This window comes from Spermophilus citellus (assembly GCF_964194105.1).
Source record: "Spermophilus citellus genome assembly, chromosome: 12".
NCBI classification, from domain to species: domain Eukaryota; kingdom Metazoa; phylum Chordata; class Mammalia; order Rodentia; family Sciuridae; genus Spermophilus; species Spermophilus citellus.
This window is the reverse complement of record NC_138198.1, coordinates 117,408,995-117,553,173: the sequence shown is the minus strand read 5'-3', so window position 1 is coordinate 117,553,173 and position 144,179 is coordinate 117,408,995. Positions and strand designations below refer to the sequence as shown.

Below are 144,179 nucleotides of genomic sequence, written 5' to 3'. Positions count from 1 at the left end.
AAAATTCTGCCTACCATAGGGTGGAAAGCCTGTCCGTTGTTCAGCCTTAAACCACCCCCATGAGAGGGTTCCATCTGTTCCTGCCAGGATACTTACAGATAAAAACCTTCTCTAAATGACCTGCTTCAGTCATGTAGTTTCCTGAGCCCTCTCTGAGCCTGTGCCAGCTGGTGGCTGAACTTGAGAGAAGGCAGGCTGAGCTGAACTGTTTAGCATCTCAAAGCAAAAGATGAGGATGGTTTCTACCTGGCTGCAGATGGCACAGTGAATGAAGAGAGAGCAAGACTCCACAGCTGCAAGCCAAGCAGAGGAAGGAGTAGATGACAAAGGAGGAATTTTTGGAGTGACATGTGGAATGGTATGCAACATAAACCCACTCACAGCCGATAAAATCGACATTGTTCACTCCTGCCTCAGGTTGGCAGATTTTCTCTGGAGAACAAAAGGAAGAATACAGTCCTACTTTGCAGTTGTTTTGGAGCATGAACAAGGTTCACTTCTGTATTTTTTAGAAAATTTGTTTATTAAAAAGTACCCATGTTCCTAGACCACTGGTCACTATGCATATAGAAACCTTAGCTGGATCCAGCTTGAAAACTTGTCCTATTAATCAGATCTGCATTTGTGATTATTTTATTCATCGTAATGCACAATAATCCTATGATCTATCTTCAAAGGAGCCAAGGCCTAGAGAAAACTACTAAAAGAAAAAATTAAAAAAAAAAAGAAAGAAACAGTCTAAATACGGTGATTGTTGAAATCTTGCATTGATTTACGTGTTGGAGAGACACGGAAGCACTGCCTTCAGTTCTATTTAATTGCATCCTGAAAACAGCTATGTAAACTTCAATTCTTAGAGATGGCATAGAACAGAAGTTCTCAGACTGTGGTCCCCAGGCCAGAAGCACAACCATCACCTGTGGCACTTTATTCTTGTGCCTTCACTCAAACCCACTGAACCAGAAAGTCGAGGTGGGACATGGTGATCTATGGCTTAACAATCCCTCCAAGTGATGCTTACACAGCCTTCAAGTCGAAAACCACCAGCTACAAAGAGAAGGATTAAGGATTTAGTGATTTTTACCTGTATGTTTAAGGGTAGTGTTCTTTTAAAAGACAAATGAAGAGGGAGGGAGAAGTGGAGATGGAAGAGAGAGGAAGAAAGGAGAAGAAGAGAGAGACAAGAGGGATAAGAAAGGGGAGAACTACTCTCATTCCCCCAGGAACTGAGAAGGCTCATGTGCTGGTGACTGCGCTCTTCAGGAGGCAGGGACCTAGTTCGTAGCGTTTTCCTATTTCTGTGGTATAAATCCTGCCACCACAATCGACTCCAAGCTGCCAACATGAGGAAGATGGGATTGGGACCTTGGAAACCATCTCAGCAGGCTCCTGGTACCTTTTAAGAAAAGGAACTGTGGCCCTTGGTGACTTAGCTAAGCCTCCTTGGGCTTGTCTATCAGGTGGGACGCAGCCCTTAGGCCAGGGTCTCTGACACTTGGCCTTAGGGACACCTGGAATTTGATCTTCGCCCTGTGGATTGAGGGATGTGTTCCCTGCTTCCCTGGCCAATATCCCCATAGGGGCAAAAATCATTCCTGATGAAGAATCAGTGCCTTAGAGCGGCTTTCCAGCCCTCTCAGTACTTCATAGCGTTCTTTAGGTCTTTTTATTCCCTTCTGCCCTGTAAAATGATTTAGTTCCGACCCACGGTTCCCACTCTTGACAGAGCTTGCTTTCCTCTGCTAACTCTACCTAGATGACCTCTGGTCAGTGTGTCTTTCTGCTTATTGTTATTATTTCTCTGCTCCATGGATAGGTCCTGGTTTTGACACTGGTACCTTACATGGGATGTTATTTGCATCTTAGTATTTCATTCCCTGAAACCATAAAGACAATGTCTCTTTCTACCTATTTCTTTTTCTCTGTTCCTTTTAGTCATCTCTGGAGGATTAGACATCACTCTTCCTTCCTCTTTCTCCATTCTAAGGAGTAAATGGTTTATTTGTCTCATGTCTCCCTTTCCTTCTCTACCCCTGCTTTAGGAAAAAAATAAACAGGGGCTAGGGTTGTAGCTTAGCGGCAGAGCACTTGCCTAGCATGTATGAGGTACTGGCTTCCATCCTCAGCATCATATATAGATAAATAAAATAAAAGTATTGTGTTCAGGACTGGGGCTTTAGCTCAGTGGTACAGCACTTGCCTAGCATGTGTGAGGTACTGGGTTCAATCCTCAGCACTGCATAAAAAAAAAAAAAGAAATAAAATAAAGGCATTCTTGTCCATCTACAACTACAAAAAATTTTTTTAAAGTGTTGTGTCTGTTTACAACTAAAAAAACAACTAAAAAAAGAAAAAAACAATATACAAATTTTATCTCCTTATACTGTAAAAGTTCCTCCAATTTGTTAGCTATTTAGTAGTACTTAACAAGAACATCTGCTCTGGGTAAATGGACCTAAATTAACAAAATCAAGATGATTTTCCCCACCTCTAATAATTTAAAATCACTGTTAACCAATCTGTTAAATAGCATGGGTGAAAAAGGCAATAAAACTGGATGCCCTCCTGGTGACAGAGGTATTGGTACCTTAAAAAGTGAAGTTCCTTGCCCTGGCCACCTGGGTGTCGGGCAGGAGATGCCCGCAGCAGCCTTGCCTGTAGGTTACTAGGCAACGCCTATGCATCTATGCACCAAACTCCTTTCCTTTGAACTTATTTTAGTATTCAGGTTTGGGTTCAGCAGATCCAGGTATTGGAAGCCTCATTGTCCAGGGATGGTTTAGTATACCACATATGAAACTAGTTTTGTTCCGTTTCTCCTTTTTTTTCCTGGGGGTGGGGTGAGCTGATGGCTGAGAATTGAATTCCTGAAACTATTTTTTAAAGGCATCTTTTACTAAAAGAACCATTTGTGCACCAGGTAGAGTAGTGCTGGCCTATAATCCCAACAACTTGGGAGTCTGAGGCAGGAGAATTGCAAGTTCAAAGCTAGCCTCAGCAACTTAGCTAGGCCCCAAGCAACTTACTGAGACCCTGTCTCTAAATTAAAAAAATAAAAAGGCTGAGGGATGTGGCTCAGTGGTTAAGCACCCCAGGTCCCAATCCCCTGATATAAAAAACAACTATTTGTGTTTTTTTTCTTTTAAATTGTACTTGGGTTTGAAATCGATGACCTCTGATAATCCCTCCCAATTTAGAATTCCAAAAAGTTCAAATGTTACTCTTTAAAATGCTGTAAATACAATGATTTTTAAGAAAATCTGATTAACCAGCAGAGTAATGATTCTCACAATCATTTCCAGTTATTGCTTCTAACTTCTTTTTAGCTATGCCTTTCCCACAGGAAGATTATCACTGAGAAAATAACTTTAAAATCACAGGAAAGGAAATGAGGAGCGAATCAAAATGGTAAACTGGAAAAAAATAAAATAAAAGGCAAACACAAAAGGCAGCAGCATTGAAGGAACAGAGAAACAACCAAAATCTATGATGTGTAGGAAACAAGTAGCACAATGGCAGAGGTAAAATCTCAGCCGTACATTTGATACGCAATAAGTATTGCATATATCAACACAAATATAATGTATTAAATAGTGTAAACTTAAATATAAATGGATCAAACTCATTGTTATTGTTTGGATGTGAGGTGTCTTCCAAAAGCTCATGTGAGAAAATGCAAGAAGTTTTAGAGGAGAAATGATTGGGTTATAAGAGCCTTAACCCAATCAATGGATTAACCCTCTGATAGGATTAACTGAGTGGTGACTGAAGGCAGGTAGGGTGTAGCTGTAGGAGGTGGGTCATTGGGGTATATATTTATATCTGGCAAGCGCAGTCTTCTCTCTCTCTCTTTCTCTCTCTCTGCTTTGTGGTCATATGAACTTCTTTCTTCCCCTATACTTTTTCACCATGATGTTCAGCCTCATCTTAACCCTAAGGAATGGAACTGGCTGTCTATGAATTGAGACCTCTGAAACTGTGAGCCCCCAAATAAACTTTTCATCCTCTACAATTGTTCTGGTCACATCTTTTAGCCACAGCAGCAAAGAAGCTGACTACAACACTCACTAATTAAAAAACAGACACTGGTAGTGAAGCTATTCCGTGTGATACTGTAATGGTGGACAGATCATTATTAATTCCTCAGACCCACAGTGTGTACACACAGAGCGAACCTTCAGGTGCCAATAACAGCAGGAGCTGTGCAGCAGGGTGGGAGAGGATGGCGAGGGCATAGGAATTCAGTGCTTTCCACTCAATTTTCTGTAAACCTAAAACTGCTCTAAGAAATAAAGTCTATTAATTTTTAAAAGACCCACTTTAGATCTAAAGACACAAGTAGGTTGAAAATGAAAGGCTGCAGTGGTAACCAAAGAAAAACTGGGGCAGCTATATTGATTGAAGCAAAAGAGACTTTGTGTCAAAAATTGTTACCAGGCAAGGAGGACTTTATATATTGATAAAAGGGTTGATTCATCAAGAAAATATAAAATTGAAACATATACCCACCTAACAACCACCTAAACAGTGACAGAATAAAAGGGAGAAATAGGCAATTCTACAATAATAGCTCAAGACTTTAATCCCTAACTTTGAATGATGGGTAGGACATCTAGACAGACATTCCGTATGGAAACAGAAGACTTGAAGGATACTCCAAGCCAATTAGACCCAACAGACCTATATAGAACATTCCACCAAATCTAGCAGAATACACATTCTTTAAAAGCATATAAGGAGGGGGCTGGAGCTGTGGCCAGGCAGTAGCGCACTTCCCTGGCATGTGTGAGGCACTGGGTTTGATTCTCAGAACCACATATAAATAAATAAAATAAAGGTCTATCAACAAAAAAAAATATTTTTAAAAAGGGTACAAGGACAAGCTATAGACATTAGGCCACAAAACAGCTTCAATACACTTTAAAACAGTAAGTAATACAAAGTAGCTTCTTGAACCACAACAGAAGATTGTTAAAATTATAACAGTATGGGGCTGGGGATGTGGCTCAAGCCGTAGGGTGCTCGCCTGGCATGCATGCGGCCTGGGTTCGATCCTCAGCCCCACATACCAACAAAGATGTTGTATTTGCCGAAAACTAAAAAATAAATAATAAAATTCTCTCTCTCTCTCTCTCTCTCTCAAAAAAAAAATAATAAATAAATAAATAAAAATAAAATTATAACAGTAGGGTGACTAGAAAAGTCAGGAATATCTGGAAATTAAACAACACACTTTTAAACAACAAAGGGCCAAAGAAGATATCACAAGGGAAATAAAAATTCTTTTAAATGAAAAAAAATTCCAACATATCAATACTTATAGCAATAGATGTCTGCATTTAAAAAGAAGGAAGATCTCAAATCAATAACCTGATTTTCACTTTAAGGAACTGGGAGGTGAAGGCGGGAGAGCAAACCAAACATGAAGCCAACAGAAGGAAGTATATAAAAAGATTAGAACCCAGATCATTGAAATAGACAACGGGAAAACAACAGAGAGAACCAAGGAACCCCAAAGTTATATCCACAAAAAAATCAACAAAACTTCAGGGCATGGTGGTACACTCCTGTAATCCTAGTGCTCGGGAGGCTGAGGCAGGAGGATCTGAAGTTCAAAGCCAGGCTCAGCAATGGTGAGGTGCTAAGCAACTCAGTGAGACCCTGTCTCTAAATATAATATTCAATATAGGGCTGGGGATGTGGCTCAGTGGTTGAGTGCCCCTGAGTTCAATCTCTGGTACCCAAAAAGAAAAGAAAACAAGAAAGAAAGGAAGAAAAATCAACAAAAATGACAGACCTATACTAGACTGACTGAAAAAATAGAAAATGCAAGTCACAGAAATCGGAGATGAAAGTGGGGGTATCATTCCCAACCTACCAGGGGTGGTGATGTGGTTGACTAAAGAGGAGTTGAACGTTGTGGCATGAATGCAGAATGGTTTGGCCACTACACCAAAAAAAGCCATGCTGGTGTTTCTTCAGTAAGTTGAAAAACAGACTTATCAGATGTCCCAGTACTTCTACTCCCAGGTATATGTCCAAAATAATTAAAGACAAATATTTAAATAATTATGTACACATACTCATAGTAACATTGTTCACAATAACCAAGAGGAAGAGGCACACAAAGTCTGTATTATCTAATTTAGCTATCAATAACAGCCTAGTCGGATAGTGCCCTGCCTCCCTAGTGCGTTTTACACATAGGGACTGACTTTGACAGGCTAAGAGACTAGTTTCAGGTCATACAAGAAGTCAGGGCCACGCTGACTTCTGCAACCTAGCCAGGCATGGTGGTGTGTCTGTGGACCCAGATACTTGGGAAGGGAGGATCACCTGTCCCAAAAGTTCAAGACCAGCCTGGACAACTCATCTCAAACAAACAAACAAATAAATAATTTCTATGGCCTGGATTCATATCTGGTTCTCTCAAATGCTAGTCCTTCATACTTCTTCTCCTTAGGCCAAAGGGCTGAACTGAGGGCTTTAGGAAACCCAAGACAGGTTGCAAGTGGTGGAAAAGAATCAGAGAAGAAGCCAGTCAAGGTCAAGTGAAAGGAATGATGTTAAAGGCCCAGTGGGCGTCTGAGAACCCTTCTCAGCAAGGTGCTACCGTCTGCCTACCAAGGTGCACACAAAGCTGCCTGGCTGAGTGATGTTCCTCCAGCGGTGTTCAGTCTCCTGAGATTAGAAGAGGAAACAGAGGACTTCTAACTTGGGCAGCAGCTGTACTGAGCGTATGTGGTAGAGGACAGGAGTATAGACAACCTCACAAGGGTCCAGGAGTGGGAGGCAGGGTTCAGGAGACTGGACTGAGTCTCCAGGAGGTTGACAGCCATGTATGGAGGGAACAAAGGCAGGAGAAGTCTGGAAAAGGAGACTAGATGGCCAGAAAGCAGGCTCTTTAGACTAACGGTTGGTTTTAGGCAGGGATATTTCCTGTTGAGGATAAGGCCAGGGTATTGTCCATAGAAACAAGTGGCTGAAGGACAATTGATGTGACCTCCTGAGCTTGAGAATACTAAGACTTGTGAAGTCAGTACATTGGATTGGCCATCTCTAGCAACAGAGAAGCTGTCCAGAATAGGGGCAGAACTTCAGGAGGAACCCAGATGTCACAGTCTCTAGTGATGGTCAGAGAGTGGCCAGTTATCAGTACAAGACAGAGATGAAGAGGATGAAAAGTGAGAGAGCTAATGATGTTGGCAAAAAATGAGCAGATTTCACTAAAACGATGGTGGTATAATGGCACTGGAGTCCAAAAGTAGTGCCAAGTAGCTGCCGTCCAACTTCTGACAGAATGTACGAAAAGCTGGTTGACTCTACAGTTACTCTGAATTCTCACTCTGGCTCTAATAATAATGGTGGTGATGTTAACAACAGCAAATGTAACTTTTACTGTGTGCCACACACTCGTCTAAGTGTTTTATCTGCATGACCTCATTTAACTACTTTAATGATCCTGTGAGGTAATAATTCTACTATCAGTTCCAAATTACAGATGAAGAAAGTAAAACTTGGTGAGATTAAGAAACATCTCAGGTTACACAGTGACAGAGCCTGGATTCCAACCTATTTATATCTGAGTAATACTTTTAATGCCTCACTATTAAACATCAGGGAAGAATCTGGGTTTATTTTCTCAAACTGGAAAGCACTCAAGTTGAGTAATCCTTAACTAAGACCTTAGCGCATAGGGTGCTCTGCTCTGGTTTACAATTTTAATACCCTGAAGAAATTTAATTCAGGCTTTCTATAGCACCCATATTACTTGGTCCACCTTATTTATGAGAATCTTCTTAAAGCATGAATTTACTAAATGTCTTTCCAATTTATTTTCAACAGCGCTGTAGGCCACTTTGTCATGCCTAACATCTTTCTCAAAAAATGACATCCTTATAATCCAGGGAAGACAAATGGTAAGTGAAATAGTTCCAAGACTCAGAAAAGTGTCACAGAATGACTTCTGTCAGAAAATAGACCAAAATTATTCAAATTTTCTGATGTAGATAAAGAACACTGTGAAAGGGTCCAAGATTATAACCATGAAGGACAGGGAAATGTTCCATCCTGTCTATTCCCAGTAGTAGGCTAAATAGTGCCCTCCAAAAGCTGTCTGAGTCCCAAAGATGTAGCACCTATGCATGTGACCTAATTTGGAAACGGGTTTTGCGAATGTAATTATGCTAAGGATCTGGAGCTGAAATCATCCTGGCTCTGGAATGGCCCTCAATCCAATGACTGGGGTCCTTATAAGAGAGAGGAGACAGATTTTTGACACACAGAGACACGGGAAAAGGCCATGTGATGCTGGAAGGAGGCGTCTACAGATTCAGGGACATCACATCAAGGACTGGAGAAAGGATAGAATGCTTTTCCCTCAGAGCCTCCAGAAGGAACCAACTCTGTATACCTTGATTTCAGACTTCTAGTACTTGGAGAGAAATTAATTTCTGTTTTGTTTGTTGGTTTGTTTTGTGCTAAGGATCGAACCCAGAGGCACTTTACTACTGAGCCACATCCCCAGCCCTTTTTATTTCTTATTTTGAGACAGGGTCTCACCAAGTTGCTTATGGTCTTGCTAATTTTCTGAGGCAGGCTTTGAACTTGCAATCCTCCTACCTCAGCCTCCCAAGTCGTTAGGATTACAGACATGTGCTGCCATGCCCAGTAATTGCTGCTGTATGAAGCCACCCAGTTTTTGATCACCTTATTTGTGATTTTACTTTCTATAGTTTCAGTTATGTCAATTGCATGGTCAACCATGGTAGAATATTATTAAATGGAAAATTCCAGAAATCATAAGTTTTAGATTGTACCTTGATGAAAGCTCAAATCCTTCTACTCCATACTGCCTAAGAAGTGAATCATTCTTTTGTTCAAGACTTCCAGGATGTTAATGCTACCTGCCTGTTATGCACTTGGTAGCTGTTTCAGTTATGAGATTGACTGTACAGTATTTCAGGGCTCATATATAGGGTTCAGTACCATCCACCGTTTCAGGATCCACAGGGGGTCTTGGAGCACATCCCCTGAGGATAAAGGGGGACTACTATAATTTGTTACAGCAATCTGAGAAACAAATGCATTCTTTTTTTTTTTTTAAGAGAGAGAGAGAGTTTTAATATTTATTTTTTAGTTTTCGGCGGACACAACATCTTTGTTTGTATGTGGTGCTGAGGATCGAACCCGGGCCCGCACACATGCCAGGCGAGCGCGCTACCGCTTGAGCCACATCCCCAACCCCAAATGCATTCCTTAAAACCAGAATCCTCCTACCTAATGCTGAGGGTGAAACACAGGGGATTTGTTTTCACAAGAGGGAGGTGGTGCAAACAGAACAGCTGCAAGAAATCCTTAAATTAATTCCTGAATTATTAGAAGGAAAAGAGGAGGATCATGACTGTCTGTGCTTAATTTGCTAAGATCTTGCAAAAAAAAAAAAAAAAGAAAAAAGAAAAAGAAAAAGAAAAGAAAAATCCTTCCATGTTTTCATACAAAATGTCCCTTAATGCCACAATCTGTATCGTCTTGGTAAGAGAAAATTCCCAATTACCAAAAATAAGTGCCCTTATTTCACATATTTATTAAAAAAGAATTTCATCCATTCATAAACTACACACTATAATATTTCCATTCCACATTCAACATTTTGTACAGTTTAGGCTTTTAAAGTTAAACAATTTCTCAAGGGTAGCTTAATTCTGGAATATGTTAAGTCCTTTTATATTCTGAGTTATTTCCTGTGTTGCAAAGTCCTCTCTGTATCAGGATTAAGTAACTTGAGAACAAACAATGGTGATGGTAGGGAATTTAGGGAAGTGGAGAAAAAGACTTTCCAACACAGAATCCTGCTGAGAGCCATAGCCGAGTTGGAATGACATTTTTGCCAGAACTGAGTGGTTGAGAGGTGACACCAGCAAGCCATTGAGATGATAATGGTTATGTTAAGCTGTGTATTCAATTGTATATTAGACCCCTGCTGTCTGACTCGGCATGCTACTTTGGAGTTCTCAAGCTTCTTTGGAGTTCTCATGGGGATTCCCGGAGAGTTCCCATTGGTTGGGGAAGTGCGAGAGGAGGGATTTCCGGAGGAGGGATTGCCGGAGGAGGGATTGCCGGTTGGTGTGTGGTGTGTCCCGGGAGAAGGCCGAGTGCGTGGGCATGCATTCGCGGGAGTGCGGAGAATAAAGGAGTTCCTGTTTTGAACCTACACGGCTGTGTGGCGGCTTGGTTATTTTGTGCCCAGCCAGACTGAGGCAAAATCCTAATTTTAAAAATGACCAGAGGAGAGAATATTTGGAATAAATATTTGGACATACAAATACCATCATGGGCTACTTTAATAAAGTGGAGAAGTTTGGGGGAAAAGAATAATGGCCCTCACAAATGTCTACGTCCTTCTCCTGGAACTGTGATTATTTCACCTTATCTGGCAAGAGGAGCTTTGCAGGTGTGATATAGTGAAGGATTCTGAATGAGATTTTCCTGATAATTCAGGTACATAGTTTTAAGCACAAGAGTCCTTAGAAAAGAAAGGAAAGCAGGAGAGTGGGAGGAGGTAAGGATGGCAGGCAGAGGTTGAATGATGAGGTCGCTGGCTCTGAGGTGGAAGGGGGCCATGAGCCGGGAATGCAGGCTGCAGAAACTGCGAAAAGCAACACTTTCTTCCCTGGAGCCTCCAAAAGGAACACACTTTGCAGACACCTGATTTTAGCCCCCTAACACCTTGTTCAGACCCATGACCTCCAGAATGGCAAGATAACAAACCTGTGTTGTTTTAAACCACTAAGTTCAGGGTAATCAGTTACAGCAGCAGTAGGAACAAATCTGCACTCTAACCTGCTCTGATGAACACAGAAAGGAGGGAAGGGCTGCAGGAAGAACCGAGCCTTTGGCCTGAGAGACCCTCCATGGCCGTCTTCTGAGTGGTTAGTAGTTCAGACTCAGTTCATTTTTCTGGGCAGCAGGCAGCAGGCCCCTCTGACCTAATAACCCTGCATCCCTCCCTCCTCCTTCCATCCCCAACAAGATTCCTGAGCAAGGCATCTGATCCCAGGAATGTGGCTCCCTCTGGGCAGTCACTCAGCTGGGAGGTGTGCTGGGAGGACTGCTGTGAGGACTGATGGATGTCATGGGCCACAATAATGACTCATCCCTGAATAGCCTTACCTTCTGCCCTGGGGCAGATCCACAGGCCTCTGTTTAGCTCCTGTGCAAGAAGCAGAGAATGCAAATAGCAACTGTTTTTCTGCAGTTTTAAATTTGAATTAAGAAAAGTCCTCCAGTAGGTTTTGCTTTTTAAAAGCTGGTGGGAGGAGGTGTTACAGTCTCTGGGTGCTGCAGCTACAGGGTCCCAAGTCTGTGCTGAGCCTGAGGCCTCTGCCTAGTTTCTCATCAACTCATCAAGAAGCTTCTAGAATTTAAAATGGTAGCTCTTTTATCAGATTCTCTCCTAATAAAGGGGTCAGGGTGTGCTCTGTGGCCAGGGGGCAGGTTGGGTTATAAGATTTGTTTAGTTTCTCTCAGGAAAAAAACTAACAAACAAAACAATTTCTGAGCACAAGAAATCCTAGCCTTCTGCATAGAGTTTTTACTCTTCTACGATTGCAGAAAATCTAGAAAATCCATGGATTCAAAACCAAAAACCCAAACAAACCCACATTTGATCCCCTCACATAATTAGAATGAACAGAGATAAATGAATAGCTGAATGAATGATTCATATGATTATAATTATTGTAATTAATCAACTAAAAGAGGATATGCCCAGCTCTTAGTCTCAATCAAGTTGGTAAGTGCTTCATTCCAAAAAGATCCCAATTCTGGAAGCCTGTGAAACTCAGAAGACTTCATTAAAGATGACTGATTGCATTAGCTCAGCACATAAGACACTTGCAATGTCATCCTGGGACAAAAGCAGCCTGGAACCACAGGAGGTCTGGAGGTTAACAGCTAAACTAGGGCCCTAGCGGCAGAATGAAAGGAAAAGAATTCTTTGGGGAAATCAGCCTTATTTGGACCTGGTGTTCCCTCTGCAAATAGCTCTCAGCTGGCCTCAGACCTGTCATTTGACTCCTTCCGCTCTTGTTAAAGCATTGGAACTAGGGGCCCCTGCCCATTAAATGTGCAACGTCTGTTATTCCAGGAAATCTCTCTAATTCAATGGCAAATTTTATTCTCTTGTATTTAAGTGGCCTGTATTGTGTACAGAGCCATAAGCACAAACTATGGCTACAGAGCCTACTTTCCAACAGCCCCTCACAGAGACCCCTCCACACCTTGTCCCTCTGTGAGATGCTACCACCATCCGACTCTCTGCTCCTTGCCCCAGCTCTTGTCCACCACCAGCCTCAGAGTGCTGCTGTTACTGTGGTAACAGTGAGTAACATTCTGGCAATTGAGGGCTAGTCTGTGCACCTACTCATCATGACTCAGATTATTTCTTTGGAAAAATAGTTTGAGTTTTAAGCCAACCATTTACAATTTGCACTCAAGTATTCATGTTGCCTTTGTATCGTCTCTTCTTGGAATCCCATGGAAATGAATGTTCATAGTTACCAAAGTGAACCAGTGAAAGAAGCTTAGGGCTACAACGTACTATAAACCTGAAAATCAGTATGGCAGTGTATCACTCAGTAAAATAGGTAAACCACAGATCTGGGATGGATCATATGGACTTGACTTTCCTCAAGTCATGATGGAACTACAAGGATCAAATGCGATGGTGAGGGTTGTTATGTGTCGTGTGCATTTGTAAGAGCCAAGACTGTACTGAGGGACTTCCTTGGTTCAAATCCTGGATTTCAGTCATTTATTCTGTTTGAGCTATTAACCACTCATTCTATTTGAACTCTTCTGGCTGTGTAAACTTGCGCAAGTTACCTAACCACTATGTGTGATATTATCCTCCTGGGGACAATAATAGTAACCACAGGAAATGATGGTTGTAAGGATCAAAACGTTGAAGTATGTAAAGTGCTTGGCCATACTAAGTGCAGGATACATGTCGGCTTTCATCAGCATCAGCCGCCGCCACAGCCGCAGCCGCAGCATCTGTGAGAGGCGACCTGGCCTAATGGAAAGATAATGGCCTGGAAAGACAAAGGGCTGGGAATCCCAGTTCTGGGTGGAATGGACATTTCTTATTGTTGTAATTATATGCAGCTGCTTTATTGGTCACTCAAGAGAAAACCTGGTAGCTAATTTAGATATTTGTTTGCTTCATCTTCGACATCTCTAGATAAAACTGTGAAGTAAATTAAGGGTTTTCTTTGTACTTACTTCCCCCGCCCCCCTCCAAGTGCAGCTCCCAGATGGACTAGGCTTCCAGCCTGAGCATCCCTAGATTGATGCTGGTAAGGATTCGCCCAGGCTTGCCTTCTCCCCGGGAACTGTCCTCCTGTATTAACTCTGTAGACTGAACACAGGCCTGTGTTTCTACCTCTCCAAACCCACTAAGGTAGCCAGCCACTCAGGAATAAAATGAAACTGTGGATGGCTGGGGATATGCAAAAGGTGTCAACACAACCTGGGAAGAAGTATTTACACAAAGGATCTAATCTCATTTCAGCTACCATTCAGCAGATGACAGAAGATTTGCTATACAACAAAGAGGGGGAACCAGAGATGCGCTAATCCAGAGAACACAAGGCATCACAAGACCTTTGGGCCTTAGTGAAATCAGTAAGACTCTCAGAAGTCATGTAAGGCAGGCTCCTGTGTCCATCCCACCTGCTTCTCTGCAGGGCCATTGCAGAACTCTAGGGATCCATCATTCTGTAGACTACAGTGTGAATAGTGCTTCCCGGGGCATCTGGGGAAACTGAGTAGCTCAGGGGGAAGAGCCAGGTGCTCCCCACCATCTCATGGTGAGCCCACCAGTCAACAAATCCTGTGCACATACAGAACTACTGATCAGCAATTTGATGAACACACCATCCAAGATCACCAGATACTTGATGAAAGCCTGTAATACAAAGGCCTAAGATCAAAACAAAAGAGAAAAGGGGGTTCAAAGGAAACAGGGAGTGCAGGATGATTTCAGAACAAATGATGAATGATATCCTTAGAAAGGTAAGATAATATATCCATGACACATGTAGAGCATCCTCAAAAAGAAACAATATTCAGAGAACATGAAAGGATTTTTGGAAATCAGGAATACAATGTAGAATCATGCACAAAATAGAATATCATTCAGCTATAAAAAAGAACAAAACACCAATTGATGCTACAACCTGAATGATCCTTGAAAACATTCAGCACAGCTGAAGCAGCCAGACATATGAACACACACTGTAGGATTCCTAAAGAGTATAGGATTTCTTTTAGGGTGATGAAAATGTTCTGAAATCAGCTGGGCAAAGTGGCACATACCTGTTATCCCAGCCACTTAGCAGTCCAGGGCAGAAAGGTCACAAGTTTGAGGTCAGTCTGGGCAACTCAGGGAGACCCTGTCTTGAAACAAAGATAAAACTTTAATGAAGGGCTGGGGTTGTAGCTCAGTTGTAGAGGGCTTGCTGGTCTAGTATGTGCAAGGTTCAATCCCCAGTAGTGCAAAACAAAAAAAGAAGAAGGGTATATTCTATAGGCAAAGAGAGATCTCAAATACAGAATACAAAATAGTTTCCCTGGAACTAGATGACTGACTTTCCAGATTTTAAAGGACCCACTGAACACCTAGAACAAAGAATGGGCAAGACCCACAACAAGCTAGAACATGGGAAAATTTAAGAACACCATATAATAGGTCATTGTATGTGTTTCTTATTCTTGCTGCTGTGAGATTTGTAGCTACTGTATTAAGTGAATGTCTGCGCCCCCCACCCCCCAAAAAAGAATACCATAGAGGTATTTTAGTGTTTGGTTTTATTTTTAAAAATCATATCATTATTATTAGTACTGGGAATTGAATCCAGGGGTGCTTAACCATGGAGCTACACCCCCAGCCCTTTTTTATTTTGAGATAGGTCTCACTGAGTTGCTTAGGGCCTCACTAAGTAGCTGAGGCTGGCTTTGAACTTGTGATCCTCCTGCCTCAGCTTCCCAAGTCACTGGAATTATGGGCTTGCGCCACTATGCCTAGCTTTGTTTTTAAATCCAAAGAGTGTTCATAGAGAACAATCAGGTCACATACAAGCAAGCATAATCAGGATGTATGTGTCTCAATAGCAACACTGGAAGCTATCAGCCACAAGAGGGAAATCTGTTTTCATCCTGGAATCCCACATCCAGCCAAGCCGTCAACCAGGTGCATGGGAAGATTAAAGACTAAAGCCATTTCCAGGCAAGCAGGGGCATCATATAAATATCACCTTCCACATCCCCTTTGTAAGGGAAAATGGTGGAAGTAGTGCTCCACCAAAATGAGGGTTTAGGTGGAAAAAAAGGGAAATTGTGGATTTAGAAAAATGGAGATTCCAACATTGTGTGAGGCAGAAGGGCGACACAGTTGGCAGCACAGGAAACTTCTAGAACAAGAACTCTGTAGCCAACTAGAGATGGTAAACCAGAGTGTGTTCAACCTCAGAGAGGCTTGGTACATTTGGGAATGTTGTCCTAGTGTCCTCGGTTTAGCATTTGTCCTGAGACTGTCATTTGTTAAAGAGTGTTATTAATAGTTGTTGCAAGTAAGCCTGGACAGGGTGGGGAGGCCTCCACTCAGCTTCTGCCACGATCAAGTGCAGCAGTGTGCGAGACACGTGCAGTGAGCCCTCTTGCTCTGACACGTGACTATGTCTGAATGCTGATGGGTGATGATTCATTTCTTTTTCCCTTCAATTCTTTCCAGCTCCTTGTTCCATGTTAAATTCACTAATAAAATGGCACGCACTTAGACACGAGTGATTCAGGACAGCCAACTCCTGGTTTTAGGAGACAGCGGGAGAGAGACCCTGTTCCTGCAGGCCCTTCAGCATCAGCCCATCATGCTGTGGCCATGCTGAGCCAGCACACGGAACCAGCCCAGGCGGTCAGTGGGAAACTGTGAAGTTTAATTTTAGAGGGCCTCATTTTGTTTTTAGAAACACTTTTTTTTTTTTAAATTTTGCAGTAAACTTTCATCAGCGAGAAGCTAAAACAAGTATGTAAATGCAGGTTGTGTGAATCATTAAGATCAGAATTTTCACGTTATGAAAGTTGTTGCTGAATGTGTAGGTTGATCAAAATGTTTGTGGACATGTACCGTCTACACGGGAGCTGTCATCCTGTCACAGCCGCGCAGAAATCAGAGGGCACAGACCTGCTGATGGTATTTACTGTGAGCAGTTATTTTAAGTATTCTCAGAGACAACAATTTGATACATGCAGCTGTCATTTACATCTCATTTGGGGAGTGTGACTTTCTGTTTACATCAAATAACTGTTCTCCTTCGTTGGTTTTGTTTTTTAATTTCTAGTTTTATTGCAGATTTGAAAAATGAGGCAATAGCTGTTTCTGTTGGCTCCATTATCTGCAGCAGAACTTTGCAAATGGCTAATGATGGTGGTTTGATAATGTCATCAGATGTTCCAAAGAGAGAAGCAGTTCAGCCCAATTACGGCTCTTCACGCCTGTGCAACTCATGGAATCAATGTAAAGGGGTTTCTTCTTTCACAAGTGAAAGGTCTGTGAATTATTGATGTTCTGTTATAAATTCAGTTTAAAAATTCATGAACAAAAATAGAATGATTTTTTTTTTTTGCAGAAGTAATTTAAATACAATTTTTGGAGGCGCCCTGCTCTATGGAACAAATAACACACTCTTAATGCTGTTAAGAAACCAAATGGTCTTGGCAATGATTTCTTGGCTATGACACCACAGGCAACAAAAGTAAAAATAGACAAGTGGGACCACATCCAACAAGAAAGCTTCTGTAGGCAAAGGACACCAGCAAGAGAGAAAAAGGCACCTTCCAGAGTGGGAGAGAAACACTTGCCAGCCTTATATCTCACTGGGAGTTAACACCCAAAATATGTCAAGAACTCCCAGAAATCAATAGCAAAAATTAAATAAGTAATAACTCAATTCTAGTTCTCAAATAGAAATTTCTCCAAAGAAGACATACAAATAAGTAATGGGTATATAAAAAGGTGCTTGACATCATTATTAAGGGAAATGCAGATCAAAACCAGGAGATGCCATCTCATGCTTGGTAGGATGGCCATTCTCGGAAGGAAGGAAGAAAGGAAGGACAGAACTAGTGTTGGTGAGGATGTGGGAAAACTGGACCTTGTGCACTATTGGTGGGGATATAAAATGGTGCAGCTGCTCAGAAAACAGTATGGAGGTCTCTCCAAAAGTCAAAAATAGCATTCCAATATGATCTAGCAACTTCTGGGCATTTATTGGAAATAATTAAAAATAGGATCTCAAAGAGATATTTGCCTCCCATGTTCATTGTGGCATTATTCACAATAGCTAAGGGGTGGAAACAACTTAAATGCCTGTTGATAGGCCAGTGGCTAAAGAAAATGTGATATGTACATACAATGAAATATCATTCAGCCCTACAAAAAGTAGCTGCATATGCTACAACAGGATGACCACTGAGGCCATTACACTAAGTGAAATGTCACACACGGAAGGACAGCGTGGGCAGGATTCCATTCCTATGAGACATCTAAAGTCATCAGACTTGGAAGCAGGAAGTAGAATGGGGGGTGCCAGGGGCTGGGGACGGGAGAAATGAGGTTTTGCTGCTTGATGGGATAGAGTTTCAGTCAAGGAAGATGAGAAAGTTCTAGAGCTTTGCTGCATGACAGTGTGCATTTAGTTAGCAATACTGCACTATGCACTTAAAATTTGTAATGATGGCAGATCTCGAGTTATGTGATTTTTACCACAATTTTTAAAAAAACCAAAATGGGGCAGAAATATATTTGGAATTGTTCCTGGCATACACATAATTTGTAATTGCATCCAATCAAGCTGTGATAGTCTTTAATTTAAATAGAAGTGACATAGTATACAATTATATATATATATATATATATATATATATATATATATATATATATATACACACACGCACATAACTACACTAACACACACACATATGCACACACAATTTTATGATAAAGCTGATATTGAATAAAAAAATGCTTTTGCCTAAAATTTTTTCTTTATGCCCTGGCCAAATCCTACCTGCAGCTGTCTCCACTCTATGCTCTCTTTCTTATGGTCACATTTCTGTATTTTATTTGGCTTGTTAGCAAAATTGATCGCCTCCCACCTCCTCTTGGACTTTTCTCCTTGGCTTTTAAGATAGTTGAGATTTTTGGTGTTGTGCTCCTCAGCCCCCTTTATTGGCTCCTCCTCCTTGGTTTGGCCTCTGATTTTAGGATGGCCCCTTTCTCTTCATCCATAGTTGCTCCCTAGGTAATATTAATCAGTTCTACATTTTAAATTCCAAGTATAAACTGATAGTTCCCTGATTCTTATCTCTATTCCTGAAATCTCTGAACTCCAGGTTGATGTATTCAGACATGTGTTTGACATCTAGACTATTTAATAAATATCACAATGCATCCTCTCCCCAAAGAAACTCAGTTTCATCTGACCAGAATCAATTTCTTTTTTTTTTAAAGAGAGAGTGAGAGAGGAGAGAGAGAGAGAAGAGAGAGAGAGAGATAATTTTTTTTTAATATTTATTTTTTTTAGTTCTCGGTGGACACAACATCTTTGTTGGTATGTGGTGCTGAGGATCGAACCGGGGCCGCACTCATGCCAGATGAGCACGCTACCGCCTGAGCCACATTCCCAGCCTCCTGACCAGAATCAATTTCATCCCAGTTTTTTTAAAGCGCCATCAGTCGCCACCTTGTTCCCCTGCCCAACCCCATCTGCCATCAATCACCAAGTCCTGAATCTACCCATTTCTTCCCATATTCATTGCTACTGCCTGTCCCAGCCTCTGTCACCTCCTCCCTGCACTCCACAACCCTTCCTAACTGACCTCCCTACTCCTCACTCTTGCCTCGTCTACAAATTGCTCTCCTCACAGAAGCTAGGATATCTTCTAAAACCAAATCTGATCATTTGATCTTTGGTGCTCCAAAGTCTCTCACAAGAGGATAACTCCCTGCTGTGGCCTGCTAAAGCCTCCACTGAGTTTCCCTGTGCTTGCATCTGCCTCTGTCCCTGCCTCTGGTGCTCTTCTCATCCAGTTCCTAGAATACATTAAGAGCTTTCTGAGTTGGGGCACGATGGCATGGACCTGTAGTCCCAGCAGTCGGGAAGCTGAGGCAGGAGGATCACTTGAGCCCAGCCTAGGCAACCTAGGGAGATTCTGTCCAAAAACAACAAAACAAACAAAAAAACCACAGTGTTCTGTCTTTGAGCCAGGCATGATTGCACATCCCTGCAATCCCAGCTACTTAGGAAGCAGAAGGAGGAGGGTTGAGTTCAAGGCCAGCTTGGGTCACATAGTGAAACCCTGTTGCAAAACCAAAAAGCCACAACATTCTCACCTGAAGGACTTGTGCTTGATGTTCCATTTGTCAGGAGTGTTCTTCCCTCAGATCTACATAGAGTCAGCTCTGGCCTCCCAGAGAGTCATTCCCTAAGCAGCCTGTGCACTCCACTCTCTACCCTATTACTGTCTCCTTTCCTTTTGTGGTGCTGGGGATTGAATCCAAGACCTTGCACACTGCCAGGCGAACACTTCCCCCCTGAGTTACAGCCTAGACATATTTTATTTTCTTAATCGCACATATCACCGTTGGAAACCATTGCCACTTCATACATATTAGTTTACTCACTTATTTTTTATTTCCTACTAGAATATAAGCACCACAAAAGTAAGGTTGCCACATGTAGCAAGTAAAAAATACAAAACACTCCACTAAATTCGAATTTTAGGTAAGCAAAGGATGATTTTTAGTATAAGCATATCCCATGCAATATTTGGGACATACTCTTACTCAAAATTTATTTTCAGCCAGGTGTTGTGGGGCACACCTGTAATCCCAGCTACTTAGGAGGCTGAGACAGAAGGATCACAAGTTTGAGACCAGCCTGGAAAACTTAGTGAGACCCTGTCTCAAAATAAAATGTAAGAAGGACTGGGGATATAGCTCAATGGTAAAGTGTCCTGCGGTTCAATCTCCACTACCAAATGTGTAATTTTTTAAAATTAATTATCTGAGGTTCAAATGTAACTGAGCATCCTATATTTTATCTGGGAACCCAGTGCAAGAATAGAAGTCCTGGCTGCTTTATTTATACCCCTCGACTGATGATGAATGATGATGGATGTCTGACATCTGGCAGGCACTGCCCTCACCCCCATAAAGATGATTAGTGACTGATCGAAAGGAGGTAAATGCATCAATTTGTATGATGTTCAATGTAAAAAATTAGTCTTGCTATCTAGCCCAGTCGTTCTCAAACTTGAGCCTGTAGCAGAATCACTCTAAGCTTGTTAAAACACATACTTCCCAGACTGATGTCAGAGTTCCTGATTCAACAGGTCTGAGGCAGTTTTGCAAATCTGCATTTCTAGTACTTTCACAGATGGGCCTGAGGCTGCTGGTCCTGGGCCACCTCTTAAGAACCACTGGTCTAGCCCAGGGGAGAGGTCTAAGTTCTCCCTCTGGCTTACCTATTACACTGACGACTTTGCCTCAAATTCAAGAGACGTAAAAAGATACTGTCGTGAATATTCTAGTCCATCAGAAGCAAAAATTGGGCCTGTTAAGCAGTATCACCTTTTCCCCATGACCAGCCTTATCTTTGTACAGCCAAGGCAGTGTTTTAAAAGGAACAGCCCCTGGGTGAGTGAGAACTCTCTGGATGCAAAGAATGTGTGTGTGAGGACCAGATGCACACTTTAGAGGAAATTCATGTGGCAATCAGCACGTCTCAGGGCAGAAGCAGGAGTCCTGTGACAGTGTCTTAAAAGCTGGGCCAAACGGAATGAAGTCTCAGGAGGCCCCATTTGTGTTTTCTGAGTTAATTAAATTTATTTAATCAGTTGTTTCAGAGCGAGTTTTCCCTTTAGGATTGGTAGCCCGTGACAACAGACAGACTGAGGACAAAGAAACAGCTCTACCAGGAGGCTACATGAAATGTGTTTCAACACAATTTATGACGCTGAGGTACTCCAGAGACCTCATCATTTCCATAAAATATGATTCCTCATCCCTAGCCCTGAGCACCTCTGGCCATGTACCTTGGAGATTATATATATAAATAAATATTTTTCCCGTCTCCTTTTCCCTTGGTCCCATGTGGCCAGATTAGTGTCTTGTAATAAATTTTTGTATGTTATTTTGTATATTTTATTTTATGAGTTAGGAGACAGAATAGAGAGGTCAACTCTGCTTCAGTTTTGGAGTAACCTTGTGGCTGTTTCTTGGGCAATTTTAGCCATAGCTCTATTTTCCCAGTTTCTCAGGTTTCAATCTTGAAACCCTCTTCCCACCCCCACTTCCGTCCTCCACTGGTTTCCCACTCCTTTCTCTTCTCTTACTTCCCGTGTGTGGCCCTGGGTCGGGTCCTTGCCACTCTTCCCTGGCTTCCATACTGTTCTTCCTTTTAGCCACTCAGTATCGACTACGTGCTCACCACGGCCAGATTGTGCCAAGCGTGATAGGGAACAAGATGATGTCTTTCCCTTTTGCTCCAAGCATTGGTTTGATCATCTCCTGACTATGAACCAGCCGTGCTGGGATGTGCCCTGGATTTCCCCCCAGAGAGTATGGATGGGTCTTGCCCGAGCTTCTGTCCATCCTGGGATGCTCTCTGTGAAGTCCTATCTCAACATGGTTGTTTCCGTTCCCCACAGCACCTCAGTAGAACTGTCTCCTCTCTCCGTCCTCCACTGCCCATGGTCGTCCCTTTTAATTCAAAAGGCATCACACTAGTGCAGACTTTGTATTACTGTGGCATGTCTCAGGTCCATTTCTTGGCCAGAGAGTAAGCCCTTGACTTCACATGGTATTCATCTATGGTAGTTCCTCCAGGAACTGTTCTTACAGGATCTGCTTCTAGTTATAGGATTTAAAAGGATCCAGTAGTATGGCCACTCAGTCTTTGAGGAAGAGGATTCCTCTTTTTTTTTTTTTTTTTAAAGAGAGAGTGGGGGGGGCGGGGGGAGAGAGAGAGAGAGAGGGAGGGAGGGAGGGAGGAGAGAAAGAATTTTTAATATTTATTTTTTAGTTCTCGGCGGACACAACATCTTTGTTGGTATGTGGTGCTGAGGATCGAACCCGGGCCGCACGCATGCCAGGCGAGCGCGCTACCGCTTGAGCCACATCCCCAGCCCGAGGATTCCTCTTGAGAGAGATGTTGCTGGGCAATTGTGTCTTTGTGTGAACATCCTAGAGAGTACTTACACAAACCACAAACACAGATGCTAGAGGACAATCACTCCACACAACCAGTAAACACAGCCGTGTGGGGCTGCCGCTGTGGAACACAGCATACTGGTATATGGTAATAACCTTTCTTTTTTATTTTGTTGTTGTTGTTATTATTTGGTACTGGGGCTTGAGCTCAGAGGTACTTAACCACTGAGCCACATTCCCAGACCCCATCCCATTTTTTTTTTTTTTAACTTTCGAGACAGGGCCTCACTAAGTCACTTAAGGCCTTGCTAAGTTACTGAACCTGGCCTTGAACTTGTGATTCTCCTGCCTCAGCCTCCCAAATTGCTGGGATTACAGGCATTAGCCATCATATCAGGCACCTTTATTTTTTTAATAAGTAGAAAGAGTAGGGAGGTGAAAGGAGGAGGTAAGGGGGTAAAAAATGATGGTGGAATGATCACTACCCTAAGACACAAATGATGTGAATATACTTTGTATACAAGCAGAGATATGAAAAATTGTGTTCTATATATGTAATATGAATCATAATGCATTCTGCTGTCATATGTAACAAATTAGAATAAAAAAATTAAAAAAAAGTAGGAGTATACTCCAAAATCATGATACAAAATATAGTCAGCACATGAACCAGTAATTAGTACCATTACCATGTATTGGGCACTGTCCATGACTGTGTGGGCAGTACTTTTATTCAACTGGTAGTGCAGCAGGCCTGTTCACATCAGCATCACCACTAGCAGGTGAGTCATGCATGTGCTAGGGCATCACTGAGCCATAGGAATTCTTCAGCTCTATTTCAATTTCATGAGGCCACTGTCATATACAGGGTCTGTTATCCACTGAGATGTTGTGTGATTGTACTGTGATTAAGTCCAACATAACAAAGGTCATTAGCATATGTGTCTGGAGCAAAAAAAATATGACAGCATGTCTTCATTACAGCAAAGATGTGGCTACCCAAACCCTAAACACTAACCATGTCCTCTACCAGCTTTAGCCTTCTGCTTTGGAGAATCTGGCATGATGAATGGTACTTAAGCCCTCTTACAGTCAACATGTTGCAAAAGTGACTTAGAACCAAAAATTTTTTGAGATTGACTATAGTCTTATTTTGACTCTCCCCAGTAGTTGCAATCTTGCATTTTATCTTTATTTTTACTTATTATTACAAGATCTCTAATAAATGGGTTCAGTGGTAGAACACTTACCTAGCATGCACAAGGCCCTGTTTACAGAAGCAAACAAATTTCTATTAAATAACATTTAACGGGAATTTTGAAAGACCTCCACCCCCACCACTACTGTTCATCTCAAGTCCAGCATCTGAATTCATTTATTCTGATTTTCTACATTTCCTCCCAGGCTGTGTTCCCAGACATCAGAGATTTTTACCTATTCCTAATCACAGGGCAAGTACAATTTTGATTTCTGTTGTTTGCACTTAATATTATATTATCAACATTTTCCTATGTTATTATATAATTACAATGTTCAATTGCAGCATAAAATTCCACTGGATAATATGCTATAATTTATATAGCTATTCTGCTAATACTGAATAATTCATGTGTCCCTTTTTTCACACTCATCCTTCCTTACAGATTCCACTGCAGTCAACATCTCTAAGTACAAAGCTTAACAAAAATATTCATTAGGGTCTGTTTCCAGGGGCAAGTGGGATTATTATGTCAAAGGGGATAAACACTTTAATAGCACTTGATACCACGGTTAAATTGGTGTCCTAAGGGATATAACCAGTGTAAGAGGTAAATTTTATACTACATTGTTGTTAACAATGAAGGAAATGTTCCATCAGGCAGTGTGCTGTCGGACTTGACATTCATATCCACTACCTGCCAAAAAGCAGGCACCAGGTGTGCAAGCCTATGGCGAGTGCTGTCTGTCCCTGAGCAACTTTGAAATACTGTGAGGGTTTTTTTTTTTTCCTTGCAGATTGACTTTTCTGGACATAGGCATGCACATAGATTTCCCTTGCTCCTGAGCCAGCTTTCTAAACACTAGAAAAGGAGGCACATGGAAGAAAGGGAGGGAATGGACATGGAGAGTCCACTGAAACTCAAAACCATGGGAATTCCCAAGTTTTGCCAAGAAATCTCAGCATGTGACAGCATGTTAATCCTTTGTGCTGCGATTGTTCCATTTCTTAAGTGCTTTCTTCAAAGATCACATTGGGCTCCAAAAGCACATGGCTGTGTGACAGGGGAAAATCTAAAATTTAAAAAATCTCTGCAGTGGGGACAAAGGGCAGCAGCGTGCCCTCCCTGTCCTCCTCCCCTGTGTACTTTCTCAATCCGTTCTCCACCCCACCCAGGGCTTAGAGGAGCAGCCAATGTACTCTGCAGTCTACTCTGGAGATGTAAGTCTGGATGAGACAAACATCCATCTCTTTATCCTTCTGGCTAGTTCACAGATAGGTGTGCAGTGAAATCAGTATTATGCCTGAAGACTTTCAGAAACTGAAAATAGCACTAAGGTTCAAAATATAAATATTATTAGAGTTATTATCATTACTAACATTTCCAAGACAGCAAGGAAAAGGGGAATACTCTTGCTAAAAATAGGAGATTGGAAAAATTGCTGATGTACAGGTCATTTTAAGAATAAAGTTAAATCTCTAGCAGTTAGAGAAATGCAAATTAAAACTACACTGAAGGGGCTGGTGTTGTGGCTCAGTGGTAGAGCGCTCACCTCGCATGTGCGAGACCCTGGGTTTGATCCTCAGCACCACATACAAAAAATAAATAAGTAAACAAGTGAAAAATTTTTTTGAAAAAAAACCCCACTACACTGAATATTAAAACTGCACTGAGATTTCATCTCATTCTAGTCGGAATGGCAATTACCAAGAATATAAGTAACAATAAATGTTGGTGAGGTTGTGGAGGAAAAGGTACACTCATACATTGCTGGGGGTACTGAGAATTGGTGCAAAACCACTCTGGAAAGCAATGAGGAGATTCCTCGGGAAACTTGGAATAGAACCACCATTTGACCCAGTTATCCCACTTCTCAGTATATACCCAAAAGACTTAAAATCAGCATGCTACAGTGATGCAGCCACATTAATTTTTATAGAAGCTCAATTTATAATAGTTAAACTATGGAACCAGCCTAGGTGTCCTTCAACAGATGAATGGATAAAGAAAATGTAAATTTATGGCTGATATATATAAATATATATATCAGCCATAAAGAGAAATGAAACTACAGCATTTGCTGGTAAATGGAACTAGAGAATATCACGCTAAGTGAAATAAGCCCATTCCCCAAAACCAAAGGATGAATGTTCTCTCTGTTATGTAGATGCTAACTCACAATAAGGAGGTGGGAGGTAGGTAAGAACAGAAGTACTTTGGATTAGACAAAGGGGAATGAAGGGAAGGAGAAAGGGAATAGGAAAGTCAGTGGAATGAATCAGACGTTACTTTCCTATGTTCATATATGAATACACAACCAGTGAAACTCCACAAGTACAACCTGAACAGGAAGCTATATTTCATGTATATATAATATGCCAAAATATATTCGACTATCATGTATGACTAAAAAGAACAACTACAAAAGAATAAAGTTGAGCCAGGTATGGTGGCAGCTCAGGAGGCTGAGGCATGAGGATCGAAAGTTCAGAGCCAGCCTTAGTGACTTAGTAAGACCCTAAACAACTAAGTGAGACCCTGTCTCAAGATAAAAAAATAAAAAGGGCTGGAGATGTGGCTCAGTTAAGCACCCTTGGGCTCAATCCCTGATATCAAAAAAAAAAAAAGAATAAAGTTGAACAGAATTTTGGAAGACTAGTCGCAAATATGTCAAGTTGGAAACAAAAATGGTGAATTCAGGTCAGCCCAGATAACTGGTATTTTATGGTTTCCCAAGAAAGTATTGAAAAATTTAGTAAAAATCTGTGAAAGCCATTGTTGTGAAACATTCTTTTCTCGCTCCACTATGCAGCTAAGACTGTGTGACAGTTCAGCTGATGTATGTTATCACCTTGTTGAGACAGACAAGACTCTGACTACAGATCCCTTAGCAGCTCACACTCTGATCTTATTCCTCGGAGTCTGAATGTTTACAACATTCAGCTGCTGAGGTAGTCACTTCAGAGGGTTGAATAAGGAAAAAAGTTCTTATTTCCATTTATGAAAATAACTTTTTCTCATAAGAAAGGATTTGATGTTTAGGTAATTGGTGTTTAAATTGCTTGCTGTTTTATTAAGGGTTGAGGAATGACTCAAAATATCTATAACCTGGAATTGAATCAGCTAATGAATCAACAGTCATGGCTGTTTTAAAATCCCCACTTGCCAATTCTGAAATATTAAAAGAGGGATTCAGAGGATGTTGCAAACCATTATTTGATAATTTGATGTGATTTCTGGGGCACAGGAAAAGCTTCTTTGAGCAGCAAACCCACTTGTTTACTGTTCCCTGAAACTTCTAGTTTGGGTGCACGGTTCCTTTGGTTGAAGACCCTGACTGCCTTAAGGTTGAGCTGAAAGTTGTTGACAATCCCTGGAGGGTTCCTGGGAGGTCCCAGAGAAGACCTCACCTCAGAAGGACAGGGTCCTTGACTTTCCTGATGGGAAAGGATTTTAGCATGTGCCAGATATTGAGGCACAAGGACTCACAGAGGAAAGAAAGGAGTATGTTCTAGGGAAAATGCCCCCACCCTGAGGGAGAGCTGCCTCTGTGGTTCCCAGGCTCTTCTTTAAAAGGAAACTTGGGGGCTGGGTTGTGGCTCAGCAGTAGAGTGCTTGCCTAGCACGTGCGAGGCCCTGGGCTCCATTCTCAGCACCACGTAAAAATAAATAAAATAAAATAAAGGTATTGTGTCCAACTACAACTAAAAAATGAATATAAAAAAGTAAAAGGAAACTCGGTAAGAGGTGGACATGGAAGGAATGGTCATGACAATGATGAGGGTCTGGTGATCACAAAACAGTTTACAAAATGGTCTGACAATTCTCAGGATCCTTAGGTAGACGCCTTCTCCATTACCTGATGACTAGCTAATGCTGGGAAAGCACCCTGATATCCTAGGATTCATCTCTCCCTTTTTTTTTTTTTTATCTTTTCTAAAAATATGTGCATCAGGGGCTAGTGAATAACACACAGGCAATTTCTATAAGTGGGTGAATTTTCTGTAGCTTTAAGACTAGGAATGAAAATGTGTAGATGTCCCAGAAATTTGGGAGTGACAGGCCTTGGGGGGAAAGCTGGCCTGGGGAGTGAAGGTATGAGAACTTTCTCACAAGGCTTTTAGGTCTAAGTTTAGGTGAAAGCCCTTCCTTTGTCTCCTTTTCTAATCTTACCTCAGTCTGACTTGTCTTCTGATTTTGTTTGAGAGGGATTTTTGTTTGGAAAAAGGACATAAGACCTAAAATATGGGGCAGAGACCCCAGTGACAGGGTGAAAAATTCCAAAACTCTGGTTCACACTACAGTTTGGTCTAAGGTCAGCACTGTAGAAAACATCAACAACAAATCATGAAAAGCAAGTAAAACTGCCGTCTTTCTATAAAAAATGTGGAATGTGACATTCTTCAGGATGACTGGGGAAGAAGAGAACTCAGCTCCAAGAGAAACATCTAGACTGCTCTCTGCGGAACATTGCTCTAAGGTGGAACTTGAACCATCCAGAATAAACTAGTAGCCCAGAGAGTCCCAGAGGAATACACAGTGTTGTGCCAGGGCCAAAAGGAAGTGCTGGGTGTGATACAGCTTGCGGGAACTAGGTCCTCAGTCCTGGCCCAGGTGAGCGTGTGGGTTTTACTTGAGGTGAGAAAGTCTACTTTACACAGTGATATTTGTTTTTCCAACCTGATCTTGGCTTTCTTATTTTTATTTTTAAAATTTCGGTACGAGGGTTGAACCCAGGGGTGCTTTACCACTGAGCTACACCTGCATCCCTTTTTATTTTTTATTTTGAGACAGGGTCGCACTCAGTTGCTTAGGGCCTTGCTAAGTTGCCCAGGCTGACCTGGAATTTGTGGTCCTCTTGCCTCAGCCTCCTGAGTTGCTGGGCCAAACTTGATTTTTGGTAAAACACTTTGGGACTGAACACTCAGATTGTTAATCACCCCTCGGATGGGGTTACTCAGGTAGAATACACTCAGGTGGGCGGCGTTCCTGCCCCCTCCTGCTAGGGAGCAGCGGCCCCAGGCTTCCCCAGGGGAGAACCTGTTTCAAAACCCATAATTGGCAGTTCTCAGTTACAGCAGCCTAAGGAATAGTTCTTAGGACTTAAGACTTGTAAAACAGCCAAACTCCCTTAAATTCCTTCTTGAAAGGGCCTTTAGTATGTGAGGAAGTGCCAACTCCACCCTCAGGCCTGCTTCCTGCTTGGGGATTGCAGAATAGTGTGCGTTCCTAGCCCATTATTGGCCTCTGAAAGGTAATCAAAGGGAATGCCTTTCCTTTCATTATCCTATTGTTCAATTTTATGAAGTTCTGCCTCTGAATACCGATGTTGTCAGAAGAAGCCAAGAACCCAACATGAGCAGAATTTCCCTAGCACTTGTTTGAGTTTTCTTATTCCCATGACTGGCAATGCCTAATTACTGGAGGACAGGGGACCATCACAACTGGGGCCTCCATGTGACTGAATTCACTGTAACCACTGACCATCCCCTACCTGTTGGACACTCAAATAGGCCACAGGGGCAGGATGCTACCTTTAAACCTGATTAAATGGAATCCTATACAGTGTGTATTCTTTTGCATCCGGCTTCTTTGATCATGCTCTTGTTTGTGAGAATTCATCAAGTTTTTATTGCTGTTCATTTTAGCTGCCATTGAATTTCCCACTATAGAAATATACCACCATTTACAGGATGGTTCAGCTCATGAGGGACATTGGGGCTGTTTCCATTTTGGAGCATGTACCTAGTTTCCTGTTGATGCTGTAACAACATACATTTCATGACATTAAATAAATTATCTTAACTCATTATCTTATAGTTCTGTAGGTGAGAAGTCTAAAATGGGTCTGTAGGAGTGTTTCCCTTTGGGAAGCTCTAGAAGAGAACCAATTTCCTTGCCTTTAGGACCATCTAAAGCCACCTAGGTCCTTGGTTCATGGTCCCTTCCTCCATCTTCAAAGCTAGTAAACCTAGTATTTTTTTGTCCTCTGTGAACTCTGCTTCCAGTCTTACTTCTTCCTAACTTTCATCCTCCTGTATCCCTCTCATAAGGTTCCTTGTGATGATATGGGATCACCTGGATTATCCAAAATAATCTCCCATCTCAACAAAATTTTATCACATCCTCAAAGACTCTTTCACCATGTAAGGTAACATTCACAGTTTCCATATCCACCCCTGGGGCATCGTTATTTAGCCTATCACAAAGCATTATGCATAAACCTTCTATTGATATTAGGCTCCTTGTCTTTTGGTATAAGCTTTCTGCATTTCTTGAGTGTATGCCTAAGAATGGAATTACAAAGTTATAGGACACTCATGTGTTCAGCTTTATTAGAGTCCCCAAAGTTGTACCAAGTAATATTCCTACCAGCTTTGCATGAGAGTTGATCTCCGCCCTGTCCAATATTCAGTTTGACAGGTAGCCGTTGTAAGTACAGAAATGAATCTTTTTTTACCATTTATTTTAATTAAATATTTATGACAGCAGAATGCATTTATTTTGATTCATTGTACACAATTGCAGCACAACTTTTCATTTCTCTAATTGTATATGATGCCTGGGAAAAATGGAGAAAATTTGATTGGGCAAAGGGGAGGGAGGGGTTGGGGTAGGGGGTATGGGGGCAGGAAAGATGGTGGAATGAGATGAACATTATTAACCTAGGTACATGTATGACTGCACATATGGTGTGACACTACATCTTGTACAATCACTGTGGTTTTAATTTGCACATCTTTGATGACTACTGAGATTGAGCAGCTGTTCATATATTTATTGGCCATTTGGATATCCTCACTTGTGGAGATTTGTGACTTTTATCCATTTTTCTATTAAGTTGTCTTTTCCTTATTGATTTTTTTAGAAGTTCTTTATATATCAGGATCCAGGCTCTTTGCAATTTATATGTGCTATAAGTAACTTCCTCCACTCTGCATTTGTTTGTTATTTTGCTCTTTCAATTCTTTTTTTTTTTTTTTTTTTTGTGAATAGACGTTCCTAATTTTAATGTAGTCCAATGTCTACAAGGAAATCTCAATAAAAATTTTAAAACTTTTGACTGAATAAATGTAAGCACAGCATTTTAAAATTTATGGATTGAAACCTAATTGCTTAGAGGAAAATTTATAGCATTAAACACTCACATTAGAAAAAATATATCTAAGATCATTAATCTAAGCTTTTTAGAAACTAGACTGAGAATAAATGAAACTAAAAGGAAGCCAAAGGATGAAAATTTGAAGAACAAAAATCAATGAAATTGAGAATAGCAAATAATCGAGAAAATCAATAAAGCCAAAAGTTGATTCGTTGCAAAGATCAATGAAATTTAAAACCTTAATATAAACATTTTGCTAGTTTTATAAAACACAATGTGAAGTGTTTCCTTTTTTTTTCCTATTCTTAGGAGGAAATTCTTTAAATGCTGGAACATTTTAGATATCAGGGAAGTTTCTTAAAGTTGTTCTTGTTTCTGTCATAGCATTTAATTTTTTTTTGTATAGGCAATTAAACCCAGAGGTACTCTACCACTGAGCTACATCTCTAACCCTTTTGTTTTATTTTGAGACAGGGTCTCACTAAATTGCCCAGGCTGGCCTCAAAATTATGATCCTCCTGCCTCAGCCTTCCAGGTAGCTGGGATTACAGGTATGCGCCACCACTCCTGGCTTGTAATAGCATTTAAAATTAGTGGATTTAATTTCTTTATTAGATACAGGTATGTTAGGATCTTAAAATTCTTTTGTCAGTTTTTTCAAATCAAATATTTTTAAAATTTACTTGTCCACTTTGTTAAAAATTTTCAAATTTGTGGACACAAATGTTTTTTTGATATTCTTATTTTTTAAATGTAGGTTTGATGTAATATCCTTCTGATTTAATTTCTTATATTGTGTCTTCTCTGTGTTAATTTGTCTTGTCTTTTTGGCATTGTTGGTGTTTTTCAATTTTAGATTTCTTTTCTATTTTACTGATTTCTGGTCCTTCCTTTATTTTCCTCTTTTTAGAGTAGATTTGGGGTTCTGATTATTTTAAAATTCTCTACATGGAAATATCATGATTTCCAGCCTTTTTTTTCTTTCATAATATTTTTATTTTAAAACTGTGTAAATGTCCTTCTAAACTTGGCTTTAAATGCATCCTATAAGTTTTGAAATGTAGAAATTTAATTATGACTTAATTCAAAACATTTTCTAATTTGTATAATTTCTATTTCTTCTTTGACCTGTGGGCATTATAAGTGTTTTGCATAATTTCCAAACATGGGAATTTCTCCTTAATTTTTTCTTACTTATTTGCAGCTTGATTTCACTGTAGTCAGAGAAAACACTCTAATCTTGGTATTGGAAATTTTTAGTACCTTAGTAGCTCTCCGGTGTCTTAAAAAGATGTTTTATATTTAGTTCAGCTTTCTGTTGTTTTCAGAAACAAGCTTGATAGTAGTAACTTATTTAGCTATTGCCAGAGGCATGACTACCACAAGTGGATAATTTAATTAGTTGTGACGCCATCATGACCCACAGATCACCAGGATCCCATTTTCCATTAGCTTAAAAAAAAAAGCCATCATTGCATTCGTGGTCAGAGAGTTCAGCAACTTCATCTCATTCTTCCATCTTTTTTCCTCCAAAGCCCATGTTCTATTAGCTACATGACATTCATCACACTTGCTACTGATTTCAAGGTCCTCCCTGACAGACCCCACATTTTCTACCTAAACTTACCTTCCTGTGTCCATCTTGGAACCTTGTCGTACTCTTTCCACAGTTTTCTTCCTCTTGTTCACAGAGAGCAAACACATGCTTTTTCCTTTGTTCATGGGATTCCCAGCCTCTCCTCCCTTCTTTTTGAAATATCTACCCTTTGATTATTTTCCTCTACATGTAAAAAAATAAATAAATACCTAAATATTAAAGTAAAACAAAGGAGGTCATCTGTATGTCACCAAAATCACCTTAAACACCAGCAGAGGCACACGTCCCATTTTTGGAAACTGTACTGGTGTGAGGAGCAGGGGCTTCACCTGTGTGGTGGCAATTGGGTGGGGGCACGATCAGGATCCACAGGGCCCTTGTTGGGGACGTTAGCAAAGGACCAACAGGGAACATATCACATGGTCTATGTAATCTTTTGAGATTACCACTCCAGTTTCATAAACTCAAAAATAGCGCACAATTCTAGAAACAGTTCTTTCATTTAGGTGTAATTTTTTTAAAAAGAAACATATCCTCTAAGTCACAGCTGGCCATGGCAGGCCTCTAAGAAGGGTAGCCCCCTTGGCTGGAGGTAGAGATAACTGTCATATTTTTATCCATGAGCTCCCCAGTGTCGCCTCTGTCTGAGTGGGTCCTGGGAGAAGCCAGTGTGCAGTAATTACTGGACTCCCCAGGGCAAAGCAGAGGCAGACCCCCAACCCCCTCCTGATGAGCAGTGGAGCCGGATTTATTGCTTCTTTCTGAGACTTACTAGTGCTAGCCTAGCCAGGTGGGCTAAAATCGATTTTAATTGTCAAGCTCTTCAACAAAAGTCGATTCCATCAAGTCCTGGTGTCACCTATCCAAGACACTCAACCCCTCTACACAGCCTAAGGCTGTTTCCTATCTGCCTTTCCTCAGTGGTGACAGACACCAGCCAGCTGGTCACTAATGCTGCGACCACCAAGCTCTGAATGCCACAGTTTCTGTCCTGCTCCTCAGCCTTGTCCCTCCAACAGTTCCCTCCCTTTAACCTATCCTCAGCACTGTATTTGTCAACGTAACCCCAGCTAATCTAGAATCTTCTCTGGTTGTCTCAGCCTTGAAGAAGGCAGAACTGCACAAGGCACTAAGTGCAGGGGCTGTTTCACCCCCTGCACTGGGACCCTCAGGTCAACTCAGCCACGTCTTCAGAAGTAGCAGATCGCAACAAAGGAAACAGTTCCTAATGGATGACACACTCGCCGCAGCGTGGCCGACACATGATGTCACACCCAGGGGAGGAAAGTGAGGACCCCAGGGTTTGAAACCAGCTTCCCAGGAGATGCAGCCAACACAGTACCAGCGTCTGGACAGCTCAGTTGGCTGTAAACAAACTGAGGTAAACACGATTGTGGCCTTTTGTTCAACTAGATTCTAAGTCCCGAGATAGCCAAGATCAGCTGTATACCTACAGTGCTGTCCTATACCTGACAATCTGTAAATAGACTCACCGAGTCATAACCAGAGGGACTGTCCTGAGCCTCTCTCCGTTCGTTCTATGAATCTGAAGCCACTGATGAGCCAGACAGGAGGGGATTTACCCGAGTTTTGTCCTCAGTCTCCAGCTCTGTTCCGGTCTTAAGTGGCGCCAACAGGTACTGCTCACTCCTTGCCTGATCCATGTGCCGACAGGGAGACAAACTAGGAGACTACAGTACCCACCTTACTGCATTTTTGAAGAGGTGGCTTCTAAACCTCCCAGCGCTGAGCCCCCTTCTCAGCAGCCTGGGTGGTGGCAGCCTCCCACCTGGACCAACTCCACCCTGCTCCAGCGCTCTCCGACTCATGTCCCCAGTTGGCAGCATGGCTTAAAGGGGACAGAGAAGGGCAGGGCCAATCACAGCAGTTGGTTCTCTAAATTTCCTATTAGGCAAATTAGTTGATCTCTGAGCAAAGGGAACAGCAAGCCCGGATGTCACAGAGAGCCCCTCCTCCTGAAAGAGCTGTCAGTGTGGAAATAAGTGTTCCCCAAATCCCACCCAATGCCTTACTCCCTCACCACAAGCCAGTCCCTCTCCATTCTACATGCAACCACCCTTGGCAGACCTCGTTTTTCTAGGGAATGGTAATGTGTGTGTACCTGTGTGCATGTGTGGGCACATATTTACCCATATATGTGAGGGTGCATGAATGCATGGTGCACCTTCATGTGCATACAGATGTGAGTTTAATATTTGCATGTATACACATGTGTGAATGTATATATAGGTTTGCCTTTAATGCAAGTGTGTATATGTACACATGTATGAATTGTGACTTTATGTGTGTCCATGAATATGTACAAATGTGCAGGGGTAGGTGTGCATATGTGTATACATGAACATATACATGTGTGCCTGAACATGCATGTACGTAGGTGTGCCTGTAATACAAGAATGTGTGCATGTATTTGGAAGCAGGTTTTTGGGTACATATTTGGACAGATTCATTTTTTTTTCATCTTGATATTTATTTTTTCCCCACATTTTTATTGGTGCATTATAGTAGCACACACTGATGGGATTTGTTGCTATATATCCGTACTTACACACAACACACAATGTAACAATATAATTTTGATTCATTTTGACAAACACTTCTGAGTACCTACCATTACTAATGACTGTGATGACCTGAAAGAGAAAGATTACATTTCCCTGGACTCAATCAGATTGTTTATAAGCTGATAGAAAAGGTAGACACATAAACAACTGTGCACATCTTGAGAACAAAGGTGCAAAACTTCATGATAGTGCAAAGAAGAGAAATTTTTCTGAGGGGATGGCAGAACATGTGAGGTCAGCTTAAGAGGAGACAGGAGGTGACCGAGAGGATCCAGGCAGAGGAATCTCATACCTCAGATCAGAGGCAGAAATATAGGGCCTGTTTAAGCAACAGGTCTTTGCTGTGCTGGGTACAGGGTTTAACGAGAGATGCAACATTCGATCAGATTAGGGATAATGTTGGGCCTTTCTTCACCGTATTTCAAAGGGTACATGGGAGTGAGTGATGAGAGATGGCCAATTAGTGGAGAGCTCTGGCTGCTGTGCTGGCAAACATGAAGTCTCCTTCTTGAAGCAACGGGAAGGTTAGGGTGAAGAAGGTCAAGGGCGAGGGTGGGATGGGACTTTCAGGGAAAGAGGATATGGCACTGGTCTAGGTGAGACAGAATGAGGGCCTGAGCCGAGGGGCAGCACAGACGGACCAAAGCAGTGACACAGCTTTCAGACGTACTTGGCGGTTGGTTTTCCACTAGGATGAGGAGGTAGGTGTTTTCCACATCTAGTCACTGGCTCTACCGTGGTGTCATGGATAGAAATAGGAGGAAGAGGATCTGGGGCAAGGAAGAGGAACTCAGTCGCGAATGACCATGTCTGTCCTGGTCGTCTCTCAGGGAAACACTAGAGCCCCAGTGCCACAGTCTCTAATGACTCCACAGCTCTAACTCAAGAAAAGTCTCAGTGTGCATCCTCCCGGAGCCCTGAAGTGATCTCAGAACAAAGGAGACACCGCTCCTGCTCTGCTGGTCTCTGCTGTAGACACAAGAATGTAGCAGGCCACATTCTGGACATGATGGTGGACATGTCCAGCAGTGGGTGACCTGTCAGAGTAAGAAAGGGACTAAAAGCCACATCAAGAGCCAAGAGAAGACAGGCTGCAGGGTGGCTCTAGGCAGCAGACGAGGCCCCCTGGGGTATCTAGGATGTAGAAGTGGAAGCCCCAGTGTTCCCAACCAGCCTGGAGGGTCTTGGGCTGCAGAGCACAGCAGAACCAGGACGATGGTGGAAAGGCCAACACAACAGCAACGGGGTTCCAAGAATGAAGAATGGTTAGCCAGAAACATGTCAGGGCCCAGGCAGCTACCAGCCAACAGGTAGATTCCCCAGATTCCCACTGCAAGAGGTTGAAAAAAACCCAAATGTGGAAGGATGCAATGACACTGGGCTGGGGGCTGTAGCTGAAGGGTGTGGTGCCATCTCAGCAGGAGTTGCAGGTTCTGGGTCCCCTTCCATGAAGAGAGGGTTCCTATTAACAATGTTACAAGCTACTAGAGAATGTAGACCTGATGTCTTGATCAGTAGATAAACATTGGACATTGCTTGATTGTTTACTTGAGGCCTCTCAATTATCCCTTTGAAATGGCTTTGATTTTCTGGTTTCTCTCCCTCCCCTGCACCCCACTTGGCAGCAGATCCTGCCTCAGCAAGCGAAAGCGATTGCTTTTTCAGCCTTGCTGCCGAGAAGGGCATCCGAGCGTCTTTGTCAGGCTGAGCTCACTCATCCAGATTAATGCCTTAGATGTTCAGCATAATTTCTGGTAAAGTCACCTTTTGGTCTAAACAAAAAGCAGATCAACCCACTTTATCTGGACAAACCAAAGTTCTCATCCATTTCAAATTTTCATGGCAATTCATGAAATTGCTAGAAGAAACATGGACTTTGGAAAGACATATTAAGCCAGCACTTTGCTCCTCACTAACACACGGGTCCCCCAGAGTCCCTGTAATTTCTGATTCAGTCCTGCAGGGATTACAGAGGCCTGGTGATTACTGTGTTCTCTAAGCTTTTCACTGGTTTTAAGGAGGTGGCTGATTTTCACTTTTATTTATAGAAACTTCAAAAATTATCTCCAGAGGCCAAGAGTCCTAGGAAATATTCAGAATCTTAAGAGTTTGAGAGGACATTTGGGATTATCTAAACCCTTCCTGTGTCAGATGAGTACACTGAGGCTCAAAGAAGTGTGGCTTGCCCAAGGTCTTCCAACCAAGTGGAAAGCTGGTACTTTGAACTGTACCACCCAGACTGGGCTGTGTCATGCATCATCCATGGACAGAAGTACTGGTAGTGCATCCAGATATTAAAAATGAATGCATAACAAAGAGGGATTAAAATACAACAAAAGCCATCAAAGAAAAAGAAATGCAAAAATAAGAAAAAATCTTAAACCAAGAATGTATATTATACTTGCTCCTTAGACCACGTAATCATCCTGCTGAATGCACGTATACATCCATGAAACAAAGCACTCTTAAACTGTCTAAACGTGTTTCTGCAAAGGTTCATTATATTCTTTTCCCTCGGCAAAAATGGCAAGCAGTTATAATCCTTTTCTGAGCAAGTGATTACAACCCCAAGCATCCAACATTATGAAAATTCAGGTATGTAAGTTTAGCCTTCATCTTGCTCAGTTTTTACCCTCCAGAACAAAGGAAAATTATAGTCATTGTGCTGACAAAGGATTGTAAGCCTTTTTTCCCCCTCTGGTTTTTCGTTGCTAGGGTATAAGACCACGTGGGTCATAAAACTCTCTCCCATCTGGCTGGTTTTTGAAACTTCTCTGGGACCCAGTTTTTACAGTTGAGCAATTAATTCTCCCTAACACTTGGGAGCTGTTGAAATAAAGGAGATTTCGGAGAGAGTAGTTCATGACCTTTTTTTGCCTTTGTGTGTTTTACTGAGAACTGACCTCCTGCATTTACTGGGAGAGAAAGATCTATTAAAATCTCTTGGGTGAATACTCCAACAGGCTGATTTCATTTTGAAACTAGTCATTTGGTGCATTTTAGAAAGCATGATAAATGATGTCATCTCAGATATTAATATTACTGGATAACAAGCTTTGTACACAGATTCGGAGTTTCATTACAACATCTCAACTATGCCATTAGTCCACATTTCCATCATTTGAAGTCTGGTGAAATGTCATGGGTGAGGAGAGCAACATTGTTGATATAGTTGAATAAATACCACCCAAACTGTAAAGTATCCGTGATTAACGTAGCCAACAACAACAACAACAACAACAACAAAAAAAAAACCACACACACGGAATTATAGACAAAAAAACTCTAATATTAAAGAAATACAAAAGACCAATCAAGTAACAGAAATACATATACCATGCTTATGAATGGGCCAACCGAGCATAGAATAGATGTTAACTGTCCCTAAATTAATTTCATGTACCAAATGTAATTATATGATCACATATTAAATATCTAAAGATTTGAATGATTAATTTAAATAAATTAAAAATCACAACCATATAAAGAAAGAAATGCTGAATAATTATAAGATCACAAAGTTTCTAAAAGGAAATATAGGAGAAATGTCAATGCGAGCTGGGAATGGCACAGTCGGTCGGGGATTTCAGCCTCTCTCACGAGGAGGTGCTCTCTCTTTCCACTCCTTGCCCTTGGGCTTGGCCAAGGCTTGCTTTGGTCCCTCAGTGTTGACAAATATGAGGAAGCAGAAGCTAGAAAGTGCCTCCATGGGGCTGGTCCTCCTTGGCTGCGGGAAGGCCTGAGACACCCTGTGAAGCCTCCTGGGAATGTCTTCTGGAGGCTGAGAGGCTGTGGGTGAGAGGTCTGGCCATCCCAGACGAGCTCCTGCCCTGTGAGAGCCCCAGCCCATCCCCCAGCCCATGAGGCCAAGTCCAGAAGAAGTACTTGATAACACCCCCCCCCCCTCCAGGAGTCCGAGGTGCCGAGGTGGTGAAGGCCCCCATGCCTTGAAGTGGAGTGTCGTGCGGCAAAAGCTGGATGATTCAAGCAGGAGCACAGAAAGGACAGATCTCCAAGGCAAAAATGGATGGATAAGATGCCATCAAAAGTAAAGTTTTCTCTCCAGAACTAGATACACTAGATAAAGGTAAGAGATGGGCTGGAAGATCTTTTGCAAAACTAGGATAAAGGCTTAAAATCTAAATCATCAATAGAACTCTTCCAGATCAGGAAGAAAATTGAAAAGTGGGCAAATAAGATATTTGTAGAAGTAAAACTGGAATGGCTAAAAATATACAAAGAGACTCCAACTCAATAATAAACAGAGAAATGCAGATTATGTCTAAAGTGAAATACTGCCTTACAACTGTTTTACTGGCCAGAAATAAAAAGGTGTATGATATCCCAGGCAGGCAAGGATGTGGGAAGTAGCATGCATGACTCTACAAACTGGCAGGAGTCACCTGCGGCTGTCATTTATGATGGCGAGTTGAGTGGTATTTGGTGAAAACATGTATATGTATGTTCTCAGTGTGACCCAGCAATACTGTTTCTTGGTGACAACCTAGAGAATCTTTCTGACAGATGCTCAGAGAGACTTATGTCACTGTGTTTCAGTAGCATTAACTGCCAATGTAAACAGTTGGACATAATCTGTCTTTTAGTGGGAGTTTGGATAAGTAAAATGCAGAGTCTGCATAGGATGAAAAAACTAGATTGTAACCAGAAACACTAAATAAGACACTTTTATCCACATGGCTAGATCTCAAAACCACTCTGAGTGAAAAAATAAGTGAAATGAGATGGCTAGCACAACCAAGCTGTGTAAGTTAGGTCTGCATGGGGGAGGCCGCAAGGAGATGGGAAGACATGCGTTAAAGCCTGGGATGGTGCTCATGGGAGCACAGCAAGACTGGGGAGGGTAGCTGAAGGAATATCATAAGACAAAATCAGAAAGATAGTTTTATAAATGCACTTAATGCTTAAGACTGCACGAGTTTTACTGAGAAAGCTGTGATTTAGAAAAGTATGTAGAAAAATTATGACCACTAGGACGCGTCTCCTTCATATACATAGAGTACAAACACAGAGTGATCTCAATAGCTCTGGTGCCTCTAACAACACCTCTAACTCTAAAAGTGATGCCCGCAGAAAACAAAACTGGACAAAAGGTACGTTTCCTCTTTTTAGAGGAAGAATCCATGTGGGGAAACCCCAGGCTTGTTGCTAAATCTTGTTCTACCAGGCTAAGGGTCTTCCTCACAGACTCCTGCAGTGTGTTCTGCTTTCTGGCTCTGGGCTGTGAAGAATCACTTCTTTAAATACAAAATCAGTATCTCTGCAGGGTCTTGTATGCTATCCCACACCCAAACATAATTAATTTCATCTAGTTTACATCCAAAGGTAAAAGGCAAAACTATATATGTAAATGTATATAAATATATGTGGATATAAATTATATAATATAATTTCAGATAATTTTCATATATATCTGAAAATGTATACATTCCATATTTCATGTAATTATATATTATTATATAAATATATTTACATATATAATGTATATAATTCATATATATATATATATCTGAAAAAGCTATTCATACAAGAATCTAGGTGTTGTCCTTTGAGTTAAGGATTTTTCCTGGCCCCAGTCTTATTACTTCGGTTACAGCTGGTTAAGTTTTTCACAGACCACTGTCTTGTGAACATGTAGAATAACCCATGCTGAGATTATACGTGCATGTGTTAAGTTGGGTGAGGGGAGCATCAGGGTTAGGCCAGGGTGCTGCTGAGCACTTATGAAGACAGAGTCCGGGGCAATCCTGTGGGGGGATGATCAGGAGGAGATTAGCCAAATAGGTTATTGATCAGGCAAAGAGTTTGTGCCAGTGGCCTCTGCCCTGGGGGCCTGGGATCAGTGATAAGTACAACTTCAGAATTACAAAGTGGAAAGAGGTGCTCAGATTTGGAGGAGGTAGTGTTAAATTTCTAACAAACCAAACTGCTTACATGTTAGGGAAATCCCTAAACAACAAGAATACACCACCAACCCCAACGCCTGTCCTATTAAACTCGATTTACCAGTTGGCTCCGCTTAATTTCCCAGAATGTGAGACAATTCCATGAAGGAAAATAAACTGATTTTTAAAATGAGAAATAACTAGATTTTTTTTTTTTTTAAGTTTGCTCTCTGGGCTGGGGTTGTGGCTCAATGGCAGAGTGCTTGCCTCACACATGTGAGGTACTGGGTTCCATTCTCAGCACTGCATACAAATAAATGAATAAAATAAAGGTCCATCAACAACTAAAAAAAATTTTTTCTAAAAAAGTTTGCTCTGCCTTTTACTTTAATTCCACAATAAAGTCCAATGTAAGATCCCATATGGGTAAAGCTGAATCATAAGGTTAAACCTTATGACATCCTGGCGAATCTCAGGACAATGAGTGGGAAAAGGAGTTGGATCTCTCTGTCAGTTGCAATAGTAAGATATAGGGAAATTTTCTCCCTGCTTAGAATTTCTAGCATTGCTGTCGTTAAATTGAGCAACAAATAACATTTTCTAAATATAAGCACTCCTTAGGGAAAAGCGAAGCAACATGCTAATCTCTCCTCCACATCACGCTCTAGGGGAAGCATGACTGGTTTCCCAAGAGATCAGGATCATTGTAAACTCCCCCCACCCCACCCCACCCCACCCCCCAGTCATCATAAGCTGTAACTACAGGCAGAAGAGGACAAGAAAAATACTCTGATCCATAGTAGATGGGGAGATAGCAAAGAACCCTGGGGTTGGAAGGAATCTTGGAAATGTATTTTGTCCATCCTCCTGGTTCTGGAGCCACACCTTAAAGCCCTCGGGATTTTCTGTGCTGAAGACCTCCAAGGACAATGCCTAATCTGTTTTAGACACTCATTCTTGTGTCTAAGAATACTTACTGTCAGGAAATTCGGCTTTGTGAGTAAATTTGGGCTCCTCTCACGCCCATTTCCTCTGATCTTGGGTGGAGGTGGATCCCAGCTGGACGGCCTCATGCACACCCAGTGGACGCTGTGTGTGAAGGTTGTTACCAAGACGGCCGCCGCCCATCCCACCCCAGCTCTCTCTGCTGTGGGTTAAATGACCCTGGCTTCTTTCATCTCTCTGGGAGGCATTCATTCTCTGAATTTAGGCTGACCTATGACTAATCTTTGACCAATGGTCCTATAAGGGCTGGTCCCCCCTGCCATGGAGTGACCACCTGATCCTGTTTGCCAGGGACTTCTGGCAAAGATGCTTTCAATGGTAAAACCAGGGAAGTCCCAGGCAAACTGGGACAAGTGGCCCTGCTGGCTCTCACTGGGGAATAAATGTTCCTGCTGCAGGAATGACCCTCCTGTACAAAAAGGGAACATCTCAGTGAGTGACATGTCACTAATCTAGAGACAAGGAGCCCAGTCCTGAGGGCCATGTTTGTCATCCTGTTCTTAGCACAAGCAACAGTGTCCACTCCACCTCATCTGGCATGGGTGTCCCTCTACTGTTGTCACCTCAGTGAGTGGGAATAACTGGGGATGTGGCACCTGAGGCTGGAAAAAAGAAATCTTGAGTAAAACCAGGAACAGATATGAAATACGGGGAGGAGAAATGGGACCCAAGAAGGAGATTGTGCTGGTGGGGGAAACAGCCTAATGGGCTGGTGCAAAACCGAGAGAGAACAGGCGAGAAACATGTGCAAACAGAGGGAGGAGTTGGCTTAGGGTCAAAAATGTGAAAAGGAAGAAAATGAGAAGCACAAAGGGAAGCCCTAGGAGGTCAGAGCAGAGGACACAGCCACCAAGCTCACAGCCTCCGGATGGCCCCACCTGCACACCCTGTAGAAGAATGGTTCCCAGACTCTGGGATTTCATGGGGAAAAAAAAATCAAGGACTAACTGAAAGCTGCAAAGAAACTTTTATTATTATTATTATTAGTTTGAATCAGCTATACACGACAGTAGAAAGCTCTTTGATTCATTGTACACAAATGGAATAGAATTTTTCGCTTCTCTGGTTGTACATGAAGTAGAATTCCACCATTTGTGCAATCATACATGTACCTAGGGAAATGATGTCCATCTCATTCCACCCTCTTTCCTATCCCCTTGCCCTTCCCCCCTTCCCTTTGCCCATTCCAAAGTTCCTCCACTCATCCCATTCCCCCACACACTGTGAATTAGCATCTACTTATCAGAGAAAACATTCGGCCTTTGGTTTGGGGGGTTGGTTTACTTTGCTTAGCATGATATTCTCCAACTCCATCCATTTACCTGAAAATGCCATGATTTTATTCTCTTTTAATGCTGAGTAATATCCCATTGTGTATATGTACGACGATTTCTTTATCCATTCATCTATTGGAGGGCATCTAGGTTGATTCCACAGTTTAGCTATTGTGAATTGTTATTCTATAAACATTGATGTGGCTGTGTCCCTGTAGTATCCTGTTTTTAAGTCCTTTGGGTATAGACCTAGGAGTAGGATAGCCGGGTCAAATGGTGGTTCCATTCCAAGTTTTCTAAGGAATCTCCATACTGCTTTCCAGATTGGTTGAATGAATTTGCAGTCCCACCAGCAATGTTTGAGTGTGCCTTTCCCCCCACATCCTCGCCAACACTTATTTATTTTTAATTGTAGATGGACACGATATCTTTATTTGTTTTTATGTGGTGCTGAGAATCAAACCCAGAGCCTCACGCTCTATCACCAGCAAGCTACAACCCTAGCCTGTGACTTGTATTCTTGATAATGTATCCTTTTCCCCATATTCTAACCAACATTTATTGTTGCTTATCTTCTTGATGATTGCCATTCTGATTGGAGTGAGATGAAATATTAGAGGAGTTTTGATTCTCCAATTACTATATATTTGGTGATTGATTATATATCTTTTGCTGGGAAGTGTCTGTTCAGCTCCTTAGCCTATTTATTGATTGGGTTGTTTGTTTCTTTGGAGTAAAGTTTTTTGAGTTCTTTATATATTCTGGAGATTAGCGCTCTGACGTGCATGTAGCAAAAATTTGCTCCCCACATGTAGGCTCTCTCGTTACCTCATTGATTATTTCTTTTGTTAAGAAGAAGATTTTTAGTTTGAATCTATCCCGTTTATTGATTTTTTAAATTTTTTTTTCCTTTGAGAGAGAGAGAGAGAGAGAGAGAGAGAATTTTAATATTTATTTTTTAGTTTTTGGCGGACACAACATCTTTGTATGTGGTGCTGAGGATCGAACCTGGGCCGCATGCATGCCAGGCAAGCGTGCTACCACTTGAGCCACATCCTCAGCCCCGTTTATTGATTCTTATTTCTTGTGCTTTAGGAGTCTTGTTAAGGAAGTTGGGGTTTAATCTGATATGATGAAGATTTGGGCCTACCTTTTCTTGTATTAGACACAGGGTCTCTGGTCTAATTTCTAGGTCCTTGATCCATTTTGAGTTGAGTTTTGTGCTTGGTGAGAGATAGTTTCATTTTGCTGCATATGGATTTCCAGTTCTCCTAGCACCATTTGTTGAAGAGGCTATCCTTTTCTCCACTGTATGTTTTTGGCACCTCTGTCTAGTATGAGAGAACTGTATTTATATGGGTTTGTCTCTGTGTCTTCTATTCTGTACCACTGGCCTACACATCTATTTTGGTGCCAGTACCATGCTGTTTTTGTTACTATACCTTTGTAGAATAGTTCAAGGTCTGGTATTGTGATGCCTCCTGTTTTACTCTTCTTGCTTTGGTTATTCTGGGTCTCTTATTTTTCCAAATGACTTTCATGATTGCTTTTTCTATTTCTATAAGGAATGATGTTGGGATTTTAATTGGAATCACATTGAATCTGTGTAGCACTTTGGGTAGTATGGCCATTTTAACAATATTAATTCTGCCTATCCAACAGCATGGGAGGTCTTTCCATCTTCTAAGGTCAAGAAACTTTAAGCACCTTCCCCCATGATAGTTATTTCCAACAGCAAAGGACATCCTTAAGGTGAAGGGTATTTTTTCCCAAGATATTGGCAACTGAACACCCCTATCTGACATAGCATTGTCCTTATGTCTCCCATTTGGCCAAGTGCTATGGTTTCCCCCCCCCCCAAACTCACATCAAAATCCAAGTGCCACAGTGGCTGTGGTCGGAAATGGGACCTTTAAGGGGTGACGATGTCATCAAGAGGGTAATGACTTCCTTGTGGGAGTGGGTTCTGGTTCTCCGGGGACAGGAGCTGTTTCCTGGAGATCAGGTTGTTACAGAGAGGCTTCTGACTTTGCGCTTCTTCTGCATGCCCCTGCTTGCCCTGCTGACTTCTACCACATTACGAAGCAGCGTGAGCCCATCACCAGATGTGGCCACCTAATCTCGGTCTTCCCAGCTTCTAGAATCCTAAGCCAAAATAAATTTCTTTCCTTTATAAGTTACCAAACCTCAGGTGTTCTGTTATAACAGAAAATGGACCAAGACACTAAGGAATGCTGAACGCTTTGTTACATATTGGTGCCAGGTCTCCCCAGGCATTTGGGAAGTGCTGCTTTAGTGAGTCTAAGAGTTCAGTCATGTATTTCTGTTGCCAAATGGTAAAAAGCTAAGAGCACTGACCATGTGCCAGCCCCCATACTCAGTCGTCATCTCATGAAATCGCGGGTTCACTCTGGGTTCTGCCAGTCCTGCCCTGACTGGCCATGTGCTCCTCCTTCATACCCAGGGTGGAGACCTGTTCTCTCTGCTGCTATTCATATCTGTATTTGTTCAGAGGCTTCCTTCCTGGCTGCCTGTTCACTTCAAGATCTTCCCTTTCAGCAGCTTTTGCCTTGATGTCTAACTCCAACCATGAATCCAAGTCAGAACCATAGAAAGATAACATCAGGCAGACATTTCTTTCTGATTTTTCTTTATTGGAGACTTGGCCTCCACAGCAAGAATGCTCAGATAAAAGCTGGTGCCTCTTAGGTCATCTACCTGCAGATGAAGTGACAGGTAAGCAAAAAACTGGGCTTTCCTCTTCTTCCATCCAATGTCTTAATGGCATGTTAAGTTTTATCTATTCACCCCTTGCTGATTCTGTTTTATTAGCAATGCTAATGGAGGAAGCTTCCATGGTTGCTCTTTTATTAGCTTGAGGGACACAAGGGTCTATATTACTTTAATATGCTGTTGTGGAGGGCTGGACATAGAATCGTGGCTGGAAGGGAGTTGAAATGATTCCGTGACATCATTTCAAACAGATGAAGAGTCATCCTGCTTTTTAAAATCTCTAGCAAAGAATCTTCCAGAGTCAATATTTTGGCTCAGCTCAGTGTCCATATTTCCAAGACATTTTCTTCCTTTACTGCAAATCCTTTCTGTTACGATCTGAACACATTTCTATGGGTGCCCTTAGTAAAGCTGGAGACCCGATTATCCGTATTACCTTTTAGTTTAAATCTCTTGTCTGAAGGAGAAAATTCTTCAATCTCTTCTCATTTCCCAGCCTTATGAACTAACCTTTCCATTCTCTTTTTCACAGTCCTTGAATTTGGCAAGAACATCAAATCTATCTTGCTTAATAATTCTCAGATCTGGGACTTCAAAACTACCAGAGAACAATGCAATGCCAGGTCATGACTTTTAACAATCCCAGGTGATTCTGGGCAGACATGGTTCCCACAAGCACCTGGAAACCCTTGGCCCTCTCTAGTTCCTTCCTGATTCCCTTGGTACAGGCAGATGGACCATCTCAACAGAGTGCTGTCACCACATTCCAGGAAAACCCTTTCCAGGGACCAGGGTAGGGGGAGAGGAGAAGTACTGGGGAATGATATTGGCCAAATTATATTGTTATATTGTGTTCATGTACGAATATGTAACAACAAATCCTACCATTATGTACAACTATAATGCATCAATTTTTAAAAAGTGTGTGTGGCGGGGGTCAGGGGACTCTTTCCATGGCCAGAGCTATTAACATTAATCCCAAAAGTCACCTCTTTGAAATTTCTATCAATTATGCTAGGCATGGCCTCTGATACCAGATTACTTCTAATTCTCTTCATTAACCTTTCCAACCCCAGAGATATACAAACCATATTTCCAGGACAACAGAAAGAAAATGAACAGTCCCCTTCTCCAGTTTATAGACATAATGAAAATGCATAAGCAATTGTCCAAAAACTCAATTTAGCCACCATGACTTCAATAAAAAGAGTTGTCGAAGGATCTAGCTCAATGGTTCTCAAACCTGAATGTGAACTAGAACCACACAGAGGGCTTGTTAAAGCCAGGATTGCTGGGTCCCACCTCCACAGGATCTGATTCAGGAGGGTTGGGTGGGGCCTAGGAATTTAGTTTTATAATTAGTATTCAGCTGCTGCTGCTGCTACTGCTGCTGCTGAGGATGACCCCATAGACCACACTTTGAGAACCCCTGAGCTAATTAATGCACACTTAGAGCAGCATTTATTAGTCTGTGGAATGAGAATCTCCTGTGTCAGACTCTTCTGGGGAAGCCTTAAAAAGTACAAATTTGTATAGGGCTTAGGAACCCAGGATGGCAACAGAATTTGAGGACCCCTTACTAAAATTCGTCAAAATTTGAGAACCCCTTGGCTATGGTTCTGCTACTTTAAAAGGATTTGGATAGGCCAGTGGCTCTCAAAGTGAGATACCCAAATCAGCAACACCTGCATTCCCCAGGAACTTGTTAGAAATGCAAACACAGTACATGTTTCAACAGCCCTGTAAGAGGTCCTGATGTATGCCAAAGTTTGGGACCCCCTGGCACAGGCTAAGCTTATAAAAGTGCCAGTCTCTCACTATTTCCCACACATCCACCTCTTTCTGGTTTTGTTTTGTCATTTCCACCAGAGAATGTGCTTGTTTATTCTTGGGCATTTCCTAAGCTTCAAGGAGTTGACATGCCAGGTGGGGAAGACAGCCTCAGAAAGAGGTTTGAGTCTGGGGCTGGGTCTGTGGCTCAGTGGTAAAGCACTTGCCTAGCATGTGTGAGGCCCCGAGTTCGATCCTCAGCAACACATAAAAAAATAAATAAAACAAAGGTATTGTGTCCATCTACAAGTCAAAAAAATAAATTAAAAAAAAAAGAAAGAGGACTGAGTTTTAAGTGAACCTTCCTTGATATACGATATTTTCTCATAATGTTCTAATTGTGGTAAAATACACATAACATAGTTAGAGGTGGTAAATTTTATGTTGAGTTTACAATTACATGGCTTTAAGGACATTCACATCATTGTGCAATTGTCCCCCCCATCCTGCGTCTTCCCAAACTGAAAGTCTGTTCCCCATAAATGAGAGCTCCCCTTTGGGTTCAGGATGTTAAGTGCATTTGAGTTAGGGTTCAACTAATCTCCAGATTTGTCTTACCCATTGGGAACTCTGTACCCACTCAACAATGCCCCATTCTCCGTTCCCACCTGCCCCTGGCAACAACCTCTGTTCTACTTTTTATCTTTGCAAAAATCACTACTTTAGTTACTCACGTAAGTGGCATTATATCATCCTTTAGTGATTTGGTTTATTTCTCTTAGCATAATGAGTTTTTTTTTTCAAAATAGGAAATTTCATTTTATGAATAAAATTGATTTTTTCATAAACATGATAAAAAACAATGATTAAATATGGAATAATTGTCCTCAGTCTACTTTAAGGTTGTAAAGAGTAAAATAAGATTTAAGCATCAAAATAATACAAAATGCACATAAAGAAACTGTCTCTTATTGGTTTTTGTTGGGTAAAAATCTTAATTTTGATTTATGCTCTAATACAGGCAAAAAAGAAACTAAGGATAATGACTACAAAAAGCAAAGTATCATAAATGAATGCCAATTAGAAAGGTCAAACTGAGAGGTTAGGATGTGTGATTCCTCTGACAAATGTAGTTACCAGTTTCTAGAAATTTGACCTAAATGTCTCGGGATGGCTGGTAAAATCATATGGGTAATGCAAAAACAGCACTTGTTATTTTTTTTTTCTCATCTGGGCCAGTTAACGTCATCTTGGGGAATAATGACAAGCTAAGGTCTTCGATGATCCTCCATGTTATAGCGTGCGTCAAAAGGAATCCCCTACCTTTAAAATTTTTTATTAATTTATTTTAGAATTTTTTTTTTGATGGTGCTAGGACTTGAACCCCAGGGCTCTGTGCCTGCTATGCACATGCTCTTTGTTTCATTTGCTGATGGGCTCCTAGCCCTGGCTTGTGGATGTGCTGAATGAGTAAACCCTAGTTGGAGCCAGGATCTCCCAGAGGAGAGTGCCAGGTCAGAGTCCCTCTGCTCCCTCACACGGTGTCCAGAACCAAGCTTCTGCTTACCTAATGGGCAGTCCAGGCTGCTCTAGAAGCTGTTTCTCTCTGTGTGGAGCCTTTTGTGATGTCCCAAGGCCCAGCTGTCTCTTGGTCACACATGCCACCTTACCTGATCTACGTACCTTGCATTTGCCCATCCTGACGGCAAAGCCGGGGTTCTGCATGTGAAGAGAGCTTCCTGTGGGGCACTCTTGGCCCAAGTCCATATTGCTCACCCCATCCTCCAACAGTAGCAGAGCCCCAGCTGGCCTTTTCTTTGTCTCCAGGAGCAGCAGCTTCCAGGAAGCACTGTGCGAGTTCTCAGCGGGCTCATTCATATGTAGTGGAAGGTCGGGGAGGAGGACAGAGAACAGACACTGTTGATGGCAGCTCACGGCCTTCATGCAGGCAAGAAAGACGGGTACCAGGCAGCAGGAGAAGGTATGGAAGTCCGAGTCTTCTAGACTTAGGAGGCTGCGGTTGTGGCCAGGTGTGACAGAGTTGGGCCCGCTGAAGGTGTTTTATAATATCCTAGATTCACACCAGCTGTGCTAGGAACCTTTCAATGTAACTGATGATGGATGTTTACCCTCCAAAGGCTGCTTCCTCATTTGTATTGAGTTTGTGGTTTGAATTCTTTGGTGGAGAGTTAAAACCCCTAATTGATAATGAATGCCAATTCCTGCCAAATGAAACTCATCACTCCGTGTAAGACATCCCCTACCTCCCCCACTGACTGGACCCATCTAGATGTTTTGGTCTTGCAGCAACAACTCATTCTCGGGCCCGAGATTGGAGATGGCTACAGTCTTCTCGCACATTGCCAACCCAACAAGACTGGCTTCTGGAGAGTGTCAGGACGGGAAGGAATCCGGAGAAAAATGCTAAGTGCTGGAATCTGTGATAAAGTCAGTAGAATGTGAAGCATTTGGAATCAAAACATTTGCCAGAATTATCCTCTGATCCCCTGGAGAATTTTCTGTATGGATATAACAGACTAGTATGTAATTCCTGCAGGAGCAATTATTATTTTCATCTTTATAATATTTATGGAAAGCTATGCATTCACAGCACTGAACTGAAAGCTCCCCATTTGAATGACACACATAGCTAGTGTCTTTCACAGCCATGCCAACTTTAATTTGTATACTAAGCAAAAGCAGGGAAGTTGGTGGCTTCCAAACACTGACCTTCAGTTGTCTGTAGGAGAGGGAATATTCAGAATTTGTCCTATAGATAATGCGCACTGGGGGTGTTATTGCCTTTAGTTTCTAGGTTGTTGCATACAAAACATTAAGGAAAATTATACTTTTGGAACCCATTCTTTCTCTCTCTCTGGTACATGTACACACACACACACACAGAGAGAGAGAGCTTGGAGTAAAGTGAGGATGCTATTTTAGGATCTATATTTTCAAAGAATAGCACCTCTTAGTTATAAGCTTGTTCTACTTGCTGTCTGTAAGTGAGAGAGCAAGTAGAACAAACATATAAACAAGCCATGGTGTAGGAAGTAGGAAAGAGATGCTATAGGTTTGGAATGATGAATAAAACATCACCCTTACTCTTAATAGGCTTGCATTCTAATGAGATGAGAGTCTGAGACACCAGAATAGTAGTGACCATGTTCTCCAAATCCAAATTTGGGAAGCATGGTCTTGAAAAAAAGGGGTGTATTTTGTGGGGACAACTGGGCCACATGTTTGCAATGTCAGGGGGTGGACAGGCCATACCTAGAACAGAGGCTGGAGGAAAGCCAGCCCTGGGGGAGGTGTATGTAGCTGCTACCTAGCTTCAGAGAGGAAGGCTCACAAGCACACACTCTCCCCAACACTCCCCAGGTGCATCAAGTTCAGCCCCTGCTCAAGTGCTGCCCTTCTGATTAATTAGTGGTTGCTGTGACACGCTCCAGGTCAGCTACATGCTCCCCTGCCACCTTTTTTTAAATTGTAGATGGACACAATACCTTTATTTTATTTATTTATTTATTTACTTACTTATTTATTTTTTAATGTGGTGCTGAGGATTGAACCCAGTGCCTCACACATGCTAGGCAAGCACTCTACCACCGAGCCACTACCCCAGCCCCTACATGCTTCCCTTTTGACCTGTCATGGGAATTTATGAGCCAGCTGTCGGAGCTTAGCACTTGAAGAAATGTCCCTGGTTGAGTTCAGTCGTGTGCAAGGAAGCTTCGAAGGTGAAGAGGCTCTGACATTTTCAGATGGCATCAGAAGATCAAGTTCTACCCTAATTTTAACTTCTAAAATCTGAAATTGGGTAACTTGGATTTTGCCTCAAAATAAAATATAAAATAAAAAGGACTGGAGATGTAGCTCAGTGCTGGAGTGCTTGCATAACATGTGTGAAGTCCTGGGTTCTATCCCTGGTATGGAAGAATAGATAAACAAACAAACAAACAAAACTCTTTTAAGAGCTGGCAGTGTAGCTCAGTGACAGCTTGCTTAGCTGTTTGTAGGCCTGGGTTCAATCCCCAGAACCCCCCCCCCCAAAAAAAATTATTTAATCTGTTAGACCTAAAGGGAAACTAGTTATTTATATATTATTAGTGATCTAAAAATAGATTTAGTCTTCTAGAAAAGAAATCTGATACAATGTAACAAAATATTAAACTCTTTATATCCTTTGAACCACTAGTTTCACTTGAGGAAATTCCCTCAAAATGGAAATAATTCCCTCAAAATGGAAATAATTCTTTTTAAAAAATCCATAGCAGCTTTATTTATATAATGCACAATGGGAAATAATGGATACATCATAATAGAAAAGCATTAATTAGCAAAATACTTTTAGCTACTAGAATATACCACTAAATGGGGATGTGTAGATGAAATATTTAGTAAAAAAAAAAGGTAGAGAATGCAATTATATGATCACATATATTGGCCACAACTTTGTGAACTGATGCATGTATATGTATGTATTCAGAAAAAAATATGCAAGAAATAGCTGCTTAGAGTTTATTAGGCTTTCCTGTAAATTGCATCATTATTAATTTTTTTAAAAGGGAAGGGCAGGTACACAGGAGTGTTAGATGAACTGTTTTCAATCTCTGCAATCCTGAATGCCAGGACCATGGACTCCTTGAGACTCCCCCCCATGCCCATTTGTGCTGACTCTGGCATCTGGGGGAAGCTAGCATAGAAGGCCAGCAAAAGGAGGTGCTCTGGGGAAGGGCTTGGCCCCAGAGCAGCTGGTACTTCTGCATTCCGTTGGCCGCACAGTCACCCAGAGACAGAGGAGGATTCAGTCCCCCAGGGGGCTGCTGGCTTCCTGCCACCTGTCCCCACACTGTACCCCACCACTCCTGGGCCCCAGGAAGGTGACTGCCAGCCCTAGCCATGCACTTCCCTCTCACCTGCCTGTCCCCTCCTCCACCAATGTGATGGGACAGAGGGTGGGGTCTCAGAACCACTCCTCTGTGCACTTCTTGTGGAGCCAGGCTGCTCTGAGGATAGTACCTCCTCCTGGAATCACCCAGCTTCTAGCAGCTAAGTGTGACGTGGATGGAAACATTGCTTGTCTTCCTGGGTCAGGTGCAGGGGATGGAAAAGCAGCCTTCCCAGCCTCTTAGAGGGCTGAGCCACCCAGCGGGCAGCACATGCTCAGACTGGAAAGGAGCAGGTGGCTGACCCGACACTAGTTGCCGCCCCCCCAGTGGCATCGTGGGTTCTCATCCTGCCCTGCAGTCAAAGTTGGTCGCAGCTTCCCTGGTTTAGGGTGACATTCTGAGTTCACACAGGCCAGCCCAGCAGCTATGGATAGGGGTCAGAGAGGGCCTGGCTGTCCTACCTAATTCCAGGGTCTGATGATGCCATGCAGTCTGGTGACCCAAGATGATACTCCAGTCACTCTGGAGGGGAGCCTAGGCCTGCTCCTACCTCTGACTGTACCTGAAGCCTTCTTTCTGTAATGAAGCAGAGACTTGTCCTGGAGTTTCTGTGTTGATCCTGAACCTGCAGGAATGGCGCTGGCCAAAATTTCCCATGAAGCCCTGGGCTCTGTGAGTAAGAGTTGGACTTGCAGATGGTGGTGACAAGGAACACCCAGGACAGGAGACAGAATGAAAGGAGGAAGAAGCAGAGGTGTGTGTGTGTGTGTGTGTGTGTGTGTGTGTGTGTGTGTGTGTAGTAGAGGGTTGGGGACACAGCCTGACTGACTCCACAGCTGGGGTAGGAATATGAGCCAGGGCAGCTGCAGGCCTTGCTGTCCCCGGGGAAACAGCAACTGAGCCTCACGGGCTTTGCACCAGCTGTTTTGGGACCCCCAGGCAAGAGCAAGAATCCCTTTTCCCTTGGCTGCGTGCAGGGCCACATGCTCGTGGACAAGCGGCCACATAGCAGGCCAGCTGGCCCTGCCTTCACTCCTCACCTTCTCCTGCTCAGCTGCTGGAGAGGGAGTCGGCCCAGGCCGGGCCTGCCTGCACCTGTCTGCAGTCTGTAAAGACAAGTGGTGAGCCAGGGACTCCCTGTGCTAAGGCAGCTGCTGCCCCTCTGACGTGGGGTCTCACCATGTTGCCCAGCTTGGCCTCGAACTTGTGGGCTCAAGCCATCCTCCTGTCTCAGCCTCCTGAGTAGCTGGGACCACAGCAGTGCCCCACCACCCCTGCCCCATGCCCCTTATGATTCTGATCAGCAAAAATGGCTGGAGAATTTCCAGATTTTAGGGAAGAGCCTGACTCTGGCAATCAGTCTCTCCACCTAGAGCCCTGTTGTCACCTCCTCGTTTTCTGTCTTCTCCTGGGATTTCTTTGCCTCACAGTCATGTCCTTCCACTTCACTCTTATCCACTCTCGAGTGCCTCCCCTGCTCTTCTGCTTTCTTTTTCCTCCTCAGGTCTCTTTGCTCTCTCTCCCTCCTGTGTTCGGAGGCAGAGAACTCCTGGTCCTCGCCAAACAGAACGTGGTGCTTGCAGCTTAAGGATATCCAGCCCAGGGAACTTGGCAAAACACAAAACAGAAACACACAAACCCGGTGAAGCCCAAGTCCCCCCTCAGCACCCTACAGCTGTGCTCCTGGGCTTCTGCAGCGTGGAACGGCTGCTTCCGATCGGCTGCATCCCCCTCTTCTCCAAATGACATCTTACAATATCAAAGACACTGCCAGCTGTCAAAATAAGGTTTCATATTTTCATATGTAGGACAATTACTGCTGCAAACAGATTATGCAAACAAAAACAGGCTGAGTGGGGGGCGGCAGGGCCTTGGGGTCGCCTGCCTCCACATTCATTCTTCCTACAGAAGCAGGAACTGAAATGACCTCCAAGTCTTTAGAACAGCAATTGACAAGCACATCCTCCCAGTCCTGAAGCTTGCATCAAAGGAAAATAGAAAAGGGGATAAAAGAGTTTGATCTCCCGAGGAAAAAGGCTGGGAGGATACAAAGTGATTGAGACAAAGGGAAGCCAGCATCGGGGAGTTAATCATCCCCCCCACCCACCCATGATGGGTAATGAGCATGGGAGAAAGCAAAGTGAATTTCTAATAAAGACCACGAAGAAGAGAGGACAGGGGGACCCAAGGGAGCTGCAGGATTAAGTAGGGTGACCTTCTTAAGCATTTATTAATGTGGTCCTGCCTCTTTGACAAATAACACACACATTGGCCTTCTAAAGCTGTTCCAAACCACAGGCCCAGAACAAGGATAGAAGTTAGGAAATGAAGGTCCTTGGTTTTATACCCTGTAACCCTTAACAAATCAGTTAAATGGCCTCTGCCTCAGTTTCCCTAGGTGTTAGGTCAGACCCCTAAAACCAGACTTGAAGATTGTTTTGGGAATCAAGTGAGATCTTGGTTGGGAAGGAGAGCGTGGACCTCAAGGAGCCCCCCCGGGAGTGCGTGGTGCCGTGTATGGAAACGCAGGCCCCATGGCAGCTTGCTGGAATGAGTGATTTATTTTTAAATGACATTGTCCAGAAGACATAATGACAGTCTATAGTGTGCGTTCACAGCGCTCCACCCACAACTTCCAGGAGAAGCTGTCCAGCCCATAATCACGCAACGAGGTCAAGATCAGATCAAGGAGGAAGGGCACTCGGCTTCCAAGCTCTTATGGGTGGGCCATCCTCAGCAACAGGAAAGCTGCCTGTCATGCGAGGCAATGAAGACCTTGGGACTTGGGTCTCTGGGGCCCAACTGTTGCTATCAGGAGCTGGCCTTTCCAAAGACAGTGGTAATCCCGATGAATGGAGATGCAAAATCACTTACGGTAAGCCAAGACACCTCAGAGTGGGAACAGATGGATGGTCCCCAGAGGTACTGCAGGAGCTGGGTCCCCATCCAAGTCCCCAGCCTATTAAAAAGGGATATGTCACACTAAACAAAGGTTGCAGAGAATGTTGGTCCTTCAGTTAACCTTAGGATAAAGCTGGAAAGCCAGGTAACCTTGCGACATGGGTACCAGGAAGAAGCTGTAGAAGTTAGATTCACAGAGCTCATTTCAGTGCAAACAAGTGAGGTCCCTGGGGACCCAAATATTCTCCCATCACCCATAGGTGGTCAGTCTACTGCTGGAGTTTCTACACTGTGAAGCTGGGATGGTCTCTGTAGAACTCAGGACAGGTTGGGACAACCACCAGTAATGATGCTGCTCCTGCCATCGCTGGAATCTGAGGGTCCAGGAGCCAAGTGGAGAAGGTGGCCCTCCATTTGCTCATGCAGAAGTCGCATTCTTGTACCACTGTCACATAGAGTATGTGGGCCGTGGCGATCTTCATCATTCAGTGCATGGACTGCATAACGGAGAGAAATACTTAGAAGGCATCTCAACCTAACCAGAGGAGAAACGGAGTCCTCGGTGAGCAAGCAGTTTCTGAAATGACCCTACCCTATTGTTTCTGAACAAGAATTAAAGTGGCTTTGAATGAAACGAAAGGGTTTCATGCCGGGTGTTTTGCTAGTTGGATCACATTAGGTGGGAGAATATTGAAACCAGGTATTGGAAGACATGTTTATGGGGTGTCTTAGGTCCATGCCTCTGCTGAGTGAAGCAAGCTGTTCCTCTCTTTAGCCCTGAGACTCCCTCGCCACAGCTGGTTGGAACAATTGACTGGAACAGAGGTGACCTGATCCAAGAAGCAGTCACTCATAACATGGTCACTGGTGTGGGTTGAGTTGCCTCCCCCAAAGGATATGCTGAAGTTGTAACTCTTGAAATCTGTGAAGATGATTTTATTCCAAAATAAGAAAGATTCCCCTACAGGTTCGAGAGGGAGCATGGTCCAGCTGACACCTTGACTTTGAACTTTCTAACCTTCAAAACTGGGTGTTGGTGGGGGAGACTATACACAGTTGTTATTTTAAGTCACCCAGCCTGCAGATGTTGTTCTGGAAGTTCTAGGAAACTAATGCAGTCTCTGTGGGTGGTGTGACCTGGTTCCAAAAGCTAAGCAGAACTGCCATGGGTTGAACTGTATCCTCCAAACTCATATCTAACAGTCCTGACCTCAGGACCTCAAGTGAGACCTTATTTGGAAATAAGGTCATTGCAGATGTAATGAGGTTGAGAGATGGTCATCCTGGAGTAGGGTGGACCCTAATCCAATATGAATGCAGTCCTTATAAAAGGGGGGGAATTGAACATGGAGTCAGAGACCCAGGGAGAACCATGTGTGCAGAAGAAGATCAGAGAGCTGAGTTATACATTTTCAAGCAAAGGCATGTCAGAGGATGCCAGCCAACTGGCAGAAGGCAGAGGAGAGGTCAAGAGCAGATTCTCCCATGCATCACTCAGAAAGAGCCAACCCTGTCATCACCTTGACCTCGGACTCCCCAGCCTCCCAGATTCTGAGACAATACATTTCTGTTGTTTCAACCATCCCCTCGGTAGAGCTTTGTCACAGAAAGTCCTAGAAAACTACCGCAAAGACTGGCCCACTTCTCTGTCTGGGGTCAAGAACCATGAAATACCATGAGAATGAGGCAGTTCATGGTGGAAGGGGAATCTGAGAGGTCAAGGTTGCGGAGGTCTGGAGAGAGAGGCATAGGCTGTAGCAGGAGACAGAGGAGGCTGACAGAGGAGAGGGGAGTGCCTCTGGAGCATGGCCAGGGACCACCAGCCTCACAGAGGGGCAGGACCTGCTGGCCGGTCTGCAGGTCCCTCTACACCACTGACAGTGTCTGCCGCAGTTATCAGTCATCATGGAGATCCTCAAAATACCTTCTGGTCACCCTGCCTTTCTGAGTAACTTAAGACTCTACGAAGAGGGTCTAACTCAAATAGATGGAGCCCACAAAAAAGATAATATTCTCTATGGGTGACAGAAATCTGGTGGCATTGGCCCTTCTGACACACGCCCTGTTTTCTCAGGATACCCAACCCGATACATCTTAACACCCTGATGACTAAGAAGCTGATTTTCTTTGATGTTCCTTAGTCTTGTTATCAGGAGTAAGATTTGGGGTGCCTTTATCTAGGCTACTATTTGGAGAATTTCCACGTTTCTAAGGTAAAAAGTGACAAAGGGGAGGAAGTAATGGATTGTTTCCTTTACAAGGAAAGAATCAAACTTGAAATGATGGCTGGGTGTCTCCAGTGGTGAATGAAAAGACAGAACAAGCCAGGTGCTCCTGGGGGAGCCAGAGGGAGGGAAGATTTGGCCAACCAACTCAAGGTCCTGATAATTCCCCAAGGGATCTTTGCACCTAGATCTTTCCAGAGACTCAGAAGCCCCCTGGAGTGCTGCAAGTTCCGGGTGGGCAAACCCTGTTGGCTGGTAGGAGTTTCTCCTCTGTGGCGGCTGAACAGTTATTCTCAGAATGCTGCTTCCTTGGACAAGTTGCCTTTTCTGCTCTGTTCACAGGCTAAGTAAGAGTTTATAGTTGGAGATGGTTGTTCATCTGGAAATCAGCCATGGTTCCCTTCTTGGGACTTGCCCATGAGGAGGGGAAAGGAAGAAATTCTAGCTATACCTCCAGCTGGGCCTGGCTTTGTGGAGTTAGGTGTCCACAAAAGAGGAGCCCCAATGGAGCTTCCCAGACATGGCCAAATAGCTGGACGGATGACACAGTTCCCAAGGGTTCATCAGCACAACAGGTAACCCAGTTAGCTTCATGGGGGCAGCAGGACACACCTTTATAAGCCCTAAATAGGGATGGAGCAGCACGTGGCAATGCCCCATAGCCTGGTTCCCTCTCAGGACCGGCTCACATTTAGTTTACGCCATTTCCCCAGCAGCTGGAATCCCTGAGCAGCTTACAAACCGGACAAGCTTCTGTAGCATACTGAGATCTACAGGAGTGGTCAGGTGTCCAGTGATGAGGAAACCATATTATTGTCGATTGGCTGAGGGTTCTTTTGGTCAATTTGGGTAGAAATCGCCAGCAGGCAAAGTGCAACGCTCTTAGCATTAGAGGTTCTGAGTCCGGAGGGCCAGCAGCTCTCGGCTCTTAGCAGTAGCAGCTCTGAACCTCAAATGGCAGAGGCTCTCAGCTCTCTGGGACTCTTCCACTCAGACCTAGCAGCTCTCCTTCCCCCTACCATTCTCTAGCTGCCAGCCTGACTTGGTGCTACTAACTCTTGATATAACCAGCTCAGCCTGCTCTACTCAGACAGAAATCACGAATAGGCAAAGTAAAATCCATCCAAAAAAAAGCAGTACATGCACTGTGCTAATACAGGAGGGGCCATGGGGAGGCTGCTTACATGCATTTTAAAAATTTAGGAGCACCATTGCAGTGTCCTACCAGCTACCACAGGTTTTCTGCTTCACCTGGATAGGGACCGGCTCATTGCGGATTGGACTGGGAATAGCTAAAGTGGTAGTGTCATCTGGGATGGACCTGTGACCCAAGTGACCAAAGCAAAGCATCTCTTGCAGCCCCTTCTCTGCCCCCATTGGGGTGGGGACAGCAGCTGATGCAGTATTTTGTGGGCAGCTGTCAATGATGGAAGAATAAGAAGCACCTCTTGGTGAGCATTAGGCCCTTCTTTCTGTCTCAGTTTGAGGTCAGAAAGATGGTGAACCCTTTTGTGTGGTAGAAAAAGCTTGGTAAAATGATTTCCTATGATAACCTGAGGAACAGATCATGTGCATACTCAGCTGTGGGCTCTGAGGAAAAGGTTGGAGGACAGAAAGTGGACAGGGTGTGTTGGTTGTCCTTGTCAGGTATTTGCTCAGGTGTTACAAGGAGGAGACAAGCCAGGAAGGACTGGCCCATTTGCAAACAGAAATGAGAAGAGGAGGTGGGAGAGAATCCAGAAGTGTGGAGCCAGCAGGGTTAGAAAAATTCATTGCTTCTATATTAAAGAACTTTGAATAGCAAAGGCACAGGAAAACATCTCGGCTGGACACAGCAACGTTGAATCCTTAGTTGAATGCTTGTGGCAAGATCAGATTAAAGAAATGATCTTTCCACCTATTGTTCCCATGGTCTCGAGGTAGCTGCCATTAAAGTGGAGAGGGAGGATGTGCCAGAGAGGAAATAAGAAAAGTGGAAACTACTTCCAGGTAGGTTACTGGACAAGGTTTTGACTGGGAGAAGAAATCAGAAGCCTACTAAAAATTTTTTTTTAGCCTACTAAATTTTTGAGTATCCCCCCAAAATTGTTGACTCTGGCAGACTTCAAACAATGCTTTGGATCCCGGGAAGAGAAAGCTTCAGAAACTAGAGTGTGCCGAGGGAAAGACTTAGGTCCCTGAGGAGCGCGTCCAGTGTAGTCAACCTTCTGGATGTGGAGCCAGCAGATATGGAGGAAAATGGACAGGGAGTGCCTTCAGGGGTCAGGTCCCAGCCTAATCCAGGGCAGGGATCCTCCCAGTATCTGTCTCACAGGAATTAGCTGGTCAGTTCCATGGAGGGGGCTCCTGTGCACTGTGGCAATTGTACTATTTCTACCTCACTCCAGATGTTGGGTGTGGGGTGGGAGCAGATAACATCCCTGTAGCTTATTGGTTGGTGAAACAATAAGATAGTTATCTGGTCCCGAGGGAGAACACTGCAGGATGTAGACATCTTAGACGCAATGATTGAGGGGACTTTGGGTGTCTCCTCAGAGGAGGGGATGAGTGTGTCTGTGTGTGGGAAGAAGAATGACATGGCTTGGTGACCACAGACTGTGCAGTGGCAGAAACAATGCTACTGCATTTCCTTCGGGCACACAGGAAGAGGATGTTTCCCAGTCTCCTTTGTAGTTGGGTGGGGCTGGCTGTGTTACAAGTTGGGGTTGATGTAATACAGGCGAACACTGGTCCATAAAAATGACTTTTCATCACCTCCCATGGTGACCTTAAATGAACATGTTAAGGATGTTCAGTGTCACAGGCTGGATGCAGCCTAAGTCCCTGAATGACTACATGACTCAGAGCCCTATTGTCCCTTCAAAACTCCTGCCCTTCCTCCACCTCTGCCTCCAAACACATTGGATGTGAAATAAAGGAACAACACTTTATTGTTTGGGTCACTGAACTTTGGGGGTTGTTTGTTAGTAGTTACCTACCCTGACTTATACAGTGGGTGGTCAATAATTATGGTGACTGAATCTTCTAATTTCAGAGCCCAAACTTTTAATCACTACACCTTTCTTAATTGGCTTTCTGCATGTTTTCTCCTTTTATCCATAAAATAAAATTATTTTCTGATTTCAAAAGTAATATGTACTTAGAACTCAGCAACAACGAAAATAACAAACTGAATTAAAAATGGGCAATGACTTAAATAAACCATTCTCCAAAGATGATGAATATCACAAGTCAATAAGATATCACCTCACACCCATAAGGAAGGCTAGCAAAAAAGAAAAGAAACCTAGAAAATAAGTTTTGGTGAGGATGTGAAGAAACTGGGATTCTCACAAACTGTTGATGGGAATGTGAAATGTGACAGTCACTGTGGAGAACAGTATGATGGCTCCTCAAAAAATTAGAAATAGAATTGCTTTATGATCTAGCAGTCACACTTCCAGATATATATATACAAAAGAACTGAGCTGGGTACAGTGACTCACGCCGTAATTCTAGCTACTCTGGAGGCTGAGACAGGAGGATTGCAAGTTCAAGCCCAGCCAGGGTAACTTAGTGAGATCATGTCATCAAAAGAAAAGGACCGAGAATGTAGTTCAGAAATAGAGCACTCCTGGGTTCAATCTCCAGTTTCCCCCCTCCGCGAAAAAGAAAAAGAAAAAGAAAAAAAGATAGGGTCTTGAAAAGATATTTGCAGTTCAACATTCATAGCAATATTATTCCTAAAAGCTGAAAGGTGGAAATGACCATTCATAGACGAATTGACAGACAAAATATGAAATATGCATACAACGGAATAGAATCCAGCCCTAACATATAAGGAAATTTTGACATGTTACAAAATAGATGGACCCTGAGGATATTATCTAAGTGAAATAAGCTAGTCACAAACCAAATACTGCATGATTCCTCTTGTATGAGGTACTTGGAGTAGTCTAATTCAAAGAGAGAGTACAACAGTGGTTGCCAGGGGCTGAAGGAAGAAGGACCAGGGGAGCTGTTTAATAGGTATGGAGTTTCAGATTTGCAAGATGAAAGAAAAGAGTTCTGGAGATTGGTTGTACAACAATGTGACTATAAATACTACTGAACCCTATAGTTACAGAACGGCTAAGATGGTAAATTTTGTGTTATGTGTATTTTAACCACAACTTAAAATGTTTTAATTTAAAAGTAAAATAAACCCATTGTTAAAACATGACAAAGAATAAAGGCATTAAAACATATCAGCTCAGTAGAGATGATAATTGTTGAGAGTCTTTATGTAGCCACAGTGGAGTTCTTTTATAAATATTTTTTCAATCTTGGTGGCAAAGGCAATCCTCTTAAATCGGGTGAGAATTAGCCCATCTTTTGCTTCCAAGCAGACTGGAATAACTCCAATATTTTTGCTAAGTGTTTCAATTTGAATTTGGTGAATATTTTCTTTGTAACAAGAAGTGCAGAGCCTCAAACACAAGGCATCGTTTTCACAATTATAATCAGTTTTAAATTCAGGACTGTACAAATTAATACCCAGAATATTTTTTCTTTTCATTCATGCACATATTCATTCATTAAATGAGTGCTTGCTTAACATCTACAGCACCAGATGCTACAGTAGGGGCCCAGGAGACAGCAGCGAATAGGACAGGACCCTTACCTTCTAGTTGGGAAAACAAACCAACCCCGAAATTGCAAACTGTGATGTGCCCTGCCTGAAGGAAAGAACAGCATACTTTCCTGTGGAAAGGATGGGACAGGAAGCAACATTTGAGCGAGACCAGGAGACTGGGGATGAACTGCCACAGAAATTACTGGAGACACGGGAGAACATTAGGTCTTTCATATGAAAGGAAAAGATAAATCTATGGAGACAGAGGTCAGAAGAGTGGTTCCCTGGGGAGGGTACTGTCTGGGAAGGCATGGGTGAGCTTTCAGGTGAGCTGGAAGTAGGCTAGATCTTGAACTGGGTGATTGTGTGTAAAGATGGATTGAGCTGGGCGCCTTCCTATGTGAATGTTATACAAAAGACAAAAATACCCCCTCTCAAAGTAGAAATGGGAGGGGAAGGAGTATGCCTGAGCAGGGAGGGGGTAATAAGCATCAAGGCCCCTCCACCCCCCAGGTAGAACAATCTGGAGTAGCAGAAGCCCTGCAGAAGCCCTGCAGGTGGAGTGCTGAGGTGGGTATGAGGTGAGGTTGCCACGCACCAGGACACAGTGGCAATCCCTGGGACAGAGCTAAGACTGGGGGAGGGGGACAAGGCATTTTAACATGCTACTCTATTTTTAAAAGTATTGTTTATGAGTATGTCTTCATGTTTTACATGTACCATTTTAAAAATAAATAAACGGAGCCATCTGCTTTTGCTTTCAGAATAGTGCTTCCTGCCTCTCCTATCTGCTTGTTGTTAAGGAAACTAATGGCTTTGAAGGCCCTTCCTCCCACCCCCCATAGAGGAAAAGATTCCCCACAGGCCCCCTGGAGAGCTCCTGAAATTTCTTCTCCTTGGGGTTGAGGTCCTAGAATGTTCACTGGGAACATGGGTCATTTATTGATAAGAGAAAGAACAAGGATCCCCGCCCGAAGGCCCTTGGTGTCCTTCACTCATTTTCGGTTTATTGGGCGCCTAGGAGAGGGCGCTGCTTGGTTCGGGACAGGTCCAAACCTCCCTCCTCCCTCTTAGGTCAGAATGAAACAAGTCCGAATTGGAGGCGAAGAGATTGGGATCGGGGCGACGCGGCAGGGAGGGAAGACGTCCAGCGAGGGAGGAGCTTCCTGGACCTTCGGGATCTGCCTGCCCGGGCTCCAGGCCCCTGGCAGCGGAGGCGCCTGGAACCGCTGGAGGGAGCCAGGAGGGGCAGTTTCTAGAACACCTCGTCCTGTCCCGGGGTCGGAGTGGGCGTGAGCTCGGTCCTGGACCTCCGGAGGAGTGCTTTCTCGCCTTCTTCCCACGTCTGCAGGCGTACTAGAGGCAGGGCCGTGTCCTCGCCCCACTCCTGGGCCTCCAGCACGCTCCGCGGGCGGGGAGCTCCGCGGACCCAGGAGCTCGGGCCGGGGACTGGCGGCCACTTCGCGCGTGCAGCGCTGTTTGCCTCCGAAGAGGGACCATTCATTGCAGGTGGTGCCCGGCCGTGGCGCTCCTGTTTCGGACTTCAGGCACGCTCAGCCCTGGGTGAAGGCGCCGCGCACGTGTCAACAGTCTTAGAGGGCCGTGCTCCCGGGTGACTCCTCTCGGCGCCGCCTCAGTTCCTAAAGGTGGTTAGGAAGGGGACCGATGCCGGGAGGGGGCGGGGGTCGCTGGAACGACTCCTCCCCACACCCCGGTGCCACCCAAACAGTGGGGACAACCAATCTTCAGCCCAGCCCCTTGCAGTTCCCGGGCTTGGGGGCGCCCGGGGGCACTTTGTTAGCCAGCTGGGAGTTTGCAGTGACGGCCAGATGGGCGCCGGAGGGGAGCAAGGGGCTCGCGGAAGCCGGCCTCAAGGACCCTGCCGCAGGACTTGGCTGAGGGGCCCCAGGGACCCACTAGAGCATCTTGCCGCCAGCCCAGCCAGCGTGTGGGTCACCCGACGACCTCCTCTCGCGGCTTGATTCCCCGTCCCAAGTGGGTTTGAGATGACCTGTCCCTACAGCACTAAAAGGCTGGAAGCCAACACATTTTTGTTGAATGGATAATTTAAAATTTTGTGTGTGTGTGTGTGTGTGTGTGTGTGTGTGTGTACACACACACAATTGGGGAAGTGTGCCTTAGAGAGTGAACTTGGTTACAGTACAGGTGCAGATGAGTCTGCCACCAGAATCAGGAGGGGCCAGGTCCTTTGGCATTTTTTCCCCTAAAGATAAAAGAAAGCAGAGGACAATTTCATGGATTACCACAGCCAAAACAGTGAAGGGCTGGGTGCAGTGGCCTCAAAGAAACTCTAAACAGTTCACTTTCTCCTTGCCATATTTCCCAGTGTAGCCAGAAATAGGTATATTAATACTGAATTCCAAGACCGGCGTGGTGGTGCACGCATGTAATCCCAGCTGCTCGGGAGGCTGAGGCAGGAGGATGGGGAGTTCAAAGCTAGCCTCAGCAATGCCAGAAGTGCTGAGCAACTCAGTGAGACCCTGTCTCTAAATAAAATACAAAATAGGGCTGGGGATGTGGCTCGGTAGCCAAGTACCCTTGACTTCATTCTCTAGTAAAAAAAAAAAAAAAAAAAAAAAAAATTCAATTGAATTCCAGAGAAGATAGGCAGCTATTCTTAAACACCTGGACATTGCATCAAATTGTAGGGAGCAGGTGGGGTGGGAGGAGCATCACGGAGACCCAGAGGAAAAGGCCTCTGTAGGCCGAACTTGCTTTCCACTGCCACATAATAATTTTCCACCCTGTAGGACACAGACAGAATAGACAATCTGGGACTATTTATTGTTCCCTCATGGCCCTGCCAAGGTCTGGTATGCCTTCCAAAAGAGGTGCATCTACACTGGAGGAGGGACCAGCCAGCACCTGCAACCCCTGTCTGAAGCCTCTGGGTTCAGGAACCTGAGCACTTGTCCTTCTAATACGCATGTTCCTATAAATACACTGGGGAGGAACTCAGCCATTTGTGTCACAAATAAGGTCAAAGGAAGTTATAAGGGGAAGTGCTACAGGCCTACAATTTCTGTCCCCTGGGAAGGTAATAAAAGGGGGCGTGGTCAGCATTGGTCCAGCCCCAAGATAGTACCTGGTTGTCACTACAGGGAGGGACTTGGAAGTCCTCAGAATCCATGTCCTCTGCCAATAGAGCCCTGGCAGCTCTGGACTGGGGACTTGGCAATCATTGAGGAATCCCACTTTTGGCATGTTGCGGAATGCACAGGGAAGCACTGCTGGAGACTGCTTGGCATTGCACCTGCTAAGAGTGAAGACAGAATGAAACCCTCTGTTTGCTTTTTGTCTTTTCAGGTCTCTACATTTCCATTTATTTATTCATCTAAATAAAAAGAACAAAGCATGAAGAGAATGAAAAGATAGGCCACAGGCTGGGAGAAAATATTTGTAAAACACATCTGATTAGGACTGATAGCAGAAACATACACAAATACATAAAATCCAACAATATAAAAAAAGCCCCAGTTAACAATTCAGCAAAAGATCTGGACACCTCACCAAGGAATCTGGCAAATAAACATGAAAAATGTGAGATATGATACATTAGGGAGTCTCAAATTAAGATGTTTTACTGCTACATACCTATTAGCATGGTTAAAAAACAAAAACAAAAAAACACAAATGCTGGCAGGGATGTGGAGTGACAGGGACTAAGCCATCACGGGTGGGAATGTAAAATGGTACTGCCACCGTGAAAGACTGATGGTTTCTTATGGAACTAAGCATACTCTCACCATATGATCTAGCAGTTGCGGTCTTTGTATTTTTTCAAAGGAATTGGAAACATATTTACTCAAAACCTGCACACAAATGTCAACAGCAGGTTGACATTTGCTAAAACCTGAAAGCAACCAAGATGCCCTGGAGTCCTTATCTGGGTAAAGAAGCTGGGACACTTCCACACAACAGAATGTTATTCAGCTAAATAAATAAATAAATAAATAAATAGATGGGGGAAGGAAAAAAAAAAGAGTCATCAAGCTGTGAAAACACATACTTGAAAAGGCTACATATTGAGTCCAACTTTTGATCATCCCCACCTATGGTGATCCAATTTATGATTTTCCTTTAGAATGATGTGAAAGTAGTACAAATTTCATACAGAATTTAAATTTTGACTTGGTCTGTTTCTGGGCTGGTGATGTGCCTTGTGATACTCTTGGGATGCTGGGCAGCAGCAGCAAATGGAAGCCCCCAGGCAGTCACAGGATCAAGAGAGAGAACAATGGTGGTCTGTGGGTGAGTGTGTGATGTTTGGTAGTTTAGCTGCCTTAAACCCATTTTCTACTTACTGATATTTTCAGTTGATGGCTTTATCAGGCTGTCACCCCACTGTAAATGGAGGAGACTCTGTATATGACATTCTGGAAAAAGACAAATCCAGAGAGACAGTAAAAAGGAAAAGTGGTTGCCAGGGGTGAGGTAGGAGGGAGGGATAAATAGGTGGAACACAAAGGATGTTTAGCAAAAGCATTCTGCATGATATTCTTACAGTGGACACATGTCATTATGCATCTCAAACCCAGCAGAGCTGTACAACAAAGAGTGAACCTTAATGTTACTATGGACTTGAGTAATAAAGTATCAATATTGGCACACCAACTGTACAACAGAAAGAAAATGCATATATAGGATGATTACAATCATGTAAAATAAAAACAGCTAACACAAACAAAAGTACAAAGCACAGTCTGATCCAGAGAAGAGTGGCATTCCTAATTTTGACAGGCCCTAAAATAGCAAGGCAGGTTTTGAATAAGATGACATTTTTAAAGGAAACATAACCATGTTTTAGTGTTCCCTGTATGCTTGGTACCACGTTTAAATGCATCATTTTATTAACCACACACAACTCTAAGGTAGACACCATTCTTTTTCCTGGTAAGGGAACCGGGGTGCCAGCCACAGTGGTCAAACTGTCTAGGCCGATGTAGAGGCAAAGAAAATTTTTCTTTCCCCCTCTGATGGTTCAGTATTTGAGTTTATGAAATAAATGGACACAAGACAGATTTGTAGGAGAAAAGGTATCCAAATACATTACGAGCAAGTGCACAGGAACCAAGAAAAATATGAGACTCAAAGAAGCGCCCGATGAACTGAAGTTTTTATGCCAGCCAGACAGGGACAGGGCAGTGGGGCTCCTGGAGGGCAGGGGTTATGTGAGGTGAGGCCATGCCTTGCACAAAGGTTTTTATTATGCAGGCAGTCTCCTGGGTAAGAGCCCTCAGAAAGCGCTCCAAGACATCCTGTGGCCAGCTCTGGGCAGGGATGTCCACATTTTCCTCCCTACAATGAGGTAAGGCAGAAGGGGGACCTCAAGAGGCCTGTTGACACCGTTTACTTCACAAGCGTGCATTTCCATTAGAGTCACCCATTTCTTTTACAAAAGGCCTTCTCAGAGCTGTTCCTGTGTCTGCAGTTTCTCTGAATAGCCATCTCTGAAATGTGCCGAGGAAGTGTATTTTGGGGTGGCATATTTTAGCCTCCCACACCAATGACATCCATGTTATTCTGCTGCTCAAAAAAAGGTAGCTAGCAGATGGGGTTAGAGTAGAATTGCAGGGTCACTCATTTGTTAGTTCCTAGATCCTCCTGAAGTGCTTCGAAGTTGCTCATCCCACTGGTTCAAACACCCCCCCAGAAATAGAATTTATGCTCCTATGTTTAGCGAGCTGCTCTTCCCTCACGCCCACCAGCCCCAGGAGGCTGACTTCAGACACTCACCTTCTGCTGCCTGCGCACCAGCCAAGCCCAGCTGCGGCACTCCTGCAGGCTCTGCTGCCAGCATGCCAAGATCAGCATGCACACTGTCACTGCAGAAAGACGGGACTCTCCTGCACCCCAGGTTTCTTTGAGTGATGTGTGACCACGTTTATTCCTGACCCTGGACAAGGCTCAGGTCTCCTGGGGTAAGTCTCCTCTCTACTTAATTTGGAATGATGGAAGCTGGGACAGGAACCTGAGCTCAAAAAAGTGAAGGATGAAGGTGGGGGAGGCAGCAGGGTCCTGGGACCAGGCCCAGGGTGGCTGTGGGGAGCAGCTGACTTCTGACCTTGGGAGCCAAGCAGCAGCTGGCCCCGTCTGGAAAGGCATTTGGGCTTGTAGAGGAGACAGAAATGGGCTCCTTGGGAGAGTGATGGAAAGAAGGAAAAGTCCAGAAGAGGGGTTGAAATAACACAGAATCTTCACAGGGAATCTTAAGATCTTCAGCCTAGCCCTTCTCTTTCTTCAGCTTCCCACATTGTCAGGAAAACAAAAACAAAACCAGAAAAGCCTAAACTTTGCTGTCTAGGCTGATGTAGAGGCAAAGAAAATTTTTCTTTCCCCCTCTGATGGTTCAGTATTTGATCTATGAAATAAATGGACACAAGCACTTGGTTGTGGCCTCTGCCGGCCCTCAGGGCAGCTGGGCCTTTGACTCAGTGCTCCTCAGCCCTTGCTCTATGCAGCAGTGATGTAGCTGGCAGTGGCCCTCACTAGGCTGTGCTCCCAGCTAATGTTTGCAAGTACCAGTAACTTAAGCAACGCTGTTTTTGTGCTAAGAAAACACTACCAAAAAGGAGGGTGCAAATTCCTAATCACAGAATAGGACTTTAAAGACAATGAGAAGTGCCTCTTTACTTAAGGAAGATGTCAGGGATTGGTGAGTTTTTACTTCCTGTAAAGGGAGAGGCAGTAAATATTTTAGGCTTTGAGGGCCACACCTTGTTTGTCACAACTATTCAACTTGGATGTTACAGGGCAAAAGCAGTACTTGTGTTCCAAAACTTCATATAATTTCCGGAGCCCCACATCCTTCAGCATGATTCATATTTATGAGCACTGTTTAACTGGCCACCCCCCAGCCCGCCCCCATGAAAACTATATCAATACAGCAGTGAAGAACAAAATGAAGATGGAACCGAAACTGCTCCAGCAGCTGACAGCCAAGTGCAGCTAGCGCTTTGCTTATGCTGCCACCTAGTGACCAACTCGCTAATTTTAGTTTTCTCTCAAGGCCTGAACACACTGTCCTGTCTCACAGCCCTTAACAGAGTTGGGGTTTGCGCTCCTGACCACACCAGAAGAGGACTTCAATTCCATCAAAACAAAAAGAAGCTAAAGAATTATAAATCTTGAAAAATAATTTAAAGTGAATAAGCAAGCTTCAAATCACAGAACTTTGGAACTCTAGGGGACTTCAGAGATCCATGTAGCTTTCAGATGAGATGAAAGACCCAGGAAAGCCAGTTGTCCCAGATGATGATGTCCAAGGCAGGGCCTGCCTGATTCCAGTGCAAGGCTGACTGTACCCCAGTACAGATAAAACCTGACACAAGGGAGATGTGGAGCAGCAGCCTAAAGCCACCCCACCTGGGCTTAACTGCTCTGTGCCCTTGGACACTTAGCTGTTAATCTTTGTGCCCAAAGATCCCTAACTATAATATGGGGTACAGCACCTACCTCACAGGGATATTATGAAGCTGAAATGAGCCCAGTGAATGGCCTATCATCGACATTCAAGTGACACCTACCTTTACAAATTCACTGAGGAGATGTGGGTGTGTCTGCGTGGGGGAAGGAGCCACAGCTCAGTGGTGAAGCCCTAGGTTTGAATCCCAGTGTGTACACACACACACACACACACACATTAAGAGCCTACTATGTGTCAGACATTTAGTGCTTATATACTTGGCAGATTTAATCCTTGCAACTACTCCACAAAGTGTTATTATGCCCATTCTGTAAATCAGCCTGAGAAAGGTCACATTTGAGTGGGTAGGGTTTGGGAACAAAATCACAAGTCATACTGCCTCTTCTTGTAAAAGTTGATTTTTATGAAGGCACTCAGAATGAGTCAATTTCAAATAATGACTATGACCTAACTTTGACATGCTAGCAAAGAGGAGCTTTTCATTAACTATTAAGTCATCTGGTGGCACTCTTAGCACTCAACAAGCCGCTTGGGTAATTGTTACTGTTTCTTCATGAGGGCTACTTCCACCATCATTCTTTGCTTCAGAGTATTTTCTTTGGGAGGTGGGTGGATAGAAAGGTGCTTGGGAAAAACGTATGTGAATGTTGGAGCTTTATGGTATCAGTACTTTTTCTTTCTGCTTGCACCACTGCTTCATTTCTGAAGTCTTCCAACTAATGGGATCATCACTGCATGCTTAAGACACACAGGGATAATAAAAACCTCTGTAGAGACAAGCTGTTTTCCAACAGAGGGTATCTGTGCCTTCAATATAGACAGCACTGATACTCCTTGAATTTACCTGAGATGGATAAATGCTTAAAGTTCAGTTCTGAAAGACCTAAGGTTTCCTAATTCTGGAAATTTCCCCATAACCATTTGAAGAAACCCTTCAGAGACACCCTACTTGATTAGGATGTGGCCCAGCCCTCTCTTAGGAATCCAGAGGCTGTTAGTTCTGTGGGTCCTACAGCTTTAAAAGTCACTGCACTTGTTCCAGTAAAGAAGCAGATGTGGGGGCAGGTGAGCATTAAATTGAAGTTGGGGGTCCAGCCTTCATCACTGGTGTTGTCTGCACCACTTGATCTCCCTGAACCCTGAATCCTTAACCTGTAAGACAGACAGGAAGCTCCCATCCCCTTCACAGGTGTGGTGACCAAATGAACACAGAAGAAAGTGCAATGCAAACTGTAAAGTACTATCAATGCCTTTGGGATGTTTATATACTTTCTACACCACTGGGATCACAATGGCTCAGAGAGACTATTCAAATTGATTTTATGGCCAGCTGGCTGCATTCTTTAAAGATCTTGACACAGACTTAACAATCATAAATATTTTCTCTCTAACGCTTAATTTTCTCTAAATTAGGTCAGTAGGAAATAACGTCTGTTTGCTTGCACTGTCCTTGTCTCTCACCAGGTGGCACTGCTTTCCAATCAGCAATTTCTTCTGGTGAGAGGCTGGCTGAGACCTTCCACAATGGATCAAACTGGAGCTGCAAGAGGAAAGAGAAAAATGATGTAGAAGCATCCAAGCCCCATCTCACCCCACCTCCCACCCACCAATTTCAAAGAAACAGAATTTTGGAATGAAGAGCTTCTGGTGACCAAGTCCAGCAGTCACTGCAGATGGAGCTGTGACTGTGGGAGGGAACAGTCGTTGGTCCCCTGGAGTGTGATGTGCTGCACTTTCCAGAACCGGAGAGAAGTCTAACATCCCTGTGTTCCAAGCTGATAAATGTTTATGCCAAAAAAAAAAAAAAAAAAAAAAATCAGGCACGTGTACCTATATTCCAACAGAGAGGGCGTGTTTTTTAAAAAAAAGACAGCACTTAGGAATATATAACTTTGCATGTATAAACCCAACAGCTGTGATTTGTACATAGTGATAACAAAATATTGATGCTAGATTGACCTTAGGAATACAAACTGTGCAAGTCAATGTTACTGGGGGTACCTGGAGGACAAGGTTGCACAACATGGCCTGCCCTCTCTGTTCAGGGTCATGTTGAAGGGTCAATAGTACTGCAGCTGAAACACCTGCTGCTCAGCTGAGTCCCTGGAGCCCCTCCTTCTCATCACAGCGGGCCTCACCCCTTGAAGCTGAAGGAATGCAGTGACCCTGTTTCAAGTCAGAGCACACACCTCAAAACTCATTTCTCTGAAAATAAATGGGCCCTTTTTTGTGGGATGGGGAGTTGACATTTTCTTCTTTCCAGAAAAGATTACAGAAGGGTTGTGGTGGGGTTGAACTACTGTCACAGCTTGCCTCCATGTGGCTTCACTGCCTCAACCTTAGAATGCTTTTGTCATCAGTATGCAGAATTGAAAAGAGGTGTCTTCCAAGCTCAAATGATGATGCTTGTAAGTACTAGATGGTTCCTGTTAAAAAGAGAAGAAAGATATTTTACACTGTGCTTTAATCTCTTTAGAACCTTCTCAGAAAAATTTGATTTGTAGCATTTACGTTAAAAAAAAATGTGGATTTGCCTTACGATGGATTGATTTTACTTTGGCATGGAGTAATCAGGATGGGATGACTTGGCCATGTATATACAGCCCATGTCTGCTACTAATTGGCAAACTCTCCGACTAGATTAAATCTTCAAGGGCAAGGAATTTTTTATGAGAGAATGGAGCAGAATTAACTAACCCTAACAGAATGAAGAACTTTATTTACGAAGTCTCTCACCACCCAAAAAGCCATCATCTTCACTCTTAGGCTCACATTCTTTTCCACACTCTTTCCATCTTCTAAAACAGGAAGTGGATGGAATTTTCTGTTCATCATAATTTGATTGGGCAAACATCGGAGTGCCTCCTCGGTGCTATTTTATTAAGTTGGGCCTTTCCTATTTATTATGGCATTTAATCGTCACAGACATGATTTAAAATAAGCCATCTCGTTTTACATCCAGGGAAAATGAAGCTCAGGGGCCCAAGGTTCCTTCTCCTGGTATCAAACCTTTTCTAAACTGACTTCACTATGCCAATGCTCAAGCTTAGATGGTCTGTTCCCACTGCCAACTCTAGTTGGGACCACTGCCTCATGCTACCCATTTCCTGAATTTCCAGGCTTTCTTTCCTCAACCACTCAACGACTTCCTCAAATACCATAGTTAATGTTTTTCCATTACTTACAACTTGGTAACTTCCTATTTTTTATTCTATCAATTCTAAATTCTCCATTCTAACCTTATTTTATCAACTGCACCCACAAATCTCTTAATACATTCTCCTTATTAATGTATTGCTCTCTCCCCCCACCTCCCCAACCACACATTACTGCCATTTGTGTTACATACAACTGCCTGTTTTGTGTCTCCTTTCCCATGTGGTGACCACTAACCCTGCTCACACTGTCCTGGCCTCCAGACTCACCTCCCCTGTGGGGACAACATCTTCTGGTTGCACATCCCTGTCCTGGCCTTCCATAGCTCTATGACATCATCTTGGGAGGGTGTCAGGATATGGATTCAGGAGTCTCTGGTACACTGCTGGTATGAGTATGAAATCACTTGGAAAACAATACAGAAAATCTTGGAAAACTGAGCATCTGAATGTCCAGTGATTGCTTAGATGTGCACCCTAACAAACTCCTGCATACTTCAAGAATATAAGAATGTTCCTAGCAGCCCTGCTCATAAATAGAAAAAAAATGGAAAACACCCAAATGTCAGTTGACAGAATGACAGATAAACTGTTTTATATTCTCCTCCTGCCACCAAAAGAACATTTTAAGGTAGCAAAATGAATAAACATGAGGAACATTACATTGGGACATAAAACCAGATAAATAGAGCCAGCCTCAGAAGATGAGGTATGGAAAGGTACCCTTTTTATAAAGCTCAAGGAAAGCAAAAATAAGCTGTATATTTTAGGGGAAGTATCAGAGGCGAGAAAACAGACAAAAGCAAAGGAATAATATAATTTAAAGCAGCCATTACCTTAGTGTAGTGGGGAGAGAGGGGACAGGCAAGGAACACAAGTGAGGACACTGGAGACATTCTTGTAATTCTGTGGGTTCAAGACTCACCTATTACATTCAGGTGTACATTTATCTGCTAAAGGGAAAAGTTGCTGCCTGTAAACAATCAAATCCTTTCAACTGCCTGGTTACAAAGGGAATACTCACAAGGTGGCTACAGAAAACAATCCAATGTCCTGGGGCCTGGCCCTTCTGAGTGTCCACCACCTTGCTGAACGCTGAGGCATGGGGCCATACTGAGGGCTGAGGCAGAGCAATAGCACACTGACTGGCTCCCACCGGTGTCTTAGATCTTATAGATGGTTTAAAACTTTGACTCGAGATTGGATGATAGGAGAGAGAACCAATTGTTTCAACATTCAATACTGAACCAAGGTTGTTCCCAGGTTGAAAAAACAAAACCAAAAAAAATCTGAGGAAGTAAATTAGGTCCTTCATACTTCCAGTGAAGGAGGCCCTAAGCCAGAAAGCCAAGCTCGAGGCTGACAGGACTTTGCTGTCTGCCACTGTAGCCCTGGCACACAGTGTGTGCTCAGCAGAGACAGAAGGAAGTCTCCCTTTTTTCAGTAATCACACAGATGACCTAAGGTCATTTGGGGGAAGAGTGAAGAACATCCAGATGATAAGAGATACATGACCTTGGGGTTCACTGTCCATGATACAGGGAAATGGGTTGGTTGATCCGGAAAAAAAAGAAAAAAATCACCATGCATAATATCCTACCTTTAATCTTTACAAAATTGGCAATAAGGCACAATTCTTAAGCTGTTTTTCATTTTTTTTTATTGCTGTTAATTCAAGGAAAAAAGGTTGCATAAAATCCAATCTGTTCTAGAAATATAAGTGGCCTTTCCAGTACATAACATTTCAAATATCAAAGTATATGGTAAACATACAAATAAGGAGAAGGTAACACACCTCCTATGTACAGTACAGTATTTTAAATCATAAAATAAGCTCCATAAAGTACAACTGGCAAGTGATTCCCAACGTGCTCACACGTGGCGTATCAACACCCTCACCTGAACAACCCAACTGCAGCTTAACAATTAATTTAATAATGTGGTCCAAAAATACCCAGATCAAATAAAATATATTTAATCAAAATAATTTCCTTTACTCGAACTTTTTTCTTTCTAAATTAAAGCTTTCATCTACCCCTTTATAACCCCTTCCCCATAACTCCCACCCCTGAAAGTTTCAAAATGTACATTGGTGCTATAAATATAAATGCTACTTATGAAGCATTAAATTAAGCTTCTTTTTCTTCAAGTTTTTTCTTTTGTCTAGCAATCTGTTAGGCTTCTGAACCAAGACCAAATATTTAAGTTCCTCTGCTGCATACCAACGTTATTCCACACACAAAAATCTATCATTTCTGCTCTGTACTGAGGAATGGGAAAACAAAACCCCCCACCCTTAAACCTATGACTATACAATGGTAGTTGTTCATTGCTGTTGAATGCAGCAGTCACCAAAAAATACACCCAATCTTCCAGATAACCTCAGTGCACTTTAGGAAATCAAAAATTACCTGGAAGCAATTTAGTACATAGATTGGCTTTAAAAAAATTTTTTTTTAAACAGCAGCATTAAACTTAGTGACATGACACTGACATGATTAATACCATCTTAACACACTCAGAATTCAGTCTTTCACATTATAATCAAGCATAGTGGTAAACGTTTATAAAAGTGACTTTGCTACGAGAGACAGGTTAGGGAACAAATACCTGACTTTTTTTGTAGAAACCCATAGCTTCTGTTCGGATTGCAATAAACCACACACAATTTAAACACAACGTAACACTGTAACAGCTGGTATAGCAAAAGAAGAAATCTTTACTCAAGTAGTGTCTTTGAGCAGGACATGGTGGTAGACGACGAGTAGAACTGGCTGTCGACTTTCATCACAAACACAAGCACACAGAGAATGACATTCACACCAGTGTGTTCACTTTGTGTCTCTCTGAAGCAACAGGCTAGAAAAGTATGATGAAAGGAGAGAGATGTTTTCTTTTTCTTTTCTCTTTTTTTTTTTTTTTAAGAAAACGCTTTCTGTCCATAGGTCATATCTTTCAGCTTCATATGGTTTGACTTCTTCCTCTTGCTCCCACTTATTTTCATGTTTATTTGGACAACAAGCACTGCATATATGTATTTGTGTGATGCTGTTTATTACATATATACATACTATCTTGGGAATTTAACTTCTCATGTAGGATTAAGGTGAAAAGTTTTACCCTCCCTTTATATGCAGAACAGTTTACAGAAATGTGGACAAGTACACTGCCAGGCACTCGTGCCGCAGGCCAGGGAAAGGGCAAGGGTGGCTGGCCAGAGCAGTGTAGTTTAGGGGGCGAGTGAGAAAAGCTGGGGAAGAAGCAGTTTCTTTTTTTTCCAAAACCATATGACTGTCACCAGTGTTGTAAAAAAAGGTCAAATACACAGTTTTAAAGATTCAGTAAACATTGCACACAGCAAGTATTCAGTGTAAAAAAAAGCACGCATCAACATTTTCCTTTTGATAGTTTGTCTGAAGTTTAAGTTACATGTATCATACATATAAGCCTGTTGTTGAACCAGGAGACCAGAGGCTCAGAAGCATTGCATTCTTTCTTATTTTGGACATTGGTACAAGAGAAATAAAAACTCCCAACTGCATAGAAATCTAGGAAATGTATAGACAAAGAAACAAACAAAATACCTTTCCTTTCCTCCCCTCCAAACCCCATGACTCCCCACACATGAGTGTATTAAGTAGGCAAGCTTTACTTGTTTCAGTCTGCAGAATCCAACGTATCATTAGAAGGGGGGAGGGGAGGTGCGTATCTCAGTCTGTAAGTGCCTAAAACGGGAAAGAGAACTGCTAAGTCACCGCTTTTAATGACACGCATCACAAACCACTACAAGATATCAAATGGGCATGCTCTTCAGAAGGCACTTTTCTAAGCATTAATACCACTCCAAAATGGCAAATAAATTATTTATAAAAAAATAATAATATGAAGCTTGTGCTTTAAGTTCAACCTAAAGCCATCAAACTTGATCTTGCTTTAAGAATACCAAATAGATATACTTCCAAATCAAGACTTTTGTTCTGAGTAAGATATGGTAAAATGATAAAGGCCAAATGCAAGTAAAAGAGAATGGTTGGAGGTCAACACTGAATTTTGTATCTTACTCATTATTTGCATAAGCACATTTCCTTCATTTAGGTGGTAGTAACATTAAACTTAGATCTACTTCCCTTATTCCCAAACCAAAGTTTATTTTGTTGCTCCAAAATGCAGTAGAATCTGAATTTCTTTTTCTTAGACATTTGTTGGGTATACACACGAGGTCAGCTGGTTACGCAGATATTGAACAGTTACTAAAAACCTTACACGTCAGATGACTAGCTTATTTTCTAGTTTTTCAGTATTAAACATTTTTGCTTACTCTTTGAAATAGGATCGTAGTTTTTTTAAAAAAGTGCCATAGGTAAGAGATTTAACATTATATAATTCAAATTCCTGCTATATTCCTTGAAAAGTGCCTTTAGAGTTTATTCCTTAATTGGGAAATAAATTCCTTTGACCTTCCTTGGGTTCTGTGTGACCTGGGTCTATACTAGGTTTTTCTGGTTGCAATTTATAATTTGTCACTGAAAACACATCTGTAAATGAACACACAAACAGATCTTTCTGCTACAACAGAATCACATGATCAAGAAAAGGAAGGAAGGAGAAACAGGTGAATTCAAAAACAAGTCCTCTGGGAGTTATTGTGATTACCTTGTTGATTGGCCTCCATGGATGACTGCTTACAGTCCTGTGCATAGTGTCCGCTTACACCACAATTGTAACATGAGACATTCCCATTCTTCTTGGGTCCCGAACCACTGTTGTTGGCAACTACATTGGGTGCTGGATATACGGGATAGAATCTCCCAAATCCTGCCATTTGTTGCATGCCATAGTTGGCTTGGCTCCCCATGACTGGGTCATGCACCAGTCCATTTGCATATGGAGTCTGAGGCAGAAAAAAAGGAAGTTGGTTTCCATTGCTCTGATGTGCTTGGTTGAGGTAGCTGCCATTGCAAATGGATGGCAGAGTGAAGAACGACGGGACTCGGTACATTGGTCCGGGCATTGGATTGGGATAATAGTAACTATTTAGCTGAAGGTTTCCGTTGGTCCCACAGCTGCACCTTCGCCCACAAGAACCACAAGGACCCGAGCCCATCTGCTGTGGTGGCACTATTGTGCCATTAGAGTTCGTGTTCCCCACAGCATTGATGTAGGATGTGCTCTCACTCTGAGCAGTACTGTGTGTCAAAGCTGGGCTTGGGCTTGGGGCAGGGCCTGGGGTGTGGGTAGGAACTGCAGGAGGAACAGTGGACTGGGCCTGGCTGATGCCTGCACTTGAGGGCTGGGCAGAAGTGGCTGTTGTGTTGAGCACATTGGAATTCGGGGTGGGTAACACACTGGCAGCAAGGGGAGAGCCTGGCAAGGTGTAGGAAGCTGGTGGCTGTGCAGCTGAGAGACCAGCTGCTGGAAGAACTACCTTCACATTGGTAGGCTGAGGGACTGTCCCTGTGTTTCCCTCAATTTGAGGCACCATTTGATTTAGTCCTACCACTTGGGATGCAGATTTTGTGATGGGGTCCGTAGTAGCCACAGGAGATCCTGGAAAACTACCTGGGGTATGAACAGGAATAAAGGCAGTGTTTGGTGATCCGATGCTCAGACTTCCAGTTGGTTGTTGTGGGATATTAACTGTGCAACTCTCAGAAGATCCCTGTGGTGGTGGCAATTTTAGCCTCTGAAATGTTAGGTGCAAAGCAGGAGTACTACTGTGTGGAAGGAAGGTTGATGGAATAGGTAAAGGGGAAGCCAGCAATTCAAGGTGTTTCTCTGATTCTCCAGTAGAAGCTGTTGGCCCTAGGAGTCCAACAGGGGTTGAATTTGTGGATTCCCTTATTGCAGAAATAGCAACAGGACTAGGAACAAGCATCCCTATTGTTTTGCCATCTGCAGATTTGGGTGGAGGAATGACAACTTCAGACTTCTGGGCACCGTTGTGCATGACACAGTGTAAAGTTGGCATAAAAGGAATATGTGGATACTTGGGAGAGTTCAAGGGATCTTCTAAAAGGTTTCCATTCTCATTTCCTAGTGAAGCGATCTGAACAGGTGGCTTGACAGTGACAGTCTGGTTGACAGAACTATAACCTGCAAACCTGGTTGTTGATGGATTCCCAGAATCCTCAGAATTGCTGTCTGAGTCTAAAGAAAACAAATACAAATATATATTAACCCAAGCATAACTGGAATCTTTTTAAAAAATGTATTTTTAGTTGTACATGGACACAACACCCTTATTTTGTTTGTTTATTTTTTTATGTGGTACTGAGGTTCGAACCCAGTGCCTCACATGTGCTAGGCAAGTGCTCTACCACTGAGCTACAACCCCAGCCCATTAAATCTTTCTTGATAGAAATAAAAATTAAGTATATCTAATGTTAGCTCTGAAGTATAAAATATGTCCCTCTATCACCTGTTCTGACTATCCAAAATGACCTTTTAAAAATTTTGTCTTTCTATGGATTTATTTTTAAAATATGGAGATATAAGCAAGATAATAAAACAAAAGGTTATTTGGAGACTGAATGAAGCCCAGTATAAAATGCAGACATTTATTTACTACCACCTTATTACCTTATTACTAAGAAAAGTATCAGCTATTTTTAATCTTAAATCAGTTTTAGGCAATCTACTTTTTTCACATTCTGCACTGTCAAACCCAAGATCTTCAGTTTGTCTCAGATAATTTTTTTTTTTTTTTTTTTTTTTTGGTGGTACTGGGGATTGAACCCAGGGCTTTGTACATGCTAGGCAAACACTCTACCAACTAAGCTATATCCCCAGCCCTAAATGATTATTTTTTAAATGACCTCAATCAAGAAAATATTTAACTCAAACATCTAAAGGTAGAGAATTAAAGAGTTTTTTTTTTTTTTTAAATATTTATTTATTTTAGTTTTCGGCGGTCACAACATCTTTGTTTGTATGTGGTGCTGAGGATCGAACCCGGGCCACACGCATGCCAGGCAAGCGCGCTACCGCTTGAGCCACATCCCCAGCCCCAATTAAAGAGTTTTTAAAGAATACTCTTGCTACTGTATATTTCTTTGTGTGTGTGTGTTTCACTAGGGATTAAACCCAAGGGTGCTTTAACACTGAGCTCCATCCCAAGCCCTTTTAATTTTTGAGACAGGGTCTTGCTAAGTTGCACAGGCTGGCCTTTGAAATTGCAATCCTCCTGGCTCTAGCTTCCAAGTCGCTGGGATTACAGGCATGTGCCACCGTGCCAGGCTACTATTTTAATGGAGAAAAGAAAATTTAAAGCCACTATTAGTCATAAAATGAATATCCTACAACACAAGAAACAAAGCAAATATGGATGTACTGCCATTTCCCCAAAATCAAAACAGAAAACTGGCAGATACAAAACTATACTGTACTGCATCACTTTTATGCTTACATACAGAAATATTTAGTCTAGATTCCTAGATTTCCAGGCTTTTAGTATAAGAGGGGCAAAAGATGATATTGAATTCACAATGCTTAAACATCATGAGCCCAGATATTGCATTGATGCATACACAGACCATTAAATTACATGTAGTGCCCATTTAAAAAACTTTCTGTTCATAAACATAAGCTGAATTGCACTTGGTACTTAATGACAGAGAATGTCAAAAGTGTTATTAACTGAACTACTTTAATTTATATTAGAGAAAACATTCAATTAGTGAATGAATGGTCCTAGCATAAATATCCCCTAACTAGTTAATAATTGGGGTATTTCTTACCAAGCTTTGCAAAGCAAAGAGTTTCCCCAAATCAAGAACCTATTTGAGGCATTATATCAATATTATCCCATCAGCAGATTTAAGGGCAAAAATGAAGTTCAAAAGAAGCTGGACCGGTGAGTGAAATTTCTGTATGAACTAAGCTTTGTTTAAATTTTCTTAAGTCATAGCAAATGGCCCCATGATTTTAAATGGTCCCAAGTAGTTTTCTGAGCATTGTAAAGACTCATCTAGATATTTAGATTAGGCCTTATTCCTCTTTTATACTGACTTTGGAAAACATAGTCTCAAGCAAAACTCCACTATGACCAACAGAAAGAACAAAGGCACATAATTTTTAAAGCCACCTTTGCATGTACTTAAAACTTCTAAAAATGATCAAAACTTTCTATTACAATGTATATTTCCCCTGGGTACAGAGAGCCCTAAGTGAGAAAGGCTCATTTTTTTATTTGTTAACAACTGAGCCTATATGAAAAAGGCCATGTTCCTTCACACAGGCCAACTGACTTACACTATCTGTTGACAGGAAAGGAATGCTACAAAGTTACCCAAGTATCTGACAACCAAGTCAAATCTGATGAGTGGGCTAAAGAATCACAAAATTATTTGTACAACCAACAGAACCAAACACAGTATGCAATGAAACATAATAAAAGTTTGTCTATTTTGGGGAAGGCATAAAAATTTCTCTTATAGCTCTGTGAAATTATTTTCATTTTGTTCTTTTGTAAGGAAGCTGCAGAACAGAAGTACAATATTGACTCAGATTAATAGAACCAGTGGTAGAATCACAACACCACAGCATAGCTCCTAAGACATGACTGGACCAGCAATATAGAAGCTAAGGTCCCAGAGAACTACACACTGCTCAAACAAGAAAGGACTTAGCTTTTTAAAACAGTGGATCTAAGGATAACCACAGAGAAATCACTTGAATTTGCCCCCCCCCCCACCCCAGTAGGGGTTACACCCTAGGACCAAGATGTTAATAATTAGAGGTGCCAGCATGTATAAAAATAACAACATCCTCAGCCAGGTGTGGAGTGCATTTATAATCCTAGCTGCTCAGGAGGCCAAGTTCAAGGCCACCTGGGCAACTTCACGAGACCTCATCTCAAAATAAGAAATAAAAAGGGATGGGGCAATGTAACTCAGTGGTAAAGCAACCCTAGGTTCAACCCCAGCAGCCACCCCTTTACAAAGAATGACATCCTCTATTTAATGTGTTTTTTTAAGATCTTACTTTCAAACCAGAATGGTAGACTAAGAAATTCCAATGACCCACTATATAAAAGCAATAAGAACCACTGTAAAAACTATTGAACCTTTTTAGAACCATGGAAATTAACTAAAAGGCTTGCGGCAATCTGAGGAACATTTACCCAAGGGGGAAAAATAGCTGAATCTCATAACAGAAAGATTTATGGCCTTTTACTTTGCCCTACCCTAATCCCATCTCTTTCTCCAGCTCTGAAATAACCCTGTAGATTAATAGGCCCTCAATTATGGTTGGTAGAAAAACTAGTAGCATAGCCATCTCTAGAAAGAACCTATGTTTGGTGTTCCTCTAAAGCCCCATCACTAAAAAACTGTCAATGTGTGACTTGTCTGTGCAACTAGTACTCACTCTGTGTTAAATGGTCTCTTATCTACAGGACATGTGTCATAATTTATTATTGGTAACTACTTAACAACGTGGCTGCCTGAGGCAGTTACCAGTTGGGGCTAACAGGAAACTAACCAAAAAGTCATTAAAACTGAAAAACTGGGGAATGAAATGTCCACAGGAGGCTTTGAAAAGCTTTCACATATTACTGGGAATGGTAGAAAGCTATGCTCATGCCTATGGGCTATGTAGATTCCCAGAAAAGACCCAAGAAGTCTTCAAGTTCTCACTGTTGGCTGGCTGAGTATCTGTGCAAGGAGGAAATGAAAATGAAATACACAGAGAAAACAAATAGTAAAATGGCAATTGTTAACTATCTTATCAGTATTTACATTAAACATAAGTGGACTAAAAACTCAGATCAAATGATAAAGATCAACAAAATGGATAAAAACCATGGATTAAGTACTACATTGTATGCAAGAAACACATTTCAGATTTAAAGAAAAATAGGGTGGTGCACACCTGTAATCCCAGTGTCTTGGGAGGCTGAGGTAGGACAATCAGGAGTTCAAAGCCAGCCTTAACAACTCAGCAAGGACCTAAGCAACTTAGTGAGACTCTGTCTCCAAATATAATATATAAAGGGCTGGATATGTGGCTCAGTGGTTAAGCACCCCTGGGTTCAATTCCTGGTATGTATGTATGTATGTATGTATGAATAAATGAATAAATAAATAAACTCACACATAGGTTTAAATTAAAAGAATTAAAAATAGGTACTGTGCAAGTAGTACCTCCAAAAGACCTGGAGTGGCCATATCATTATCAGACAAAAGAGACTGTGACAAAAATTGTTACTAGAGACTAAGAAGGACATCTTATGATAAAAGAATCAAACATAAAAACACTAGAAGTATAAATACATGTGCATCTAACACACAATTTTAATTTTTAAACACTACATATTGTTATGATCCTGTCTTCTATTCAATTTCATGTGCAGTGAAATAAATCTATAAAATCAACATTGCTAGGAAATTCTAAGGCAATGGTTTTTAACATCTCCTTCATAACAAATTTAAACTTGATAATGGGGTTTATAGGGACAAAAAATTCTTTGTAAGAGAAAATAAAAATTTCCCTCCACCCCACCTCTCTCTATTACCCCATCCTAAAAGCAAACCTCTGTCTTTTTCTTCTTCACTTTCAAAACTTTCTCTTCCATCATGTCGTGGACTAGACGGAGAACTGTAACTCTCTGAAGATGTTTCTCCACATGTGTCATGTCCAGATCCAATGTCCAAATTCACATCTAAAAATAATAATTCTACTTTAAAAAAATCATGTTAAGTAGTTACATTAAATTTCAAATTAAATCATTAGAAATTATATGTAGCTATAAATGTATGTTTTTCAGTTTTCCTACTTAAAAAGTTGATCTTTGACCTAGGTAAAAATTTATCATTAAGTGACTGTTTTAACTGAAAATAACTAATAAACATACTCTTAAAAAGGCATAAAAGAACAAATCAATCTATGGACACACACAAAAAAATTCAGAATTTAAGGTTCTCTGTAGGTTTTTGTAGGGTCTATCCAATAATACCACCTAAAAAATTTTTTTTTTTAGTTATAGAAGGACACAATAACTTCATTTATGTATGTATGTATATATGTATGAATGTATGTATGTATGTGTTGCTGAGGATTGAACCCATTGCCTCACATATGCTAGGCAAGTGCTCTACCACTGAGCCACAACCTCAGCCCAATAATACCACTTTGAGCCACGTTCTAAGTACAGATATGATAATTTCTCATAGCTTGTCAGAAAGTCCTTTTAAGAACAGAGTAGACTTCCAGAAAGCCTATTCAGTAAAACATTACAAGGCCCCATTACTTAAAAAAATAAAAAAACTTCCCATCTAGTAGACTAGGTAGCCCCTAAATTTCACCCAAAGGCCAGGTCTATATCAGGGATAGGAGTGGGTATAGATTCTCCATAATCAACTAGCTATATCCGTTTGAGACACATAAGGAAAGATAACTGGTGTAGCTGGTATTAGACATTCATATACTAGCCAGACTTAGGGAAGTGTCCTATTCATTTCTATAAATCTAACGACCTGCATAGTTTCTACCTTACAGCAAATACAAAATACATGTTTAGTGTATAAATCCCCATATGAGCAACTCCAGAGTATTCTTAAGAACTACAGATGAGCGAATCATTTCTGTGGCAACCTGGTGGAACTAAAGATAATGGTTATTAATTACTTGGCAAAACGTTGTGTCAGAAAAAAGACACTATTTGTGTAAAGGGCAATTTAGTTGACTACCTTGCATCTTTTTAAGGAGATCCATTTATAACAGTGTTAAGACTGTTCCCAGATGATCTAGCCTAGCCCAGCCACTCCAATGTTGATGAATACTGAAGAAAAATAAGGGCATTATGAATGTACATGCAGCTAATTCCTTCTGGATGATAACTTAAACAGCAAATTGCCAAGGAAAAAATTTACAAAACTTCATTGGGCTACAAGAAAAGTGGCAGATGATTATATGGGCAGCTAATAATTTTATAAGAAAAGCAATCTGACATATTTATACATAATAACAGGCTCTCTGAATTATTAGTTATAACTTGACTAAAAAAAATGGATTCAAGTCAAGTCAACACCAAAGATTGAAACAATCGAATGTGCCATAGTGGCTAAACAACTTTGCATTAAATTGGACTCATGAAAACGAAACCTATAAATGATGGAATATATATGGAAAATCTGCATATAAATACTTCAAAGTCAGCAGGTAACAAAATGAATAGTTCACTGTCTCTAAATGAGATTTATAACATAATTTCCTTTACATTGTACTTGCTAGTGAATATTCTAATTATCAAATTGTCATAAATTAAACTGCAGTTTTCAAAGAACTAAATATAGGAATTCATTGCAATAAAAGCATTTTTTCTTTCTGATGATTCAGAAAGTGCTCAGACTTGTGCAGAACCTTGGGAACTTTTATGATCAGAAATTATGTGATCCTCTCATGATTCAGAAGGTACAGAAGAATGAAACAATTATGTCAAAGAATATGCCACAAATTGCCCTTTTAAATTTGCCATCATGTTTCAAATGATAAAAAAGGTCTTACACATGATCAAGAAGGCAGAACAACAACACCACAATACTTTACATTATTACTCTAACAAAAATTCTGGTTATTGGTAATTCTGAACAACTGGTTTGTTAGAGTTAAGAACCATTTATATAAACCATAGGTGTTTGAACCACATCTATCTTCTGGATTATTTAAGAAGTTGAAGACCTTTAGATCATTCTAAAGCTTGTAAAAGAAACTGAGAGGCCAAACATTTTATTTATCCCCAACTTCTCAGTGCTATAATCAGCAACAGAGTGGGGTAGGAGAAACACTGGGAAGATGATGAACAGTAAGAGTTCTTAATGGTCTGAGTAATGCATGTATCTCTTAAGTGAAACAAAGTTTAAAAAAAAAGAAACACTATAAATAAACATAGACAACTATATAGCATGGGTTACTTCCTGGGAGCAGATAACATGGAAGAATGCAGTGAGGAATCTTTATACTGTTCTTATTTGGGAACTAGTGATGTGGATGGTTTATTACTCAAAATAGGATCAAAATTTTAAAACTAAATTTAAAAAAATATATATTTTAAGTGATACTGCTTATTTAAAGATATTAGCAGTCTACTAATCAGAAGGACCCAGTATAGCATCTACATTTTATTAGTTCTTGTTCCATAATGGGAAAAAATTTCAAATATATCTTCAGTTTACCAAATGCCTCAAGAGAATTCCTTTTTGGAACCCTAATATTTCAAAGGGAAATTAATAAAGAGTTGTTTTTTAAGTCTGAGTTGACATACAACTGACACCAATGAGGCAAGCTGTCCAAAGTGTACATTATTCATAATAACACTGTAAATGTAAATATATATGAGTCAGTGACATATATACAAGACAAAATTAAATAAGGTTTGGCTTATTCAAAAATTCTATGGTTGGTAAAGGCAAAAAGAACTGAAATTTGGATGTTGTTACAAAGTTCTTAATAACCTATAAAATGTATATTTTCCTCTAACTTATTAGCAGAGGAAAAAGAAACTAAATTACTGAACAGCTAGGTACTCAGTACCAGTAAAATGCGTTAATAGATTATTAATCTTATAACCTAGTGTGGCAGCATTATTCCCTATTTACAAAAGCAAAAACTACCGCTTGAGAAAAGTAACACATCTAAGAAACAAGGGATACAAGATCCACAACCACAGCTGCTTCTGGTCAATGTCTATGAACTTTTTCTCTGGAAATAGGAGGCTACAAAGGCAAGAAGCAGCAGCTCTCCTCGGGTGAGCAAGAGTTCTCAAACCATGGGAGCTGAGGCAGCATGATGGTTTGGAGAGGCGTGTATCTGACAGAAATTTCATCAGGAGAATGACCCAAAGTCTATGTGGTAGCAGTGCAGAAAACAAGCTAGGAGGGAACAATGACAGGGAGGCCTGGTAGATTTCCAGTCATCTACTGAGATATCTTTTTCCAGATCATCTACTGCTTTCCTTATTTAGCTTTTCCTCCTGCCCTTAGACGCATCACTGTAGGGACTCTCAGAGAATAAAGAGCTGCAGTGCGTTCCTGGAACTGGATCCTCATAAAGATAAGATGGGTTTTTCCCATACCACTTTTTTCCCAGTTTGGCCAATTCAATGAGTTGGCAGATGGTTGTAGACTCCAAAAGGTAGAGTTTAGAGAGGCAGAACTCTCTATTTTTCTTTCATCACTATTCATTCTCTCTATACAAATATCTATATGCCTCACTTAGGAATACACTCTTGTTATTTAAGCAGCATCACATCTGAATGTGTTATAATTAAAATAAATTTAAAAACAAAAATTCTTATTTGTGGGTTCAGTCAGTAAATATGTTAAGTGCACACATGGACAATATATTCTTCTAGTGATCTGTGGGCTTTTACTCTTTTTCAATCTTTACTATTATCATTAACAGTAAGGAAAAGGAAAACACATAAAAGTAATCAATGAATTAACAGAAGGGGACTTCTCAGTAAAATGAACCTCGAATCTAAACATAGAAAGACTATAAAATAAGTGAAAACCACAACAAATCTAGCTTAAAAAAAAAAAAATCTGAGGTTGAGAATTCCTCAAAAGTCCCATAAAGGCAGTTACTAAGTCATGGAAAAAAAGGTAAAAAATATTCTAAAAATAGACTTAGATAGGAACATGCCCAGACTTTGTTGAGGATGACTTGCAAAGCTGTAGAAAAGACCCTCCATGATGGTGGGCCCTCTGTCTGCTCTGGTGTAGAACTGGCCTGAGGAAGAAACAGGCTGGGTGACTGCTACCATCAGAAGAAGAGTAAATGGTAAGTCCTAATAAGGATGGCAAGAAATGTTTACCTCCATGGCTGGCTTATAGTCCCTAAATTAATCCCAATAATTTCAGAACACTTTAATTTGGAAATTGCTATACACATCAATGCAAGGTAAATTATAATATTAGGATCTGACACAGCAGCTTAAGACCAACTAATATAGTAAGTATCAAGTTGAAAATATTTAGATGAGTATTTGAAAGAAAAAACTTTTCTTACCTTTCACAGTACCACCATGGGTATGCTGAGGAGTGGAGAGTCTAATACCATTTATTCTAGAATTCAGTCTGTTGTCCGTTTTCTTAATTTTCTCCCTAAGCCAAATGTACAAATTACTACCATTTTTTATAAGGTTCTCTACTAAATATATTAAGTACAATATTCCTAAAATTTCCCAAGACTTGTAATTGAAAGAAGTTTTAGCAAGAAAAAAAAATCCAACTACAAGTAAAAATGCATCATTAGTTCTGAGAGTTCTGCCCCTCTAAACTCTACATAGTATTTTTTTCCCCCGATACTAGGGCTCAAACCCAGGGTCTGACACATGGCTAAGCAAGGGCTCTACCTCTGAGATGTACTCCCAGACCTTTTAATTTTTTTTTAAATTTTGAGACAGGATCTTGCTAAGTTGCCCAGGCAGGTCTGGAACTTATGATCTTCCTGCTTCAGCCTCCCAAGTAGCTGGCCACCATGAGTACAAATCGACATAGTATTTGACAACAGATTTACTTCTATCACCTACATATGCTGATATTTTCAACCAAAAAAAATTGAGCCCAGAACTTAAAATATGAATAGAAACCTAACAGAAAAAAAATACTATGTAGACCATATAAACTAAATATGCTCATAATCAAACGCTACTACCTTTTCATATCAATTCTATTAATGGGAACATTAAATTGAACCTACTTTTCTATTTGTGGCTTTCCTTTCTTCTTATTTATTGAAGATAAACTCCGTTTTTCAGCAGAATGCTAGTAGAAAAAAAAAAAGGCAGACAAAGCTAAACAATACTGATGTAGACTTCCTTTTACTGGGATATCATTCATTAAAATAGTATGTCTGCATAGTTGTATATGCTAACAAATTTTGATTTCCAACCTATTTTTGAAGTTACCTATCAGAACTTCTAAGATTGACATATTGTTATAAATACTTCATATTAATCATGAGAAAATATCTATTTTTTCTTTTATAATGGATCTCTATTCTTTTCTTCTGATTATAATAGTCCCTCCTCATCTGTAGTTACATTTTCTGTGATCAATCAAGGTCCAAAAATATTAATGGAAAATTCTAGAAACAAACATTTCCTAAGTTATTATTTTGAGAAGCATGGTGAAATCTCACGCTGTCCCATTCCATCCCTTCCAGGACACAAATCATCAGCCCTTTGTTCAGCCTATCTTTGCTGTATTCACTACTCAGTCCATAGCAGTTGAGAGACTGACCACATTAATATAACATCTGTTATGACATGGTGTTGTAATTATTTTATTATTACTGTTGTTAATGTGCTCAACTTATAAATTAAACTTTACCATGGCTATGTACTGTATATAAGAAAAACAGCCTATATAGTGTCTGATACTATTCACAATTTTAGACATTCACTGGAGGTCTGGGAGTGTATCCCCTGTGAATAAGGAGGGACTACTGTACAAAATAAAATATAATCAAGTGATTGGTATTTGCTATAGATTTATTAGTATTCTCCTGAAGTTTAGTTTAATAAAACTAATAACCACAATTTGGTCAACTCCAAGAGAACACAGAGACATTGGGACAGAGGGGATGGGAAAGTACAATAAGATGGGCTTTGAAAAGAGGTTATTTTATAAGCATAACTGATATAACTTCTCAAAATGTGCCTTAGTTCATAAGAACACATTCCATAAAGAGTTAATATCTGGATCTGAGTATGGCCGGAAAATAGAATCAGGCTAATGAATCAATTTTATAGATAGAACAGGATTGTTCCATATTTACACATGTATACTTCCCTCCAAATCTGTGGTGGTCTGAACATACTTGAGGGCACTCTGCTCTCTGATCACAACCATTTAAGAAAGCAAATGTTCCCTAATTACACTCATGAGTGCCAGTAAACTGGCCCAACTACTCATGAGAAAGTTCAGTTTGAAAATTCACATCACCCATAGCAAGAGAGTTACTGAAATGTGAATAATTACTTAAAAGAGCAAAAAAAAAAATTGATATAACAAGTTAATGCACCTCTAGTTAGAATAAACACTTTGGTTGTCATATTAAAGTGCATTAATTTTATGTAATAAAAGTTATCTAAAATATACTTTCTCAAGTCTAAGAACTTAGATCATATATAAAAACATTAAGTCTATAACAATGAAATCCTCCTTAATTTCTTCCTACCAGAATACTTTCTGCCTAAATGCTTACAAAACAGAAAAAGAGTAATAATACTTTATATGGCACCAAAACAAAACCCCTACGTACCTGCTCAGCTAAGGTCACACAGTGCTCTGGGTGCTGAATGGTGGTGCAGCTTTGCTTCCTCCAATCCACAATTCCATTCTGTTCAGAATATTGCATGGTAAGCCCATCCAACGGAGAACAGCTTGTACCAATACTGCTATCAAAAGAAAAGTTTATGAAAGCATAACCTTGTGAAAAGTTTTTGAAATTTATCCTCAATAATTTAACCTGCTATACCGTTTCAATGAAGAAGCTATAGTAACTCTTTCTTTAGCCTATTAGTTTTTATTTTTTTAAATACATAGTGATAAGTTCAAGGGAAAAAAGTATACTATAAGAAATAAATAGGTACATATCTAATTTATTACTAATGTCTGTCTCTAAAAATAATAGTAATAAATGTGTGCTCTGCCTTGAGAAATCCTACAAGGAGGTTATCTTGCACTCCTGAAGGCTGAGAACAGAGAGAATACAAAATTCTGTATCTGGAGAAAATCACTGATCTAAGTATTGTGTATAACCAACATAAGAAGGGACAGGAAAAAAAAATGACTGAAAACCAAAGAAATATACAATAGAATTAGGCCCAAAGAGAATCCAAAAGATGCAATTACTGGATATGAACTTTCAGTCTGTATCACATGGTCAATGAATAGAACAAGGTTGAGGATTTAGAAGAGTACCAGAAAATATAAAGAACCAAATTTAAATTCTAGAACCATAAAATAAACTGATATAATGAACTCAATGGATGGCCAGCAGATGAAGAAAATCAGTTAAGAATAAATTGTCTGGAGTTAATATATTGAAGTACAGAGAGGGAAACAACATGCACAACAAGTATAAGTTAAAAAGACGACGTGGGACATAGTAAAAAGTCTAATATATAAGGACTTGGGATACGTCTTAAAAGATGGAGCAAAAGAACAGCACAAAACCAATTTTAAGAGGTAAGAGCTAGGAGTTCTCAAAAATCAAGATATATAGCAACTGATTCAAGAAGGATTAATACAAAGAAAGTTACATATCATAGGAAAATTGCTAAAAACCAGACAATGAGAAAAACTTAAAAGCAAAGCAAGCAGCGGAAAAAGCATATTACCTTCAAAAGAGCAACAATAAGATTAACTGAACACTGAAGGCCACATAACATGAGTTTGAATTCCCCTCAAAAACAAAGTCTAGAATGACATAATTTATTTGAGAGGTAGTCCCAGAGAGCAGGAGGCAAGGGAGCAGGAAGAGGGAAATAGCAAAAGACCCCAATGAGGTTGCCACTATAAGCAAAAGGGGCTCAATGCTACTGGGAACTTCTAAAATTACCTACTAAAGAACAGAAAGCAAGGGGCTGAGGTTGTGGTCTGGTGGTAGAGTGCTTATCTAGCATGTACAAGGCACTGTACATGCAGTTTTGGATAAGCCTCAGCACCACATAAAAATAAATAAATAAAATAAAGGTTTTGTGTCCAACTACAATTAAAAAAAAAAAAAATAGGAAGCAAGAGTATAGAATCAGCAAAGGCCCTGAGTGAGAAGTATAAAGTCTGTGGAACATGGCTGAAGGAAAGAGTACTTAACTAACGGAATATAAGTTGGAAATCTCTTAAGTGATTTTATGTGATCTGCAAGAGAAATCAGAGATGGGAAGAGAAGATAAGAGAGAGACCAAAGGTATCTGCCCAGAAGACAATGAAATAATAGTTTCAAAAAGCAAACAGAAAATAACTGCCAACCCAGAAATTCATAGACAACAAAAATATCTTTTAAAAATGAAGGCAAATTATACGCCATCCCCTGATAAAAACTAACTGCATGCATCACTAGCAGATGTAATTGTAGGAAATACTCAATGTTCTTCAGTTGGAAGGAAAATGGTCACAGGTGGGTGCTCAGAAACAAAGGAAGGAATAAAGAGAAAAGCAATGGTAAAATCTAAATGAATACTGGAAAAAGATTTCATGGGGCTTCAAACAATAAAGATAATTAAAATGCATGACAACTATGATTTACAACTCAGGAAAAGAAAAGGGGTTAGAGTGATCTAAGGTCCTCAAATTGTTGGGGAAATGATACCAGCACAATTTACACCAGACATTAATAAGTCAAGATGTATAATAAATTCTCTAGCATAACTAGAATACAGACACAACATATACCCATAAAGACTAATTAAAGAGAAAAACAATTTAAATAAAAACAAAAACAGGGGCTGGGGTTGTGACTCAGTGGTAGAGCGCTCGCCTAGCCCGTGCGAGGCCCTGGGTTGAATCCTCAGCACCACATAAAAATCAATGAATAAAATAAACATATAAAAAAATTATGAATCCTGTAAAAAAAAAAAAAAGATGTCAAGAAAGGAGACAAAAGGAAACACAGAATAGGCGGGCCAAATAAAAAGCAAACAGCAACATGGCAGAATTATAGCCAAATACATCCATAATCTTATTAATTGTTACACCAATTTAAAAGTATACAAAAGTATATGTATTTAGAAATTAGATACCTACTTCACAATGGGACTTTTCCCGGTATGTTTCTTGTGGATTATGGTGTGCTGCAACACATCTAGAGTAGAAGAAAAATTAATTTATTATACTAATGCTGCAGCAAATATCCAAAAGGATAATGCTATTAATTTATGCTATCGAAACACTGTTGACAGATGGGATACAGCACTTCTAAGCATTTCCCAATAAAGAAAATATCTTAAAGAAGCAATTTTTCAAAAACATAATAAGTGAGCCAGGCTTGGTGGGGCATGCCTGCAATCCCAGTGACTTGGGAGGCTGAGGCAGGAAGATCCCAAGTTCGAGGTCATGCTTGCCAACTTAGTGAGAACCTGTCTCAAACTTTAAAAAAAAAAGTTTGCTCAATGGTAATGTACCCCTGGGTTCATTCCTCAATATCCTTTACCCCCCCAACACAAAAGACATAATAAGTTACTGAATTATCTTAAATATTCTCTCAAGTGTGTTTTACCTAACAGTACATCAATCTTATCCAAAACTACATGTCTAATACGGACATGCTACTTTAACTACAACAATTTCACATAAAACTCTTGTTTAACCAATAAAAAATGAATTGTTTCAAAAAGTATGTCCACACACACACACATCTCGACAAGGTGTCCTTGAACTTGTGATCCTCCTGCCTCAGCCTCCCAAGTAGCTGGGTTTACATGTGTGTGCTAATGCACCTTGCTGTGTTTCATATATATATATATTTTAAATCTATTAACATGGGGCTGGGGATGTGGCTCAAGCGGTAGTGCGCTCGCCTGGCATGCGTGTGGTCCAGGTTTGATCCTCAGCACCACATACAAACAAAGATGTTGTGTCCGCCGAAAAAACTAAAAAATAAATATTAAAAATTCTCTCTCTCTTTAAAAAAAAAAATCTATTAACATAATAAATACCTGTGTACAACCACATCCGAGACTTCTGCCTCTATTCTTTACCTACTTATTTGTAACATCACATCTGTCACATTCCAATTTTTTTTTAAATTAAAAAAAAAATCATAGACAGGATATGACCATTCACCTCCCTCCCTCTATAGAAGTTAACTAGTACCTAACTTGTTGGAATACTCTAGTGAAAGTGGTGCTGCATGTATGAATATACTAGAAATATCCTTTTAACTGCAACCCAGAATAGATCTATCACAATTTATAAGTTCATTAATATTTGAAACATTAAGGCAATTTCCTGATATTTGCTCTTACAAACAATGGTGCCACGAATATCACTGTCTACATCTCCTTGAACACTTGTACAACAAATTTTACAATCATAGGACAACAGCATAAAATTAGCTCCAACTTCACTACATTGTGCCAAATTTCTGTCCAGAACACCTGTACCCATTTACATCCCCATCAGTAGTACAAGGTTCCCACTGCTTAATATGCTTAATAGTGTCAGATTTGAAAGTGTTTTGACAATTTGGTGAGTGTGAGATGATATATCACTGTTTTCATTTGCATTTTCTCTACTACTAGTGAGGCTGCACACTGTTTAATGGCTGTTCAAGTCTCCTATGAATTGCCTATTTATATCTTTTGCTCATATATCTGTTGGGATAATTTTCTCAAAATTTTTTAGAAGGATCATTGTATAATCTGCACAGTTTTTTATCTTTAAATATCCTACTAATAGTATCTCGTCTTCTGTGGATTATTTTCTAATTGTATGGTTTCTCTGATCATTTGTAAGCTTTTATTTAATTGGTCAAATGTATGGTCATGTTCTACCTTGTTCAAGAAAGCCTGTCTATTTAGATTAACATTAAAAAGTTTAAGTTTTAGAAAATCAAGTTGTAACTCACCCGAATACACATGATGTAAGTAGGGATCTCATTACATATATTTGTATGTATGTATGTATGAATGTATATATATGTATGTCATATGACTTGTTGGAAGTCAATTGTGTGTACATCATTTCAGTGAACACTCTATTCTTTACCTACTTATTTGTAACATCACCTCTGTCACATCCCAATTCCCAGAATGTCTGGATCTAGGATTCTTAATTGGGTCTACCCTGATTCAACACCAGGCAGAATCACTTATTCTAGTGAATCTACATTTACCTTCTTCTTGACTTGAAGCTTCTGAGCTGTCTTCTTTTAAATGTTCTAGTATCTTAGAGGTCTTCAGAGAGGATTGTAAATTATCTGCAGGAAGTAATTCAATACTATTAACTCTTCACGGAATTGTAATAGCCAGATAAAGATGACAAATAGAATGATTATTCTCCCTGCCCCAAGGAGGAGGTGAGTGGAGTATTAGCAATGAAGAGAACATTTCTACTAGTTAGGACTCCTAAGAAATCAAGTGGACATGACACAAAGCACCAGACCTATGAGAGGAGTTGTGAAACTAGCTATCTCCTCAAGCACCACAGGATCTGAGTAAAACACACCACATGTATTAGCTACTGTGTGCTCCTGTGCAAAATGAGCAACTGGACCAAAGGGGCGCCTCTCAAATATTTGTGTTTTTATTTTTTAAAATATCCACTGTTGTACAGTTAATTTTATAAAACAACGATAATGCCATGGCACTAATGAACTGCTATAAAACTCAATGTCTACTCTGAACTTCTGTTCTATCACAGCGCAGTGACAAACAATGGTAGATGAGCACTGACCCAAAGAACACATTTTAACTGCTGACCCTAAAAATTTAACTATAAAATGACATGGTAAAGCATGAAAACCAAACCAGAGTTCAACATTTTAAGTCATCTAGCAGTTTAACACTGCTTTCTCAGAGTTAGTTGTCAGGATTATAGAGTGTTACTCTTTGGTACGAGGCAGGGTGGGAGGCAAAATGGTAGAGCTATCAATTAAAACTGTGCCAGTGAATGTTGGCAACAACATGTTCAGCAGTGTGACATGAAACAACTCAGACATGTACAAACACTATGATGACAAGGATTCCTACAATCTCAAATTGTGTACTTTCAACAGTATTTTAATATAACCTTAAAACAAAATCTGCCAACCTCGTCTGCATTGTTTATGTAATTCAAACACTGCGAGGCCCTCAAGATAAGCTTTTCCTTATTTACACCCATCTTCCTCCCTGCTCACTTGGGTAAGCTCCCCTGAGCATCCTGTTAATCTGAACTATAAAAGTTTAACTGTGTGTTCTAATGCCTTTTTAGGACAAAACAGATGCTACTGATGGATATTTATTAAAAAAATGCTTATACCTGGCTCAGGGAGAAAACACTGATTGTTAAATCTACTTAGCTCTAGAATGACCAGAACTTTAACAAAAGCCATTGCCACTATTCACACATAAATTCAACATGGAGTTGTGCATCTTGTCTGAGGCAACTGGTCAAAAAAGGGTCATATTTTAAATCTAACTGCTAATTATGTTCAAAGTATTTAAAGCACATGCATGTGCAAACACACACACTCAAAATAATAAGTGAAATTTTAAAATTTATCCAGATGTTATAACATCCAATTATATTTTTCACCCACCTCAAACTGAGGAAATGTGAATTTTCTTTCACCTTTAGAGGTACTGGAAAATAATATTGTTGAAAGGAGAAGGAAAGATTTAAAGAAAAAAATGTTCCTTGATATAGTGGCTGCCCTTAGATTTAGCAGAAATTCTTTAAAGTACATATCAGTGTTCTCGGCAAAATATTCATTTAAAAGGAAGGCTGAGGAAGATGTATACAAAGAACACAAAGTAGACTGTGATGAATGCTGAAACATGAGGGCAAAACCAAACAGAGAATCACAAGAAAAAACCAGAAAAGCTTTCTGGAAAAGGTGCAACTGGGTCCAACACAGGTGTGATTTTAATAGATGGTGATGGATACAAACAAGAGTACAAATGAGCAGAGAACCCGGCAAGAGTGGCAGGCATGCTGGACAGTGCTGAGACTTCATGGAGCTAGAGCCTGACAGACCCAAGGCAGGCTCAAGAAGTTCAGATGGGGCTTGCATTTCACATCCCATGTTTAACGTTTTTAAGAGGGGATTAACAATCGACTTTACCCCTGTGATAGCCCTGGCATAGAGGAGAGTGAGAAGATGAATGTGGGTCAAGAGCTGGGTTTTACAGATAAAAGCCTGCATGAAACAAGACCTAGCTGAAAATAATGGAATGGCTGGCCTTTAAATGGCTGAACATGAAGAGGAAGTGAGACAAAGAAGCTACGAGGTTCTGAAGGTCACAGCATCTGGAGAGTCAACACACCCTACAGTACACCTCCACATCTCTCCAAGGTGTAAGCCAGGTCTGGCAAAGAACTGAAGACTGGGCATGTGCCATAGTCTTAGAGATTATTAGGCTATGCCTGGTAACCAGTCTGTTTTGTTGTATTAGTTTTTTATACTACGCTCTTTAAAAGTGCAGTATAAAATTCATTAGAAATGACAAACATTTCTTATTTGTATGTCACCATTCCTCAAATTTAACTATAAAATGACATGGTAAAGCATGAAAACCAAACCAAAAAAACCCTTCAAATTTCCAGAGGAATGGACGATGCTTACTGAGACTGTGCAGAGAGTCTGACGATATGGACCGAAAAAAGCTGTGTACTTTCTGATTCTGTAGAAAAGCTTGTGATGAAGTTGAAAATAGCTGCCTGCATATAAAGAGAAGAGATTTGTTAATTTCAGGTATGTACATAAAAAAGAGTCTGTTTCCTATAAAGAAGACTTAAGTGGCTGTTTCATTAAGGAACAGAAACCGTTTTTCCCCCCATGAAGTAATATTTTCTAATATATTTACTATGGAAAAGAGTAAATAAAGTTGAACACAACTAATTTGCAAGGATCTACTAAACAGGTTCACTTTTAATGGTAAAGTTTCAATTCTGGGGGAAAAAAAAAAAAGTGTCACTTTAGCCTTTTGCCCAAATGGTCCAATAGCCTGCCTTTCTGCCCAGAAAAAGAACTGCAATGTCTTTTTTTTTTTTTTAATATTTATTCATTTACTTTAGTTTTAGGTGGACACAATATCTTCATTTTATTTTTATGTGGTGCTGAGGATTGAACCAGTGCCTCATGCATGCTAGGCGAGTGCTCTACCTCTGAACCACAACCACAGCCCAGAACTGAAATGTCTTTATCATTACATTTCTTCATAGTCTCATGGAGAGTTCAACTGGATCTGAATCCTACTTCAATGCTGTATAAATAAACTGAATTAGCTATTCAGCTTCAAATTCCTTAGGGTTATAAGTAACACTATCAACTGCATAGGTACTCAAAATACAAATACCCCTCAGTTACTGCTGTATACTTTTAATGCTTAGTAAAAATTTTAATTCTTAATTTCTCCTAAGATTTCTGACCTATCATTTACTTTAGTCATTAAATCATTAAATACCACCACAACAGATGACCCTTATAAGTCAAAGTTGCCTTGAATATTTAGGCAAAAATGCTTTTTGGTAACTCCAATGTGGAAATAAACATTCAATGGGAAGACACAAAGGGAAATGAAGAAAGGGGAAAATAACCAAGATCTGAAGTAAGGAGTTATCTAAATTCTAGTTCTACTTTCTAGTTCTGAATGTACTGCCTAAGCCTGGGATCCACACACAGAAGCAGTGGTGGAACCACCCCTAGCTACAACTGGTCAAAACGCACAGACACATCTTAATTCAAGGCCTGAGCCCAAGGGACAACCCAGGTGTGTCTCCAAATACTGAGTACATATTCACCAAAGGAACACTGAGGTGTATGTATTTAAATCACATGGGTAAAGCCCTGGAGCCGAAATTATTGCAGACTAAAGCCAGAGCTCATTAATGCATAGCCACAGGTGGCAATGACACGTGAATTTAAAATCAAAGTAGCCAGAAACAACTCAAAATGACATGAATAAGAAAAATAAGATTACTTGTTGACATGACAGAAACCATTCAACCCCAAATGTACATTTTAATGCCATATTTCCATTCATCTAATTCACAGCTTAGCTGAGACTTAAACACAGTATGTCCTATACCAACCAAATCAATCTCTATTATACTTATAAATTCATTTCCTATTTATCATTTTTATTTATTTTCTCCTCACCTCCATTATAACTGTTACTTTTCTTTTTCTTTTTTGTGGTGCTGAGGATTGAACCCAGGGCCTTGTACATATGAGGCAAATATTCTACCAACTGAGCTACATCCCCAGCCCATAACTGTTACATGAATTGTTAAGGGATGAATGATGATATACTAATATAAAATTCACACACTGAGAATGAAGCTTCTTAACATCTTAGCTGTGAAGACCTCAGACTATCCATTTAGGAGAAGATATATATCCCTTCCATGCATCTTTTTTTTTTTGGTATTGGCATTAGACTCAGGACACTTAACCATTAAGCTATATCCCAACCCTTTTTTGTATTTTATTTAGAGACAGGGTCTCACTGAGTTCTTTAAGGCCTCACTAAGTTGCTGAGGCTGGCTTTGAACTTGCGATCCTCCTGTCTCAGCCTCCTGAGCTGCTGGGATTACAGGTATGTGCCACTGCTCCCAGCCCCTTCCATGCATCTTACACCAAAATTAACTATAAGTGAATCTAAGATTTTTTTTTAAAGGTGAAATTATCAGAAGAAACCACACATTAAAAATGTAATCTTTGAGGGGCTGGGGTTATGGCTCAGTGGTAGAGTGCTTGCTTTGCAAGCATGAGGCCCTGGGTTCAGTCCCCAGCACCACATAAAAATAAAATGAATAAAAATAAAGATATTGTGTCCATCTACAACTAAAAAATTTTTAAAAATGTAATCTTTGAAAAGTTTTTCTTAGGAAACAAAATTTTGAAACATCAAAGACTGATAAATCTGTCTTTATAAACTTTTAAAATATCTGAATGGTTAAAAATAAAGATAGGGCTGGAAGTAGCTCAATGGCAGACTGCAAGCCTATGATGAACAAGGCCCTAGGTTCAACTGCCAATACCAAAAAACACACAAAAAGAAATAAGAACAGAGCTTCTGCCTTTAAAAGGGAACACTTATAAGGCTAATAAAAAAGTGAAAAGGACTGTAAAAGCTATTGACAGGAGAATGTGATTGGTCACTAAAATACAGATTAAAATCAGAATGTCTTTTTTTTTTTTTTGAGACTGTCAAAGAGAAGAAATTGTGAATGTTTTGTTTGTTGAAGTAGGAAACAGATACAAGGCTTCCTTCTGAGGGTACAAAATACTATTACCTCTTTAGAAGTAACAGAAATACTACATATTAAAATATGTATAACTTTTGGACAATTATAATTCTGCAAATTTTTCTTACAGATAAATGTATCCAAACATGTTAAACATATCCCTAGATATTAAAATATTATTTCTAGTAATTTAAAGATTTATGAAACAACTAAAATGACCATAATATACTGATTTAAATAAGGTTCAGTTAAAAGCAGATTACGCAGAATTAAAGATGAGATATTTTACATGTACTGATGATGTGTTACCATGTCCCAAGAGAATTAATGAAAACAGACGAAATAGAATTACTGCTGAGATGACTCCTTTAAATGTAGTCCTGGTAGAAAGTCGAATTTCTACAAGTGGTTCTGTGTGGAAATAATTACTTTTTTCCTTCTGAAAAATCTCAAACTTACAGAAAAGTTAGAAACACAGTGCAAAGATAATATATATTTTTTAAAACTGGACCATAAATAGTTTATCTGCTGCCTCAACTCCTGGGATGGTATCAGCAAGCATTTAGCATTTCCTACGTTCTTCCATAATCAATACTGGGAAATTAACACTAATCAATTATTACCTTCTAATCCTCAAATCCTGATGAAAGTCTTGCAAATCGACTCCTAAGTGTCCTTTTTATCTCAAAGACTAAGTTCAGATTCCTGTGCTACATTCAGCTGTCACGCCCCTCTCCTGTCCTCAGTCTTTCCTGAGGCTCTTCTGGCTGGGAGGAACAGGCCGGGTGTTCTGTGGAGCATTCTTAATATAGGTGTATCTGGTCAGATTCACGCATGACGATCATGGAAGTGAGGCTGCTCTTTTGCTGCAGCTGGTCATATGGCAGACAATTCCGATTGACACACAACTGATTAAATTTATTTGATTGAAGTAGTCTGTCAGGCTACTTCACTCTATATATAAAGTTATTCTTTCTCTCTTTATAATTAATGAGCATTATTTTGTGGGAAAGCAGTATGAGAGGACTTTGATAATGTCAATATCTTACTTGTCAAATGTTCAACTGATTCATTTATTATTTATTTCAACAGAAATTCAGTTTCCTATTTTATTCAATGTTACTATTGTTATTTGTTGTGATGTTCTCTTTGCCCCAGATCTGACCACTGTTAAGTCTTTCAAGCTGGTTCTGCGTTCTTTTGACAAATCCATATCATTCTTTGAGCACTTCCTTGCTTTTTGTACAACAGGCTCATCTCGTATTTTTTTTTTCCCTAATCCCTTACAATCATCTTGTCCTCCAAGAAACCCAAATTTCTTTTAATGGAGAATGGTATGGAGAAGTGGAGACTGGAGCACCAGCATGCCTATCATTACTGAGTGTTGCGGTTTCCAGACAATTTCAATGGGCAGGGCTGGGGAAAACGTGGGTATACACACACACATATACACACACAACTGCACTTCTGTATCTACAGATACTAAATATCATGAATTTAGTAACTTCAATTTCAACCACTTTCCAGGGTTCATTCTGTTTTGTTGTTGTTATTTGTTTGTTTTAGTTCATTCTGGTTTTCTACATTTCTATATAATTCCTTTTGCCAAGGGTGGGGGAGGCAAGCTGGTTCTCATTATCTTCAATATATTTATTTAAATCCTCTGCACCAAACTACCTCTTGCTGTCATCACTACTCCCTTGAAATCCCTATGGAGAGCCCTTGTGCTCCCATTTGGGCTCCAGCACCCTTGAGAGCTTCACCTGTTCTGCCAGGCCCCTCTCAACAGTGACCCAGGAGTCAATGCTTCTACTTATTTCTACTCTCTTCTTTTTCCCTAGAAACATGCCCTTTACTATTTTACTTTCCCTCATCTTTTATTATTTTATTGTAACCAAGTCTGTATCAACATTTGTTTGTTGGTTTTTTCAAGTCAAAATATACCATAGTAACCATCTCTGAACATTCATCATTAGTGGAAATAGAGCTGTGAGATAAATAACCAGGAGTATAACTATTTAGAGGTTATCTGATTTAAATTTTGTATTGCCCAATGCTTTCCTGAATTTTTACCAATTTATGCTCATCATTACCAAAGAGTATCTGCCAAGCTTTCTGATCTTTGCATATTCAACAGGTTAAATAAAAACTTCATGCTTTCTGTTATATTTCTGATTTGAGCACCCTTTCAAGCTTAAATACCACTTAAAGTTTTAGGTTTTCTGTTCTATTTGTTCATTCCTATTTCCCCCTTTCTGGTTGTTTACTCCCACTCTGAAGTTTGTCAAACAATGAACATATTCTCCCACTCCCAGTTTTTTTTTTTTTTTTTTTTTTGCTGTTTCCACAGAAGACAAAACCTTCCTTTCTTCTCAGGCCCACCTATCCTGAGAATACTCTCTGGGGCCAGCCCCCTTCTCATGAGGGAAGGGCCATTACACCAAGTGATACACATACCTGGTTCTCTCCTGACCCTGGGAAGTCTGCTTCCTAACTCAGGCAGCTTTAGGTTCAGAGAGCAGACAAAAGAAGTCTCAATTAAGCCCTGCCCCTAAGCCATATGGGCTCCAGCATCACTTCGACTTAATTTACTTATTAATAACTATCAGTTTCCAATAAAATAGCATTTGCCTCCTTGGCCATTATTTCTGAATTTCTCTTTTAAAGAGAAGTCTTCAGTGAGGGATGAGGGGGATGACTGCCCAAAGCATACTCCATCCTCCAACACCACAGACAACTGTCCCACCTCAAGATCCATTCCTCAGACATCTCATTCTCTAACCCCAACTGGACTCTGCTTGATTACCCAATTACTCCCAAGACACTTATTCTCCAAGCACAGTACTCCACTCTATCAGACCCACCTATCTCATGCTTCCCAGCACAATGGAGATCTGACTGTTCCTCATTTGTTAGAAAATGAACATTCTCCCTCAATTCCCTTGACTCATTATTCTATTGTTACATCCAAGAAAGCCCCCATCTAGAACAAATCCAACCATGTGCTTTCCATATATACCTGGGCCAGAACTGCTGGAAAGATTTTAAAAATATGCAAAAGAGGTAAATCGATACCATTACATAAGTATTGATATTCACCGTGATGCCATGCCTTGTTCAGCTTACTAGCTTTCTTTCATCAGGTTGTCCTCCAGATCCCTATAAATGGTTTTAAGCCCCCTCTATTCTCGAGCATTTGATCTCTTAACCTCAGTTTATCCTTTCTTATGCAACCCTTTAGAGAAAATACAAAACATTAGGCAAAAAATTCCTCAATTTTCCACCATGAAATAAATGCCCATACCTTTGCAGGGACCCTGATCCTAAGCCATATGGGTGTGCTTATGTGCTACCAAATACCTCCTTCACCTGTATCTTCAAGTTCTTCCTCTAATGGCACATGAAAGGCTATGGGAATATATCTAAGAGAGGCTTTACATGTTCCTGGCATCATATTTAATTCTCACCTCACCTACACCCACCTTTTCCAATGGCCAAACAACCACATGAAAGCAAAAACCTGACCTCAACCAGTACTGGGCTACAGAAAAGCAAATGGCAGCCAGCAGCAAAGGTTTGATTCCTTTCACTTCTCATTTATCAGCCCAATCTTCTTACTGGACAACTTAAAGCATCTCCCAAGTTCCACCTTCTAATAAATTTAGAGAAAATAAGAGGCTTTATTTAATATTTTCAAATTTTAGAAGAAGCAACATTTTATGATATTAGAGAAATGAAGGGTACAATTGCAAAGCAAGTTTGGTATTTTTACTGTGAGCCTACACCTAAATAACCCAAGGATTAAAATGTCCGATTTACAAAGTACTCCAGAGAAATCTCTGTAACCTCCCTTAAAATTAAAAGCTGACTCTCAGCACCCCCTGAGCTGAGTGGAGGCATCAAGTCAGGTAATCGGATACCTTAGGATGGGCTCCAGGTCAGGGTGTCGCCTCTCCTCTCTTTTTAAGGAACCCTGATTCAGGGCTCTTAAAATGGTCTTGTCAAAAGTCTCTGAAGACAATTCCTTTGGAAGCTAGGAAAGAAAAGCAATGTTCAAGGTAAGTTTCTCATTTACTGGCAATATGTTACAAATCAGAAGTATAAAACAGAGATAAAAACTCCTGCTCATTAATCATCCAAAAGCAGTTCTTTTTCCAAACCTTCATGACTCAGGACCCAACATTGAAGCAGCATGGGTCTTTCCCTTAAGACACTCAATAATGGGCTGGGGTTGTAGCCCAGTGTTAGACGCTTGCCTAGCATGTGTGAGGCACTGGATTCAATCCTCAGTACCACATAAAAATAAATAAAATAAAGGTCCATCAATGACTAAAAAAAAAAAAAAGAAAGAAAAAGACACTGAATGATTCTTTCTGGTCACATCTTGGGGCTTGCTGAGATGCAAAGGAACCTGGAAATGTTCAACGTGCCTCTGGTATATACCACATGTACCTCAACACATGTCCCACTGCAGTAACACCCACACCGAGGTCTGAGTTAAACTCAGCATTTTGCATAGCATAACTGATATTATTTTTGTCCTTACAGTTACCACTTTTGGGTTGCTTGTTTTACATATTAATTTCAGCAACATCAGAATACCAACACTGTGCCCCAAATAAATAACCAAATTATGACAGCTGGATGAAAGTCAACATTATTTTCATCAAAAGCACTAGAGAGGTTTTACTCAATATCATGGAGATGCCCTTTCAGCAGTCTGCTAGAACCACCCCCCCCATCACTTGGCCAAGAAAATTTTAAAATTAAAATCCAATATAATGTGTTAAAATCCATCTACTGTCATGGATAACTAATTAGAACAAATTTTAAAAATAAAAAAAATTAAAAACCAAATTCAAATTCTGTCATTTTATTTAACTGGTTTACACTTTAAAATCCCCCAGTAAACCAGTTCTTTGTAAAACTAACTTTCCAATTCTTTGAAGAATTCAATGTTTTACATTTTAGTGGCACTTTCATTAAAATTAAGAGTAGAACCATTAACACATTATTCTGGTTAACAACTGAGAAAAGGGATCTTTAATAAAGGCATCATAAAGCACTACTAATTTTTAGGCACAGCAGACCTGGAATCAAGATGGTCCCTCAGAATGAAGCTCCTCTGGTTAATTAACCTGGAAAAATGGTATTCACACCCCCCACCGAAACCATATTCTCTGAACACTAATGGAAGAAACAAATTCTGGATGGACACATTTTTCAAACAATTTACTATTCATTTCAATATTTATACTTGATATTAGCATTTTAAAAAAGATTTCTGACACTAGGCATTCATCATATCACTAATTTTAAATATAATTTCTACTCATGGACACAGCCAAAGAAAACCAGCTTTACTAGAGAGTCCACTTCAATTACTGGATCACTGATAGCTGCTTTAAATATCGAAGGCAACAGTACATAAATTTCCCCCAAGACAACGACACTGTGTTCACTGGGCCGAGTGGTGGATATGTAGTCATCAATCTTTGCAAACTAATGCTTTTTCAAGTGGTTTTTATCTTCAATTTCCAGGGCCTATTTCCAGTCCTAAAGGAAGCATACTGGCTAAAAATACAGCTGTAAATCATGTCTTTTATATTTTAGTACCTTATTTTGAATTTTCTTCCTTTTCAACCTCAGCTCTAGTCTACCCAGCCTCCCAACTCTGGAGGCGGGGTTAGCTTCAGCACAAGCTCTGACTAATAAAAGGTTTTTGTACCTCGATATACAAGTTTATGTTTAAAAACACTGTGGCCTAATATACAACCATTTATAAAACCTCATTACAGGGGCTGGGGTTGTAGCTCAGTGGTAGAGTGTTTGCCTAGCATGTGTGAGGCACTGACTTGATCCTTGGACCACATAAGCAAATAAAAAATAAAGGTATTGTGTCCATCCACAATAAAAAAAAATTAAAAAATTTTCGTTACAATTCAAATTCTCTAACACCTTTCAGTCAGTCAGTGACATTTAAATTCCTACTCAGTGCTCAGCTACTGTTTCAGCAACCTTGGATACAGAGGTAAAGGAAGATAAAAAAAATCCCTGCCCTCACAGAGCTGACATTCTGGTAATAAAAACAAAACCAGAGAAGGCGCCAGGATGTAGAGGACAGACGAGGCTATTTCCACGGGGAAAAGGAATCAACAGCCCTGACCTCAACAGCATCCACACAAGCTAAAAAGGGTGTTGGTTTGTGCAGGTCATCAAAAGGGCAGGTTCTGCTCTGGAAGTTTTGCAAGATGTTAAAAGAAAGGTAAAAAGGAAAAAGGGAAAGGTATACCTAGAATACTTCTCTTACAACAGGCAATTTATTTCTACAAATAACAATGCTGCAGATTATTTCATGTAACTGAGAGGCGTATATGCTATTTTGGAAGATTAGTATCTCAAGTGTTAGCTAAGCAGGAGGATCACTGTTCATGATTCTGAAGAATGAATTACATACTTGGGGCTGTTTTATTTATTTATTTTTTTTTTTGTAAAGCATATGACTTTCACAAAAAGTGTGTGATTGATTGAAAAAATTTAACCTGTCAAGACACAAAATAGACGAAGCTTAGGGAAGGAACCCAATAAGAGAAAGCGGCCAGGCTGTGGCTGGGGTGGGCTATGTGCTCCCTCACTGACTTCTCCCAGAGAGATGGACAAGTAGGTGGTAACTCCACACACAAACTGGTATCAGGTAATAAGGCCTTGACAGATGACAGTGCTGGGCCCCTATTCCAAGACTGCTCGGCCTTAGCTCTGTACGGCCTGCAACTCACACTGCAGCATTAGAATTGTGTCATGGAAAGGACAATAGGATAAGGGAAATGAGAGAATGTTGTTTCCCAGCCCAAATATACAGCTGCTCATAATTACTTGCCCTTAAAGTTTGATAAATTTATCTAATCAAGAGTCAGGAGAGTTAGAAATAAGAAAAAATTTTTTTCACCTACTATTTTTTTTCATTAGTTCTAATCAGTTATACATAACAGTAAAAAGCTCTTCAACTCATTATACACAAATGGAGCAGAATTTTCCACTTCTCTGGTTATACATGAAGTAGAATTACACCATTTGTGCAATCATACATGTACCTAGGGTAATGATGTGTAAGTAGAAGAAATTTTACAAGTATATGTGGAGGTGGAATGGGGGAAGCTCTACCTATCTCTTCAATAATCTGAATGCCATCCAGGAGCTCATTTTTGTGTTGCCTTATTGACTAGGATTGGTTGAATCATGGCCACTCTTTTCCCTTGCTTTCTATTGGCTATGATGAACACTAAGTTCAGCAGTTGAATGCCAGAGTTCACAGGCCCATTCCTTCAACAACTCTCTTCTCCCTCATTAAGCTCTTTGGAACTTCAGTCATAAGAGGGACAAGACCTCTGGTGAGTAGAAATAAATAAAACTTGCCCCCATCTTTTATGTGCAGGAAAGTCATTAACTTGAATGGGTGAAGGAATACTTAGCCTTAATTGAAAGAGTCTGGTTTAAAATAAACTACAGGATAATGGAACGACTCAAATCATCCCTGCAAGCTACTTCATTCAAAGGGACTAACAAGAAATCCAGGTGAACTAACAGCATACTAACTATGGGATCCTCAGAGAAACAGCCTCTTATCTGCTGTTCAAAGTCCTGCACACTGATGAAAACCAGTCTCTTACAGATTTAAGAATGAATGGACAAATGATCTGAAGAGAACATGCTTTCAAGCAAATAACTTGAAAAACAGCCTTGGCCTGAACATTTCAGATGGCCTAGGTTACATAACTACAGTTTATCTAAAACTTAGTAACTGAATTGGCAATGTTTCTTATTTCTGAATTTTCTGCTTTATCTTCCTATTAATAAACTTAAAAATGTTTGCTTACTGATCATTAACTTATTCTCTCCTTTTAATATTTATCTTTAACCATACTTTTTTTAAAAAATAAAATCAAGTTAATATAAAAGAAACAGGTGTTTGAACAAAACAACTCCAGATACCTTTCACCTATACAAATCTACATAACACGTTACTATTATCTTCTTAATTCCCTACAGTTTGAAGATTACATGATAAAGGTAGTTAGGAGGAGCTAGAACTAAAAGAGGAAATGGACGAAGAGTTAAGGAAGCCCACAGAGAAGGCTGAATAGTTGTTAGGTACTACAAGAAAACAAACGCCATCTTGTTTTGCATACCCACCTATCAAGGACAGTATCCTTGCAAGCAGGACCCAACAATGTACATCTCTGTAAGGAACTAGGAATAAGATTTCCTTTGGGTGGGAAGGGGTTATTGGGCATTAAACCCAGAAGTGCTTTACCACTGAGCTATATCCCCAACCCTTTTTATAATTTTTGAGACAGGGTTTTGCTAAATTGCCAGGGCTGACCTCAAACTTGCCATCTTCCTATCTCAGCCTCCTGAGTCCCTGGGATTACAAGTGTGTGCTTGGTGCCTGGCTGCATTTTTTAAGCATGGAAATATCTTTATCATTTCCTTATGTTAGTTATGTAAGATAAGAAAACTTACATTCAGATAACATGGTATTTTCTATAGCTATGTTCAGAGTTCGGAGCCAACCTTTATCTAGGTATTTTAATTTTTTTGGTGCTTCTTTTGACATTGAAATTTTTTGATTCTGGTATATTATGTAAAAATCATTTTAGCAACAAAATCTGTAATTTTTACCTTCAGTAGGAATTCCTGTAGTTCCTGGTGGGTTTTTGTTACTGTTGTGACTGAAAGATCAGACCAATTTACCTGATTTAAAAAAAACACATATTGTATGGTTATTGCTTAGGCAGGAACTGGCTAGAAAAAAGCTGCATGTAAAACAAAGGGCCTTACTTAAATTTTATTAACAATTAGAAATATAAAGTTCATCTACTGTTGTCATATTTCTTCCAAGTTTTTAAATTAATTGTACATTGAAATTTTGTTCAAAAGTTTTCCAATAACTTTTTCAATTTGCATGATGTGTGTGTGTGTGTGTGTGTGTGTGTGTGTGTTTAAAGCAGCCTTAAAATGTGACTGCTTTAGTAATTTTTTTCACAAAGGAAATGTCTTCATTTTTTGGTAACATTATAGGACTCTAAAATAACATTCTTACAGTATATGTCTATGCTTTTAAAGACAAAAGTTCTATCAACTGAAACTTACTACATATACATCATTAAGAAAAATAACTGGAGTATACTACCCCCTTTTTGTTAGTATGATTTCATATTTTTAGGAGAAATATGGTTTATGAGGTGACTTCATCATTATCTCATATCTTTAAAATCCCAGTAAGATGCAGCTATGAACACCTCCATTTTCAGATGGAGAAATTAAAGCTCAAAAAGGTAAATTTATTGAGGTACAATCTAAGGAAGCACAAGAGCTAGAACTGGAACCTATGCACTGCTTGACCTTTAGATTATTTTACATTAGTAGACTCCATTGTGGCCCATTAATAATTTCTACCCTGAGCTATGCTTATATCTAAGCCTTACCAATTAATCATGTCATAATTAATCTGGTACTTACAAGTGAAATTTTATCCAGCAACTTTCAAAACAATCTATATTAATATTCAAGTGTTTATTTATTAAGAAGCTTCTTAGCACTGTCTGACTCTTGTGTCAGGGGACATAGAAATGGACAAGAAAGTGGATGCTTCCATAAGCTGGAATTCATAGTCTTATGCCAGAGGCAGATAAAATCAAATGAATGCATAAGAATTTCCCTCAGCAGTCAGTGCTACTGAGAAGAGGAACAGGGCATTAACAAGGGTAGCTATGATGTCAAGGAGGCCCTCTGAGAAGGAGCATTGAGCTGTATGTAACTCAGGCCTTGGTTCAGAGCAAGGTTACAGTGAAGCTCTGGCAACCAAAGGAGAGCCAGGATGCCGAGCATCCAGGGCAAAGAGTGGAACACTGCCACAGTGAGACATCTGAAGACTGGAAACCTGAAAATCAAGGCGATTTCTCCTTCAGAGTAGAAGCCAGAGTCCTGAAATTCATTCAAAAACTGTACTGAGCAAGACAGATGATAAAGACACCTTCTCTTCACAAGATGATAATTTACTGGAAGAAGTATGACTGCAGAAAACCTTGGATAAAAGAGGAAAATTTCTGCCAGAGGGTCAGAAGGGACTCTGAGAGAGGTACAGCTGAAATTTGGCAAACAATGCCATGCCAGGGAGGAGGACTGAAGCAAAGCAGCACAGAAACATGACCACATTCCACCTGGCTTCAGCACCTGTGTGGTCCAAGCTTAGAGAAAAGGAAGGACAGTAAAGCCCCAGCAGGAGAAGATGGGAAGATGTGGACAAGGAATCTATGTCAGTCAACAGGCAAAAAGGAGACCTAGAAGTTGTATCCTGGCAGTAGCAGAGCTGGGTTCCATGGTTATTCAGAGAGCTGACTCAGGCAGAGGACTGAGAGCAGCCACAACACACAAGGACTACTGACATCAGAGAAAGGAGAGGAAGAAACATCGCCAGCAGAATGGAAAAACAATGTCAGGAGAGACAAAGCCTGTGGTCTTGATTTCAAAAATATTGGTGAAAATGTTTGCTTTTTAAACAGTATCTCTTACATATTAACTGTCTCCTTAAATCTAAGGCTTTAATTTCTATTTAATAAAATTGCCACTGTAATTTTAATGTGATACATCTTAACAAAAAAATTGGCAAACCATGCAGTGTATACTGAAAACAGCACATTCCTTACTTAAAAAGCAGATGTATACATATACGTGTGTGTAAAAAAAAGATATTTCCCTTAAATTAGCAAAACTGCCATAAGTTCTTCCAAAACTCACTTAGCAAGATATATGCAATATCTTTTGTGGGTGAGAATAGCTTACTTTGAAAGTGTACTCCCAAAATTTGTCAGCCCTTTTTCTCTGGACTCCTTTCAACATTATCTTCTCGATGTGTACAGCTGAAAGAAAAAACACACACACTGACTTGTGCTATAGGGATGAGACATGCACTTCAGTTACCCAAAGTAACCCTATAATTTAACAACTCTTTAGTGATCAAACTATTTACTTTATCTTTACTCCTGGCCGTAAGTCATGAAGTAAAACAGAGCCACAGCAATATGACGCTCATCTATGAAGTAATTTTTTTCTACATGCCTTCAACATGCTAAGTACCTACCCAGTGTCAAGCACTCTGCTAACATCAAAGATTCAAAAAATAATAATAGTAATAATAAAAGATGCTTGTACTGAAAATATCTTTCTAAATGATAATCTTTAAAACTGTTATTAAGATTACCACAAACAGAGCCTTTTAGGATCAACTAAATTTGGTTTCAATTATTTATACACACTAGGTAAAAACTTTAGAAAACATTTTAATTTTTAGTAAAAAAAATACTTAACAGATAACAAACTGACAAAAATTTCTAATTAGTCATTTTTCTCAAATGTGACCCTTAATATTATACACTATAAATTATTACACAAATTGAACTTAATGTGAACTACGAAGGTTTGTTACAGCAAAACTTTCCACAATTTATAATAAACTAGGAGACATCAATGACATTAAACTTAAAAATAATTACTCTGAATTCAACTAATAATCAGTTTACTCATGAAGAAAGCAAATGTACAAACCTCCAACTACTCATTTTAAACCTGCTTTGGTAAAATCATCACCTTAGGAAATAAATCAAATTAAAAAAAGCCTACTGGCAAAAGGCCAATCTACTGAGTATAAAGTAAGAAAATCAGATTATTGTTCAGTGTATAAACAGAAGAAGCCCTTAATCAGTAGGGAGGTAACACCAGAGGCTGACAATAACGAATACATACAGGTTACAAGGAAGATGTCAGGAAAGAAAACAATAGAATATGGTGGGTCACTGTTGGATTTAGGGGAGCAGGCATTAGGGAAGGGAAGAGAAGGATTTATTTGCTCTAGAAAAAGTTAAAATAGATGAAATAGATAGAACATACACAGTGACAATAGAAGAGAGGAGGAGATAAGACTGCCACAGACTATGGAAGGTGGGCATTGAGAAAGGTGGCACAAAGCATAAAATACAGAAATATGCACGGAAAGGCGCTCGTGGTAAACACAGGGAGCATGATCAGGGCTTGGTGCCAGCTTCCAAACACAGTGTTTGGGAGCCTGCTTCTGGGCCAGGTATTTTAAGGATGGAGATCAAAGAAATCTTAAAATCCAGATGAGAAGCCTGTAACTACTAAGACCTGTACAGTATTATAAAGACCAAGGTGGGGATGGGAGAGTCTGCTGTCTCCCAAAACTATTAAATTACTTAAAGAATGATGCTATTAAATAAAACCCTTGGGAACTAATTCATGTTCAGAAATAAAACAGCTCTACCTCTGCAAATCTTTGGATTTAAGGGTCAAAGAAACTTCTTTGGGGGGAGAGGCAGATTTCAATTTAGTTTAGCAGAAAAAGACATGATGGTACTATAAGACATGGGAACATGATATAGTTTCAGCTTGAATTTCAAGTTATACTTGCTGTTATCTACCAGAATCAAGATAAGACAGGAGAGTATGTGGCAAGGGATGGCTGAGAATGCCTTAACCCTCATAAATTAAAATTAAACAGCATGTATTATATTCACTTTTTAAAAAGTTTGGAATATAAGAAAAATCATCTATACCACCTTATAGTTAATTGCTGTCATTTGGATATAGTCTTTGTTTTTCAAAAATACTTTATTAAAACAAAGGGACCTTCACTGGTCATTCATATATGTTCAATGAGCTCAACTGAAGAAGTCTTATGATTAAAGTAGTTTAGTTGGAGAGACAGGTGTACTGTGATAGTACAAACAGAAGTGATAATTACGGAAACTTTTTAAATCATTAAACATCCAATCCTTTCTCCTCTATAAGGAAAAATGAATTACACAGAAAGGATTATTACTGGGACTAAAAGAAGACATACTGACATAAACTCAAAGTTGTTATAACCAAGTATAGTGCTTATTGTATTCTTATTTCTTCTAGAGCCTAGCTGGCAGCCTACACTTGAACTTTTCTCCCAATACAGGCTAACAGACTCTAAAAATGCAAAGAGAATATCCAAGCTCATTTCTTTTTATATGGCAATGTCTTTTCATCTCCTATCCCATTCTACTTAAAAATGTCATATTGCAGTGAAAATGGATTTGTAAACAATTTATTCACTCTTACTCGGAACTCTGTAAAACTTGTTTTCTCAGTAGACACTAAGTACATTCTATAGATTTTTGTAAAGTGCTATACTAAATATTTTGGGACTAGAATAGTCTTTGCCCTCTGGAAGCACATGACTAGGTTTGCGATACAGCCAAAAAGACAACTATGAGACAGAACAAATAAGAGCATGCTCCAACAAGCCATGGCTGAAGAACAGGGAGGAGCCCAGAATGTAGAGGGCATAACTGGGAGGACTGGCTTTTAAATGAAACCTAGGACAAGCAGGATTTCACTACTCTAAAAAGGAAGTGAAGAATTAATCATCAGTGTAAACAGTACTCCATATTTTAAGTTTTCAACAGAGGAAGCATACCTTCTCGCTGAGCTCTATGAGGTGCCACGGTAAGTCCATCCTGAGGTATTGGGGCTTGTTCTATCAAACTAGTCTCATTACTTTGCAAGTAATCACCATGAGCAGTGTCATTCTAGAGAAGAAAAGGAGGGACATATTAATCTACACCACAGAATAATTCATCCCATAAAAATAAAGCAGAGTAAATTCTTAAAGTTTTAATAATCACTTTAGTAGCAAATTTTAGAGATCAAGTAAGTGATCACACACTAAGGGCAAAAGGGCACAAAGTGTCAAAGCCACCAGTAAAAGAATTATCAATGCTTCATTTAACAGAAATACCCTATCAATTACTTACTTTCCCAGCTGTTATGTAACATAAAAACTGCATATTGCTATTCAGAGTTGCTAGTGATGTCAATTCTATACCACACTGAACCAGAATCAAAGGAAGATACATAGGAAAAGGTACCCTTCATGTTAATCATCCAAAGGTAAGGGCATTTTTACTTTAACAGTAATCATTACAGAATTTTCACTCATTGCTTGGTTTTAGTAACAGACTAATGATGCTCTGTTAGGAAAAAGTTTTACAAAAGTTATTATTAATACATGTGAAATTTTTTTTAAAACAAGAATGTGAAGAATGTATATGGGTAGTGAATTTACTAGTAAGATCAAGTCATCTGTTACAGTTTAGGTACGAAGGGCCTCCCAAAAGCTCATGTGTTGGCAACGTGATGCTCAATGTAGCAATGTTTAGAGATGAAATGATTAGATTATGAGAGATGTAACCTCACCAATGAATTAATCCATTTGATGGGTTAATAATTTGAATGGACTACTGGGTGGTAACTGTAGGAAGGGAAGGCATGGCTGGAGGAAACAGGTCACTGTTGGCATGGCCTTGGCCTATATCTGTCCCTGGCCCCTCCTCTCTGCTTCCCAGCTGCCAGGAGCTGAGCAAGCTTTCCTCCACCATACTTTTCCACCATGATGTTCATCCTCACCTCATGCTCAGAGCAATGGAATCAACCAACTTGGACTAAGACCTTTGAAACTGTGAGCACAAAATAAACTTTTCTTCCTCTAAGCTGTTCTGGTCAGGTATTTGATCACAGCAACAAAAAGCTGACTAACACATCTTCTAACAGCAAACCTAATTGAGTTGGCTCCACTAATCAATAATGAACTAGTTTATGCCTAGGAGATCTGCTGCTTGTAGTAATAAAGAGCATGCTAATCTTACAGCTTTCCATAATTAAAGCACTATTATGTACATATTGTTACTATGACATATTAAACCAAAAAATAAAATAGACCTTATCCCTTCAGAATCGAAAACACCACTCATCAAAATTGACTCACAGTTTCAAGAACCAATCACATTTCGATATATCTGCATTGATTTTTCAGTTGTGTAAAGAAATGAAGTGATCCAAAAACTTTAAAATTCCCAAGAATCTCCATTTAAGGTACTTTGCTCTCCTATATAATCACACTCTCTGGTCTGATGAGGAGTATGAGCTGCCAGTTGACAGCTCTATTTGTGGGAATAAAGCACCACATTATACTCTTGGGAACTAAGCTTCAGCCTAACAGTGTCTTCTGGAACCCACAATAAAGAACCATCTAATGAGAAGAACACAGACCTCTTATTTCAACATCCAACCTTGGAAATGTTTAGCTTAATGGCATTTATCAATTTTCAATATTTTTTTAAATGTACGTATGAATTCCTTTAATTATAACCAAATTATCATACCCTAACCCAGGACATATTATCTTTCATTACAAAGTTGTAGGATCACATTTGCCTAAGAGGGACTTTGTTTCTGAAAAACTCAACACTGCTTGAAGTATATCAAAAATCGACAGAAATGTGGAGCTAGGGGTATAGATCAGTGGCAGACTGCCACTAAGTCCTGGGGGGAGGGGAGGAAACAGAAATAAAGTGTCATAATCCTCTCTCAAATTGTTGTGTTAACTGAGAGAAGCTTCTTGCCTAGGGTCAACCATTTCTTACATTGCTCACAGGTGGTACAAGACAAGAACAGTCTTGCCGGTGGTGTAATTCCAGTAGCTCTGGAGGCTGAGGTGGGAGGCTGAGGCAAAAGGATAGCTAGTTCAAAGCCAGCCTCAGCAAAAGCAAGGTGCTAAGCAACTCAGTGAGACCCTGTCTCTAAATAAAATATACAATAGGCTGTGGCTCAGTGGTTGAGTGCCACTGAGTTCAATCCCCAGTACTCCCTCCAAAAAAACACTCTTTCAAATACAAATAAATGCAAAAATATGCAAAACAACACTTCATAAGGGACAGGCAAATCAAAACCACAATGAGATATCACTTTATACCCATTAGGATGGTTATTATCTAAACACAGAAAACAAGTGCTAGTGTGGATGAGGATACCCTGATGCACAAACCCTGATGCACTGATGGTGGGAATATGAAATGGTACAGTCACTATGAAAGACAATATGGCAGTTCCTAAAAACAATTAAACAAAGAATCACCATATGATCCAGCAATTCTATTTCTAGATATATGCTCAAAAGAACTGCTTTCCCTCAAATATAATCTGCACACAACTATTCACAGCTGCATTATTCACAACAGCCACAAGGTGGAAACAATTCAAATGTCCACTGATGAATGAACAGATAAAATGTGGTATATACATGACTGTATATTACTCAGCGTTAAAAGGAATGGAATTCTGATACTATGATATGGGTGAATCTTGAGGACAGTACTCAAGTGAAATAAGTAAGACACAAAACAACAAATATTATTCCACTTAGGTTATGTTATTAAACTCATAAAGAAATTATAATAGGGCTGGGGATGTGGCTCAAGCGGTAGCGCGCTCGCCTGGCATGCGTGCGGCCCGGGTTCGATCCTCAGCACCATATACCAACAAAGATGTTGTGTCCACCGAGAACTAAAAAATAAATATTAAAAATTCTCTCTCTCTCTCTCTCTCTCTCTCTCTCTCTCTCTCTCTCCTCTCTCACTCTCTCTTTAAAAAAAAAAAAAAAAAGAAATTATAATAATGGGCCAGGTATGACAGTACATGACTGTAATCCCAGCAACTTAGGAGGCTGAAGCAGGAGGATCACAAATTCAAGGCCAGTCTCAGCAACTTAGCAAGGCCCTAAGCAACTTGGTGACTCTGTCTCAAAAAATAAAAAGGGCTAGAGAGGTGGCTAATGGTAAAGCACCCCATACCAAAAAGAAAAGACAAGACAATAATAATGGTTACCATGGGCTAGGGGGAGAGGGTATAAGGAACTGTTTAACATGTACAGAGTCACAATTTAGGATGAAAGAAAAGTTCTGGAGATGGAGATGCTGATAGCTGCACAACAATGTAAACAGATTTAATGCCACTGAACTATACACTCAACAAGGGGTAATGTGGCAAATCATATGTATATTTTCACATAATAAAAATTAAAACGAGCATACTGCCTCCAAAAACAACTGAAGCAATCATGAGAAAGTAGTTTGCTTCATAATCAAAAATCAAAAATTTAAAAACTGAAGTTAACTTTAAGAACATGATTTAAGGGCTGGGGTTGTGGCTCAGTGGTAGAGTGTTTGCCTAGCATGTGTGAGGTACTAAATCATCAGCACCACATAAAAATAAAATAAAGATATGTGTCCACCTATAACTAAAAAATAAATATAAAAAATTATATAAAAATAAAAAGGAACACAATTTATAGGGCTGGGGATATGATATACCTTAGTGGTAGAACACCTGACCAGCACATGTGAGGCCCTGGGTTTGATCCCCCAAACCACCAAAAATAAATAAAAAATAAAAATAAATAAATAACAATCAAACAAACGCCTCCTGTTCAATAAACTAGGGATAAAATAGAGTCTGAGCTTCTATCCAAGGACCTAAATGCATCAACCCATGAAATACCTACTAATTGTTTCTTTTTGTCTCCAAGCCTCAGCATGTACCAAACCACTCGGACTAAATTTAAAAGCTATTTATAAAACTCACACAGGAGTGAGAGATCAAAATTTTGGTATTTACTAGCCCCAACAGAGAGTGGCTATCAGTATTCCAGTGCTGGGAAATGCTATATTAGGATTTGGCATTACCTGCACCTGTGAGAACAGGCACTTACCCTAAGATAACCAAACCACTTCCCCAATCCAACAAAATTACTCATATCACTGGGCAGCCCCTCTGAATATGAGATGGGCTCTTTCTCAAGAAAGTGCTCCCAAACCTTCTAGTATTTGGTCTACTTGTGAATATACTGTCCCCTCGAGAACCACTAAAACAAAAATCAGTTATACTGTGGGAAACTATCCCAATTTAGACAGTCTTAACAAGAAACATAAAAATTTCACAACATGTATTTTTATACAGTGCTCACTCTAGTGACCAAAGCATTTAACTTTCTAACCGCAAGCAAGGTACTATCCCAACTCCACAAGTGACTCACATCACCTCTCAAGCAAATCACAAATTGAAAATCAAACATTGGAGGCCACACACTCAACTACCCAAAGAATAAGGAAATTGTAACTTAGGACTTTTCCATTCTGTCCAAACACTACTATCAGGTTTGTACCAATTTATGCATCCCACACACAAAAGTTTATTGAGGGAGTACAAATGGTCAAATTTTGAAATAATATTTAATAAACACCACTATTCAACACTGAAGGTTTGTTTCAAATCTGTACCATAACACACTCTTTATCTAAAGAAAGAATTCCTTTTATTATTTCCAAAGCAAGAATGACTATACTATATGGCAGCAAATATTTTATAAAGTACCTGGGTAAGTACAATTCAAAATAAGTCCCCCACACCCCCCGCCCAACACACACACACACACACACACACACACAAATCACTGCCTGATGCACTTAGTCTTAAAGCAGTTTATCATACTGGTATTTTTGGAACAATATTTGAAAAGTTTAAGTATATGAGATTATGACTGAGCACTTATGATATATGCAATGCTGATAAAAAATGAGATATAATGCATAATCTTCAGGAAAACTTAAAATATCTAGTAAGAAAGATCAGTTTATATGTTAAAATAATGCAAATATTATATACATGGTACAAAATAAAACAAATGTTGCTGGGAACTGGAAATCCATATGCAGTAGAATGAAATATTTGTGGGGGGGGGGGTAAAGAGATTAAATTCAGGGGCACTTGACCAGTAAGCCACATCTCCAGCCCTGTTTTTTGTAGTTTATTTAGAGACAGGGTCTCACTGAGTTGCTTAGTGCCTTGCTTTTGCTGAGAGGCTGGCTTTGAACTTACAATCCTCCTGCCTCAGCCTCCAGACCTGGTGAGATTACAGGTGGGTGCCACCGTGCCCAGCTTGTAGTCGAATGAAATTTAACCCCTCACTCACCCTGCACAACACTCAACTCAAATGACGCCCCAACACTCTTAACATATTGGCTCAGGAACTGACTTCCTTAATAAGACTCCTAAAGCACAGGATGTACTCAATAATCAATAAATGGGATGGCATCAAACTAAAAGGCTTCTTCACAAAGGAAACAATCAAGAACGTGAAAAAAAGCATACAGAATGGGAGAGAATCCTTGCCACCTGCCCCTCAAGAGCGTTAATTTCCAGTATATACAAAGAACTCACAAAACTTAGCATCAAATAACCCAAATAACCCAATCAATAAATGGGCAAAGGAACTGAATAGATACTTTTCAGAAGAAGAAACACAAATGGTCAATATACGAAAAAATGTTCAACATCCCTAGCAATGAGAGAAATGAAAATTAAAATTACACTGAGATTTCATCTCCCTCTCTAATCAAAATGGCAATTATCAAGAATACAAGTAACAATAAATCTTAGTGAGGATATTGAAGGGAGGTACACTCATGGGGCTGCACTGCAGTTTTAGCTTAGTGGTAGAGCACTTGCCTTAGCACGAGTGAGGTACTGGGTTCCATCGTCAGTACTACAAAGATAATAAATAAATAAAATAAAAATATTAAAAAATATAAAAAAGGAGCACTCACACATTGCTGGTGGGACTGCAAATTGGTGCAACCACTCTGGAAAGCAGTATGGAGATTCCTCAAAAAATTAGGAACGGAACCACTATTTCCGTTGACCCAACTATCCCACTCCTCGGTTTACAGTCAAAAAATTTAAAATCAGCATACAATAGTGACGTAGCCACATTTATGTTTATAGCAGCTCAATACACAATTGCTAAGCTATGAAACCAACCTAAATGCCTTTAACAGATGAATGTATAAAGAAATGGTGGTATATATACACAATGGAGTATTACTCAGCCAAAATAACATTTGCAAATAAATGGATGGACTATGTGGTAAGTGAAATAAGCCAGCCCCCAAAAAACCAAAGGTCAACTGTTTTTGCTGATATGTGGAAGCTAACACAATAAGGGGGAGAGAGGAAAACAGATATTCAAGTTAAATGAAAGGGAATGAAGGTAAAGGAGGGAGATAGGAAAAGGAAAGCCAGTGAAATTAATCCAAAACAATTTTCCTATGTACTTATACGAATATACCATAGTGAATCCTCTATCATGTACATCCATATGAATGGGGTTCTAACTAGAATATATATTCCATGCTTGTACAATTGTATCAAAATGAATTCTACTGTCATGTATACATAACTTAAAAAGAACCAAAAATAATAATAATAATAGGGGCTGGGGATGTGGCTCAAGCGGTAGCGCGCTCACCTGGCATGCATGGGGTGCTGGGTTCGATCCTTAGCACCACATAAAAATAAAGATGTTGTATCCACCGAAAACTAAAAAATAAATATTAAAAAATTCTTTCTCTTTTAAAAAAATAACAATAACACAAAGAATTATAGAAGTACCAAAACTCTAACAGAATACACGTGCTACTAGAATTTGAAATTGGCAAAGAATCTTATAAGACTGCCAAAAGGATAATTAGAAAGAACATCATGCAAGAGGTGATGGCACGAACCCAGCCCAAATGAAAGAGTGGATAAATGGGACGGTAAGTCAAAGACCTATTAGAGGCCAGGGTCCATAATCACTGAAAGAAAACATAGAATGATGAAATACTGATTTAGGAAGATGTATCTAGTAATAGTATCCAAAACAGGTGGAAGGGCTGAAGACAGGGAATCAGGGGACTACTATAAGTGTCTAGGCCCAAAGTCCCAAAATAGAACAGTGTCAGCAAGAATAAGGAAAGGGCAGCCAGGACATGAGGGGAGAAGAGGATTAAGGTGATCAAGCAAACCTGGGTGACTGAAGTATAATGAGAGCACTGAATGAGTTTGGAAGATCCCTTTTTATCAATGATGTGTTCTTTTAAGACAGATTAAGTTTAAAGTGACAGCTGACCTTCCGGGAGATTACATAGGCATGTGCACACACAAATATTTTCATTGGCTCACATGAGACCCGTTGACAACCTAGTCCTTTAATGGGCCCTTCAAGGCCCTCTGTGGCCCAACCACTATTATCTATTTAAACATCTATAGTTTTATTTATCCATTTCAGCCAAATTGTGCTAATCATTCTTTGAACAATGTATGTACCTCACTCTGTTTACCCAGCATTTTCATGTACATTATTGCCACATTTTCTTCACAGTAGTTATATAAATTAGATGAGTATGCTATCCCTATCTTATACTAGGCACTCAAGCTTGGAAAATGACCTTTCAAAACCTAAATCTCACCTCAAATAAACCACCTGAATGAGCATCAGACAGCTCTAATGAACCAAGACAAGTGGAAAAGAATAAAAGGTCACTTATTCCCTGGAGCATAGGAACAGAAGCAAATGGACTACCAAGGGCCCAAGGCTCTACCACCTGTAACATAAACACCTGACCAGGCACTTCCCTTCTACAATGACAATTTACAAACATAGGAACCAAAAATAGTTCCCAAGTGAAGGAGGCTTCTGTCACAAAGAATTCTGGTTAAGTACTACTACTACATACAATCTTCCTTAATGAACAATACAGCCACTAACATTAAAACCCTGTATGCTGAGAGTAATTACAGGCCTTTTTGCTTGTTTTCAAAACAACAAACTTAACATTTCTCAAAAAAAAATTCAAATAAGCCTCAAAAATTAGCCAGTTTGATAACATCTATAAAGAGAAAGTATAAAAATTTTCTTTATGTAATTTAACAAAACTTCAAAACAGCTTTAATTTACAGTATAGTTTCCTAGTTAAATATGAAAACTGGTTAAAGGTTTAAGTAGATTATAATTGCACGGTAATTCATGATATTCCAAATTCAAAATATGTATTTTCCCCATTCCTAATACAATACAGGAAGAACATATTTTAATGATCTGTAATTCGGAGAATTGCTTCCTTTCAGGTTTTAACAGATTCCTGGTGAAAAATAATAGTCCCAAATAAATGTGTCTCAAATACTGCCTTTTTAATAGTCCATCCTTCTGAACATCAATCTGTCCAATAGCAATAAAGAAATATATACGAAATACTCCACCACAGAGACTTTCATTAAGTGTAAAAGCAAAGGGAAAAAAACTCACATTCCTGAAAATGGGAGGCTGTACCTTAGTGGAAAAGAAAACTGCACTAAACATTATTTTCAACTGTGAATGGTGTTCATGATACAGTGTGAATTATTATGCAACTTATTAATTCAATCACTACAACCTCAAAAGGTAGTTACCATCCCCATTTTACAGAATGAGGCCTGGGGGTTTTAGTGGCCTGGTTAATATTACAGAACTAGTAGAAGACCTTGAATTTAAACCTCTAACAAGGGCTCTATTAAACATGGCTATAGCTCAAGGCTTTTTGATTGCCTCTACAACATCCTTTCAATCCCCCCCACCCCCGCAAAAAAAAAGAAAAAGAAAAAGTAGTAAAGGAAAATTTCTATGTAGATACATAGATATAAACATATCTTAGTTAACTTGAAAAGAATTTGCTTCCTTTCCACCCTCTCCCCCGCAACACCCTTAGTATGACACTTGCCCTCAGGGTTTTTATCTGAGAAAACCATTGTACAGAAAAAATATACCTGGGGAAAGATACACAAAATTTTAGTGATTACTTGCTATTAAAATAATCACTACTTAATTAGGATATTTTAAAAAACCTCTTCCAAAGGCTCTTATAACTAAACTGCTGCTTTTATTCCTTTATTCTTTGCTGCAGTTGCAGGTTATTCTTGCTCCACACTCTTTTGAGATTCTATATCCACAACTACCTGCTACTGACTTCCGTGCAAAGCTAATCTTCTACCTAAAATTGCTCATGTTTACTGAAGACCATGTAGCAGACACTAGAGTACTTGGTCACTGAATTCTACAATTCAAATACTAGTACTGTTATCATACCCAATGGTTTAAGTGAGGAATCCTTACACAGGCCCACTGCTCCAATGACACACTTTAAAATATCAAATATTCTAGCAGTGGTCAATGAATGAAATAAAGGTATCTAATGCCAGTAAGCATTAAAACTACTCTTTTGAAATCATTTTTTTAAAAGCATCTTTTTAGTCTAATACAACAGAAATCTTAACAAACTGTCCTCATTTTACGTAGATGTTCCCTCTATTCTAGTTGGCAATCAAGCTTTCTAGAAGTAACAGCATTTGTGTTCAAATCTTTCAATTTTCTTTTTCAGGCCCCAGCATTATCTGTATTGCAAAATTTGTGAAAGTATTTGGTCTACCAAGTATGATAAAGATAATTTATACTAAGAAAAAGTAACAATTTTGAACTTTTTTAAAGTAACTTTACTAATTTTAATAAGCCACAGCCAATGAATTCTTGAAAGTTCAAATGATACTGAGTTCAAACATGATTTATGGGCTTAAACGACATTAAAATATAGCATTGCATGTCTTAGTGTTAAAAGTTTTTATCCTTCATTCACACTTTAGTACTATTTGCTAAGTCAGGCAACTAAAATTTAAGGATCCTGAAAACACAACCACCAGAGAATGGCTAAACTCATAAACTTACTGAAATCTATAAGTTATTGGATGTAACATTTACCAAGACATCATCCAAATCACATTGAAAATTAAAATCCTTTGGAAATGACAAAATGTAAAAACATACTCGTTCAATCTTTTTGTTTTCTAATATGACCCAGTGAGTATATTCTAGTGGTAATCTGTGGATTTGTCATCTCAACTATTAACACTGTAACCATGACACTTATGTGCTGAAAGGGGGCAATTCTAAGGCTTGTAACTAATATCGAAATGCACTTTCTATGAAATCTACCAAATTATGCTCTTGGTCCATGTGTGATTATACCACAATGAATCCCAATAATATAAATATTATAAAGCACTATTTAAAACAATAGGAGAGATTAGTAAAGCAAGTAAATAGGAAGCAAAGGGAAAGAGGAGATACAGGGAATGAGATTGGTCAAATTAGCTGTATGTCAGAATATGGCATAATGAACACCACTATTATAACTATAATATACCATAATTAAAAAAAAAAAGGGGCGGGGGGAAGCATGTTCTATACTTGTAAACGTCGTGTTTTTTTTTTTTTTTTTTTTTTTTTTTAAGAGAAACTGCTTCATATTACATGAAACAAATCTTTGAGGAAGCTAGGAACACTATTTTGGTCTATTATAATTTTTCTTAAATAGAAAATTAGGAGAAAACTCTTATTTTATCCATTAGTGGGGGTGAAAACACGCCGTTTGGAAGACCAAAGAGCTTCGCCTGAGCAGCAATAAGAAAAAAACAGGGGGAGGGGAGCGGGGATAGTAGAGGATAGGAAAGGTAGCAGAATACAACAGTCACTAATATGGCAGTATGTAAAAATGTGATGTGTAACGGATGTGATTCTGCAATCTGTACTTGGGGTAAAAATGGGAGTTCATAACCCACTTGATTCTAATGTATGAAATATGATTTGTCAAGAGCTTTGTAATGTTGTGAACATCCAATTAAAAATAATAATAATAATAATAATACTGAATCACTTTTAATTTCCTGATGTTGACAGTTAGGCTATCAATATGTGAGAGAGTGACTTTGTTTTCTAGAAAATACGTGCTGACATATTTAGGGGTAAAGAGACATTATGCATGCGGCTACTTTGAGGTAATTTGGATAAAATAGAAAGAAGGAAAACAATAAAGCAATATGACAAAATGTTAACATTTGGGGACTAAGGGTGAAGGATCTATGCAAAGTCTGTATTCATCATTGTATGTTTTTGTTCAACTCAAATTACATCAAAATAAAAAGTTAAAAAATATTAAAAAAAAAAAAAAAAGAAAAAAACAGGATTCCTAAGCAATCAGAAGTTGCTTGTGACCACAAGGTTACTTCCGGGGCAGGAAAGGGATGCCCTACGAATTGCCCTTTTCCTACGGTACCGTCACGGCCAAGCGGTCCCAGAGCATGCGGGGCAGGGGCGCAGTGGGCGCGGCCTGCCCTCCCGGGGACCCGGCACGGTCACGTGGGGGCGCGCGGCCGCCATCTTGCGGGGGGGTGGGGAGGGAGGAGCCTGCGGGACAGGCCCACACCGCCGTCTGCGGGCCCACGCCGGCGCGTGACCGCCAAGTCCTCCCGCGGGCTACGGCGCCTCCACGCGCTGAACGCGCGAGCCTCGGGCTCCTCCCAGCAAACTCAGAGGTAGGCCCTCCCTTCCTGGGGACGCATGGTGGAGCAAGGCAGAGCAACAGCTGGGGTGGACTGCAGTGAATGAGGATTTAAATCAGCACCAGCAGCCTCGGAGTGACAGCCCAAGGCCACTAGATCCGCCAAAACGACTTCAAGGCCCAAAGGAGCCACACCTGGAGGACTCGGAGGCCATTCTAATAAGCAGAAAATGCGGGGTCGTAATTAATAAGACAGAAATGATGGTACCACCCCAAACTCCCAGAGAAAAAAGTTCATCATACTAAGCGTCTAGAAATAGCCTTCAGTGTCACCTGTAGTACAATGTACCCCCTATGATTTATTCCCCCACTCCAATTGATGGCCACAGCACCGCACTTCCTGAGAACTAATGTGCTGAAATTAATGGCAGGATGCCCAACCTGCTTTGTCCACTACTCCCAGCACTCACTGGTTGCCAGAAAAGGCCATGCACTGCGGTCAAGATAAAAATCTCATTACTCTGGTTAGCACACATGGCTTCCCTTGGTCTACTTGCTTTACAATATTCATATTAAGAGCAAAAATTTAAGGAAAAAAAAGGTAAAAAACATCTAGAATTTGAAAATCCAAAATCAGCGGTGTACTCTGTTATCCTTATTGGATGGTATGAATGGAATGATACAAGCGGTTCCGGTTGTGAGACAGTTCATCAGATCTAGAATTCCAGGTTATCTTTACAATATACACTATTACAAGAAAGAATGTTAGAATATCTAACTAAGCATTGTGCCTGACGGCATTCATGCTTTCTTTTTTTAATGGCTATGCTGCCTCTTTTCAGATATATTGGTGAGTAGGATTAAGGGTGGAATGAGCTTTACATCATCGTAACACACACTTGTATGCTAGTAGAACACAGACACTGGAGAATAGTAAAAATTCACACTCAACAAGAAAATGCTAGGTACTAGCATTACTATACCTGAGTTTGGTAATTCTACACCGTAAATTAGTCACTTCACAGAATGCTGGTAGTTTAAAGGAGGCGCTCAGCCTAAATTCTGTTAAGTCCTTTTCAGCCCCCAAATGATTTGAGTCCATGGGTACTGAGTTCACACAACCGTTAATGAAACATAATCCCCAATTTTAGCACTAGGATAGTGAATGACAGCAAATACATAAGTTGAATTAACTTTGAAGTGAGGTGGGAAATCCCCTTTTCCACTACAGCATCCTAGAGATCACTTAAGTTAAAATGCATGACATCCAAATCAATATTTTGAAAATTCTGATCCACAAAAATAAGCTCTTAATGTACATGGTTTTTACTCTGAAACCTACCCCCCTTTCTCCCTTAAATTGTCACTTTCAAGGCCTTTATTAGGCCTAAATAAGTTTTCATAGCTCTATAAAAATTCATTTTTTTAATGTTTGTGACAAGTGGCTCATCTAAATTCTCATCTACTTTACTCTGGCGTTTAAATAACTCTTTTGGACAATATTAATGGCTATAATAAAGGCCAACAGATATTCCAGTGTTAGAAAGTTGGTTATAAAGGGCATAACCGGATGACCCTCCGAAAGGTTTCTTTATCCAGACCACCTGCCTTACCACTTAGTTCTGTCAATTCACAGATCTCCACATCGGGTTTCTTCTGGGAGTACCAAGTTCTCTGAATTCCTATTCCAAATGACCTACACGACTCCACTGAATACATACACTGGCATTAAAAATAACAACAACAACAACAAAAAAAAAAAACAGTCCCTTTATGCCAAAGATAAGGGCAACACCTTTCGGTCACCTCCCCCTGGGAGTAAGGTAGAGCTTTAAGACCAGTAAGCCAGAAAGGGGCTTACTGCCCGGGGCTAGATTGCCGTTACCAGGCTCTTCTGGCGCTCCACTTTTCCCCTGCACCTAGTGCGCAGAGATGCTCAAGGCCAAAAACGTCCCGAGACCCTCCGTCCGAAAAGGGCCCTGGGCTGGGAGCTACACGTCTTCCGTGGCAACTCCGGCACGGAGCAGACTTCTAGAGCATTCTGTTATGGCGGGTGGCTCTGTGTGCATGGGGTGGGGGGAGGGAGGAGGGAGTGGAACTGAACGGCCCATCAAAATGAAGACCAGGACTCCCAGGCTGTGAGCCTCGGGGTGGGAATCCCGAGCCACCTGCACCAGAGTGGGGCTAGGTCAAGGGGCGTTCCAGGGCGAGGCCCGAGAGGCCGTCGCGGCACTGACTGAACCGCGAATCCTGGGAGGCTCCGCGCGCCTTACCTGGGCCCTGGAGCCCGCAAAGTTGCACGACTCCACCTCCGTTTCTTCGGGGCCCCCGCGGAGCGCGGTGCGGAGCCTTTCCAGGTGCTCCCTGAGGGTGACCCGCTGATGGAAGGAGAAAGCCGGGTGCAGCGAAGCCATGGTGAAGAGCAGCAGCAGTTCTTCCTGGGCCCTGAAGCCGAGCCCGCCTCCTGCCCCGGGCTCGGCGCCGCCGCCTTCCGGGCCGGAGCCGTCCTTCTCGGCATCCTGCTCGCCGTTGCCGTCCTCGCCACCCGTCTCGTCCTCCGCGGCACCCCGCGAACCCTCGCCGCGGGCCGCGCGCAGGCTCTTGAGCACCGAGTCCACCTGGGGCAGGAGGCGGTGAAGGCGGCCGGCAGCCTCCCGGTTTTCCGAGCCCAGCAACGCCAGGTAGACGATGAGGCGCGAGCGCACGGCGGGCTCTCGGAAGTCAGCCAGAGGCCCTGGGTCCAAGAGGCCATTGGCCTTGGCCTCGGAATCGCGCAGGTAGTGGTAGTCCTTGCGCGCCAGGTCCTCCAGGCACGAGCCGAGGAAGCGCAGTTCCAGCGGGTTGCACAGGTCCAGCAGCCCGCACATGAACTCCAGGCGCTGCGCCGAACCCAGCACCAACCCGAACCACTCGTACACTCGTTCCTGCTCGCGCAGCGCCGCCGAGGGTCCCCCGCCGCCGCCGCCCGGCATGCCCGCCCCCGCCGCCGCCCCGCCAGCAACAGGCGGCCCGAGCCCCCGGGGCAGCGGCGGCTGCGGAGGCTGGGGGCCCCGCGGCGGGCCCGCGGGCGGCGGCGGCGGCGGCGGGGGACGGCAGTCGCGGCGACGGCGCGGCGGCGCCTTCGCGCCCGGCCGCGCGTCCGCCTCGGGCTCCTCCACCTCGGGCGGCGGCTCAGCAGGGTGCGTCGGCTTCAGCGGCAGCTTCATCCTCAGCATCCTGGGCTAGGGCGGCGCGGACATGCGAGCGGGGGCGGGAGGGAGGGGCCGCGGGGCGGGGGCCGAGGCGGCGGCGCGGCCGTCAGGAGCGGGGCCCCTCCATGCCGCCGGGGGAGGGCCGGGGGTGGGTCTCGACCGGCGAGGGGGGCGGCGGCCGGCCGGCGGGGTCGCTGGCGTCCTCTTCCCGGGCCGGAGGTGGGGCGTGCCCGCAGCGGCTCCTCCCCCTGGGCTCCGCGCCGGCAATGGGAGCCCTGGTGCGGGTGGGAGCGAGCAAGCGTGTCCTCCTTCCGCCTCCCCTCTCTGTCGTCCGCACTGGGCTGGGGCGGCGGCGCCTCAGCGGTTCCCTCGCGAGCCGGCAAGGACTCAGCGGCTGGGAGAGGAGGAGGAGCGGCTGGGCCCGGCGGAGACGCTAGCGGGCTCCGCGCACTGCAATTCAGCCAATCAGAGATCTGAGCTGACGGTTACGTAGATCTCTCCGCCCCAGGGACCGCCTTTCTCGGAGAAGCCACGCCCAACTGCTGCCTGGCTGGCTTCTCTTGCGACTTCCGCGAGGTCCTAATGTCTGTCGTTTCCTGTGGCTGGAGAAGACCGGGTGAGACGGTGGTGCTAGGTGGTCTCACCAGGGCACCGGGAGAAGCGTGAGAGGCTCAAGTTAGAGGAGGAAAGTGGGCGACTTCATTTTTCCCGAGGACCCAGACCCCGTTTTGACGACTGACACCCCACTGCTGTGCTCCTCGCTTCAGCCGCCTGCTCACCTCTGCCAGCACCGTCCCGGCGCCCTGAGCAAGTCCCGGGAACCGGCATTTCACCCCAGGACCGCGCAGACTCCAAGACGAACCGGTTCAAGTCCTCCACCGCCTGGTGGGCTTTATGAAAGTCAGCAATGGGATTATTCCCACCTTGTAAAACTTTACAGGGATCATTTGTATTGATTCTCCGTGTCGCAGATCAGAGAATTGGGCTGGGATGCAAGGTTGTGGCGGTGACTTGGGGTCCCGGACATTTGGACCGCGAGCTAGCCGCCAGGCCCAGACTGGCTGCTCTGTGCGGAGGTGGGGACTGGAGACCTGACCCGCCGCTGGCCCAACGGTTGCTTCTGGTCTGTAAAGCTCTTAAAAGATTATTTCCACGGTAGTTTGGGGTAAAGCCCTCTCGCAAGTTTCTTTTGGAAATCATTAATTTGCCAAATAACGTTTTGGTGCCCAACACTAACACTTTGAATCCTTGTGCCTGTATGAATTTCCTATGACTCAAGGAATGTAATAAGGTACCACAGGATTTAATTTTTTTTTTAAGGTTTAAAGGCCTCCAAAATGTCTTTCACACTGTTGCTTTTTTTTTTTTTTTTTTTTTTTTTTTTTTTTAGTGATACAGTCCAAATTTTTAAAACCCAGAGGGATCATTTGAGGGTTAATTTTTTTTAAGGTGGTTTAAAAACAACAACAATGCTTTAAGTTAAGAATTTCTACTACAACTATATAATGGGAGTATGGACAAAAATAAGAATCACATTGTAACTCCAAGATGTTGGGACATCTGTTGGGAGAACATATGTTGAACCCTCTTTATCTCACAACTTTATGCTTTATAACTCAGTACAAATTTGAATTAAACCTTAAATCATCTTCGTGAGAGATGGAAAATTATTTTCAACATATTTCAGGTTGGCAAATACATGAAAACCATTCTTTCATGTAACCTGCTATTTTCTTAAATTCTTTGAGTGTAATTTACAATCAGAAAAACTTATAAGGACTGTTATTAAGCCATCCTTGTCCCATTTTGCTGTCAACCTGAATTGCTCCTGCCTTTTCTCCCACTCCTACATTTCTAAAGCTTAGGATTGACTACTTTAAGCAATCAATAATAGTACTAACCTTGCTAGATATGCACATATCCTTTCTAGATCTGCATGCTTATATAGTAAGCAAATGCTTCACTTCCAGGTTGATTTTTACATGGGACCTAAGCAAAGGGTCTTTACATTTTCTTGACAACAAGAATCCATTTGGTATGAATGCTCCACAACATTTGATGTATGAATTTTACATCAGAATTCCTATTTGTGAATTCTTTTGTCTTTCTAGGTTTGGCCAACATTAGAAAATGCAATGATAGGGGCTGGGATTGTGGCTCAGCGGTAGAGCCCTGGGTTCGATCCTCAGCACCACATAAAAATAAATAAACAAAACAAAGGTATTGTGTCCAACTACTTCTAAAAAATAAATATATAAAAAAGCAGTGATAAAAGCTCCTAAGCATAAATGGCATAGACTGTAACTTAATGACTTGAGTCATCATCCATAAGCTCCACAGTTTGCTTTTTATCCCCTCAGTGAGTTGTTTTAGGACCCTTTCTTTCTCCACACTGCAACCAGACCAGCCCTCAGTGCTGTCTCTGCCCCATCATAAATGACAGGTAGAACACATTCACTAAGATTGAAGTACCACTGCAGTGCTTTTAAGGGAGAAGCCTATATGGGAATCCTAGAGTGAGATGGGAGTGTGTTTAGTTGGGAAAAACTACCCTGGTGATTCTCATGACTCCCTACGAAGGTATTCCTCCCACTTGGCCTACCCTGTTGAGAATACCTGCTCTAGATTCTCTGATATTTTATATGTTCCCTGTATAATCTGATTAGATGGGCTAGATAGTCATGGTGGGAGTGTGCTTTTTATCCTAATCTTGCATAAAGGGATATATCCCATAAAAAGCATCTTTAAGCAAACAAACTGCTGTTGTCTTTTGTCCCTAGATGGTATTTAATGCACAGTGTACTATTTTATGTGCCTCTTTAATAATGAAATATTATTATTACTGTCCATGTATTTCTATGTACCTAGAAAACTTATCAAGCTAAGATTGTACTTTGGATTAAGACACTAGCCAGTAATTGAGGAGACTTTACAGCCCTCCCTTTTACAGTTAGGTTACTGCAAGAATTTCACCAAAACCCCAGATAATTTGGTGGCTCAAGGCAAGACTGATAAACTTAATAATATCAACTCTATAAAAGGTGCTCAAATCATCTATTTCTACCTCATATAATATCCTGAAACAGCCAATCTGATCCATCCCTAAAATCTTTTCTATTAGTATTTGTGTTTGCCTGTTTAATTCCTTTATCATCACACTTCCTGTTTCCCCCATGATAATATAAATGTGTCAATGGCAATGACCATGTCTTTTTCACTTTGTATTCTCCCATTTGGCACATAGCAGATGTCCATAAATGTTTGTTGAATAAGCAGGCGAGTGAACAATGAAACCAGAAATAAAGGCCAGAAGCTCCGGGGGCATTCATGTTTGACAGTGAAGAAATAGACATGTGTCCCAGCATTGTCAGACTTGTGCTGAGTCACTCCAGCTGATTTGGCTGAAGTTATACGCCTATGCCTGATCAATCGGTGGGTCCAGAGAAGTGGAGTCAGCTTTTCCAGAACTATTAGAATTCCCACAAAAGAAATCCAAGGCTATTGGAAAGGAAGAAGGAAAATGTGGAAGCTGAAGAAGCAACCAACATGTGTCCAATATCATCACACTTTATTGTTTTGATCATTTAAATTGTTCTGATTATAAGATATCTTATACACATTAGTTTTTATTTGGTTAGATCACATACATCATTTAAAGCAGTTAAATATTAAATTCTTTTTAAAGAATACACCCAAAAAAGTTGATCTAAAAGTCTTAAAAACCAACACAGGTAAATTATATATTATGAACTTTACTGAATCCATGTACTTCTCAAAATACATGGTTACAGCAAATTATTGTTGAGTTGTTGATGGTCAAGCCAGCTTCAACCCACCATCTCTTACAATTTTGCCTTCATGAAAGAGTCCTGAATTTGTTTCAAGTATCTAGCCTTTTCCCCCCAAAACCTGTCTGGCTTGGGGAAGTCCTTTCCTAGTAATTTAAGTCCTCTCCTATACCTTGACCAGGAAACCAATACAAAATCCTGTACTTCTTATTGGTTGGTCATGATGGCCACTTCTCAAAAGGACCCACAGGCCCATATGAAGAAGCTCTTACTGGCCAAATCTGGCAAAATTTGAGTATCAAAAAGAGTAAGATGGCATCATTGATGTTTAAAAAAAGTCAGGAGGGATTAAAGGAATGAGGGATGGTGCTCAGAAAACTCTTTATAGAAGAATTCCAAAAAATATAGAAGGAACAGATCTTTGTGCAATGACCAAATACAGTAATTGGTTCAGGTATTTCCACTATCCTGGGCAGAGTTGTTGGGAAAGGAGCCATTTACATGTTCTCAGAGCATCATCTCAATTAATTAAAAAAGGTATTTTTTACATTCCTACATCTAATGGATGCCACTTTAACCATGTGAACATCACCAATGATAGGACAGTCTAGTATTCTTCCTTGGATCATGGATATTATTGGAAATACACATTATTTGAAATATTTTTTTTGCTAAAATATTTAAAGTGAATCTAATCATGAGGAAATAAGACAAATTTAGACTACGGAATATTATATGAGATAACTAACCTGAATCTTCAAAAATATTAGTGTTATCAGAACAAATATAGGAAAGGTACTGTTGTGGATTAAATAAAACTAAAGAGACATGACAACTAAATGCAATTCATGATCTAATTGGATCCTGGATTTAAAAAAAAACACTCTAAAAGACATTTTGGGTATAATTAGGTAAATTTGAATATGTATTCCTTATTAGTCAATAAATCACAGCTTACTTTCTTGGGCAACATAATGGCATTATAATTATATAGGAAAAAAAGCCTTGTTTTCAGAAAGTATATGCTGAAGCCTTGAAGATTGGAATGTCATGGTATCTGCAACTTATTTCACATAGCTCAAAAGTGAAGCAAATGTGATAAAATACTAACAATAGGTAAATCCAGGTGAAGGGTACATGGGCACACATTATTATTCTGTTTTACCTTTCTCTAGGTACAATTTTTTTCCAAAGTATACATCCAGAGGTTGAATAAAGATAAAATATAGTCATGCACAGGTTACTCAAAAAAGTAAAAAGGTCTGAGATGTAACTCAGTGGTAAAGTGTTTGCCTAGCATTTGTAAGGCCTTGAGTTCAATTCCCAGTATCATAGGGATACCTATTTTCAGATTTTTACTGTGCTTGTGTAAAATCAGTGAGTTTGTGATGTATACCATTGCTGCCATTGGACTTTGGTGACCTGCAGAACTATTTTAGAGGATTCGGGTGACGGTGCCAGAAGGATTAGAAGTGATCAAAGAAATTTGACTAAATATTTTTAAAAAATCAATAAAAGATATAAAGGGCTGGGTTTGTGGCTTTTGGTAGAGTGCTTGCCTAGCACGTGTGAGGCCCTGGGTTCAATCCACATAAAGATAAATAAATAAAGGTATTGTGTCCAACTGCAATTAAAAAATAAACATTAAAAAATTAAAAAGAAATAAAAGATTTTTTTAAAAAAGAAATTTGACTAAATCATCATTCTTTGGCCTCTAACCTCTGAGGAGTCTGGGACTTCTGTTAATGACTCAGGCAGGCAGTCACCTGCAGGCAGGCAGGTTGAGAGGACTGCCTGGTGTGAAATTCAGTTCTCAAAAAGCCCTCCCCAGCACCCTTTCATCCTCCCGGACCCAGTCCTCTGGCTGCAAGTTCTCGGGGGCATTTAAAGTGAAGGAAATCAGCCAGTGGCATCCTCCCAGCCTCTGCTCCCTGCTGGGGATAGCTCTGTTGATGGCTGCTGCACATCTACCTCTTTAGCAAGCATGTGTGTACACGTATGTTCATGTGTCTAAATACATATATACATACATTCTTTAAGGTTTTCAACATGCAGGATTATAAATCTGTAAATGAACACAGTTCTCTTTTTCATTCCCATTAGTATGTCTTTTATTTCTTTTCCCTGATTGCACTGGCTAGAATTTCTATTTCAAAGCAGATAGAAGTGGTAAGACATGACAGCCTTGCTTTATGCACAATCTTTTTATTTAAATTTTTTAGCTGTAGTTGAACACAATACCTTTATTTTATTTTTATGTGATGCTGAGGCTCCAACCCAGTGCCTCACACATGCTAGGCAAGTGCCCTACCACTGCGCCACAACCCCAGCCCTTTTATGCTCAATCTTACATCAGGCTGTATTTCTAGTTTCCGAGAGGTTTTTTGTTTTGTTTTGTTTTGTTTTATATCATGAACAGATGTTGGATTTTTTCCAATGCTTTTTCTGGGTCTGTTGAGATGATCATGTGTTTTTTGTACTTTATTATATGGTGTATTATATTATATAATATTCAAATATTAAACCAACCTTGCATTCCTGGGACAAATTCTATTTGGTAATGATGTAGAATACTTTTTATTTGTTGCTGGGTTTCCCTTGCTATTATTTTTCTGAAGATTCTTCTTTGCATCTATCCTCATGAGGAACATTGCTCTGCATTTTTATTTTGATGTCTTTGGTTTTGGTATCAGGTTAATACTGGTCTACTGGAATGACTTAGGAAATGTTCCTCCCACTTCTATTTTCTGGGAGAGTTTGAGGTGTTATTATTTACAGGATTTATAGATTCTTTCCTGGGAATAGAACTGGGCCTGGGATTTTCATTGTGGGAATATTTTAAATTACAAATTCAAGATTTTTACTTGGTATAGGTCTATTCATATTTACTCTCTTTTGTTGAATTAGCTTGGTAATTTTTTTTTTAATACCAGGGATTGAAATAAAGGGTGCTTAACTCCCGAACCACATCCACACCCCTTTTTAAAATGTTTTGAGACAGGGTCTTGCTAAATTGTTTAGGGCCTTGCTGAGTTGCCAAGGCTGGCTTTGAACTTGTGGTCCTTCTGCCTCAGGTTCCCAAGTTGCTAGGATTACAGGCATGTGCCACTGTGCCTGGCTCAGCTTGGTGATTTTTATCTTTCTAGAATCTGTCCATTTCATCTACATTTTCTAGTTTGTTAGTGTAAAGTTCTTCATAGTATTCCCTTAAAATTCAGTTTTATTTTCTATAAGGTCAATAGTAACATTGCTTTTTTCATTCTTGTTTTTGGTAATTTGAGTCTTCTCAGATCTTTTCATCATCAGTCTACCTAAAGTTTTGCCAATAGTTTTTCAAAGAATCAACTTTTAATTTAATTGAGTTTTCTCTATTGCTTTTCTGTTTCTCATGTCATTGATTTCTTGTCTTGTCATTATTATTTCCTTCTTACTAATTGGTTTGGGTTCAGTTTTATTTTTTTCTAGTTTATTAATGATGGAGGTTTAGATTATGATCTGAGATTATTATTCTTTTCAATTAAAGGTGTGTTTAAAGCTATAATTTTTCTTCTACATATTATTTTGGCTGCATCTCATGCCTTTTGATGCTATTCTCTATTACATAGAAAGTATTTCCCTTGAAACATTCTTCAGGCTGAATAATTTCTTTTGGCTTATCCTCAAATGCATTGACTCTTCTTCTGCCACATGAGATCTGCTATCCCCACTAAGGAATTTTTCATTTCAGTTATTGTACTTTCCAATAGAATTTCTGTTTGGTTCTTCTGAATAATTCCTATCAGCGAGTTCTCTATTTGATGACATGCTGTTGTAATCTTTTCCTTTAATTCTTCAGGCATTTTGTCCTTTCATTCTTTGAATATAGTCTTTGTTCACTACCTCCAACACCTGGGCCCCCTCAGAGATGGTCTCTATAGACTACTTTATCCTCCCTGTGTATGGGTCATACTGTTTCTGTGTCTCATAACTTTTTATTGAAACCTGAATATTTTATATAATATATTGTAGCAACTTTAGATTCTAATACCATTCAATTGTGGGTGGTGATTTTTATTATTTTGCTCATTTGTTTTACGACTTGCCTGGATTAACTGTGGAGTCTGGCTTCCTTAAAACATGCATCAGCTGCCCTTTCTGCTCAGTTATGATTGTTATTCTTGTTTTTATTGTTGTTGCTTTAAGCCTGACTTCCTAGGGGTTAGCTCTGGGTCAGGGCATCTTAGTGGTCAGCCAATTACTGAATAGAAACTTGTGCTTAAGCACTACCTCTGATAAAGCTCCTACCCTTTATGAATGGATTTGTGTTTAAGTTGAAGATCACATGCCCTGTGCAGGCAGTTTGCACCTCTGCCCTTACTGTCTGTGCCACAGAATCTTAAAGGCTCATCATCTTTCCTGAGCATGTGCACAACCATGCACATGCAGGCAGTCTTCCAGATTCCTACTGACATTTGGGAGCTTATCAGGGACTACCATGGCTGACTCAGTCCCCAGATGACACTGTTAAAGCTGGTGTGTTACTTATCCCAACCAATGTTGCAGCTAGCTTGAGGCTAGCTAGCTTCGATGCTGGACTTCCCTAGTTGTTAGCTACTGTGATCCCTATTGTTTTTGACAAGGCCCCTGGACTACAGTTCTTTTTTTTCAAGGTCTGCTCTAGGTGAAATCCTCCCCCTGTGGAAACAACCTCCCTCACCTACTCCACACTGGTGGAACTGTAGAGCCGGAGGAAAGAGGTAGGTGGGAGCAGCTCCAGGATAAAGCACCACAGATGCCCTCTGATTGTTGGGGACCACAAATCAAGTCAAGATGGCGCCTGGCAGTTTGCCAGGAGGAGTGGTTTGTGAAGCAACGTGAGCCATTAAGATGAGGATTCTTTATTGGCTGACTGCTGCATCTAGATGTTAATTGAGTCAAGCTGTGTGTAATTAGTTAGGTATATATACCTCTGCTGTCCCGCAGAGAAGCGGTTCTGCTACCTTAGGAGCCGGCTACTTTGAGTTCTGGCTCAGTTCCCGCTGAGTTCATTAGCAATAAAGTAGTTCCCATTTCAACCTTCAAGTTGCTTGTCACCTCCCCATTATTTTGCCCAGCCGGACTGCGGCATCTGATCTTACTGAAGTTCAATAGTGTTTATTGAAGAAATTCTTCTCAACTTTTTATGATTGGTCAATTTACAGAGTCCTGAAATGGTTGTTCCTGATAATTTTATCCAGTTTATTATTGCTTTTGGGGGAAAGGATTTGCTATTCTTATCTTTTTTATTTCTTCTTTTTCTTTTTTTCCTTTTCTTTCTTTCTTTCTTTCTTTCTTTCTTTCTTTCTTTTTCATTTAGTGTGTGTGTGTGTGTGTGTGTGTGTGTGAGAGAGAGAGAGAGAGAGAGAGCGAGAGAGAAACCCAGTGCTCTACTACTGAGCTACATCCCTAGATATTTTTTTCTTTTTTTAAATTTTGAGACAGGGTCTTGCTAATTTGCTGAAGCTAGACTTGAACTTGTGATCTCTGCCTCCTGAACAGCTAGGATTACAGGTATGCACTGCCTCGCCAGTTTGCCTTTTCTTTTTAAATTAGTTTTTATAGGGCTACAGTATACTTTTCATAGTCTAGTTAATGCTGTTTCCACTTCATACAAAATGGAAAACTTTGTGGGAAATGCTCATAGTAAACATCTCCACCTCTAGTTTTTATGCCTTAGTTACCATATATCCACATACATTCTACAAAAAAAATTTCAGGATTTGTATTAAATAATGATTAAGCCTGTTTTCATTAAAAAAAAAAACCAGAAACTCTTTGGGGAGAAAGAAAATTACAACAAAAGTTCTTTGCATGTGTTTTGCATCTGTGAATAGCACATATCTTTTCTTGTAGTTTAAAATTCTTGAAACAAGAAAGCCTTTATGTTTGAGAGACTAGTGCTTAGAATAATGGCTCTACTTATCTGACTGTCTAAAATGTGCAGAGGGTTATTCAGGACAAAGGTATTATGTGTCAATTGAGTGACCCATGTGTGCTTGCAATACCTTTGCCCTGGGCAAGCACACAAAACTGAATTTGTATACCTTTCACATGGGGAGAGAACTGGTGCCCACCAGTATTTTACAACTACATTAGTGCTAGTCACTAATATCTCTTAGAAGCCTCAGAAATGGAAATTTTGCCATTTCTGACTATTCTAGCCTATAGCATTATATTTGGTGAAAAGTTGTTAGGTTGTGGTTCTTGTTTAGTTGTTTTTATTTCTTGGAGGATAAATAATTTATCTACTTTTCCATGCTTTTAGATTACATTGTTTTCTCTGCCCTAAAATTATCTCTTGGTGAGATTACTGTTAATTTTATACTATATATATGGGTGTGTTAATATTATGCTATGTGTATGCTATTTTATGCTATGTGCCTGGTTCTACCACATTTATCTATTCTGGAAAGTTAATTTTTAGCAAGTAGGGAACATGTTTATCTAACTTGCCAAGAATAGACACTTAGGTTCCTGTTTTATTCATCCTCTGAAACGTTTCTCATCTCCTCCCAATTCTATCTTAGCCATCCTCGAGGACACAACTCAAATTGCCACTCTTCCAGGGTCTCTCCCCTAGCTATTCCACCTGGAAATGGTCTTTTCCTCTTTCCTTCCCAGCTTCATTCAGCAAATTTGTATTGAATGCCCACTCCTTGTAAGACGCCACGTAAGTAATAGAAGTTATGTAAAAGTTCTCTGTACCAAATAATTTTGCACTTGTAGATATGTATTTCTTTATCTTATTTCCTCCCTTAAATCATGAGTTACTTGGGGGTATATCCTCCTCCTCATTATTCATTGAGTTTCTTATACAATTTACAGGGTAATTATATGTAGTAAAGGTTCAAGAAAAGGTTTAATTTATAAGATACTTTGTAAACTTTCCTTAAATAAGTATATGCAGACACAAATAGTTCCAATTGTTGTACTCTTTAGTCATTCCACCCAAAATAACCCAACAGAGGCATGGAAATAAACTTTAAAGCTATTCAAAACCAGGCGGCTCCTCACATCTCCATAATCACTCCTACCTGGCATCCTTCCACCCCACCCAGTTATTTTCCCTGGCTGTGTAAGAATATTCTCTCTCTTTCTCTCTCTCACCAAATAAACATCACACCATAAAAAGCATTAAACAGTCTTGCTCTCCGTAGATTCCCATGTGGTGTACTTGAGTGCACAGGGTTAGTACTAAGGAACCAGTAGAGAACACTGGACATAAAACTTTAAATCCTTCACCAATATCCATCCTCCTTCACAGAATGAAGCATATGGGATGTAGTTGAGTGACTGCTAAGGTCTCATAGTTTTAAAGTTTCATGAGTTTATGTAGACTACCAGAAAATAGAACATCAGACTTTGTTGTACACATGTGGTCTATACCACTTGCACATTTTAGCCTCTGTTTCATTTTGCAATGTGATGATGAGCCATCTTTATGAATGTTATTCTCCCGGTCTAGAAGGCCCTTCCCACCTCTTCTCGATTGATCTAAGTCCTGTCATTTTTCAGTGTCAGGTTCCACCACACCCAGAAAAGAACAACCCGCTTCTGCCAACCATCCAGTCCACTGGGAGTTCCTCTCTCTGAGCTGTTGCTACACTCGTCACCCAGTTCAGCAACCATGCAACCAGGTTTCCTCCTTGTTTCTGTGTATGATTCTTGTGTATCCTTTGGAACATGGGCCACACTTGATACTTCTCTGTGTGCTTCTCTATCAAATAAATATACGGATTCAAGCTTGATTTTAAAATTCAAAGATGGTCATGTTAGGAGAATGCTAAAAATCTTTCAGTAGCATTGGTCAAATAAAGGATTTTTGCACAAATTATATGTGTGAAAACTATTTTGGAGGAGTGGTGGTTCTGGGGATCAAATCCAGAGCCTCACACATACTAGGCAAGTGCTCTATCACTGAGCTATATCCCCAGCCCACAAACTGCTTTTAACAGGATATTTACTTTAGATAGCTTAAAGTAGCTTATTTTACCAAGAATACGGGCTACTTTTAGACTGTAGACTCCTGCAACCATTTTGTAAAGTAACAACAATGTTCTCAAGAATCTTAAAACTTTTTGTACCTTTTAGGACACTTACTTCTAGGAATATATCCTAAGGAGATAAAAAGAAAAATACTTTATATGCAAACATATTTATAATAGATCATTTTTAATATTGATGTTTAAAAATAACGAACGAACAACTACGTCATATGTATGAGAGAATTTTGTGTAACAATTAATGTAGCTGGCAAAATTTGGATCAACACAGGGAAATGCTGTGATAAAACATAGGGAAAAAAATAAGGATACGGAATTGTATATATAACATGGTCAAAAAACAATATGCAAATATAAGAGTAGAAAAAAAGAAATGGAAAGTAATACACCAAAACATGAGTTAACTTTTTTTTTTTTAGTTGTAGTTGGACACAATGCCTTTATTTTATTCATTTGTTTTTATGCAGTGCTGATGATTGAACCCAGTGCCTCACGTGTGCTAGGCAAGCGCTCTACCACTGAGTTATAGCCCCAGCCCTTGAGTTAACTTTTAACGGCAGGATTGTTCTTTGGATTTTTTTTCTATTTTCCCTTTTTTTGTTTCCTAATTTACCACAGTTAATCATATATTAATTTTGGAATGGAAAACAAAATCATTTCAAATAGGGGGACATCAAAGATTTAAGTGTCAAGCAAAATTCTTTTCAAGTGTCTTAGTGAGTTAGTGGCTGAAGCATGTGTGTTTGTCAAAATAGTCTTTTCCTGCACAGGTGAAGAATGGTTTAACTACTTGGTCACTGATTAGAGTCCGTTCTTAATGCGTTCTGGTGCCTGTCATCCCATGCAGCCCTGGGGTAGACTGTATTTCTACAGAGCCGAGGATGAGCCATGAAGGAGAGAAGGAAGCAGGATTGTAGGTTGCTTTCCTCCATCTCATGAACAGAACACTCACTGGGTCAGGCAGAAAGCCTGGCCGTGGGCTCTGCAGGTTAGGCTGATCTGGATGTTAGAGATTCTCAGTGGCCTTTTCACACCAAGGAATTACAGAGAGGGTAGGTAAATCGGGTTGCATGCACACAGGTTCTGAGGCCCCTCCTGGGCACATTTCTGACCTAATAAAGTAGATGCATTTTGTTCAATGCCAGGATAAATTGGCATGGTTCCAAACTTTTAAGTCTGTTTAAAATTCCTGTTTGGGAACATCTGCCTTAGAATAACCAGTTTATTTTAACCAAGTTAAAGGGTAGAAAAGAACAATGATGATAAACAGGATCAGATAATCCCGCCAAAAGGGAGAAAGAGAATATCCTGAGAAACAGAACTGAAACTTAAGTAATAGGAAGAAAATGAAACGAAACTGAAACTTACCAACACAATTTAAACAAAACAAAACAGAACAAAAAAAGCTCTGACCTTTAAAGTCCCAGCAGATAACTAGGTAACTACATATGTATTAGCAAAAGTAAAACAAAAGTCATGTTTCTCTCAGTGACATTTGTGCTGGAAAAGAAACTCAAACAACTTTGTGACCTTGCTGAAGTCGGTCAACCTCTCTGAGTCTCAGGTTACTCATCTGTGAAAATAGAACCTAACAGTGCTGGGTCAGCCTGGCTGAAATTTAGGACCTCAGGCCTCCAGTGAGCCTTGGAGATGATCAGGACCCGCCCCCTCCACTGTGCAGGGTCTCAGTCCTGTCACACCTACTCCTGTTGGTGCTGGAGAGCTCTGTGGCAGTCAGATTTTCTTTAGGGCCCACTACAAGCTCAGGCAAACTGAGTCCCAAGCACCAAAGGGAGGCTGCAAGAGGGAAAGGCTGGGAGGACATCCAGCTGATGGGGCTGCAGAAGATGGCCCTGTGAGGCCAGGCAGCTCTGCAGAAGCAAGTGTGTAATGTATGAAGCAGTGGTAGAGCCAAGAGCACGAGACAGGGCTGGGATACCACCAGTACAGGTGACAAGACCCCATGCTCCAACTGTGTGTACCCCACGTTTAGTTTATCCATTTATCCTAAAGACTCTCTCATTGCCTTCTTGAAATTCTTAATGATTTTTAAAATTTCCTTTTCATAAGAAAAGGATGGCTTCTTTTTTTTCTTTTTTTTAAAATTGTTCTAATTAATTACACATAGCAGTAGAACACATTTTGACACATTGTACACAAATGGAGCATAGCTTCTCATTCCTCTGGCTCTACATGGTGCTGAGTCACTCCACTAGTATGATTATACACACACACACATATATATATAGGGTGGTAATGTCTGTTTCATTCTGCCATGCTTCCCATCCCCACGGCCCCACCCCTCCCCTTAATCCCCTCTGCACAACCTAAAGTTCCTTCATTCTTCCCTACATGCCCCCTGCACACATGCACACACACACACACAGACACACACACACACACACACACACACCCTATGGATCAGCATCCGCTTATTAGAGAAAACATTCGGCATTTGGTTTTTTGGGATTGGCTTATTTCATTTATCATGATATTCTCTAGTTCCAGCCATTTATTTACCTACAAATGTCATAATTTCATTCTTCTTTAAGGCTGAGTAATATTCCACTGTGTATATATACCACACTTTCTTCATCCATTCATCTGTTGAAGGGCTTCTTAATGATTTTTTAACAGAGGGTCCTGCGATCTCATTTTGCACTGGACTCCAAAAAATATGTTATTAGTTCTGGATATGCCATCCAAGACCTGCTTAACAGAAGGCTGGGGGAAGATAAGGAGGGATACAGAGGGAGACTGGGAACTGCCCTAAGACCTAGGTCTTTTCCCCAAGCCCCACGAGTGGAGGACAAGGCCACACTTGCTGCCTACTTGGGACAGGTGTGGCCCTGAGGGACTCATCTGGGAGTTGGTGGGGACTGCAGCTCATTGCTACAGAGGCAGCTCCACAAGTGACCCAGCCCAAGGGTGACATCTGGGAGAGGGAGAAGGGGCTGGGGGTGGTTGCCACTGCCTGGGTTTTGTTTTGTTTTATTGAGGTGAAACTCTCCTAAGGTTAGCCATGTTAAAGTATGGAATCCAGAAGTATTTCCTATACCATGTCATGTGACCATCAGCTCTGTCTAGTTCTGGAACATTCTCATCACCTGGAAAGGAAACCCTGCACCCACCCACAGCTGTTCCCCACTCGCCCTCACCTCAGCTCCTGGCAACCACAAATCAGTTTTCCGTTTCTATGGATTTATCTATTCTGGATATCGTATAAATAGAATCATACAATATGTGGCATTTTATGTCTGGCTTCTCTTACTTAGCCTAATGTTTTTGAGGTTCACCCACATGATAGAATGAAGCATGTAGCATTGTAATTTATGGCTCAATTACATGCCATTGTAGGTACAGATGCCCCTTGACTTATGACTGGGTCACATCCCAACAAACCATCGTAAGTTGAAAATTTTTGTAAGAAGTGCATTTATAGACTTAGTTGTATCAAGTATCATAGCTTACCACCACAGTAAGTTTGGGCTCCTTCCACTTGACAGTGGGGCTGCCTGGGAGCTATCCGTCACGGCTACTACCCAGCATCTCGAGAGAGGATCTTAATGTATAATCCAGCCTGTGAAAAGATCAAAATTCAAAATTCACAGTATGGTTTCAACTGGATATGTATGGTTTTTCACCTGCGTAAAGTTAAAAAAAAAATCTTAAGTCAAACCATCCTAAGTCAGGGACTGTGAATATATACCTCGTTTATATCCAGTTGTCTGTTGCCGGACACGTGGGTTGTTTTCACCCTTTGGCTTGAAGAGTTGGGTATAAGTATTTGAGCACCTGTCTCAATTCTTTGGTGTGTGTGCCCAGGATGCTGGGCCACCTAGACGAACCACCAGCCTGTTTCCCACGGTGACTGTATCATGTCACTTTCTCTTTAGCAACGTATGAGGTTCCAGTTTGTCCACTTCCTCCATTCTTGTTATTTTCCATTTTTTCTAATTCAGCCCATCCACCTAGGTGTGAGGTCTCTCTTATTGTGGCCTTGATGTTCATTTCCCTCATGACAAAGGATGTCAGGTGCTTTTCATGTCTTCGTTGATCATTTATATGAAGAAATGTCCTTTCAAGCTCTTTGCTCATTTTTAAATTTGGTTGTATGTCTTTCTATTGTTGGATTATAAGAGTATTTCTAAATACCAGTCATAACTCCATTATAAATAGAAGGTTTGCAAGTATTTTCTCCCATTGTGTAAGGTCATCTTTTCACTCTCTCGTTAATGTTATTTTATGCACAAAAAGTTTTTAACTATAAGGTAGTTCAATTTATTTTTCTTTTGTTGCTTGTCCTTTTGTGTCATTTTTTAAAATTAATTGCCAGATCCAGTACCATGAAGACTTACCCATATGTTTCCTTCTAAGAGTTTTATGGTTTTAGCTTCTGAATTACATCTTTGAGGGCACATTGGTGCCCACTTGGAAATTCATTGGTGCGCACCTGTAATCCCAGCAATTCGGGAGGCTGAGGCAGGAGGATCACAAGTT

General features: G+C 40.7%; 1 protein-coding gene across 11 annotated transcripts; it reads right to left on the bottom strand.

Annotated features, from left to right (window-relative positions):
• Positions 1-66,413: 66,413 nt before the first annotated feature.
• ZCCHC2 (zinc finger CCHC-type containing 2) lies at positions 66,414-128,023 on the bottom strand. 11 transcript variants are annotated; one of them, XR_014018221.1, is made up of 17 exons: positions 126,953-128,023; positions 113,078-113,189; positions 110,398-110,474; positions 108,235-108,306; positions 103,476-103,588; positions 96,929-97,023; positions 94,496-94,579; positions 92,407-92,464; positions 89,921-90,056; positions 88,355-88,419; positions 87,662-87,756; positions 83,187-83,315; positions 77,309-78,802; positions 76,240-76,380; positions 71,690-71,926; positions 70,962-71,040; positions 66,414-67,935 (listed from the first exon to the last, which is right to left on the bottom strand). XR_014018221.1 is itself a non-coding variant. In XM_081262787.1 (15 exons), the coding sequence occupies exons 1-14, from the start codon at positions 127,892-127,894 to the stop codon at positions 76,313-76,315; spliced, it is 3,540 nt and encodes a 1,179-aa protein (XP_081118913.1). In that variant the 5' UTR covers positions 127,895-128,023; the 3' UTR covers positions 71,701-71,926; positions 76,308-76,312. The 11 variants fall into 11 exon arrangements, 5 of the variants coding, with proteins under 5 accessions (XP_081118913.1, XP_081118914.1, XP_081118910.1 ...); XR_014018222.1 differs by having other exon boundaries at positions 66,415-67,935; positions 71,814-71,926; XR_014018223.1 differs by lacking the exon at positions 66,414-67,935 and having other exon boundaries at positions 70,804-71,275.
• Between the last annotated feature and the right edge of the window lie 16,156 nt (positions 128,024-144,179).

Coding starts and splice junctions, on each gene's coding strand:
- ZCCHC2 (XM_081262787.1), bottom strand. CDS start 127,894: ATGCTGAGGATGAAGCTGCCGCTGAAGCCGACGCACCCTGCTGAGCCG. Junction 108,307..110,397: donor TTTGGGAGTACACTTTCAAA/GTAAGCTATTCT, acceptor TTTTTAAATCAG/GTAAATTGGTCTGATCTTTC. Junction 76,381..77,308: donor CATGGAGGCCAATCAACAAG/GTAATCACAATA, acceptor TTCCCGTTTTAG/GCACTTACAGACTGAGATAC.